The 140,562-nt window shown below is 50.3% G+C and overlaps 5 protein-coding genes across 9 annotated transcripts; 3 read left to right on the plus strand and 2 right to left on the minus strand.

Annotated features, from left to right (window-relative positions):
* The first annotated feature begins 1,439 nt into the window (after positions 1-1,439).
* LOC125088597 (zinc finger protein 470) lies at positions 1,440-39,688 on the plus strand. The gene is made up of 10 exons (XM_047709794.1): positions 1,440-1,582; positions 1,954-2,638; positions 2,795-2,872; positions 9,251-9,377; positions 9,546-9,641; positions 11,958-13,828; positions 19,593-19,924; positions 24,528-24,594; positions 31,275-31,401; positions 37,536-39,688. The coding sequence occupies exons 3-10, from the start codon at positions 2,813-2,815 to the stop codon at positions 39,002-39,004; spliced, it is 4,149 nt and encodes a 1,382-aa protein (XP_047565750.1). The 5' UTR covers positions 1,440-1,582; positions 1,954-2,638; positions 2,795-2,812; the 3' UTR covers positions 39,005-39,688.
* A 5,323-nt stretch (positions 39,689-45,011) lies between these two features.
* SMIM17 (small integral membrane protein 17) lies at positions 45,012-76,426 on the plus strand. Its single transcript, XM_047711695.1, has 7 exons — positions 45,012-45,106; positions 45,913-46,037; positions 53,367-53,468; positions 55,331-55,433; positions 71,731-71,983; positions 74,041-74,114; positions 76,165-76,426. The coding sequence occupies exons 5-7, from the start codon at positions 71,821-71,823 to the stop codon at positions 76,273-76,275; spliced, it is 348 nt and encodes a 115-aa protein (XP_047567651.1). The 5' UTR covers positions 45,012-45,106; positions 45,913-46,037; positions 53,367-53,468; positions 55,331-55,433; positions 71,731-71,820; the 3' UTR covers positions 76,276-76,426.
* LOC125088598 (zinc finger protein ZFP2-like) lies at positions 47,381-49,535 on the minus strand. The gene is made up of 4 exons (XM_047709795.1): positions 49,503-49,535; positions 49,037-49,172; positions 47,642-48,363; positions 47,381-47,524 (listed from the first exon to the last, which is right to left on the minus strand). Exons 1-4 carry the CDS (start codon positions 49,533-49,535, stop codon positions 47,381-47,383), a joined length of 1,035 nt encoding a protein of 344 aa, XP_047565751.1.
* A 5,831-nt stretch (positions 76,427-82,257) lies between the features above and the next one.
* On the minus strand, positions 82,258-88,553 carry ZNF835 (zinc finger protein 835). Of its 5 annotated transcripts, none has more exons than XM_047711676.1 (3): positions 88,338-88,553; positions 87,404-87,493; positions 82,258-85,225 (listed from the first exon to the last, which is right to left on the minus strand). In XM_047711676.1, exon 3 carries the CDS (start codon positions 85,173-85,175, stop codon positions 83,553-83,555), a length of 1,623 nt encoding a protein of 540 aa, XP_047567632.1. In that variant the 5' UTR covers positions 85,176-85,225; positions 87,404-87,493; positions 88,338-88,553; the 3' UTR covers positions 82,258-83,552. The 5 variants fall into 5 exon arrangements, with proteins under 5 accessions (XP_047567632.1, XP_047567631.1, XP_047567633.1 ...); XM_047711675.1 differs by having other exon boundaries at positions 88,315-88,553; XM_047711677.1 differs by having other exon boundaries at positions 88,246-88,553.
* A 36,031-nt stretch (positions 88,554-124,584) lies between these two features.
* LOC125089446 (olfactory receptor 10A7-like) lies at positions 124,585-125,571 on the plus strand. Its single transcript, XM_047711691.1, has one exon. The coding sequence runs from the start codon at positions 124,585-124,587 to the stop codon at positions 125,569-125,571; it is 987 nt and encodes a 328-aa protein (XP_047567647.1).
* The last annotated feature ends 14,991 nt before the right edge of the window (positions 125,572-140,562 follow it).

A 140,562-nucleotide genomic window follows, 5' to 3' on the forward strand; every position in this document is an offset into this window, starting at 1 on the left:
AGCATGGAGCTCCCTGCTTGGCGGGAAACCTGCTTCTCCCTCTCCCACTCCCCCTGCTTCTGTTCCTTCTCTCTCTGTATTTCTCTCTGTCAAATAAATAAACAAATAAAATCTTAAAAAAAAAAAATTAAGGCTTCAGTCGCTACTAACTCCAGGGAGGCAGAGTTTGGAGATGAAGTTCAGCCAAGCGAGCCACCTACCGAAATGCACTCAAGAGCAAGTGGACATATGCAATGAGAGACAAGAAGAGAGAAACCAGTAAGGTCAGAAGACAGAAGATTAACAGAACCAGAAGCCCTGTCTTTGAAAAGATGCAGAAAGTATCCAATCCTCTGATGAAAGAAAGGAGGTTTTTTGTTTTTTGTTTTTTTTAAAGATTTTATTTGACAGAGATCACAAGTAGGCAGAGAGGCAGGCAGAGAGGGGGGGGGAAGCAGGCTCCCCGCTGAGCAGAGAGCCCGACTTGGGGATCGATCCCAGGACCCTGAGACCATGACCCGAGCCGAAGGCAGAGGCTTAACCCACTGAGCCACCCAGGCGCCCCGAAAGGAGGTTTTTTTAAGTCAACTGAACAACACCCACAACAATAACAAAACGGTAAGAAAAGAATGCAGAATAAAAAAGGGCAGTGACTTTAGACATGATGGAGAACTGAACACCCAATTATACAGTTATTAAGTATGAAACCTAAAGAAGGGGATAAACTGAGAAACATGATTGCATGAAGACATACAGGAAATATTACTTTTTAAAGATTCATTTATTTTAGAGAGAGAGGGCATTTCCATGAGAGAGAGGACTGGGCATGAACTAAGACAGGACACACACGCGCGCACGCACACACGTCACAAGTCACAGAAGTGCACAAAACATCTGGCAAAACCAAGTCCTCCCTCACCTCGTATTTCTAAGGCTCCGCCCCTGGACCCTAAGCCCCGCCCGCTTTCCGCGCGCCTGCGCGCCGCACGCCTCCTGCGATCCTATAGGCGCAGGGGCGGGGGAAACCCGGGCCTCTGCGTTGTGCGGCTCACGGCGGCGCCTGCGCACTCGAAGCCTGGAGGGGGCTCCCATAATCCTCAGGGCTCGGCTCCCTTCAGGGAGGAGGCGTGTACTTGGGGCCCCCAGAGCCAGGGCTGAGAGGCTCCCGGGCGGCACTGTCCCGCGCCAGCCGGCCTCTACAGGGGGCTGAGGGTAGCAGTCCCCAGCCCTCGGTGGGCTGGAACGAAGCTCGGCAGCGCGTCGTCCAGTCTGGACTACCGTCCCCAGGGGCCCCTGCGGCGGAGGACACGCCCACTTCCGGCGGTGACAGGGCGTGCGGGCGAGAGCGGGCCGGCGGGCGGCTGCTGAGGGGAAAGTCGTCTAGCGCGGGAGCCGGCAGCTGCCGGCGTGACTGAGAGGAGCGGCCGCGCGCGTCCGGCAGCCCGTGGGCGAAGGGGCGTGCGGGAACGGATGACGGCGCGAGGCCGTGCTCCGGACAGCCTCCCGAGGGAGGCCAGCCCTGCGCACTCCCGCCGCCGCGAGCCGGGCGCCAGCCCCGTTGGGGCCGTGAGGCTGGAGGGGCGGACCGGGACTGAGTGCACAGGTGAGGGTGACAGGTGGCTGGGGCGCGGCGGCGCGAGTGCCGGAGGAGGGCGTCCCCGGCTGCGGGGGCCGGCGGACCCCGGAGTCCAGGGTCGGGGGTCCCTGACCTGTCCACGGGGTCGGGAAGGGGTCCCCGGGCCCGGAGCGTGCGGCTGACCTGTTCGGAGAGTCGGGGGTGGGAACTTCCAGGGCCCGGAGCGTGCGGCGGACCAGAGAGCGTGGGGTAGGCGGGTCCCCGGGCCCGGAGCGCGCGGCTGACCTGCACAGAGTCCGGTGACCGGGTCTGAGTCTTGGTCCCCGGGTCATTGTGCGGTGGGGCTTGTGGGTGACAGGATGTTCACAGCCTCCTCTGAAACGGAAAGGGATCCCCAGCTTTCCAGGGCGAGGTCTCGGAACGCCTCCGGTTCTTGCCCGGTAGTCCTCTGCCGCCCCCACGTCCCTGCCGCCGGAGTGAGGACAGACGGCGGGCGGAAGCGCTCTGTGTCGCGCGGTGGTCGCAGCCGTGCCCCTCTTCGCTGTCGCGCTGAGGGACACCCGACGTCCCGGGAGCACACCACGGAGCGTGAGCTGCCTCGTTTGCACAGAGAGGACGTGAAGGGTGCAGAGGGCAGGTGACCGCCGGCGAGGAGGGAGCCAGGATCCGCATGCGGCACCGGCTGACGACTCTCACGTAGTCCCCGCTACCTCTGCTTGAGGTCAGTGTCCGGAACCATCCGCGCAGTTGAAAACGTGACCCTCAGAGGGTAAACGACCTCGGGGTCGAGACCCCAACTCCCCCCCCGCCAGCAGGTTTCTGTTTCCCGAACTCCGACGGAAGAAACTTGGCTCAGAGTGGGCAGGGGCTCCTTGAAAACTAGTTTGTCACGAAGCAAAGTGGGTCCCTTGATGGTTACTTTTGGTCCAGCGTCCGTAAGCCATGGGGACCCCTCGTTGTAACAGGTAATGCTTCCCTTCCGGGCGAGGCCGCTTTTCCCAGGTGTTGACAGTGGACGGTGGCTTTGATAGAGGAGGTGCGCACGGCCTGCAACCCCGGAGCGGAGCCGCCCCGCTGTAGGGTGTAGGTGTCCCAGGGAGTGCCCGGACTGCGGGGATAGCGGGTGGGGGTGGGCAGGTGAGAACCGGGGGAGCTGAAGGGAGGCGTTTCTAGGCAGGAATATTACAGCTACTCAGCTTCTCAGAACTCCTTTCTCCTGTCCTCCCTCTGCCCGCCCAGGGTAAAGCCCTTTGCCTAATGAGGAGCCGGGAAGAGGAGAAGGTGATGGGCGTTGAACTCCTTAAAGCCACGCCCCTGGTGAGTGAGTATTCCCTCCTTCCTTCGCAAAGTCCGGTCTTGCTTTCCAGGGTTTGGTAATGCTTGTCTCCTTCTGAAGAGTATCTGCTGAAGACTTCGATCCTGGGCCTGTTTCCTCCCTTTCTGATGAGTGATGGGACCACAGAGACAGACTCAGATAACCCAGTGCCCTCTCAGAGCTTCCTCTTCTCCTTACAGCTGTTTAGTCTTCATTCAAGAAATGACCCACTCTGAGCTTGTCCGTCTGTGTTTTCTCATAAGTATATGACAACACGGAAGTACAGTCCTGAGAGAAAATTTGAGAGCCATCATCTGCCCACTTCCTAAGTAGCCATCCTGGCTGGCTGGTGGCTGGCTTGCTTTCTTTTTTTAAGAGTTTATCCATTTATTTGGCAGAGAGAGAGACAGCAAGAGAGGGAACACAAGCAGGGGGACTGGGAGAAGGAGAAGCACGCCTCCTGCAGACCAGGGAGCCCCACGTGGGGCTTGATCCCAGGACCCCAGGATCATGACCCAAGCTGAAGGCAGACACTTCATGACTGAGCCACCCGGGCACCCCACCATCCTGGCTTTCATAGAGCTTATAATCTGTTGGAGAAATGAAAAGGCAGGAAACATTTATTTATACAGTGTGATCAGTGCTGTAGCTATAGAACTAGACTTGCTGTGGAGTAATGGGGAGGGACCATTCACAGGCCATCTGAGTACCTTTGGGTAAGTTAGGAAAAGGTGTTCCTTCTGGAGTGCTGAAGCTCTGTGACACACCACAATCTAGCAAGAGGAAAATCTACTTTATTTTTAGCTCCGTTTTGCCTCCTTGGTGAGAGATCTTGAATGGCATGTAGCCTACATAATCATACTCCCTGTTGAAGGGAGGAGGGGTTGGGAGCTGTGATTCCTGAGTCGTATCTTGAAGGAAGAGGAAGAGATCTGCAGGCATAGGTGAGATGTCTGGCATTTGGGCCAGAATATGCAAAGGTTTCCCCTCCCCACTTGGCTTGGAACCATGAGCATCTTAAAATGCCAAGGAATGTTCTGTATATCCTTTTTCTTTCCAGGATGAATACCATAATCTATTTAATCAGCCTCTTGTTCCAAAACTAAATTATTGCCAGTGTTTTATTATTTAACAGATTATTGCAGTGATCATCTTTGTTGTTGAATTTTTGCCCTTATACTGATCATTTTCTTGGACTGAAGTCCTAAATTTTCATTTCTTGTGGATTAACAGTTTCTCACACTTTACTTCAGAACATTTTTAATTTAATTTAATTTAATTTTTTTAAAAAAGATTTTATTTATTTATTTGATGGAGAGAGACACAGCGAGAGAGGGAACACAAGCAGGGGAAGTGGGAGTGGGAGGAGCAGGCTTCCTGCTGAGCAGGGAGCCTGATGTGGGACTCAATCCCAGGACCCTGGGATCATGATCTGAGCCGAAGGCAGGTGCTTAACGACTGAGCCACTCAGGCGCCCTGAACATTTTTTTTTTTTTAAAGATTTTATTTATTTATTTGAGAGAGAGGCAGTGAGAGAGAGCATGAGCGAGAAGAAGGTCAGAGGGAGAAGCAGACTTCCCATGGAGCTGGGAGCCCGATGCGGGACTCGATCCCGGGACCCCGGGATCATGACCTGAGCCGAAAGCAGTCGTCCAACCAACTGAGCCACCCAGGCGTCCCGCCCTGAACATTTTTAATTTTAATATTTTTATGACCAATAAGTTAACTATAATTCATGTTCTAATTAAAGTGAACTGCTAAATGAGTGTCATCAGCAAATTTTATTATAAAAAATTATAAAATTTGATGAATAAACTTACCAAATAAAAAAAAACAGGATAATAAAATTGTCTTTATTTTATATAGAAGACACATTGAGCAACTTATAGCAAAACACCTTTTCTGATCAGGTATAATACTACAAAACATGCAGTACCAATGGAACTTGTTTCCTAAGCATTTAAACATTTTAGATGTAAGCAGTGTTGTTATTTGTGAGGAAAATATTTTAAGAGTGGCAAAGTATGGCATAAAGATCAATAGCATGACTGTGGCACCAGACTGCTTGGGTACAAATTCTAGCTCCAGTATATACTAGATAATAATCACCTTAATTTCCGTTTCCTTAGCCATAAAAATGGGAATAATACCAGTACCTAATTTATAGCATTGTTGTGGGCATTAATGAGTTGATGTATTTTAAGTATTTAGAAAAGTACCTGGCACATAATAAGCACTATATAAACATTAGATTTATATGCTACTGTTTGCCTATGTGGCATGTAGTTGTTCATACAGTATATAAAATACACACAGTATATACACACTGTAACATATATGTGAAAAATCTACAATATGTTTGATGCACAAGAAGCCCTAAACATCAGGAGGCTTTTTATATCCAATGGGATTTTAATTTTAAAATTAATAATAATTTACACTGGATTCGGGAGAGTCCTTGTTCTGGGTAAGATGGACTAAGCCCAGTTTACCCTGTCTTTTCCACTGAAAGCTGCTATAGAACCAGAACAGCATGCATGGAGCACGATTTGAGGCTTTAGAAAGTAAATAGTATGGGCGCCTGGTGTGGCTCGGTCGTTAAGCGTCTGCCTTCATCTCAGGTTGTGATTCTAGGGTCCTGGGGTCGAGTCCCACTTCGGGCTCTCTGCAGGAAGCCTGCTTCTCCCTCTCCCACTGCCCCTGCTTTTATTCCCTCTCTTGCTTTCTCTCTCTCTGTCAAATAAATAAAATCTTAAAAAATAAAAAGAAGTAAATAGTAGCAGGCTGATTGGGGAAGAAACCCAAAATGCAATGTGATTACCTTTTTTTCCCCTCCCAGTACCTCCTAGCATGGATTCAACAAAGCACAAAACCCAGAAGGGGGTTTTGGCATGCGTAAAAAGAATTGCAGTAGAAAACCTGGTTCAGGCTCAAGAAGGGGATCCAATGCTCAGAGAGGGTGGATGGAAATCTACCATACAAGAAAAATTCTCTGTTTTCTCGTGCCCTGAGACTAGCAGTGGGGTCTGCAGAAGTCTAAATTTCTGAAGGATGAGAAATTTTCTCTGTGACTGAAGAAGCTCTTACTGCCTTTTTTCTTTTCCTTTTCTTTTTTTTCTTTTTCTTTTTCCCTGCTTATGTTCTTTCCTTTCTCGGTCCCATGGGTGGATATAGTCAGGGTAGCTGCCCAGTAGAGTGGAATAAATAAGCCCCAGTCATCTGGCCAGAAGACTGAAAAGGGGAACCCCTAGGAAGTAGAAAACACTGGACAGACCACAGAGAAGGAGGAGCTTTGGAAATCAACCATATAAAGTTGTTTATGAACTCCTGAGCTCACTCTAAGTTGCTCATGCGCGTATCTGGCCCTGAAAAGCATGCCATAGTCTGTGAGAAGTGAACTCCAGATTAGATGGCTGGCCACCTAGTACTACACCAGTAAGACAGACGTGCACATCACTTCATAGGCTTTGGAAATGGAGTGTGAACAAAGTTATCAGTATTCTTTACATAAATATAATTTAAACAAGACATAGAGTCTCATAACATCCAAAATGTCAAGGATACTACCTAAAACTACTCAGCTGATGAAAATCTAGGGAAATTTCAATTCACAGGGGAAAAGATAATCACCAGATACTAACATTGATGTGACACCAGTGGTGGAATTATCTGATAAAGATTTAAAGCAGTAATTATAAAAATGCTCCAACAAGTAAAAACTCTTAAAGCGAATAGATTGTGTCAGCAAAGAAACAGAAAATATCAATAGGAAATGAGAAATAGAATTACCAAAATAAGCTCACTGGATGGGCTTAGTGGCATTATGGAGATGACAGTGGACTTAGTGAACTTGAAACTAAATAGAAAGTATCTAATCTGAAAATAGATAAAAGACTGAAGAGAGTCTCAGGGCCCTGTGGGACAACACCAGAATGTTTAACATTTGTATCATTGAAGTCCCAAAAAGAAGTTAAGTGTAGAAAAAATATTTGAAGAAATAATGGATGAAAAATTGCCAACTTTAGTGAAAGACAATTTGTAGATTCATGAAGCCCAGCAAACTGCAGCATGATAGACAAACAAACCAACCAAGCCCTTGCTTGGGAGCTTCATAGTCAGACTGCTGAAAACTGCAGACAAGGGAGAACCTGGAGAGCAGCCAGAGAAAAGTGCTGCATAATATATAGGGCAGCAGCGATTTCAGTTCTGTGGATTTCCCGTCAGAAATCATGGCGGTCAGAGGAAGTAGAACAGCTTCAAAAGTACTCAGAGGAGGGGCGCCTGGGTGGCTCAGTGGGTTAAAGCCTCTGCCTTTGTCTTAGGTCATGATCCCAGGGTCCTGGGATCGAGCTCCTCATCGGGCTCCCTGCTCAGCGGGAGGCTGCTTCTCTCTCTTTCCCCCTCTTGTGTCCCCTCTCTCACTGTCTGTCTCCTTGTCAAATAAATAAAATCTTAAAAAAAAAAAGTACTCAGAGGAAAGAAGTGTCAACCCAGCATTATTTTTCCAGCAAAAACAGCCTTCAGAATTGGAGGTGAAATAGTTTCTTACATGAAGGAAAAGTAAGAAAATTCATTGACGGATTTCTCAAAGAATTGCAAAAGGAGGTTCTTCAGATCGAAATTATAAGAAGGGAACTGGAACATCAGGAATGAGAAAGTACAACAGAAATGGTAAATATATGGGGCTCCTGGGTGGCTCAGTGGGTTAAAGCCTCTGCCTTCGGCTCAGGTCATGATCCCAGGGTCCTGGGATCGAGCCCTGCATCGGGCTCTCTGCTCTGCGGGGAGCCTGCTTCCTCCTCTCTCTCTCTGCCTGCCTCTCTGCCTCCTTGTGATCTCTGTCAAATAAATTAAAAAAAAAAAAAAAAAAGAAATGGTAAATATATATATGTAAATACAATACACTATTTTTCTGAGTTATTTAAAATATCTTCAAATATTAAAAGCAGAACTAATATCTTCACCTTACTGAACAGAACAGAATTTGAAAACAGTCTGGCTTCAGAGACCATGTTCTTAACTAACAGTATATTGCAATTAGATAAAACACAAGTAAAACTTGTTGAAATATTAAACCAAATGTTTTCCCTGTTCTTGGCCACCTCCTCCTTCTATTCCTTTCCTATCCCTCCTTCATTATTATCTTAGGTAACAATTTTTGAGCACTTAGCCAGGTACTGTGACTGTTACCCCATTAAATTCTCACAATGCAGCTGTGAGGTAGCTACCAAAATAATTCCCATTTTTCATGTGGGAAAATGGAGGCATGTGCAGTTAATTAACTTTACAAGATCATCTAGCTAGTCTGTGCCAGAGCCTGAATTCTTTGAAATAATCTGACCTTTTTGTCTGGTTTTATTCACAATTGGTATTTATTCAGAATTCTTTCTTAAATGTTGATGTAAGTGAAATCACAAAGTAAGAAATGGAAAATCTGTCAGGAACCACAAAATGGGTGACCAGCATCACTTGCTGGTTGGTTAGGAAATTCAGCCCATGTAGCAGAACAGGTTGTACTCATCTCATATGATCTCTTTGGATACTTCTCATCAGTGTGTTTTCCTAATGCAAACATACTTTTACGTCAAAAGGAAAAAAATATTGCTAGGTATTTTTTTCTTTCATTTTTTAGACATACCTCTTAACATCTCAGAACACTAAGATTTCTTAGACTGTATTGTGGAGGTTGAAATCATGTTCATCAGGTCAGCATCCTTCCTTGAAGCTTTACCCCCCAGTCCCAGAGCTCTTTAATTTCTCCATGTAGAAAAGTGATCTCGCTTCTAACATAGATAAATACAGTTGATCTTTGAACAACATAGGGGTTGACTTTGATCTCTGCATAGAAAATACACATATAACTTTGCTCCCCCCAGATGTGACTCCTGAGAGCCTACTGTTAACTGGAAGCCTTACTGATAATATAAACAGTTGATCAGTACATGTGTATTACATGTTACATTCTTACAAAAATGAGCTAGAGAAAATAAATTGTTAAAGTCATGTGGAAGAGAAAATAACGTAGTACTGTACTTACTGATTGAAAAAAACTCACATGTCAGTGAACTTGTGAAGTTCAAACCTGTGCTGTTCAAGGGTCAACTGCAATTTAGTACTTGATGTTCTGTCTTAAATGCAGTCAACATTTATCCATATGACAGTCTCTTCTCACCACCATAAAATCGTGAATGTTTGGAGAGCTAATATAACTAGGCAGAAAAGTTGTCCAGTAGCTAACTGGTTTGGACCTGGGTGTAATTATATATGCAGAATATTTGGGTTTTCGTTTCCCCCATAGCATGAACAGCATTGCCTTGACCCCTAGAGCTAGCTAAGTAATGGCATGAACACTAAGCAAGGTTATTTTTGTGTCATTTCAGGATTCAGTGACTTTCACGGATGTGGCCATAGACTTCTCCCAAGATGAATGGGAACGGCTGAATCTTGCCCAAAGGGCTTTATACAAGAAAGTGATGCTAGAGAACTACAGGAACCTGCTTTCATTGGGTAAGAGTGTCCTCTGCGTCCGCATTGGAGTCTTTCCACCTCAGTAGTCTTTTATGCCTTTATCAGCATTTCCCTGTAATAGCCCTTTTCTCTCAGTACCTTTTGGACTGGTCATAACTCTGCAGTCTCCACAGCATAGCCAATTTTCTTGTCTTTCCTTCTGTGCAGGTCTTTGCCTTTCTAAACCAGACGTAATCTCCTTACTGGAGGAAGGTAGAGAGCCGTGGATGATGGAAGGGGAGATGACAAGAGGCCTCTGCTCAGGTAAGGCAGATAATTAGAGTTGGGGAACTATTCTCAAGAGGTTTCTTCTGTTTAAAAAAAAAAGATATTTCTTCTCTGATATTTGTTGGAAAACACCTCTTAAAAATCCCTCTCAAATTGGAACTTTTTGTTCTAACACTATTTTAAGTGGATCTTCTCCACTGGTGTGACATGCCACTTTTACCTTTACTGATTTCCTGCAGACACCACAATCTGTTTGTGAGCTCTGTTATGTTCTGTGATGTTTACCTAGTTCTCAAGTACCATATTGTTGTAATCATCTCTGATGTTCAACATTTCTGAATCCTTTTTTTAAGGTATGTATGTATGTATGTATGTATGTATGTATTTATTTATTTGACAGAGAGAGAGAGAGAGAGAGAGAGATCACAAGTAGGCAGAGTCAGGCGGAGGGAGAGGGAGAAGCGGGCTCTCCGCTAAGCAGGGAGCTTGATGTGGGGCTCGATCCCAGATCATGATCCCTGGGATCATGATCTGAGCCAAAGGCAGCTGCTTAACTGACTGAACCACCCAGGCACCCCTACATTTCTGAATTCTTTAGACAAATTTGTGTTTAGTTTTTTAAAGTTTTTTTTTTTTTTTTAAGATTTTACTTATTTATTTGTCAGAGAGAGAGGAGCAAGAGTGAGCACAGGCAGACAGAGTGGCAGCAGAGGCAGAGGGAGAAGCAGGCTCCCTGCCAAGCAAGGAGCCCGATGTGGGACTCGATCCCAGGACGCTGGGATCATGACCCGAGCTGAAGGCAGCTGCTTAACCAACTGAGCCACCCAGGTGTCCCTGTGTTTAGTTTTTTAAACTGGTTTAAGTGTTTTCTTTAAAATATGAGCTTATCAGGTTAACGACTATTATAGCTATGCTCTTCCCTTTGCCTTTAATTATTTTTGTCTTTGGTGTTTCTGTTATTTATTTTTGCTTTATTGATTATGTCTGGGTTTTTTTTTCCCCTTTACACCATCCTACTCCTTGAAATGAAAAGGTTTTTAGTCCTAGAAGTTGTTACTTTTATGTCTTTACATATTTGTAAATCTGTATTTTAAAATTGATCCATTTGAGATTTAAAACATCATCATTTGATACTCACAAAGGATGAATAAATTACGTAGCTAACTTCACCTCCTTTCTCTATGTTCATCATCTTTCCACTTTTGTTGTACTCATTGGGATTTTTGGCCCAGTTAATTTTTAAAAATTTATTTATTTTTTCCCTGCCTTGCTTGATAGGTGTTTTTCTGGTAGGAAAGCTAGATAAGAGTTTATAGATTATATGTTACAGTGAAAGAAGCCTCAGGTGAGATGGTTACAGTTTATTCTGTACCTTGTAGTATGGCTTTTTCCTGCTTCCAGTTCTTAGAGTTTCAAGAAGATTTGGGTAGGTCATTTGTAGCCCTGATGGTGTCTATTCATAAATAAGAAATAAGAAAAAATAAATAAGCATCCAACTCAGGATATTAGAAAGAACAAAATGAGTCTAAGGTAAACTAAAGTGATGTATAGTGACTTACACTGCTGGAGGTAAAAGTAGGAGTAAATGAATTAGTAAATAGTAGATATAATGAAAATCAAATTGGTGCTTCTTTAGAAAACCAACAAAATATATAAATTGTCAAATATGTAAACAAATGAGAGAAAACAAATGATATTAAGTAACTATTGACACATAAATACTTAAAAGAATCATATAAAAAAAAGAATCATATGAATCTGTTTTCCTCAATTTTCTATAAGGAATTTGAAAACCTGGATGAGATGGGTAATGTTTTAGGAAAATATAAATTACCGTAACCTACACCAGAAGAGAGAGAAATTTTAACCAGATTGGTTACCACAGAAGAAATGTAGAAAGTTATCTCAGAACTGCTTTCCCCAAGAACAGAAGCAACAACTCCCGATAGTTTCACAAATAAATTCTGTAAAACCTGTAAGGAAAAATATCAACATTATTTAAAATGTTCCATGACAGAGAATTTAAAAAAGAATTTTAAGGAATTACATTTATGAAGACAACATAACATTTGATGCCAGAATATTACCAAAATAGCATCAAAAAAGGAAAATACAAATTTCAATTATGAATATTGGTACATAATTTTGAATAAAAGATCATCTTGAAATAATACGTCAGAGCCCAGGAAGGTTTATTCCAGAAATGCAAGCATGGTTGCATTGCCTAACTTTCTGTAAGAATTGTCAAAGACCTCTGTGGTCTTCAGTAATTGATTCACACGGTTTCATTTTGGAAGTTTCCATTCTTCTAGCATTAAGTAAAGGAGACATTTGTTTCTCAATATCTTTCAGACTTGGAGTATGTTTGGATGACCAAGGAATTATCACCAAACCAGGGCATTTATGAAGAAAAATTATCCCAGGCAATGATAATGGAAAGACTTCCAAGCTATGACCTTAAATGTCCCACATTAGGGGTAAACTGGAAATGTGAAGACCTATTTAAGAGGGAGCTGGTAAGTCAGAAGACACACTTCAGTCAGGAGACAGTCATTCATACAGATGCCCTTATTGAGAGAAGAGACCAATTTAACAAATCTGGGACAGTTTTTCATCTGAAGAGATCATCTTATCTAAAGCAGGTATTTCCCATCAAAGAGAGAATATATAATTTTGAGACCGATAATAAAAGTTTAAAAACACATTCGTTTGTGAAAAAACACAAGCAAGTCTACAGAGAAAAGAAACTTCTGAAATGTAATGACTGTGAGAAAACTTTCAGCAAAATCTCAACCCTCACTCTTCATCAAAGAATTCATACCGGAGAGAAACCCTATGAATGTACTGAATGTGGGAAAGCCTTCAGCCAGAGTGCTCACCTCGCCCAACATCAGAGAATACATACAGGAGAAAAACCCTTTGAATGTACTGAATGTGGGAAAGCCTTCAGTCAGAACGCTCATCTTATTCAACATCAGAGAGTTCATACTGGAGAGAAACCATATCAGTGTAAGCAGTGTAATAAGGCCTTCAGCCAGCTTGCGCACCTTGCTCAACATCAGAGAGTTCACACTGGAGAGAGACCCTATGAATGTATTGAATGTGGGAAGGCCTTTAGTGATTGTTCATCCCTATCTCATCATCGAAGGATTCACACTGGAAAAAGACCATATGAATGTGTTGACTGTGGGAAGGCTTTCAGGCAGAATGCTTCTCTTATACGTCATCGGCGGTATTACCATACTGGAGAGAAACCGTTCGATTGCATTGATTGTGGGAAGGCTTTCACTGATCACATAGGCCTTATTCAGCATAAGAGAATTCATACTGGAGAGAGACCTTACAAATGTCATGTGTGTGGGAAGGCTTTTAGCCATGGCTCGTCCCTGACCGTACATCAGAGAATTCATACCGGAGAGAAACCTTATGAGTGTAATATCTGTGAGAAGGCCTTTAGCCATCGTGGCTCACTTACTCTTCATCAGAGAGTTCATACTGGGGAGAAACCCTACGAATGTAAAGAATGTGGGAAGGCTTTTCGGCAGAGTACACACCTTGCTCATCATCAGAGAATTCATACTGGAGAGAAACCTTATGCATGTAAGGAATGCAGCAAAACTTTCAGCCAGAATGCGCACCTTGCACAACATCAGAAAATACACACTGGAGAGAAACCTTATGAATGTAAGGAATGTGGTAAGGCTTTCAGTCAGATTGCACACCTTGTTCAACACCAGAGAGTTCACACTGGTGAGAAGCCTTATGAATGTATTGAATGTGGGAAGGCCTTTAGTGATGGCTCCTATCTTGTTCAACATCAGAGACTCCACACTGGGAAAAGACCATATGTATGTCTTGATTGTGGAAAGGCATTCCGACAGAGGGCGTCCCTGATTTGTCACCAGAGGTGTCATACAGGCGAGAAACCTTATGACTGTAATGTTTGTGGGAAAGCCTTTAGCCATCGTAAATCTCTTACTCTACATCAAAGAATTCATACAGGAGAAAAACCTTATGAGTGTAAGGAATGTAGCAAATCCTTCAGCCAGATTGCCCATCTTACACTTCATAAGAGAATTCATACTGGAGAAAGGCCCTATGAATGTAAAGAATGTGGGAAAGCCTTCAGGCAGAGTGTACATCTTGTGCATCATCAGCGAATTCATGCTGGAGAGTCGTCCTCAATTATTCCCTCCTCCTCACCCCCATACCACCAAGTCCTCTAGATTCAATCTTCTGATTGCCTCTAGGGTCTGTCCACTTTTTTCCAGTCTATGTCCTATCATCATAGTCCAAGATGAAACCATCTCATTTTTATTTTTACCATAGTGTTACAGCCATTTTCCCTCTTGCTCCCCTCAAGTGCATTTTAACACTATAGCCAGCTTAATCTTTTAAAAATAAAAATCTATGTTACTTTCCCATTTAAAACATTTGTCTTTAAGAATAAGTTGGTCCACCTAAAGGGCTTAGCGCACAACCGTTGACGTATAATTAGTGCCATTAAGGTAAAGGTTTCCTTGTCATGTTCAGCTGCATGTAAAATCTAGCAGTTCAAGGCTAAGAAGCCTATACGTTTTAGAGAAGACAAAGGATTGTCTGCGTTCCTAGGAGGTAGAAAAATGAACACATTCAGAGTTGAAAGAGTCTGTGATGGGCAAGATAACATGTTGGCTTATCACTCCCTCCGAATGAATAAATACAAGGGTTTGTAGCACTGCTGATGAGGGACGCTCACTTTCCCCGGTGCTTAGCAGTTAGACTAGGCCCGTTAGAACAAAGGCATTTGGTAGCATGCAGGACTAGCTAGGTATTAAAAACAAACTAAAGTCAGCAAGCAAGAAAACTTGAACAGATTAATAGCCATGAAATAAACAGAAAAAAAGTAGTTTAACACTTTCACCTGTAGAAAAGCACAGACAGTTCCTGTGATGTTTGACTTGTTCTAGAGCATAAAATAAATACAGCAAAGCTTCCCGTCTTACTCTCTGAGACTGACAAGAGTGGTACCAGAAGAAAAGCACATATGCTGCATTTAGCTTGTGAATGTAGATGTTAAAACTTAAGCTTACTTTTTAAATATTAAAAGGTCGAGTAAGTGGAAAGCTAGACCTTCTTTGTAAAATAGAAAGACTTTGGCAAAGATATTTCTCCTTGTGTTAAGTCCGTATAATCAATAGTCCAGTAAAAATCCCAATATATTTTTAAGTTGACAAGCTGATTCTGACCATCTATGGAATATAGGATTGTGGTATAATAGTGAGTATAATAGTGAGTGAGTGAGTACTACATGCCTTACTATACTCACTTAACATTAACTGAGCATTTACTAATATGTTCCAGGCCCTGTGTTGGGTGCTGCGGATAGAACAGAGTGCAAAATATGCAAGTTTTTGCCCTCACAGACCTAGTAGGAGAAGACAGACAAAGTTGAAAGTCATACTATGTGAAAAGTGTGCAGTATGACCATGACGAGAAATTACTGAGAGAGGGAGCTAGGGAGTGATGGCAAGGAGTGCCTTACTGTTCCCAGAACATACGGGCATTAGAAGCAGTTAGAAGAAACTGTTCGATACAATGGGTATAAGTTAGTCCTATGGTAGATAATTACGCTTTTGGTGTTGCAGGAAGACAGAACTGATGGTTTTAGAAGGATCATGAACATTCTCTTCACTTCACACTATCAATAGTGATTTTCGGGTCTAGTGGAGGGTTGTTTGTTTGTTTCTGGTTTTTGTAACCTTATTGAGATACAATTTACGTACCATACAGTTCACCCATTTAAAGTGCACGATTCAGTGACTTAGTATGTTCAGATTTGTACAACCGTTACCATATTTCATTACCCAGAAAAGCCTACCCGCACCCCTGGAGGAGTACTCTTACTTGGTGCTTTTGGGTTCTCCATTCCGACTTGCCTGTGGCAGTATAGAAGGCCATGTGGCGGGGGGGGGGGGCTCTTATCCAGAGGGCATGAGTGCTAGAAAATGGAGCTTTGGGATTCTCTTGACTTGGGGATAGAGGCTAGGGGTTGGGTGGTCCTATTAGATTCCCCTTATGTATGGTAAAAAGGATTTTTCATTGCTGTGGGAGGAAGATGGATTAATCAAATGGTGTTGGGACACTTAGCTCTATGGAAAGAACATACCTTGTACACTAATGAAGCTCTGAAAGATCTAAGTACAATATTAGAGTACAAGAAAAACGTTATTTCTATAATTTTGAGATGGGCCTTAAGTATCACACATAATCCAGGAGCTGACATTAAGATAACATTTATATGTGGAAAATATCAGAGTCAAAGTCAAATATACAAATACGAGATTGAAAGAAAATATTTGCAAACCAACATAATGAAGGATAATAATCCCTGATATTCAGAGCATTACTACAAATAATAGTAACACCAGCAATTCAGTAGAAAAAATGGACAAAGCTAATGGCCTGTTCAAAGAAGATGAAAAATAGCTAATGGAAATGACCCACTATCACTATTAATCAAGGAAATGCAGAATAAAATGATGTTATATCTACTTTTTTCCCCAAAAGATTGATTTTAAATCATAGAAAAGTGATTATATCTAGTGACTGTGTCAAAAACAGTTCCATTGTCGGTTATATAAATTTCTGTGTGTATATACCATTTTAATCATTATTACTCAGAAACCAAAGTGCACAAATGTAGGTAAATGTATAATGGCAAAAATAATTTTTGATGGTGAACTCAGCAGAAACCATTCGGGTGCTGGGTAAATGGATAAGTTAATTATGGTGTATTCATTCAGTAGAATTACATGCAGCTGTTGAAAAAAGAGCTATAAATGTGTATATAGCCATAGAAGGATGGTTGTATTATGCTAAATGAAAAACATTTCCAGATCTGTATTCTAGTATAAACTCATAATACCAAAAATAAAACTTAAAATATGTATTTTTCTATTTTTCTCTGCCCTGTTTTCCATTCCTTCTTTCAAGGACACCATCTCTTCTTTTCCTTCGAGCAACTGACCATACTGTACCATATAGCGCTGATGGTCCTGGCTAATCAGATTCTCTCTGGAGTTTGCAAGGCAGTTGGGTCTGTGTCATCTAACGGCAGCTCCCTAAAGGGATGACGCTGGTGTTCTCATGGCTGAGATCTTTGGGGTCACTCTAGCTTTTGGGCTTTCTAAGGCTGTAATTCTGCAAACTACCCACTATTCTTCAATTCTTCATTTTTTACCTATATCGTGCATTTGCTTGTAATTAAAGCAACTTAACCAGTACCGTTTGGTATGAAGATTGGGTGATAGGCTGTAGAATCTTTGGAAAATTTGAGGTATTAGGGATTGGTTTTAAGTGAGATGGCGCAAGTAAGAGTCCTGTTTCTTTTCTAGCATAAGAAAGTGAGAGCTCATGGTGTGCACGGGGTAAACATCCAAGTAAATTATTATTTGTAGTCACCTGAGGTGAGTGGAGGTCAGGGATCCTGGATTATGGCAGTTTAAAGAGGAAGAGGACTGCTAAGTCCAAAGAGTGTATATGATGCTGGTATCTAATTGCTTTGGGTAATTTAAAACTCAGATCTTGAACTTCCACCATCAAGGCAAAAAATTTCAACTAAGGATATTTGTATGATATTGTTGAAAATGTCTTATGCTAGTTGAAGTCATAGGGTTAAGAGGGCATAGGGCACAGAATCCTCATGAATGGGATGTCAGGCCAACCCATAGAGTGGAGGGGCCACACTCCATCCCTTGTGTCCTCAAAACCAGCTTCACACCTGGCACGTGCACTGAGAGCCTGTGATATTGGTAATGCTGTCTGACAATAGGTCCTCTCTCTCTACCTGAAAGTAGGACGTCCCCAATCTGGCATCTGTGATGCTCAGGGCATCCCCCAACAGACAAACTGGCTCTGATCTGCTCCTGCATTTTTTGGGCTGGGTAATTTGTGGATTATTCAAACAAAAATGAACCCCATCATGGAACCAGTACTCGTGAACTAGGAGTGCATACGACATCCTAAGGAATGGGCAGAGGTGCACGGCACCTGGACCCACAGACCTGCCTGCGGCATCACCAAACTCCTGCCTGTTGGCCGGTGTCACGGATCCTGATCTAGGAACTCTGGAAGGATCACCTTGTAGGTGGCCACCTTCTCTCTGTGTCTTTATGTGGTCATCCGTCTGTGCTGTTTGTGCCCTAACCTCTCTTTTCTCGTAAATTGCTGGTAGGAACGTAAAATGGTACAGCTATTCTTCGAAACAGCGTGGCAGTTTGTTTAAACAAGGAAAAATTAAAAATGCAAATACCATATGACCTAGAAATTGGACCCCTGGGCATTTATCACAGAGAAATAAAGATTTATGTTTACACAAAACCTGTCACAAGGAAACAACAGTGAGAGGGTAATCTATGGAATGGGAGAATATTTGCAAACCAAGTATCTGGTAAGGGTTAATATCCAAAATATACATGATTTTACCACAATGAAAGAAAAGGGGAAAAAAAAAAAAACCCCACCTGGAATATCCCCAAACTGAAAATATCCCAGATGTGATACCCAAATTGTGGTGTCAGTACCATGGGGTGGAATCTGGCAACAAAGTAATAAACTGATACGTGTAACAGTTTGGATAAATCTCAAGAATTATGCTTAATGGGAAAAAAAAAGCCTATTGTAAAACATTTTTTAAAACAAAATTATGGATATAGAGAACAAGTTAGCGATGGGGTTAAGAAAGGATGGGGTCTGGAAGGAAAGTGGGTGTAGTTATGAGTCACATGGGGGAACCTAGTGGTGATGGAAATACTCTGTATCTTAACAATATCCACATCAGTATCCTAATTTTGATACTGCAGGATGTCACCTTTGGGGGCAACCAGATGAAGGATACAGGGGATCTTTCTGTATGGTTTCCATTTTATTTTTTGCAACTGCGTGTGATTCTACTTTTATCTCAAAATACCCGATTAAGAAATCATGAGTCACCACCTGAGGTTAGCTGATTTTTATTCTTCCGTGGTCATTCATTTAGTAAATGCTTTTGTACCTAGATTCCAGGTTTATGGTATAAGAGGGACCCGTTCAGGAGGCCTGGTTCCTCCCCCAACAACCCCTTTGCTCTTGTGAGACCTCTCTTGTCTGCACCACTTTCCTTACCTAGAAAGTAGCTTGGTAGGCGCCTGGGTGGCTCAGTTGGTTAAGCGACTGCCTTCCGTTCAGGTCGTGATGCTGGAATCACGGGATTAAGTCTCATGGGCTCCCAGCTCCATGGGGAGTCTGCTTCTCCCTCTGACCTTCTCCCCTCTCATGCTATCTCTTTCAAATAAAGAAAATCTTAAAAAAAAAAAAAAGTAGCTTGGTTGTAAGGATTAAATGACTTCATAAATCAGAAAATGCCAAGTACATTAGATAGCACCTAGGAAATCTAGTAAGAAGGGTCAGTTTTTTTTCTTATTATGATCAATTGCTTCTTTGCATCGGGGAGAATCAGCGTGATCAGGTTCTAGAAAGCTGTCCGGTATTGTCCTTCAGTGCGGTCTTTAGGCCGGGCTGCAGGATGGCACAGAAAAAGGGGTTTTCTCTGCCCCTCCCTACGATCCCTCCTTTTCTGGAATTTTCCCTCCCCACTTCTCCCCTGCTCCTTCTCCTCCTCCCCCATCTTTCCTCCTCAACCCTTCTTTGTTCTCTCCTTCTGTCCTGGTCGTGTTCCTTCTTCTCCCCTCACCTCTCCTCCTCTTCTCAGATCTTCCTCCCTCCTCCAGGTCCCTCCTCCTCCCATCTCTTCCCTTCTCCTTCCTCCCTTCCCCTGCGCGTCCCTTCCCCCTCCCCCTCCTTCCTAGTCCTCCCCCCTCTCCCCTTCCCCTCCCTGGCCCTTCTCCATCCTCTCCTGCCCTCCTCCCTCTCCCGTCCTCTCCTCCCTCTCTTCCTCCTCCCATTCCCTCCTTGCTCTCGCCCCGCCCTCTCCCTCCCCTTCCCTCCACCACCGGGCCCTGTCGGTAGCGGTGCGGCTGGGAGCTCCAGGAAATGAGAGGGCGCGATCGGGTCTCGGCTGCGTTCCGCTCCGCCCGGCCGGAGGCCCGAACGGAGGCGGCGGCGCGCGGGCCTCTGGGTAGTGTAGTCCGTCCGACAGCGCAGGCGCAGTGCGGCCGGGCGGGCCCCGCGGGCGCGGGTCATTGTCCTGGCAGAGCCGCGCGGGTGAGTCCGGCAGCGGACGGGGCGGGGCCGGGCGGGGCCGGGCGGGGCGGGGCGGAAGGAGAGGGGGGCGGGGTCTCCCACCCGGGTGTCCCCGCGCGGACCGACCCTCGCCCGGCGGAGGGGGCGTGCGGGCCCAGGTGAGGGCGTGCGGACTGCGGGCGCGGAGGGGCGGAGGAGGGTTTGCGGGCTGTGGAGACGCGGCTCGGGTCGGAAAGGAGGCGCCTCTGTGTGCCCGACCGCGTGTGCGCGGGCCGTGCGGTCGGGCCCGTGTGGAGTCAGTGTGGGGCGGGGCGGCGTCCTGCGCGCCCGCCGTCTCGGCGTCTCGGGTGCGCCCCTGAGCCCGGGGCCGGCCTGCCCACGTCCGTGCGAGCGTCTGCTTAGTAGCGTGGCCGAGTGTGTGTGTGTGAGGGCGCCGCCCCGGGGCGCAGCTGTGCCGGTCCCGGCCTCTGGCCCCTGTGTCTGGGTGTGGCGTGTGTCCCTCCGAGGCCCACCTGTCCCCCTGTGTCCGTCTGTGCCTGTCGCTGGGTGTGAGTGCGTCCGGGTGTGCCCTCGCCGTCGCGCGTGTGGAGGGCCGGCTGTGGCTGCACACGTGGGCCCAGCCTGGGGCCCCCGCAGACTTGTGGGGCCCATAGAAGGCTCTGGAGGGGCCGGGAGCCCGCGGGTCGGGGAGTGTGGGAGGCGGCAAGTGGGGCCGAGGGGGCGTGCTCCTTCCTGTCCCGCCTCCGCTCACAGGGCCTTCTCGAGGGGAGTCGTGCCCCGTACCCCATGCTGACCAGGGGTGTATTTGTTCAGAGAATGTGTACTGGGCACTGAGAGTGCTGCTCTGGGCACTTTCCGGGACTACGTCTTTGAGAGGCTTTCCAGGAGCTCTGAGGTTGCAGCCCTAACCACCCCCATTTCACAGATGGGGAAATTGAGCTCAGAGAACAAGTCACTCAGCTTAGAGACTAAGAAGACCCAGGCATCTGGGGTCCAGAGCCCCCATGCTTAGCCACCAGGCAAATATGAAATTCTTTATTCCTTTCAACTCTTTGGAAACAAAGTTCCAGGATTTTCCCCCATGGGATTCTCCCCTAGAAACAATGGAAGGAAGGAAATAGCAGAAACCTCAGAGGAAGAGGAGGAAGGAGGGAGCCACTGGCTTTGCAACAGCACAGCTCTCAGACCACACTCTGTCCAACAGTCACCAGCCCTGTGCACGAGTCACCTTACAGGGCCACTCTGAATTCATGGGCTCCTTTCTCAAAATAAATTTGTTCTTAAAATTACAGTTTGCGATTCCACTGCTGTAAGGACTTACATAATCTGGGTTCGATTACATTAATCTTTTTTGATATTAGGGGCGCTCGGCTCACTGTACCTCATGGATAAGTTGGCTCTGGTTCTGTTTGTGTCCAGCTGAAGAGCCGGAGTTGTTGACCTCACAGTGCAGGGATAGGAGGCAGAGTCTGCCAGTCAGAAAGAATACCTTTTGAAAAGTCAGATATTTTTTTCAAACATTACAACAGTGATACGAAATTACTGCATCCAGCGAAACAAAGAATATGAAGGAAAACAATGAGTAACATCTCCTTCTCATTCCTACTTTGTCCCCTCAAGGCACCAGCTGGAGTCCATCATTCCATGGTCTTCCCCAGGCTCAGAAATGCTGCACAGAAGCAGCCCCTGCCTTCCACGTGCTGGTTTGTCTTTATGCAGAGAACTTAAAGTCAGGTGTAAAACTCACCTAACTTGTGTTTCTCACTTAGTGACGTTATGGATGTGAGTAGGTGCAGAACTACTCCTCCTTTGTAGAGAAGACCTGATCCTTCCTAATATGGCCTCTCCCTTACTGATGGGTACTTTTTATTTTATTTCTGGACTTTTTGTGGGTTGGTTGGCCTTTTGCCTCTAGGAATAGTTCTACAGTAAACATGGCTTTTTTGCTCTGTAACCTTTTACACAGAGCTTTTATTGCTGTGGGCAGAGTCTCAGACAGGGCTGCTGGGTTATGGGGTTCGTATGTTGCCAGCTGGCTTTCTGGAAAGGTGAGAGACTCCCATTCCTCCCACTGTGTGGAGAAGGCCCATTTCTTTGTGTCTTTGCCAGCTCTAGAAGTTTGCTCACCTGTTCTTTCTCTCTGTGTTCGGGTGACTCTTGTGTGCCACACATTGTCCTGGGTGCCATGATCATCTCTGCTTCCTGACGAGTTGCCTTCTGGTGGAGGGAGGACAGACAAGGAACTTGAGAACAACTCTTTATTTTATTTTTTAAAAGATTTTATTTATGTGGCAGAGAGAGAGATCACAAGTAGGCAGAGAGGCAGGCAGACCAGTGCGACGGGTGTGGGGGGGCGGGCCTCAATCCCAGGACCCTGAGATCATGACCTGAGCCGAAGGCAGAGGCTTAACCCACTGAGCCACCCAGGCGCCCCGAGAACGGCTCTTTAAAAAGACAGTTGCTGATATTCATGTGTGCTATAGGAAGATGGTGGAAGGGGTGGGGGTGTTGCCACTTGAGCTCAGGGGCCTGGGGGTGGGGGACTTACTTCTCCAAGGAGGTGATGCTTAAGCTGACCGTGAGAAGGTGCTAGCCATGGGAAGAGCATCCCTGAAGAGGGAGCAGCAGATGTGAAGGCCTGTGTGCCTGGGCCAAGTGTTGGAGAGGAGAGCAGACTGGAAGGGTGATGGCCAGCAGGCGCAGACCATGAGGGCCGCATGGGCAGCTGGGAAGCCTGGGTGATTTCTAATGCCCCGGGAGGCCACAGGAGGGTTTTTAAGCTGAAGGACGTTTTTACTGAGGGCTTGCTGCAGGCCAGACACGGTTCTGTGGAGTCTGTGGATGGGAAGTGGTAAGAGACCTGAGCCCACATGTTTGCAGTGGATACTGGGGCTCCTTGGCCTCGCTCTATTGGCAGTCTTCGCTGTGGGGCCGCCTTGTGTCTTGCTGTGGACTCGGCGTACTTGGCGGTACGGAGCAGCATCGCTTGGTCTCCACCCACCAGATGCCCAGAGCAGCTCCTGCAAGTTGTGGCACCTGCGGAATGTCTCCAGACATTGCCAAATGTCTCCCGGGGCCAAAATCACCCTCGGGCCGAGAACTAGTGTTTAAAGACTTCTGCCAACCCGTCCTTATGTGCGACTTAAAATCGCAACTTTCTGCTTGTAAAAGTGGGGGGCCCTTTGGGATCAAAAAGACCCTTCTTTGTCTTCATGGTTCTTACACTTTAAGAAACTCATTTGGAAATCAATTCTTGGCCCCCATCCTAGCGGGTTTGGTGCACCAGGTCTAGGCAGGGACCTAGGGATGTGTATTCTGAGATTTTTTTTTTTTTTTTTTTTTTGACAGAGATCACAAGTAGGTAGAGCACAGGCAGAGAGAGAGAGAGAGAGGAGGAAGCAGCCTCCCTGCTGCCTGAGCCGAAGGCAGAGGCTTTAACACACTGAGCCACCCAGGCGCCCCGGGATGTATATTCTGAATAATAATAAGCATTCCTGGTGATTTCTGGCATTTTGAGAAATGGCACAGTAGCTGAAGGGCTTTTGTGTAGGAGAGGACTGCATTTTTACAAGTGATCCTGAGGGAGGTTTAGGGAGGCATATTTTGGCTTAATAGCAGAAAGAAAATTTGTTTCCAGTCAGAGGTATTGGTAACTCAGGTAGTGAGCTCCTCATCATGGGAGGCATGCAAGTCCTGGCAGGTCACTGTGGAGCCAGGACTGAACTAGCATGTCTTAAACTAAGAATTTGTGCTAACCTATGCCACCTGTCTAGTATTTTACTTTGCTTTTAAATTGGCTCACTGGTTTTTAAATTTATTATATCAACTTAGTTTATTTTTTTTAAAGATTTAATTTATTTTAGGGAGAGCACACAAGCACAGGTGGAAGGGGAAGAGGGAGAGGGTGAGAATGTCTTAAGCCGACTCCATGCTGAGTGTGGAGCCCTACAGGGGCCTGATCCCATGACCCTGGAGATCACGACCTGAGCCAAACCAAGAGTTGGACGCTCTGTCGCCTTCGCCACTTAGGTGCCGCTAAATCAACTTAGTTTAAAAGGGTATTCTTTGTGACTGCTGCACATGGGAGCAGGGCTTTGCCATAAGAAAGGAGACTTCAGAACAAAGCTGACTGCATTCCACTCTTTGGAACATACTCGACCAACAGTAGTAATAGCTGTTATGTGTTGAGTTTGTGCTCCAGGTTCCTTCTGTGTATGTTAGCCGAACCCCACAGATACCCCAGGAGACGTGGGGAATCGCCTGCAGTGGGGGGGGGGAGTGGCGCCTCAGACCAGCACTCCGACCTGGGGAGGGGGCCTGAGCAGGGTGGCTGGGAGAAGGCAGAGGGTCCTGTTGCTCCCAGCAGCTGTGGGACTGGGTGTGGGGGTGTGAGGGTGTCTGGGGGTGCTTTTGAGAGGCAGCAAGCACCTAGAGCTGGACATACTCGGCCCATCTCCATTCCCAGCTGTGTCATCTTGGGCCAGTGGCTTATCCCTTGGGCCTCAGTTTTCTCATCTGTGAAATGGGATGGGTAGAAGTAGGACTTACTCTGTGGGGCATTAAGAGGATTAAAAGAGAGATGTCTGTCCATGGCCTTGCACAGAGCTTAGAGTTTATTATTAACGTGTGTGTGTGTGTGTGTGTGTGTGTGTGTGTGTGTGAGACTCCTTGCCTGTCTCCTGGTGGGTATGTGTCTGTCTGTCTGTCCTGTCTGCCAGGCCTGGTTTCTCACTGTGTCCTCTCTCTCTCTGCTAACCACAGTCCGCCCACTCCTGTCACCCTGGGCACTGGAGGGATGGCCACCCAGCTGCTGACTGACGAGGCCCTGGTAAGTCCTGTCACCCTCTCACACTCCATTCCAGAGGCTCAAGCTCAAAGGGCGGGACTCCTGCCTGGGATGACCCTGTGGCCCCCAACTCCCCTCTGGGGCTCACGTGCTCAGCACAGTCTGTAGGGGCCTGTGTCTGCCCTGTGGGGGGTGGGTCGCGTGCAGGGGTGCTGCCCTCCTCTGCTCTGCCCTTTCCGGGCCCAGCAGCCCCTTGCCTGCCCCGACACTGGCTTCGGTCAGCCGAGAGGGACAGGGCAGCTTGGGAGGGACTGGCTCTGTCCTCGGGGCTTTCAGGAGACAAATGGGCCCCTGGGAAGTGGCGGTTAAACAGACCACATCAAGTGTGAAAAAGGCCCCTGCAGAGGGACCTGGGCCGCACACTGACCAGACTCGTGAATGTCGCTTACGGACACCCACACACAGGCTGGAACAGGCCCGCACACTTAGGACAGCGGTTACCTCTGGAGACAGAGGACGCCGCCCTGGGTAGGGCAGCGGGGTGTCTGCGGCTCTCGCTGGTAGGCTTCTGCTTTAGTGGGTGGCACATGTATGGTTGCTTGTTGTATTTTTCTCTAAATTTCCTTTTGTGCCAGAAATATTTCATAATAAAAAAATAACATGGATATTCCTAGAAAACTGGGAAAACCGTTAAACTGTAAGTAAGACAATATAATTCACTCATAGTCCCTTTCCCCATAGATAAGCCATATGGATATTTGGGTATTCGCTTATTTTCTTTTTTCTCCGATTATTATTATTTTTTTTTAAGATTTTATTTATTTATTTGACAGACAGAGATCACAAGTAGGCAGAGAGGCAGGCAGAGAGAGAGGGGGAAGCAGGCTCCCCACGAGCAGAGAGCCTGATGTGGGGCTCTATCCCAGGACCCTGGGATCATGACCTGAGCTGAAGGCAGAGGCTTTAACCCACTGAGCCACCCAGACGCCCTTCTGATTATTATTTTTTAAAAATTGACCAAGTATTGGTTCTGCCATTTAAAAAAATTTTTATTTATTTATTTGACAGAGAGATCACAAGTAGACAGAGGCAGGCGGAGAGGGGGAAGCAGGCTCCCTGCAGAGCAGAGAGCCTGATGCAGGGCTCTATCCCAGGACCCTGAGATCATGACCTGAGCTGAAGGCAGAGGCTTAACCCACTAAGCCACCCAGGCGCCCCAGTTCTACCATTTTATTTTATTTTATTTTTTAAGATTTTTTATTTAACACAGAGAGAAAGAGAGACAGTGAAAGAGGGAACACAAGCAGGGGGAGTGGGAGAGGGAGAAGCAGGCTTCCCACTGAGCAGGGAGCTCGATGCGGGACTCAATCCCAGGACCCTGGGATCATGACCTGAGCCAAGGCAGATGCTTAACGACTGAGCCATCCAGGTACCCCTACCATTTTAATATTGAGATTTTTTTCCCCATTCAACTTTAATTAATAAGGATTTCTCTTATTTTGAAACTTCATGAACTTTACAAACATCACTAGTTTGACTTTTTAAAAAAATAACTTATTTTTTATTTTTTAATTTTTGACGGAGAGAGAGATCACAAATAGGCAGAGAGGAAGGGAAACTGGCTCCCCAGTGAGCAGAGAGCCTGATGTGGGGCTCAATCCCAGGACCCTGGGACCACGACCCGAGCTGAAGGCAGAGGCTTTAATCCATCGAGCCACCCACGTGCCCCTAAAAAATAATTTTTTCAATGCTATAGATAGCCTGTCGTTAAAGAAGATTCCTGGCAGGTGTACTTGCTTCGGCAGCACATATACTAAAAAAAAAAAAGAAGATTCCTGGCAGGTAAGGAAATACACGATCATTATAAAGAACTTAGACAAATCCAGAAGAACATAGCAAAGAGAATCGGAGTGACCTGTGATCTTACCGCAGGAGATAAGCACTGTTCGGTGTTTGTGTGTCTGTCTTTCCCTGGATACGTGCTTTGCAAAAAGCAGAATCACCTTGGCTAAGCAGTTTTTATATCCTGTTTTGTTGTTGTTGTTGAATATGTCATCCTGAGCATTTCTCTGTGTGGTTAAAAGCTCCCCGTGACATCCATTTTAATGGCTACATAAAAATTTCACCTAAGGGCTGTAGCTGGTTTCCTTCGCGGCTCTTTCATGGGACACTTATTTGTTACTCGTGGTTATGAACAGTATCAGGAGGGACATGGCTGGTGCATAAGTCTTTCGTGCATTTCATAGGATTTCTTAGGTGTGCTTCCCTGAGGAGGAATCCTGGGTTGGATGTTTCTGAAGCCTTCCATGACAGCACTTTCCCGACAGGTGGTGGCCGTGTGTGTTCCCGCCAGGCTGGAGGGAGGCTTGCGTGGACTGTTGTCAGAATTTCTTCTGCACTTGGCATATAAGTGACACACGGTGGTGACCTTGAGCGTGATGGGTGACCAACGGTGTCCTGCTATCTCTTTCTGAGTAGCGTTGTCTGTGGTACTGGTGAGGGTTTATTTTCAGCAAATGTTTGTTAGCCATTTCTGCAGGTGGGTGGATTATCTCAGTGGTTTGGAAATTTCAAGCGTGCTTGTGCACGCTCGCGTGTGTGTGCTTGTGCACGCTCGCGTGTGTGTACACGTAAGTAGATGTAGCAGCTGTTCTTCCCAGGCTCGCTCTTTGTTTCTTCTTTCATTCTGTGTTTTTAAAATACAAAAGCATTTCAGATTTTTATTTATGTTTTTAAAGATTTTATTTATTTATTTGACAGAGAGAGATGTTGGGGTCCGTTATCAAAGGAACAAGACTGAGACAAAGTGAAAGTTTTGCAAAGTTTTATTCTATGCCAAGCATTAGAAGTCAGACTGACCGGCCAGGGCCGCCTCCGAAGAGAGCGACCCCGTCCCTATCTCACAGGCTGGTTTTATAGGGCATAACCGCAGACCCAGACCCAAGGTACGTGGCTTCTGTTGCTAAGGCGTTTACTCCCAGAATCAATACCAGGAACTACTGGGGTGTTTATTCCCGGAATGAAGTCCATGGATGTAAACAATAATATGGCTAACAATACGGCAATATGGAGTCGCTCTGGCTAAGCAGGCCCTAATGGTTAAACAGGTTTTGGCATTAAATCGGCCCTAACAAGAGACACAGCGAGAGAGGGACACATGCAGGGGCACTGGGAGAGGGAGAAGCAGGGACCCCGATGTGGGGCTCGATCCTAGGACGCTGGGATCATGACCTGAGCTGAAGGCAGAGGCTTACCCCACGGCAGAGGCTTACCCCACTGAGGCGCCCCAACATCCATTGTCTTTAAAGGTCTCTCTGTTCATAGGTCACACATGACCTGTACTTTCTTCTCTTTTTCCATTTATCATTTAGGGGAGAACCACGAATTTCTGAATCTTTTGTGTATCTACCTGAACTTTAATTTGCTGCACGAACGTGTCAATTCCGTTGTCTGTGAGTGTCGGTTTGTCATGTCGTTTATGGAGCTCCTTTATTGGGACACACCCCGCCTGCCGACCTGATCCGATCGCAGGGCTGTGTGGCGGCCACCCCGGGCAGTTGCAGAACGTCCTCACCCGCAGACCGGAAATGTGTGTCCAGTAGCACTTGCTGCCCTTTGTCCCGTTAACCCCGATCTACTTCCCGTCTCTGCGAGTTTTCATACCAGGACGTTTCAGGGCGTGGACCCGCCGGCCGCGTGCTCATTTGTGTCCGCGTTCAGCGCGGTGGCGGCGAGGTCCGCTGTGCGGTCGCCCTGCGGGTGCTTCCGCGGCGACGCGGGGGGAGCACGCTCACTCACTCACTTTCTGGTCATTGCTGACAGCGCTGCCGTGGACAGGGCAGGTTTCTCGTGTGAACCGCGTCCTCACTTCTCCCGGGCGCACAGGGGGAGGGTTGCTGGCTGCCACGAGGACTGCTTAACCGTCGAAGCAGCCGTGGGCCCCTTCCAGAGCAGCTGCCCCGAGCTGTCTCCGCTTGTAACTTGTCGATGCTGCTTGTGTCCCTTTGTTCTTTCCCTGCATTATTTAGGAGGACTCGGAGGCGCGGGTGCATTCGGGGTTAAGCGTCACGTCCACGGGAGGCTCCCCGGCCACCTGCTGCCTGGCCTCCCGGCATGCTCTGCGGTAAGGCGTGGGCTCCGAGACTTCCGAGATGGGCCGCGTGGTTCTGGGGCACTTTTGTGCACCCCCAGCCCAGGCTTGATGTGTGGGACCTGCTCAGCAAATAGTTGACTCGTTGGGTGAGCTGAGATGGAACCTGTTTAGGGTAGACTTTCTGAAGGGATTAGTATATAAAAAAAATTAAAATAAATTTTAAAAGGGGGCAGGAGGAAGCTTGAAGTGATGCGTGAGTTTATGGCCTTGATCGTGGTGGTGACCGCATGAGTGTAAGCTTTCCAAACTTAGCAGATTGTAGTAATTAATGTTCATGGCTTTTGTATGGCACCAGGCCTCAGTAAAGTGGGTTTCTTTTAAAAGAAGGAATTATTAGCAGGACTGCTCAAAGGATGTATTAGGTCAGAGAATTAAGTAATAATATCCTATATCAATAATTGTCATTAATAATAAAAAGTACATGTAAGATACATAGGAAATAGCAAAATTGATCCACTGATGATAGCAAAAGCGGCGTCTGTCAAGCGCTTACTGTAGCCATGCCAGGCACGGGGCCGGAAGCATACATCCTCACCTCGCTTAACACCCAGGACAACCATGGGGGGGATTGTTGTTATGAAGCCCATTGAACAAATGAGGCTCAGAAAGGTTGAGAGAGTAGCCCAAGGAAACACAGCCTAAGAGGGACAGAGCCAGGATTGCACTGCAGCCTCCCAGCCTCCCAAGTCCAGACCCTTAACCACTGCTGCACGCTGCTGCTCCTGCATCAGGGGATGGTGGCCCCTGCGACAGGGAGGCCAGCATGTGCCCAGGGCACTGGGCAGGCACTGGGGACAGTGAGAGAACTGGCCAGCAGATGAGGTCTCCTCCCAGGGAGGAAGGGTCGTGGTTCAGGGCCTGGGGCTGGAGTGGCGCTCCTCGCACTGGAGGGACCCAAGGACCTGTGGGAGGCAGTGACAGTAGCTGATGGTTGTTGAGCTCCTACTGTATGGATGTGCTGTTTGGAGCACCAGACGGGGATTACCCTAATTCGCATGCCCTCCTTCTCACTGATCCGTTTACTCACTCAGGAGCTGTTTGCCAAGCGCCGGCCGGAGGCCAGGCATTGTAGGAAGCCTGGGGATATCGTGGTGAGCAGGACGGAGGCACTGGCTTGCTAATGCTGCCGTGACAAAGCACCACAGGCTGGGGGGCTCACAGCGGAGATCTGTCTTCTCACAGTCCTGGAGGATGAAGTCCCCACAGTCAGGGTGTCGGCAGAGCCGTGCTTCCTCTGAAGACCTTAGAGAAGGAGCCGTTCCAGGCCTCCCTTTGGGCTTCTGGTAGTTCTGAGCTCGTGGCAGCATGACACCCGTCTTCCCGTGGCTTTCTCCCTGCCCGCGTGTCTGTGTCTAAATCTCTCTTATAAACACACCTCAGTCCTGTTGGATTGAGGGCTCACCCTAGTCCAGTATGAATTCATCTTGACTCATTACATCTGCAATGTCCCTGTTTCCAAGTAACGTCCATCCTGGGGTGCTGGGGGTTCAGACTTCCACACAGGACTTGGGTGTGGACATAATTCAACCTACGACAAGCGCTTCGGATAGGACCCAGCCCTTAGCAAGTGAGTAAGTGGTAGGTCTCGTCATGTGGTTGTTGACGTCACCACCATCGTCATTACCTCCCGTGCTGCGGAATATTCATTTTACCCACAGGGTTTATGGCATCTGCTGGGAAGGCACCGAGGCTTCCACCCCAGGAACTCCCCACCATTCCCCATGGCCTCATCTGCCTCTTAAGCCTCAGACCCTTGTGGCCTCCCCGCACAGACCCAGCCACTCATTGTCCCTCAGATTGCATTCGGTGTCAGCTTTCCGAAGTCTTCCTGGACGCGCCCTAGAGCTGCCATTGCTCGGGCGCCTGGAGGACTTCTCGGTGGTGGTGTTCAGACGGCTGGTCAATCATGTGTGTGTTCTTGTGCCTCGTTCATGAGGAGCTGGTTCTTTTTTTTTTTAAAGATTTTATTTATTTATTTGACAGAGAGAGATCACAAGTAGATGGAGAGGCAGGCACAGAGAGAGAGAGGGAAGCAGGATCTCTGCCGAGCAGAGAACCCGATGCGGGACTCCATCCCAGGACCCTGAGATCATGACCTGAGCCGAAGGCAGCGGCTTAACCCACTGAGCCACCCAGGCGCCCAGGAGCTGGTTCTTGAACTTTCTCTGTGTCCGTTTCCCAGCCCCTATCTCAGTGACTGTAGCTCTGCAGGGCTCAGGACGGTGGGTGGAACGACTGGATTCCATCTGCCCTTACTGGGCAACTAATGCACACGTCCATTCGCAGGGTCGCGGTCATCACCCCTTTGATTCCTGCTCTGTTTCTAAAGTGTGTGATGTTCTGCTCTAATCAGTCTCATGTTTGTTTTATTTCTATGTCAGAGGACCATCCCAATATAGGTAGGCACCAAGAACACTGAGTGGTCGGTCCCTTCAGGACTCCACACTGTGTTGAAATCACTCCAGAGACATCCCGAGCCTCCCCTAAATCCTTTTGGCTTTTCTGGCCATTTCTCTAGACCTCCATGAGCAGGGCCCTGCGGTGAGTGGTTGTGGGTTTCCTCTTACAGGAATCAGTGACGTTCAGGGATGTGACAGTGGACTTCACCCAGGAGGAGTGGCAGCAGCTGGAGCCTGCCCAGAAGGACCTATACAGAGATGTGATGCTGGAGAACTACAGGAACCTGGTCTCTCTGGGTAAGGGGGCAGCTTCGCTGAATTACTCACCATCAGCCTGTCACTTGAGAACTACAAAGAAATAAGAAAAAGAATGGACAGATTTGACTCTGTAGAAAGTTTAAAGATAAAAATAAAGTTGACAGGTAATGAGGTGGGGGAATAATATTTACCACATGTATAATAGTTAAAGGATTATAATTATATCAAGAGCTCCTAGTAATAAACAAGAGTGAAGTGAGAACCAGAATGACAGAAAGGTAGAGCAAACATACGAGCTGGCAGTTCATAAATGTCAAAATACACTAAAATTACACTTCATAAAAGATTTTTAAACCTTACCAGTAGTCAAAAGAAATACAAATCAAATCAAAGAAATACCGTTTTTGCCCATAAGGAATGATAATCGTTGGCATCGTAAGGGTGCAGGGAAAAGGACTTGCTTGTTTTCGGAGTATAAAGTTGGGACGGCAGTTTTGGAGGATCGTTTGACGTTGTCAACCAAAATTTGAATGGTTGCATTTTTAGGGATCTGTCCTTTAGGTATCTTCCTGTGAGTACGCAGACTTTTACATAGGAAGGAGAGGAGAAGTGACCTCAGTGCCCTCCCGTGCAAGACTGACTAAACACATCAAATCGTATCCGCGTGACGGAGACCATTTAGTTCATCAAAGACAAACACTGTGTCTGGATGCTGACACGGGAAGATGTCCCTTAAACCACTGACTTCCAGAACGAGAATATGTTCCCATTTCTCTCACAGCTTTCGTGGAAGTATAATTTACCTACGATTCACTGCACATATTTTAAAGCAAACATTCTGATGCATTTTGACATCTGTATACGCTCGGGGGGAGTCCATCACCGTGATCCAGATAATGAACACATCCATTATCCCTTTGTAATATCGCCGTGTGCCTCCCACACCCACCCTCCGGTCCCCGGGCTGCCACTTTATGTTGAGTGCCCGATGGCACTGTGGTTTCATTTGCATATCCTGAAATTTTGTATATACGCACTCATGCAGCGTGTTCTCTCTCTCTCTCTCTCTCTCTTCTCTGGTCTGCTTTCTTTCGCTTGGCTTAATTATTTTGAGGTTCACCCATGTTGTCTGTATCAGTAGTTCACTTCTCTTCATTGCTGAGTAGTATTGTGCTTCACGGAGAGACCACGATTCGTTCATCCGTTCAGTTGTTGGTGGACATGCCGGTTGTCTCCAGTTCTGAGCTGCCGCAGATGGAGCCACTGTGAACCCGTGTGTACGGCGTTCACGGAGGACCTGTGCTTTCCTTTCTCTTGAGCAAACACTGGGGAGTAGAATGGTTCAATCACGTGGTGGGTGCATATTACCCCTTCAGGAAACTGCCAGACGTTTTTCCAAAGCAGCGGTGCCGTTTTCCATTTCCGCTCGCAGAGCCCGGGACTTCCAGGTGCTCCGTGTGCTGTTTGAAGGTTTGTGTGTGCAGTCTTGGTCATTTGAGCCATTCTCAGGGTTGTGTGGTGGTGGTGGTGGTGGTGGGCTTTTGGTGTCCTGTCTGAGAGACCATTGCCTGATCCGAGGGCACTAAGATTCACTCTGGTCTTTCCTACTAAGACTTTTGTAATTTTGGCTCCTCATTTAGGTCTTCGGTCCATTTTGAGTTAATTTTCGTGAATTGTGCAGGGAAGGGGTCTAATGTCAGTCTTGCATGTGGGTATCCAAGGGCCCCAGGACTCACTGCTAAAGAGCAGAAGCTTCTAATTTCATGTAGCCCAATTTGTCGGTCATTTTTCTCTGGGATCATGCTTTTGATGTCCTCTCTAAGAAATCTTTGCTTATCTCAAGACCGCAAAGGTTTTCTTCTTTAAGTTGTACAGTTTTATGTCTTAGGTTTTATTCTGTGATCCTTTAATTTTGTAATGATGCAAAGTGCTAATTGAAGCTCTTTTTTTTTTTTTTCCATCAAATGAATATCTAGTTGTCCTACCACTGTTTCTTGAAACGGCTGTACTTTTCCACTGGAAATTCCACGGAATTGCTTTTGCACGTCTGTCAAAAATCAGTCATCCATGTGTGTGTGGGGGAGGTCTACTTCTGGGCTCTGTTCTGTCTCCTCCGTCTGTGCCTGTCACGACATCAACACCGTGTCATTTGATCTTCTCTCAGTTTCTGCCTTTATGACCTGCGCTCAGTCTAGACACCTTGCAGTCCTCACGACCCTCTGCATGTCCTGGCCAGTGCCCGTGAATTACATGGTAGCTGGCTGCTATGAGAAATCACTGTTCCCAGCCTTCATCGGCTCTGGGTACATTTTCAAATCCTTTTGGGTGTTTTTTCCCAAGCTTGGGTAGTTTCCATGTCCGCGTGTTCTGATCAGGAATCTGATGCTCGCAGATCTCCAGAACACTCTCTCTGCTCACGCGGCCTGTCAGGCTTTGCCTCGGTGTCCACCCTCCTTCCGCTAAGGCCCCACGCCGCAGCCTGCAGCCATTCTCCTGGCAAGCTGGGTGGTCGTAGGGCCTGCCTCTCTTATCCCACCTCTCAGGTCACGTTGCCCTTTCCTGGCTGATGTCCAGTGTCTTACAACCTTCGTTTTACATATTTTGTCTTCCCCCTTCCCCATTGCTTTAGGCTGTAGGCTGAAGGGAAATCTTATCCCTGTTACTCAATCTGGGCCAGAAGCCCCATTTGAGGGGGGCGGGGAGTGGGCATTTGTGTGTGTGTGTCTGTGTCTGTGTACAGGTTTGTCGTCTGTACTTTTTAAAAAAGGTGTGCACGGGGAGAAAGTTCTTTTTTTAGGGGGTGGAGAAAGTTCTAAAAATACGACCCAAATGGTTAACACAGGTGAGATTGCAGGAGACTTCCGCATTGTTATTTTTTGATGTTTGATGTTTAATAACAAGGGTGAATTACTTTGTGATCAGAAACAGTCTTAGAATTATCGAATATGGGAAAAGAAACTATGAAAGACAAGAAATCTAGTTCCACAAAAACGTCCCTACTTAGATGCAAAGGAGTGAAGAGCGTCGTGCACATTGGTGGCTTTTTGCCCAAGTGACCTCTGCAGCCGCTGTCCTGTTAGCGGTTCCCTCGGCTGCGGCAAGAAAGCCCATGTCCACGCCCATGTCCACGCCCGCCCAGGGCCGCACGTTGGCGGGCCGCTGCTGTTTGTGGGCCTGTTGGTGAAGCGCCGTGGGGCCGGTTGGTTTAACTGGGCTGATGTCAAGCTGTCTCTTCACAGCTTTCCGGAGCTGAGAGCCAAGTGTTTGCTTTTCTGCAAATGACCTCTCGTGATGGGTTTAATCCACGAAAGGAGGCCGCCTGCGTCCCCTGCCCACTTGGATTGCAGGGTGTGTGGCATCCTGCTTCTCAAGGCTGTTTGCTCCAAAGGACTTCCAGCAGTTTCCCAGCTGAGACTCTGCCTGCTTTGACCTCTGCACCATGGCCTGTTGATACCCCAGCACATCTCAGACCCCACCGGCCCCGTCCGGATTCACCATCCCCTTCCTGTCCCCACCCCACAGCCTTCATGTCCCATGCTGCCACCTGCCCTAACGGCTGAGCATCTGGCACACCCCAGGGGGACTGAGCCGCGATCATTCCCCTACCCTAAGTATTTCCCACATTTTTTCTTCTGGGATAGGAAAGCACCTCACAGCAAAATCAGTGACTCCTCAGGGCGCATGGCTCTGGGATCAGACCGCTTGAATCCCAGCTCTGCCTCGAATGTGCTGTGACTTGCTTCCCAGACCCTCAGCTCCCTCGTCTGTAAATGGGTACACTCAGGAGTACCTGGCTCGCATGTGGTTGTCAGGGCCGTGGGATGATCCATGCAGATGGCTTTGCGCCACGCCAGGCATGATCCCCAGGGAATGTTCATCTGACGGCCTCTGTGTGCCAGGCAGTGCTGTAGGAGCTGGCCCGACTGGTCCGTGCCCTCCTGGAGCTCACTGTCCACAGGGAGGCCGGCAATAGACAGATCCAGGCAAGAGCAAGCAGGAGGAACGGCAGGGAAGGCCTCCCTGTGGTGGATGTCAGCTGGGGGCTGAAGGATGTGCACCATTGGGAGGGTGGGGTGGGGTGGTGGCAGGTGCAAAGGCCCGGAGGCAGGAAGAACTTGTCAGGGACAGCTTTGCTGGGAATAAATAGGGAGCCACAGGGCAAGTGTGACTGACAGCAAGTGAGCTGGGATGGATGGCGGGAGATAGGAGAGGGGGCCTGGCTCTGTCCTGAGGACCCTGTAGGCCGGGGGAAGGTGCTGCCTTTGATTCTGGACACTCAGCCCGGGAGACACTGGAGGGTTTCACCTGACTCTTAAGAACATCCTCTAGCTGCTGAGTGGGAAATGGTTGTAGAGGGGCGAGGGCAGTGGACGGTGGTGGATCTTGCTGCATTTCGGCCAGAAAATCCAGGTGGCTAACTCGGTCCGTGGCAGGGGTGAGAGGCAAAATTTGGTCTAGTCTGAGCTATTGTGCCCGTCCAGTGGCTCCTGCTCCCCATCTGGAAGGCGGGAGGAAAGGGGTGAATCAAGGCTGACTGCTCCGTCTTTTTTTTTTTTTTTTTTTTTTTTTTTTTAATTTTTTTAAGTGGTAAGACAGACCTAAACTTCAGCATTTTAACCATTTTGGGTGTGCAGCTCCGTGGTGGTGAGTACACGCACACTGCTCCGCCGCCGTCCCCATCTGTTCACAGAACTCTTTCATCTTGCAAAACCGAAATTCTGTCCCCATTAACGTCCTCTCCGCACCCCGTGCCCCAGCCCCTGGCGCCACGGTCTGCTCTCTGTGTCCGTGAGTGTGATGACTCCAGGGACCTCACAGGACTGGGGAGGAGCCTCCTGTGTCTGATTGACTGTGCTAAGGCTTTTGGGTGAGGCTCTTTTTCTTGTTGATTTTGGAGGGGCTGGGGTTCCCGAGCCACAGGTTCTCAAGGAGACGTGCTAGGCTTGCGGTATCCAAGAGGGACACCACGTAGGCTTTCGCGCACTTGTCAGCAGAGCCCAGAGGAGGTCTGGGTGAGGTGCAGCTCTGGGAGGCGTCAGCATACGGAAGATCCTGCAGTCCACACTCCCCCGGCCTGGCCCGCCTGACTTAGGGGAGTGGTCTGGGATGCCAGCACTTGCGGGCTGGGTTGGGGTTTCGATGGGGCAGCAGGAACGGCTGTTTCTCCCCTGCTCTGGTTGCCTCGTAGAAAGGAGGGCCCCGTGGCCTTATCTTCATTTTTTTTTTTTTTAAGATTTTATTTCTTTATTTGACAGACAGAGATCACAAGTAGGCAGAGAGCCCAATGCGGGGCTCAATCCCAGGACCCTGCGATCATGACCTGAGCCGAAGGCAGAGGCTTTAACCCACTGAGCCACCCAGGCGCCCCTATCTTCATATTTTTTATGAGATTTTTGTGTAAGATCTCACGGTTTTTAAATGTTGTGAATGAAGCCGTTAGATCCACGATACAGAATCTGGAGCTGGGGAGAGTCCTCTAGACTGGAAACAGAGATTTAGGAATGAACAGGATACACGCGGGAGGGGATTGGAGCCACAGCATGGCCGGGACTAGCAGGCAGGGACGGATGTGCAGTGGTAGGAGGGTTTGGAAACAGCACCAAGGGACACCCGCTGCTCCGGGAGTGGGCGGCGGTGGAGGGGTGAGGGGCACTGAGGGCACAGGCTTGGCTGCTGCGGGGGACATGGAGGATAACCAGCACGTGCCACGCAGATGTCCGCTGGCATCTTACCGTTTCTAGTAGGAGTGCTTGGGGAAGCCTGAGTGGTGGGGTCAGTCAGGACGGAGCCCGGAAGCAGGGAGCCCAGGGCACTGCCTCGGGGCTCGGGTCTGCAGGAGCCCGAGGTCTGCTCCATCCAAGCCGGCCTGCCTCCTGTTGCTTCTCCTCAGACGTCTCTCTCTCGGAGCGCCCGGCTGCTGGACGTCCTTGTCATTGCTCTCCCGAAGGGACCCTTCTTGTTCCCTCTGCTCCTGTCATGTCGCTTCTGCTTCTTTGAACCACCTTTGTCACCAGCTCATTGCCTCCTCTCCGATCAGCAGGGTGTCCTTTGCGTCTGCGTCCGAGCCCTGCTGTGTCTCTGACTTCCCGTACTCTTCCGTCCAGCTTTGGCTGGTCCCCTCCTCCCAGCATTGTTAACCCCCTGCGTTTCCTCTTCTCTTTCCCCTCCCCCAGACTTGGAGACTAGACCTGAAATGAAGGAGTCGGGGCCACAGGAGGACAGTGCGGAAGACAGACCGCCCGCTGGGGTGGTCGCGGAGGGACCCCCGAGACATGGTGCTCACGGTCTGGCCTCTGACGGAGCATGGACGCAGGGCGAGCGGGTGGAGAGGCAGCTGGGAAGCACGGGGGCCCGTCCGCAGCGGCCGGAGCTTTCCCAGGGGCTGCCCCCCGCGGGCCGGGAGTTTCAGGTCTTCACCCTGCAGAGCTCCGGGCCGGTCCCGCCACGGTCGGAGGGCCCGAGGGAAGAGGGGACCTGGGCACTGGCCGCACATGGGAAGACCTTCTCCAGGGACCCGGCCGTCAGCCCGCCGACCCGACCGGACGTGGACAGGAGGTCCTACGGCTGCAGCGCGTGCGGCAAGGCCTTCAGCCGGAGCTCGTCGCTGATGAAGCACCAGCGCATCCACACGGGCGAGAAGCCCTTCGAGTGTGACGCGTGTGGGAAGCATTTCATCGAGCGCTCGTCCCTCACCATCCACCAGCGCGTGCATACCGGGGAGAAGCCGTTCGCGTGCGGCGACTGCGGCAAGGCCTTCAGCCAGCGCATGAACCTCGTCGTGCACCAGCGCACACACACGGGCGAGAAGCCCTACGTGTGCGCCGCGTGTGGGAAGGCCTTCCGCAAGACGTCCTCGCTGGCGCAGCACGAGCGCGTGCACACCGGGGAGAGGCCGTATGCGTGCGGCGACTGCGGCAAGGCCTTCAGCCAGAACATGCACCTCCTCGTGCACCAGCGCACGCACACGGGCGAGAAGCCCTACGTGTGCGACGCATGCGGCCGCGCCTTCAGCCAGAACATGCACCTGACCGAGCACCGGCGCACGCACACGGGCGAGCGGCCGTACGCGTGCAAGGAGTGTGGCAAGGCCTTCAACAAGAGCTCGTCCCTCACGCTGCACCGGCGCCGCCACACGGGCGAGCGGCCGTACGCGTGCGGCGAGTGTGGCAAGGCCTTCAGCCAGAGCTCCTACCTGATCCAGCACCAGCGCTTCCACATCGGCGTGAAGCCCTTCGAGTGCAGCGCGTGCGGCAAGGCCTTCAGCAAGAACTCGGCGCTCACGCAGCACCGGCGCGTGCATACCGGCGAGAAGCCCTACGCCTGCGCCGTCTGCAGCAAGCACTTCACGGGCCGCTCGTCGCTGCTCGTGCACCAGATGGGCCACACGGGCGAGAAGCCGTTCGCGTGCGGCGAGTGCGGCAAGGCCTTCAGCCAGAGCGCCTACCTCATCGAGCACCAGCGCATCCACACCGGCGAGAAGCCGTACCGGTGCGGCCAGTGCGGCAAGGCCTTCATCAAGAACTCCTCGCTCACGGTGCACCAGCGCATCCACACGGGCGAGAAGCCGTACCGGTGCGGCGAGTGCGGCAAGGCCTTCAGCCGCAACACCAACCTCACGCGCCACCTGAGGATTCACACCTAGGGGGCGGCCTGGGGGGACACCTTGTCCCGGGGCTTCCCTTCAGGGGCCTCCAAGTCCACTGCAGGGCGGGTGGGATCCATCAGACCCGCTGGCAGTGCGACAAGTCCTACAGGTCGCCCACCGCTGGCACCCTGGCTGAGAGGAGTCCCACCCCACCCGGGCCTTGCGACTGGGGCCTCGTGGACGGCTCCCTCCCCACTGGGCACCTGCATGCCCACAGCAGGAAGGGAGTCCCTCTGGGTCTGACGCACTGGGGGCCATGGTCAGGGCCGTTGCTATGGCTGGAAACTCCCAGGAGCTCCAGGAACCCGGCATCAGGGTTCCAGGCCGTAGGAATGACATATAAGGGCCGGGACGAGGCATTTGGTGTCTCTGGGAGACACTCAGTAGGAAAGCAGGAGGGGCGGGGGGAAATGGACTCGATAAGTGAATGTGGGGACATTTCTGGACCCTAGATCTGGTCCAGGTGTCAGGTTGTCATCCTCCATGAAGTCCCTCCTGGGGTGGAAGCCAGAGGGCCCCTCCCTCCACCCGTCCCTGAGCCACCATGCTAGAGATGCTGGCAAGCTGTCAGTGGGCGGAAAAGGTGGTTTTCAGAGTCCGCGAATAACAGTAAGTAAGCACTTTGGATGCCAAAGTTTCTCAGTCTGTTAAATTTTTTTTAAATAAAACTTTTAATTAAGAGAGTCTGGTGTCATTTTAAACAGTCGTCAGGTGCAAAAGATATAGGCACCAGTGGTCCGGTCGAAATCTGCCTCAGTGCCTGTGGGAGACGGGGAGGGCGGGCAAACATTAGCAGGCTGGGTATTCAGGTTTAAAGACTTAGCTTAGAAAGTTTGCGTATCTGGGCACACACTCCATTTTTATAGTGATTTTGCAGTTGAATTTGAAGGCAGCTCCAAGGGAGTTTCCTAAGGCTCACCTGATGCTTTGTTTACAGAGATTCCTCCCCCTCCCAGCCCCAGTCTCCCCTTTCTTGGGGCCTTTGATGCTGCCCTTTCTGTTTTAACATTCGATGCTACTTGCTGCAGATGTCTAGGTGTTTCTTGGGTCAATGTCCACAAAGAGTAAACAGTTCATTTTAAGAGACCTTTTACATGTGTAAGCACTTTGTGTTGCGAGCAGGAAAAGCAGCTGCTCAAGAGTGCATAAGGACGGTTTCTCGGATGGTTGTTTGGCAGCCAGGTGGGTATCAGGGTAGGCTTGTTCCAGGCGCCAGGAGTGTTGCTCTGGTTCTCTGGCTTTCCTGTCCTGTGCCGGCCTCATTGCAGGCTGGCTTCCCTCACGGTTTTGTGATGGTTTCCAGCACATTTTCTCAGTCACGTCCTGGTGGCGACAGACCTTGTGTGGTGACACAAAGGCCCAAAGCTTCATTCTGTGGACTCAACCACCAACAATTGCCATGGCCAGTGAAGCACCCTGTGGTTATGGGTCTGTATCTCGGTCTGGGTCCTTCCTTCCTTCCTGAAAGAGGCAATGGCCCAGGGCCCGAGCTGCTGTGTGTCTGCCATGGCCGTGGGGTCATTCCATCCAGATCAGATTCCAGGGAAGAGGGAGAACACGGAGAAGGCAGCCCTGTGGTATCATGCCACAGGTGGGGGGTGAATGGGGCTTAGAATTGCGTGGCTGCTCTGGCTTTAATCATCAGAATGAGGTCTTGCTGCACGTGGCGCTTCCGTGGGAAACGCTGTCACTGCCGTGGTGACCAGGAGGGCCCTCAGTCCTGCCATCATCATCTGGGCAACGGCAGGGGCAGCTGGGGCCAGGCCAGGGGGTTGGCCAGCCCCCACCCCACCAGGAGCTGAGAGAGGCAGCCTCACGTCTGCTTGTCCCGATGTGGCTGGCATGGCCCTGTCCCCATACGTCCCTTCCTGTCATCTGAATGAAATTTGCCAGGTCACCTCTGTGGCGGTGGCTGGGAAAGATGGGAGTCCTGACATTCGGGGTGACTAAACCCCACAGTAGCACGTGTGTAGGCCTTTGTGGTGAGACGTGACAAGCGTGGAAGGTGGCCAGGGAGGATGGGGAGCCCGGCCACGTGATCCTGAGCCAGTTCTGTCCCACCGTGTGTCTGTGTGGTCAGGAAGGGGTGCAGCGAAGTGTGTCACCTCTCCAGTCCTTCTGGTAGCCGGGAGGCCTGGTCTCTGGTAGCTTGTGCCAGCAGCCATTGTCTCCAGGCCCGTGCTTCCTTCTGTCCCATCACCAGCAGTCCCGGGTCCTCCCTCTGGGGCATCCTTCCCCTGCTGGTGAGGGGAGGCTGAGCACTTCTCCCTGCTCCGCCTTCCCATGCCGGGCCAGTGCTCTTCCGGAACCAGTGCAGGGCAGGGAGTGGAGGGGTGAGGCGAGAGGCACCTCCCATTTCACTCTTTGCCGCCTGGTCCTTGAAGGTGGGCTGGGATGGGGGAACCTGAGGCCTGGGACAGACGGGGCCCGGCGACCCTCATTCTACAGCAGTTCCTGCAGACCGGGCGTGGCTCCCAGAGCCGAGGCCTGGGGTGCAGCACGGAGCAGGATGAGCCTCCGCTGGAGCTCACATCCTCGTGCCTCCGCAGCGGTGAGCGGGCGAGAGGCGCTGGGACACGGAGCGTGGCCGCGGAGGGGAGCCTGGTGGTGGTCAGGGCAGGCGAGCCAGCCGAGGCACCAGGCCGGTTCAGGCTGGGTGATCAGTGACACCCGACAGAGACCTGAAGACGCCAGGGGACCTTGAGCCAGACGGGTGAGATCCCCACCCAAGGGCCTGGGAGCGGGGATTGGAGGTTCAGCACCGATCCTCACGGGGCAGCGGGAGCACGTTGTCAGGACAGTTAGCCTGTGTGGAGCACTGGGCACGTGCGCAGGACGTGACACGAATGCAGTCCTTCTCACCACGTCATCCAGGGCGCAGTGGGGAGCCGAGGCCCAGGGGGGCTCCAGGCTGGAGTGAGATCGCACAGCCTGCACGCGAGGGCGCCCCGAGGAATGGGGCCGGAAGCCACACTGCCGAGGTTCAAATCCAGGCTCTGCCCTTGCTCTGTGACTCTGGGCGAGTTTCTTAACCTCTCCGAACCTGTTTCCTCATTTGTAAAGTGGGGGTAATGGCAGTCCTCACCTGATGCATTGTCGTGGGGAATAAATGAGGTGATGTGTGTAGCCCACGGAACGCAGTGCTGTCGACTGAATGGTTTGTGTCCTCAGGGGGAGTGTTTTGTACATGTTTGGTCCTGGCATGGAGCTCCTAAATCTCTTGGAATTTCTTGGGTCATAGCGGTGTCTTTTGTTCTGATGAGGTGGGCCCCTGGAGGGCTGGTCACCAGAAACACCAAGCCCTGATTAGAAGCTTGGGATTTTCAGCCCTCCCACGCACCCCTTCTCTAGTGAGGGGAGAGGGGCTGGAAATGGAGTTAATGACTGGCCATGCCTGGGGGTGCGGGGGGCAGCTCCACGGGGACAGAAGCTCCTGCACTGGGAACCTCCCAGACCTTGTCCCGTGCACCTCCTCCCCCAGCCGAGCATCTGCGTCCTGTCAGGTTCTTCATAAGAAACCAGGGACCTAGGGAGTAAGAGGTGTCTGAATTCTGTGAGCCCCTCTAACAAATTAGACCCAAGGATAAGGACTGAGAACCTCTGAGACACAGCCACTCAGGACGGGTGACAGTCTGGTGTTGGGAATGGCCTCTGAAACTGCACGGGGGAGCCCCCACCCGTGGGATCGGACGCTACCTCCAGGCAGACAGTTGAGCTGACTTGTAGGACACCCAGCTGGTGTCAGAATTGCTCGGGGTAGGGGAGCCCCCGCACATCTGGTGCCCAGGAGAAGTGGGGTGTTTTCCTACTCATACTTAATACATACATTTATACTTAAATACCAATACAACATCAAACATTATACATATAACATACATATATAATGTATACATTGTATTATACAATTACTATAATTGTTATATACATTATATATTTTATGTAATATATGTACAATATATGTAAAATAAGATAATTTTGGATATATATTTAAGATATATACAATGTTAGGGGCGCCTGGGTGGCTCAGTGGGTTAAGCTTCTGCCTTTGGCTCGGGTCATGATCTCTGGGTCCTGGGATCGAGCTCCACCTCAGGTTCCCTGTTCAGAGGGGAGCCTGCTTCCCCCTCTCTCTGCCTGCCTCTCCACCTACTTGTGATCTCTGTCTGTCAAATAAATAAATAAAATCTTTAAAGAAAAAAAAGATATATACAATGTTAAAAATAGAGCTATCCTAAGACCCAGCAATTGCGCTACCAGGGATTTACCCCAAAGATACGAATGCAGTGATTCGAAGGGGCACCTGCACCTGAATGTTCATAGCAGCGACGTCCACAACAGCCAAACTGGAAGGAGCTGAGATGCCCTTCAACAGACGAATGGATAAAGGTGTGGTCCATATACACAATGGAATATTCCTCAGCCATCAGAAAGGATGGACACCCTCCATTTGCATCAGCATGGATGGGACTGGAGGGGATTATGCTGAGTGAAGTAAGTCAAGCAGAGAAGGTCAATGATCATATGGTTTCACTCATATGTGAAGCATAAGAAACAGGGCAGAGGATCATAGGGAAGGGAGGGGAAAACCAAATGTGAAATCATCAGAGAGGGAGACGAACGATGAGAGACTCTAAACTGGGAAACAAACTAAGGGTTGCTGGAGGGGAGGGGGTTGAGGATGGGGTAACTGGGGGATGGGCATTAAGGAGGCACGCGTTGTGATGAGCACTGGGTGTTAAATGCAACTGACGAATTATTGAACTCTACATCTGAAACTAATGATGTACTTACATGTTGGCTAATTGAATTTAAATTAAAAAACGAAAAAGACACAATGAGCTAATGATAGTATATGACATAAAATGCATGATATATGTAATAAAATATACACATATAATAAGATAAGACTTGCTTTTCTGGAGAACCCTGAATGACACAAGGGCCTGCCTTAAACATTGCCGTCCTGATTTCCCTGTTTGAAATTGTAGCTCCATCCCCTGCTTCGTGACCCTGACCCAGACTACAGCCTGCCTTAGTACTGATTTTACTTCTTCGTCATCTGTCTTCTTCACTGGAATGAGGGCAGAACTGTGGTTGGTTTTGCTCACTGTTGTTTCCTCAGGACTTGAAACAGGGCCTGGCAAACAGTAGGCGCTCGCTAAATGCTGAATGAACAAGTCGAGGGTAGCATCAATAAATGCAGGCGAGTCTTCCCAAGCGCCAGTCCGTTCCGCTCCAGACGTAACGCAGTTCCTAGAAACCTGGATGCGGCCTGTGTCCCGTTGTCCCCCAGGAAGGAACAGGGGAGGCAGGGTGAGCGTGTCTGGATCATATCAGTGGACTGCGGGGCCCGTGGGGGCGGCCACAGTTGTCTGGTACCTGCCCGGGCGCTGAGGGCAGGCCAGCAGAGGCTGGCGCGTGAGTGAGAGCCTGTAGAGAAGGTTCTCGGGCATGAGCACTCTGGATAGGCTGGTCGGCCTTTGAAAAGCTACTTACAGACGAGTTATTCCCTAGCTTGTTCCTAGAGCTCTGAGAGGGGCAGTCTCTCTGGCGCCAGCAAGGCCCCGAGAGGGCAAAGTGGCAGAAAATGAAAGGCGTGGTGGCTCCGTCATCGCCCTAGCCAGAGCCATTCTCCCCCTCTCAGCCTCAGCGGGGGTGTCCGGACAAGGCTTCCCGCGGGCCTCTGGCCAAGTGCGGCCCTCTGATGTCCAGCCAGAGGGATGTAGCCCTTCTGCTCTACCTGCATAGACACTGCCCTACTGCTGGGGACCTCACCAGAACCTCAGGGACCCCACACGCCTGCCCTAGAATATGAGGAAGGGGTCTCCGGGGTCAGCCAGCTCCCCTCACAGCCCCAGTTCCTGGGCTGGGAGTGGTCAGACTGGGGGCCTCAGAGACTGGGGAGAAGGAGGCTGGTCCTGCTGAAGCCCAGAGCGGCGGTGGCGAGGAATCTCTTGGAATCTTTGGAATTACAGAACAATCCTTTGTCCCATCACAGACTAATCACTGCACCCACCCAACCCCGCTGTGAAGCCCAACACGCTGGTGGAATTCCCGTGAACTTGTGAAGTGCTCTGAGTGAAGCAGGAGTGTCATCCGGTACAAACCTCACCCACAACCTGAATATTTCCGTATTTTATTATCGATAATCACTGTGCTCTACTTTGTCCACAATAAATAGTATTAAGTATAAATAATACAAATAATATGATATAATTATGCTCTATTATCAATAATAAAATATTTATTAAGAAATAACTGGTATCTGGCATACTACTAATTATCCCACTTTTCCAGTGGGGCAACGGAGGCTTGGGGGACCAATACTGTGCTTGAGATCAGGAGCAGAAAAGACAGACTTTTCATGTGCAGTGTTGCTGTTTTCTAAATGGTGCCCAGTTTCCATATTTATTTAAGAAATGCTCTTCGGGCCAGAGCTGGACAGGCCACACCAACTACGTGGCGGGGTAAGAATTACCCCGGGCCCTGGGCCTGTAGCCTGTGCGGTGTGGTTGGGAGCATGATCAGGACAGCTGCGGCGTCCGTGGACCCCAGGTTCCGCTGCTGGTCCCCACACTTACTGGGTGCTGAGTGCTGAGCTCCCCTGGTGTCTCCTTGTCTGTCAGACAGGGCTGGCGCCTGATCTCCCATCCGGGCGGAGGTGATGGGTGAGGTCACGGACCTGGGTCAGCAGGCACTGAACACGGCAAGCAACCCCAAAGGCCCGGGACATTATTCCTTGCAGCCAGTTAGGAGGAGGAAGGACTCCATGGGGGCTCCCTCCACCATCTCGCACCTCTGCTCTTGGAGATACCCTGGGGGTGGGGATCCAGAGACAGGTAGGAGAAGGGCAAGTGGCAACGGCTCAGCCATTTCTGAACACATCCCTGTCTCACTTTCTACAGGTGAGGGGTGGCCCATGTCCCCCACCCCGGGTGCCAGTGGGAAAGGCAGTCTCTGACTCCCCAGACCAACTCCACACCGTGATGCAAAGGTTGCTGGCCCTCCGTGCCACCTGCACAAAGCACAGGTGGGTTGTAGACATCTGCTACGGCTATAAAAGGTCAAGCCTCTAGCCATTTGAGGATGTCATAGATTGAATATGTTCCCCCAGATTTATATGTTGAAATCGCAATGCCCAGTAACTTCAAAATGTGACTGTATTTGGAGATGGGGCTTTAAAGGGATCATTGTGGATAAATGAGGTCGTATGTGTGGGCCCCCATCCTATGGCTGGTGTCCTTATGAGGAGAGAGACATACCAGGGGCTCACACAGGGCTGCCATCTGCAAGCCTAGGAGAGAAGCCACAGGAGAAACCAACCCTGCAGACACCTCGAGCTCAGAATTCAGCCTCCGGGACCATGGGAAGACAGATTTCTGTGGTGCTTTGCCATGGTGGCGGGAGCAAACCAATGCAGTGAATGGGGGGGCTACAAAAAGCTCCCCCTGGGCCAACGTCCCTCGCCTGAGACGCCCCGAGACGCCCAGATCCTGCCGCAGCCACGCAGCCACCCAACAGGGAATCACGTTTATTCTATTCTGGATTAAGTGCCAGGTACAGAAAGCTGCTGGGATTCCGGACCAAGGGCAGTGGCTGGTCTGGCCCAGAGGGAGGCCTAGAGATGACAGAACGGAGCCATCCCCTCTCAGAATCCCACCACCTGATGCGGAGCAGCCCACCCAGAGAGGACCAGGGGAGGAGACCCAGTGACCAAGCAGGGACCTTACCTTGCGCAGTGAAACAGAGCCCAGAGTTCCCACAGATGACTCTTGGTTGATGGCCAGGGGCTGGGGAACTTCTGTGAAGGCCCAGATGGGAAATATTTTACCCTCTGTGGGTCATAGGAGCTCTCTCACACTCCTTTCATTGGATTTTACGACTCTTCCAAAGGTAAGACCCATTCTTGCTTTGCCAGCCCCGCAAGAGCATGTCTGGCTCTGTGGGTTGTGGTTTCTCAGCCCCTGGTCTGATCTGCTCCCCAGGACTGGCAAATTCAAGACAGTGACAGCAGAGCATGCCCCCGATGTGCACCCTGTGTGGGGGCTCAGGTTGAACACCCACGAAGCAGGCCCTGCTGTCATCTTTACTGGAGTCTCAGGAAGGTGGCACCAGCCTCACAGGCATCTCTTGAGGTCCCTGAGTCTCAAGTTTCAGCATTATGGCTGAAACTTGGGCCACTAGGCCGGTCACTGGAGGCTCCGTTGTTGGTTATCTGGGAGGAGGGCCTGCTCCCTGAGCTGGGCGGGCGCGGGGCCCCCTCCCGGCCACGCGGGGCTTCTGGTGGCAGGTGAGATTCCCCATGCGCCCGAAGGCCTTCCGCGTGGCCGGCTCTTGTAGGGCTCTCCCCGGTGTGGAATCCCTGGTGCCCGGTCAGCGTGGCTGGTGGCCGAAGGCCTTGCCGCACTGCGCGCACTGACAGGGCTTGCTGGTGTGGACCCTGCCGTGCTGGACCGGGGTGGACTTGCCGCACACGCCGCACTGCGAGGGCCGCTCATCGCTGTGGATGGCCGGGTGCTAGAACAGGAACGACACCTTCCGGGAGCTGCTCCCGCACTGGCCCAGCGGTGCGGCTTCTCGCCAGCGTGGCTCTGCAGGTGGTAGAGAGGGGCGCCTTCTGGCTGAAGGCCTTGCCGCAGTCCCGGCCCGGGAAGGACCGCTCCCCGATGTGTGCGCGCTGCTGGACGGCCAGGTAGGCCTCTGGCTGTAGGACCTGCCGCAGGCGCTGCACTGGGCGGGCCTGTCGCCGGGGTGGCTGCGCGGGTGCCGGGCGAGCTGCACGTTCTGGTGGGCGCAGCGCGAGGGCCTGTCGCCGGGCTGGAGCCTCTTGCACAGCATGAGCGCGGACGACCTGGTGAAGCGCGCCCCGCACGGCAGGCACCGGTACGGTTTCTCGTCCGTGCGCATCTGCTGCTCCGCCAGCGTCGGGCTCTGTGCCAGCGCCTTGGCGCTCTCGGGGCACCCACAGGCTGCTCGCCCGTGTGCGTGCGGTGATGGCGGGCCAGGCCGGACTTCTCGCGTTAGGCCTTCCCGCACACCCGGTATGTGTGGGGCCCGCGGGTGCCCGAGCAGGGACGAGCGTTTGCTGAAGCACCTGCCGCACACGTGGCACGCGAACGGATTCTCCGCGGTGTGGAGGCGCTGGTGGTCCACCAGCTTGGTGATGAGCGTGAAGGCCTTGCTGCAGTCGCCGCACAGGTAGGGCCGCTCACCCGTGTGCGTGCGCTGGTGCCCAACCAGCTGCATGTTCTGCACAAAGGCGCGGCGGTAGGGCGGCTCGCCGGTGTGTGTGCGCCGGTGCGCGGCCAGCGTACTGTCCGGTGGAAGCGTCGCCCGCACTCGCCGCACACGAAGGGCTTGTCCAGGGCATGCGCCAGCTGGGCCCGCTGCGCGAAGGCCTCCCCGCACTCCCCGCACACACAGGGCTCCTGACCGCAGTCAGGGGCTCCCCCCCCCGCACCCTCGTGGTCAGCTGGTCGGCTTCCGCCCGGCTCACAGCAGTGGGGGACCCTGCCTTCTGGGACTCCTGGCTGGGCGTAGCTGGGCTGATGCTCTCCTGGGGCCTCTCCCGGTTCCAGAGGGCCAGAGGCAGCTCCCTCCCAGCTCTTCCAGGGCAAGCCCAGAGGATGCTCTGGGAGGAATGGCTTCCTCTGGGCCATCCCTGTCAGGCCTGGATTCCAAATCTAAAGGAGCCCCAACACATGCACGTCATCCGCGTGGCCTTCTCCCAGGGCTAGGAGAGCCAAGAGAAACCCCCTCAAGCACTTGCTGAGGGTTCTAGGATAAGGCCTGATGGCTGGCGCAGGGGACTGCTGTTTGTGCCCCCCCCATTCAGATGTTGAAATCCTAAACCCCAGGTGATAATGTTAGAAGGGGGGCCTTGAGAAGGTGAGTAGGTTAGGAGGGCTGAGTGCCCTCCCAGAAGGGTCCCCATAGAGTTCCCTTCCCCCTGCCTCCCTGCAAGGACACAATGAGAAGTCACTGGTGGTGAACCAGAAAGAGGTTCCTTCCCACAATGGTTGTTCTTACCTAGTGAGTGCAGGTTCTGGAAAATCTCCAGCATCACATCTCTGTACAGGTCCCTCTGAGCTGGCTCCAGCTGCTGCCACTCCTGGGTGAAGGTCACCAATTCCTGCAACCACAAAGTCATCTGGTCCACCCAGGCCTGTGGGGGAGGTGGGACAGGGAGCTGGCTTCAGTGGGTCATTCCTGGGAGGACCCCCTACACACCAGCACAGTGGAGGGGGCACATAGTAGGTACTCAAGAAACATCAGGTGAGATTATGATGCCCATTATTGTCACAGGGCTGGAGTTTGAGGCCAAGTCCCTGGGTTTATTGATTCTTTATGAGGACACACAGGACTCCGAGTCATACTTGTGGCTGCCCTGCCCCAGGTGCTAGGGAGATGGGCTGTGGAGGGGACTGAGGCGGGCAGGGGCTCAGTCGACTCTGTCCCCCCGCGAGAAGGAGGGCGAGGGCACAACACGACTTACCAGGGCCTCGTCGGCCAGTAGCTGGGAGGCCATCCCTTCACTGCCCAAAGTGACGGGGGCCTGGTGGCGGAGTCTGGGGGCTGATGGGGTGTGGAGGGAGAGAAAGAGAGGAAGGACAGTGAGGAACCAGGCCCAGCGCTGCTCTATACACACATGCACACAGCCTGACCCCCTTTTCTCATGGGGGGATGAGAAACATTTCTCAGGGGATGCTCAGAGAAACAGACACATGGCAAGCACAGCGCAGGGGCTCACACTCGCCAGACCCCCCGCAGTGTGGCGGAAGTGGGCAGTGGAGACATGCCTCCAGGCAGGCTCGGATCCAGGCCCGCTCTGCCTACGCACCCCCCCACCCCTGACCCGGCTCCTGGGGCACTTTCCTCCGGTGTTGGTGTCTAATGATACACAAGTACCGCAGTACAAAACATGGTATATCCTGGTACAAACTAGAGACTGTATCTATGTGTAAAACGTGTACTTGATACGCACAGTACTAGATACTAGACATGCAGGCCTATACACACCCACTGTCTCTCTCTCTACACCACGTTTACTAGTATAGAAGGTACACACATGCTCTGAAGACCAGAGTAAATGCCACAGATACACATACAAAACATATATATGAATGGGTACACATGGCCTGTATGTGAGGGGTGTAGAGAAGTACTAAATGTCACATGTACAGTACACGTGGTCAGTCACACACTAGACCACATCTACCTGTGTATGGGTGACCGTTTTATCTGAGACCTGTAATGGCATGGAATCCCACACACTAAACACTGTATACGCGTGGGTGAGATATGTGTAAACTGACGACACGTGTCATTGTTCTGAATACTGTGTGCACCACATGCATACGTATGCGTGTGAACAGTCCACACACAGTGCCCCAGGAACAGGCACAGAAGGTGGACAAACACTACCATATGTACTCACAAACAAGGTGTATATGTGCATACACTGAATACTGTATATACGGTTACGTAAGGTGTATATGTACGCACACATGAAATACCGTAATTACACTAATATACATGTGTATGCCACTAAATTCTGTATTTCAATGACTCCCACATACCATACACTGAAAGAAGGCATGCTTTTATCTAAGGGGGAAAAATCTGCCAATTAAACCGAATTGCTCTCCTGCTCACACTGAAACGATTCAGAACACAGCTCTACAGCTGTCTGGCTTCCCCACTGCATGGCCTGGCACACCCCATGTTGGAGACCACGGTCCTGACACAGCTCAGCCCCCGGGGCCAGGCTGCCCTGCCTGCTGCTCCCTAGCGGTGTGCCTGGGCAGGTCACTTAGGCTGTTTCCTCATCTGGAAGGTGAGGGACCTAAGACCCCTGCTTTGTAGGGTTGTTGTGAAGTGGTACCTGCACAGGGCTTAAGTGTGGTTATTGCATTAACTCCCCCACCCTTGTGGGGGCGAGGGGGCTTTTCATTTTATGCCTCAGTTTCCACATGTGCAAATGGGGGGAAATCCTAGTGCGAAGGGCACGGGGCTCCTGTAGGGTTCAAGGAGATGACAGGGTGTCTCTCCGGTTTCCGCAGGCGTCCGCGGCAGCATCGCCGGGAGTTCCAGAAGCCCCCGGGGCCCGCCCCCGCGAGTTCGAGCCGGTCTTCCCGGGCGGGCCCCCGGGGTCTGCACCTACGACAGCCCCAGGTGTCTCAGGGCTGGAGTTTGAGGCCAGGTCCCTGGGTTTGTTGATTCTTTATGAGGACACGCAGGACTCCAAGTCATACTTGTGACTGCCCTGCCCCAGGTGCTAGGGAGACGGGCCCCGTGGAGGGGACTCAGGCAGGTAGGGGCTCAGTCGACCCTGTCCACCCGGCGCGGGCACCGTGGGAGAGCGGCCCACGGTCCGTGAGGCGCTGACTCAGGCACGCAGCTAGGGGATGCTCCGAAACTGCTGGTGGCAGCGCTGCCGCTACTATTACCTAAACAACAGCGACGAGAGCAGCTCCGACGGATGGAGCTCTGCGTGCCACCCCGGCACAGGTGCTGTCCACACCCGCTGTCCGGGCGGGGAAACCGAGGCACGGAGGGGCGGGGCTCACAGCCCCTTCCGGGCCCCTCCCGCGATCCCGGGTGCGTGATCCTCCCCACGACGACAACCTGGCGGACGAGTGAACCCGGCGGGCGGCGCGGACCCACCCCCGCCACGGGTCCGGGTGAGCACACGGTCTGCGCCTGCGCGCCTGGCCGCTCCCGCCTCGCCCCTGCGCCGCGCGGGACCACGCCCCCCTCCGCGCTCCCAGACGCCTCCGCGTGGGAGGAGACCGAGGCGAGGAGGAGGGAGGAGATGGGGATGGGGATGGGGGAGGAGCTTGGAGGGAGGGGAGCGGAGAAAAGGAGGGAAGGCTTGGAGGAAGGAGGGTGGAAGGGAGGAGGATAAGGAGGGAGGGGGAAGGCAAGAGGGAAGAGGACTGGGAGGGTAGGCGAGGAAGGGCTTGGATGCGGGAGTGGGGAGAAATGGGGGTGGGGAAGAGCTTGGAGGGAGGAGGAGAGGGGAGGGGCGCAGAGGGGGAGGAGGGAGGAGGAAAGGCAGGGGAGGCAGGCAGGGGCTTGGGTGGAGGATTGGGGAGTAGAGGGGAGGAGAGGACTGGGAGGGAAGAGGGGAAGAGGCGTGGAGGGGCCGTGGGAAAGGGGGCTGGGGGAGCTAGCGGAGAGGAGCGGGGTGGGGAAGCGGGGGGTGGGGAGAGGGTGAGAGGAGGGTGGGGGAAGAAGAGGGGAAGGGAGGGGAGCAGCCTCCGCAGTACGGAAAAGAACGAGGGGGTGATGCGTTCGAACCGGGTGGGAGCGGCCTCTCTGGCCCCTGGTGCTCCTGCGCTCCGGCCCCGACCTGTGCGGTTGCACCTCTGAGCCTCGGTTTTCTCACCTGCCGGGAGACTGCGAGGGAGGCCTGCTGAGGGCTGCTCTGTGGGTTGCACGCGTTCGTTCCCGCGGCGTTCCCGGAGGGCGCCCCGCAGAGGACCCCTCCAGCGGCGCTGGCCGGCGGACCCTCGCGCGCCCGCGGAAAGGTTCTGCATCCGCCCCGCGGCAGCAGGTGGCTTTGAGCTCTTGAAATGCGGCCAGTGCGGCCGCGGCACTGGATTTGCGGCTGTGCCGTATTTTAGTTAACTTACAGTGTCCTGGTTCTGCGTGGCTCCCGGCTCCCGCTTTCAACGGGGCAGCCCTAAGGTCTTAGGTCTCTTCACTGTATGGGCCGAGCTTCTCGTGCACTTGTACGAGCGGGGGGGCCTCCTTCACACCCCACAGCGCAAGACGGACGACAGCAATTCGCGCCCCCTGGAGCCCTTGGTGTGGACTAACCCACTGGTGCCTCACCACGTGTGTCTCGGGGTGCCTCTTGCGGTGTGTGCGGATGACTTTACTACTACTACCGCTCACTGAGAGCGTACTGTGTCCGGCCCCCGGAGAGACTCCGGACACCCCTGTAATGTTTAACTGCAGGAGGAGGAGGCTTAGCTGTAATGAATTTGGGAAAGGCCAGAGGGCAGGGTCAGCAAGAAGGGGATGGCATGCGGTTGTGTTTTTGTCTCTACTTGGCTCTAAGCTAGAAAATCCTGGAACCCACGGAGAACGGATGGGCAGAGCGGAGGTCACCTGCCCCGGAGGCTCCGCCTACCGCCCAAGGGCGCCTCCCACCCCACCCCACCGTCCCACACTACCTCTTCCCAGGAACTGGGGCTGGGTTTTTTTTTTCTTTTGTTTTCCATTGCTCCTTTCTCTTTTCTGCCCCCCGCCTGCCTTTCCATTTTCCTTTAAAATTTTTCTCATTTTGGATATTAAAAACGGCACGGTTTTTTTTTGTTGTTGTTTGTTTGTTTGTTTGTTTGTTTTTCAGCACCTGCTACCAAGAGTCTGTTTTCCCAGTCCTTGAATCCGCGCTGTCTGGGTAGCTTGCTTTGATCAACAGAATGTGGGAGAAATGATGCCGTAGGATTTTGTAAGTTAGATCCTTTGATCATGTGTTTGCTCCCCCGCACCACCAAGCAGGTCTCTGACACTGGCTGGGTGTTGGAGGCCCTGTCCACCTAGAGGAGGTGTCCGTTTGAAGTAGCTAACCGGCACCTTCCAAAGTGATTTCTCTGTTGGCTCTCCCACCGCTGATGTCTCAGAACGCCTCTCATAATTACTCCCGCCCCCCCATCATGGGCAGCAGCCAGCTGTGAGCTCCTGAATTTTGAGATCTTAACTAACATGGGAGAAGGTAAAACTGTGTTTGCCGGGGTGGTGAAGACTGCTCATTGTCCCCCAGTATCTCGCCTGGACAGTGCTAGAACCCCTAAGTTTGAGCGGCATTTCCCAAGCTCCCCTGCAGCTAGGTGTGGCCTTGCAACTAGGTTCTGTCCCTGGAACGTCTGGTGGCCCCGGGTGAGGGCTGTCAGGCAGTGAGTGTACTGCTGCATTCAGACTCTCGCCTTGCCACTCCCTCATTAAGGAACTTTGGGAAAGTGACTTAAATTCTCTACAGCTTAGTTTTTTCATCTGTACGGTGGGGAGAAGGGATAGCATCTACCTTACGTGGTTGTGGTGAAGGACAGAGTCTCGCGGTGGAGCATTTAGAGGAGTTCTTGGCAAGTAGGCTCTCCTCCGCGTGGTCATTATCATTATAATACTTTTACTATCACCTCCCACCTCCTACGGTTGATGTAAAAGTTTTTTTTTTTTTTTGTTAAGATTGTATTTATTTACTTATCAGAGAGAGTGAGCACAGGCAGACAGAGTGGCAGGCAGAGGCAGAGGGAGAAGCAGGCTCTCTGCTGAGCAGGGAGCCCAATGTGGGACTCGATCCCAGGACGCTGGGATCATGACCTGGGCCGAAGGCAGCCGCTTAACCCACTGAGCCACCCAGGCGTTCCAATTGATGTGAAGTTTAAGGGCAACCCTGCTCCATGCGTCTCCCTACTGTCTATTGGTCCCCCAAGACAAGGGAGAGATACTGGGAGTACCCCCACTCACCACCACCACCCCCCAGCATGGCCACTCCCGGGGTGAGAGTGGATTTTCCATTTCCTTCATCATGGATACTCATCAGCCCTGTAAATATTTCCCAAAGCTTCAACATTCATAGGAGGAATCTTTCTTTTGCCCAAGTTTCTTTAAAGCCTGCCTACGGGGATGTGGTGTTTATTATAGGTGATCACCTGCTTCCCAGAGAGGGTGAGAGGTGGGAGAGAAGTGGAGGGAAAGGAGAGGCAGGTGTGAAGCTGGCATTTTTCCACTGTCGAATTTAATGTCGCACAGGGAGGTTGGTGTGAGCAGAGGTGTATGGAAATGGGGAGGAGATACTTGGGTCAAGAAGGAGCCTGAGTGGTTTTTTTCTTCTTTCCCCCTTAGTGGTGGGAGAGAGGCCATCTAAGAAATAAGGTGAATGCGTAATATTGGAAAATACTTTGATTTCCTGCATCTGCTGATAAGCAGGAACCTCAAGGGACAAGACGCTTTGGGGTGAGCAGAGAGTCATTATTTCCAGAAATATCTGAGCCCCTTCTCTGTGCCAGACCCGTTCTAGGAACAGGGAGTCCCGCAGTGAGCAAACCAAGGCCCTCGTCTTACGAGGCCACGAGTGCTAATTTCTGAGCATGGTCGGAGGTAATGAGGGGGAGCGTGAAGGGAGGCTGCTTTGGCTTTGGGGTCAGGGAGGATCTCTCTGAGATGGTGACTTAGAGCAGAGCCCTGAGGAGCAAATATACACAGTTAACAGCACGATGTCTGTACAGGTTGTTAATCTATTGATGTGCTCCTGTGAAAGCCGGTGAGGAGTTGACGGGATGCGTGACCCAGCTGCCTTGTCCCATCCTACAGATCACCGAAAGGGTGCCGGCTGTCTGCGACTAAAATACTGGCTCCTACTGCTGTGCGGGTTGCTGATTTACTGAAATTCTTCAGTGGGAGAGACAGAACAAAGGTACTTACCCCATCTTACCTGAAACTGGGACCCTCATGGTTCCGTTCAAAAAGTAACCATGAAATTATACGAGCCACAAGGATAGTCTAGAAAATAAGTCAGCGTGCCTCCTGTGCATTGACCACTCAGATTTCTTTTTTTTCTTTTTAATATGTAGGGACATGACTTTTATTTTATTTTATTTTATTTTATCTTAAAAAGTGGTTTTTAGGGGCGCCTGGGTGGCTCAGTGGGTTAAGCCTGTGCCTTTGGCTCAGGTCATGATCTCAGGGTCCTGGGATGGAGCCCTGCATTGGGCTCTCTGCTCAGCAGGGAGCCTGCTTCCCCGTCTCCTTCTGCCTGCTGCTCTGCCTACTTGTGATCTCTGTTTGTCAAATAAATAAGTAAAATCTTAAAAAAGGGTTTTTTTTTTAAAAGATTTTATTTATTTGTCAGAGAGAGAGGAGAGCGAGCGAGCACAGGCAGACAGAATGGCAGGCAGAGGCAGAGGGAGAAGCAGGCTCCCCGCCAAGCAAGGAGCCCGATGCGGGACTCGATCCCAGGACGCTGGGATCATGACCTGAGCCGAAGGCAGCTGCTTAACCCACTGAGCCACCCAGGCGTCCCCATTAAAAAAGGGGGGTTTTAAACAAATATTTATTTTTAGAGAGAAAGTGAGCGAGCAGGGTGGAGCGGCAGAGAGAGAGGGAGAGAGAGTCCTAAGCAGACTCTGGGCTGAGTGCAGAGCCCGACCTAAAAAGTAGTTTTAAGCCACCATACCTTTCATGTCGACATTGTGTCCCATTCTTTTTTCATTTTATCCTAGTTCTTTAAGTTTACCTACTTTTGTGCTATTTCTCATTCTTTGCTGAAGAGCTTATTTGATACAAAACTCAAAGGGGACAAAAGAATATATGGCAGGAAAGCAGGGCCCCCCCTCTCTCCCAACACCGGGCTCTCTTCTGGCAACCACCACTTGGGATCCTCCAAGAGATGTACATATACACCCCCCGCATCTCGTCGGATCCTAACAGGGCCAGCAAAGAAGGGACTCAAATGGTAGGACTGTCTTTCCCTTGGCTGTTGGTCTACATCCGAGGGAGGGTTTCCACGGCGATCAGCCATCTCTCACCGTTGGAAAGGAGAGACGGGTTGGCTGCCCAAGAATGGATCCGGGATCCTCTGGGGGAAGAGGACTGCCGCAGAGACCCAGAACAAAGACCAAACAGAGGAGGCACCGCCAGCCGTGCCTCAGCCCCGCTCTCCCTCGGGATTTGGCAGTCCTGGGGTGAACCTGGGGAGGGGAGGCGCCTCTCCTGGTGTTGAAGAACTTCCAGAGAGAGTCTGCCCCACGGAGCAGGACAGGGACAGGCTCTAGAGCCAGTCTCTCAGGTCTGCATCCCAAGGCTGCGATTTACTGGCTGCGTGAGCCAGGTGACTCAGTTTAATAGTGATCAGAAGGTGTTGGGCCTCAGGGCCGAGCAAGACTATTCCCAGCCCGTCTCTGGGAGGGGCACTCACCTGCTCCAAATCCCTTTTTAAATAATATTATTTTATTTTATTTCTGGAAAGTTAATAAGTAAACGTATTTTCTTTGTCAAAGGTCAGAACATATTGATAGAGCAAGACTTCCGGGGGCTCTCACTTCATCAGCGCAGCCCTCTGCTCTGGAGATGAGTAGTTGGTGGATTTGGGGTGCACTGGGAGGCACTTTTCTTCCTCATGTACAGATGTGTATGTGCCCAGAGAAATAGATGCAGCTTTTGTGTGCATGTCTGGGAATCATTGATTCTGAGCTTCACCTTCCCTATCCGTAGAACAAGCCTGGCTAATATTAGCCATCCCATAATAACAATGCCAAATATATATGGGTCTTTTACTATGATATATGCACTATTATGGCTGAACAGTTGTAATAATTAAATCTATGTGTCATATTTGTTTGATGCTAAGGTGCCTCCCCCTTTTTTTACATTCTAACATCTTTGACTTGGAAATATGCATTCATGTTGTTAATATCTTTGGATTTTAGGATTTTAACTTTTTACCTTATAAGCAATACATGTGGAAGCAAAACTGTCACACTCATGGCATACCGTAGTCAGGAAGAAAAATTAGTTTGCTCCCTGAGATTAACCAAATCTAACAGAGCCTCCCTGTCTAGTCCTGATCCCCAGATAATAAAACACTTGTTGTAAATATGTAATCCGTGGTAAAAAAACAAAACAAAACAAAACTTAACACCTGAGTTTTGCCTTGCTGAGACTTGATCTGTCTCCTGGCTTTGATCCTCATTTAACAAAACTATGGGTTTTTCATCATGAATGAATACGTGTAACCTCGAGAAACTTGCTAATCTTGTGAGCCTTTTCTCATAAGCATCGGTCGAGTTTTAAATTTGCTAAACCTTTTTGTACGCGTCTATGCATCCATAGAAGATACCGGACGTTGTATTGTCTGTAGTTAGGATTTCGTATGAGTGATGTCACACTGCATCTGCAGCTCTGCAGTTTGCTTTTTTCCATGCGATGATGTGTCTTCAAGATCTTTTCATATCGGTCCACAAAGATCTGTTTTGTTGTATGAAGTGAGGGTAAGGATATTACCCAACTGACAGCGTGGAGAGGACGCATATTTCCTAAGCAGACTTGGCAACTCTGTCATTTTTCTCTTTCACCCCAGACATCCCCCCGCAAATGACTAAATTCTTCAAGGTTTTAGGCAACTAGGTGCGTTTTCTCACTTCAGTCATCGTCTTTTCCCCTGCAGAATAAACTGAAGGATTTTCAGTAGTAGCAAAATAAGAAGGTCTTAGGTGACAGATTGCCCTGGGTTAAATTCTGGCTGTTTGCAAGTTGAATTTGGGCCTTTCCCAAGAGATCTGAGGCTCCCAAATGATCAGTCTCTGGATGCAACCTTAATGTCTGCTAGTTGGGGGAAAGACCATGCAGCAACATAGTGGGATTAATTCCCTGTAGTTTTTTACATTTTTTCAAGTTTTATTTATTTACTTGCCACAGAGAGTGAGAGAGAGAGAGAGAGCGCGTGAGCACAAGCAGGGAAGGGCAGGCAGAGGGAGACGAACCTGACATGGGTTCCATCCCATGACCCTGGGATCATGACCTGAGCCGAGGACAGATGCTTAACCGACTGAGCCACTCAGGCAACCCTCCTTGTAGTTGTTTAAAAGAATAAATAGATTCTTCTCTTTGTGGAATGATCCTTGCTGACAGGAATCCTTGCTTGACGCCACAGCCCTGTCCTCTGGGCCACAGCCAAGGGACCAGAGTGGGGAACAGGTCAGCTGCCCATGGAACAGTCTCATGGCAGAGTTCTGCTCAGTAACGACTCCTTGATCTTAGATGACTCAACTGTGCAGACCACGAGCTGCATCCAGCCCACCCATGTGTCGGTTCAGTTCACTCATCTTTTTAATTTGATGAGTTGCCATTGTTAAGATATCAGGATATTTTATGTTTACAAACATCACTTATTGTTCACTCAGTCCTTGAAAAGAACATTCATAGACCATCAGGGTGTGTCAAACAATGTTCTACATGCTAGGGGCTCAGGGATGAATTAGAAACCCACAGCCCCTACCATCATGGAGTCTACATTCTAGAAGGGGAGGAAGGCGATAAGCAAGAATATATATAATATAATGAGCTCCAGCTTCTTTAGCGAATTTGGAATATCACCCTCCAGGCCAACAGCTCCATGAGAAGATAGAAAAGTAGGTAAGAGTCAGACTTCAGTGACTGGAGCTGATCAAAGGGTTCATATCAGAGGCTCAAACCTTCCTGCTCTTGAAAAGGTGTAGAAATAGTCTTCTTAGGAGAAGGGGTTATGCCTCTGGTATCGTGGCTGTTCCCTGCAATGGCCAGCACATAGTGGGTGCTTTTTAAACGTCTGTCTCTTGAGTGATTAGAGTAGCTGCAGCTTCCCTGGTGACCAGATCTTTGGGAAAAACAAACATATTCATCCATCCATCCATCCGTCCGTCCGTCCGTCCCAGCGTGGGTGGATCTTATGCCAGGGACTCATTCTTGAAGACCTTGGACAACTCAGAACTCACATAACTCAAGAATAGTCCTAACAAAATGGTTGACATGTCTCTTCACTAGATAAAGTGATAATATAATAACAAGTATAGTTTACGATGTACACAATTCAAAAGTATGGATTTTATGGACTCTGAAAAACAATCTGAGGGTTTTGAAGGGGCGGGGGGTGGGAGGTTGGGGGAACCAGGTGGTGGGTATTAGGGAGGGCACGGATTGCATGGAGCACTGGGTGTGGTGCAAAAACAATGAATACTGTTACGCTGAAAAGAAATTTTAAAAAAAGAACAAAATACGTATGGATTTTTTTTAAGGAATTTTAAATTGTAAGACTTCTTCTCACTTCAAAAAATACTCCCAATGCTCATGATTTCAAATGTTTATGATTTAGGTTAGCATAAAATATAGCCATGCTTAGGGCACGTGGGTGGCTCAGTGGGTTAAAGCCTCTGCCTTTGGCTCAAGTCATGATCTCAGGGTCCTGGGATCGAGCCCTGCATCGGGCTCTCTGCTCAGTGGGGAGCCTGCTTCCTCCTCTCTCTCTGCCTGCCTCCCTGCCTACTTCTGATTTCTGTCAAATAAATAAAATCTTAAAAAAAATATATAGCCATGCTGTATTTATATAAATCTACAATAATATCTTTCTTGTGACCCCACCTCATAACATAAAAATAGGGTCTTGACAATAATTCACATATACTTATGTAACACTCCCATTTCCCCCCCAGCCCAAGGTAACCATCAGCCTGAATCCTGGGCACTTCCCCCTGATTTTCTTTTTGTACATTTCCCCCCTCAGAGATGCTCCGGAAACTCTGCGTTAATAATTCCATTCAGGTTATAGTCAGGCCCTGCTGTCCTAAGAGCCAAAGTTGCCTCTTAAAAATGACTCTGCAGTTTTCTCCCTCATCTGCTTTCATCCCACACTCCTCGCAGCCCAGAGAGCTTTGTTTCTAGGCAACAGCAGGGCTTTCCCCAGGCAGGTGGGTTCTTTGAAAAAGGGAGAGAGGGTGAGGGTGGCAAGGGGAGGGAAGGGGGGAGAGGGAGACAGAGACAGAGAGAGGGAGAGAAAGAGGGAAGGAGAGGGGGAGGGAGTGAGGGGCAGAGAGAGGCAGAGAGAGGGAGGGAGGGAGAGAGGCAGAAAGAGGGACATACAGAAAGAGGCAGAGGCAGAGAAAGGGAGGGAGAGAGAAAGAAGGAAGGGAAGAGAGAGGCAGAGAGGGAGACACACATAGAGACGGAGGCAGAGAGAGAGAGGGAGACAGATATAGAGGCAGACAGAGAGACAGAGTGAGGGAGAAAGAGAGAGGGAGGGAGAGGGAGAGAGACAGAGGGAGGGAGAGAGAGGCAGAGTGGAGCTAGAGCCCTCTCCAGCTAATCCACCCAGAGTTTCAGCACCACGGACAGCGCAGACCTGGCCGGTTCAGCACCGCGGACAGTGTCAGGAGCCCACTGGCTCTGCCGCATACACGCGCTCTTCTCCTCTCCTCCTGTTCCTTCCTCTTCTTCCTTATTCTTTTTTATTTTTTTATTTTTTATTTTTTTAAATATTTTATTTATTTATTTGACAGAGGGAGAGAGATCACAAGTAGGCAGAGAGAGAGGAAGGGAAGCAGGCTCCCTGCCTAGCAGAGAGCCTGATGTGGGGCTCCATCCCAGGACCCTGGGATCATGACCTGAGCTGAAGGCAGAGGCTTTAACCCACCGAGCCACCCCGGCGCCCCCCTTATTCTTTTTTAAATATTTTATTTCTTTGTTTGAAAGTGAGCAAGAGAGAGCTGGAGCAGAGACAGAGGGAAAGGGACAAGCAGACTCCCCAAGCCCAATGTGGGGCTCCATCCCAGGACCCTGGGATCATGATCTGAGCTGAAGGCAGAGGCTTAACCCACGGAGCCACCCAGGAGCCCCTACATGTGCTCTTCTGAGCATTCCTGGGCCCACTCCACAACCCTCACCCCCAGCGTTTCTGAATGCTGATTTCTGGGTAACCCAGGTTCTCCTGGTCTTAGTCTCAAAAACACAGGCATCAAATACTTAACATGCCCCAAAGAGAGTGTTCTGGGTTTTCTCACAAAGAAAGTGGGTCCTCCTCACTGCATTCACTACAGGGCACTTGGTTGTTCAGGCTCAGAGTCCAAAAGTTGTCCTTCATTCTTTCTTTTCTCCTGCCTCCCAAATACCGCCCATCAGGGAGTCCTTCCAGCTCCATCCCCAGAGTGTATCCTGAATCTGTCCACTGCTTTCCACTCCTACAGCCACATCACTTCAGTCCACCATCATGTTATGGTTGGTTTAGTCCAACAGCCTCTGAACTGATCTTTCCATTTTACCTCTTGGCCCTTCTGGAGTTTTTCCCACACAACAGTCAGTCATGCCTTGAAAATGTAAATTGATTATATCACACGCTTCCTCAATGTCCTTCCCTAGTTTCCCAGTGCACCTACAATAACATTCAAAGATGTTGCTGTGGCTTTCGAGACCATGGATGGCTCTCTGATCCTGTCTCCCATTGCTCTCTCCCTTGCCCAACCACTCTGGTCACAGTGGCCTTCTTATTGTTCCTCAGGACCTTTGCACCTGCTGTTCTCTCTGCCAAGAATTCGTGCATCACTGGCTCCTTTTCACCATTTGGGTCTTATCTCAAAATGCCACCTTTTCAAAAAGATCTCTCCTGACCACTCCCATCTAGAGTGGCTTTGCAGTTACTATCCTGTTGATCTATTTCATGTAACTCAGAATTAACAAAACTATATTTTGCAAACAAAACTATATTTATTGGTTTAGTTGTCTGCTTCATTTCACTAGAAGGTAAACTCCATTAAGCCACAGGCTTTGACTATCTTGGCACCTAGAACAGCAGCTACAACATAACAGCTGCTTAATGAGTATTTGTTGAATTGTTGAATGAGTGAATGAGTGAATGAACACCTAGCATTAATTTGCCTTTTCCCAGCTACTCCTGGAGCCCCAAAGAGGTGTCAGCAGTACTTAGCTTCTGGTAGAAGGGCAGTCATAGGTACTGGTCCAGGGTTTGAGAGTGGTGTAACAAGTGCCCGAGACCACCCCCAGATTTGATGATCCACTGCAGGACTCACAGAACTCATCATACAGGCATACTCCTGATGATGGTTACAGCAAAAGGGTAGAAAGCACAGTCAGCAAAGGGGAAAAAGCTCATGGACATAACACGTCTTCATCCTTCCATGGTCTCATGGTAATCAGAGTTTACTTCTTCACCCTTCAACTCGCCATGATGAGTGAAGATGTGTCACAGCTAGGGTGATGGTGAATTGGGGCCGATAATTCAATCTGCCACATCAAGTGGCAGCTTCTAACTATGATTTATTAATTTTTATTTTATTTCCATTTTTTGTTACAAAGCATGAAACTGGCTTTCCACTTACAAAGTGCTGCAAAGTTTTCTTTCAAGGGGCGCTTTTATTTTTTTTATTATTATTATTTTTTTAAGATTTTATTTATTTGTCGGAGAGAGAGGAGAGCGAGTGAGCACAGGCAGACAGAATGGCAGGCAGAGGCAGAGGGAGAAGCAGGCTCCCCGCCAAGCAAGGAGCCCGACGCGGGACTCGATCCCAGGACGCCAGGATCATGACCCGAGCCGAAGGCAGCTGCTTAACCAACTGAGCCACCCAGGTGTCCCAAAACAGTTTTTTTTTTTAATTTTTATTTATTTATGAGAGAGAGAGAGAGAGAGCACGCGCGCACATATGCAAGAGCCTGGAGTGGGAGGGGCAGAGGGAGAAGGAGAGTCTTTTTTTTTTTTTAAATTTTGTTTATTTATTTGACAGATAGAAATCACAAGTAGGCAGAGAGGCAGGCAGAGAGAGGAGGAAGCAGACTCCCCGTGGAGCAGAGAGCCCCATTCGGGGCTCGATCCCAGGACCCTGAGATCATGACCTGAGCTGAAGGCAGAGGCCCACTGAGCCACCCAGGCGCCCCTCAAGGGGCGCTTTTAAAAAAGAAAGTGCATTTATTTATTTATTTGTTTGTTTTTAGAACATTTTATTTATTTATTTGACAGAGAGACAGAGATCACAAGTAGACAGAGAGGGAGGCAGGGGGGGGAAGCAGGCTCCCTGCTGAGTAGAGAGCCTGATGCGGGGCTCGATCCCAGGATTCTGAGACCATGACCTGAGCCAAAGGCGGAGGCTTAACCCACTGAGCCAGGTGTGTTGATCTGAGTGGAAAAAGTGGATGGCCTGGACTTTATAAAAATCCAGAACTTTAGGCCCTGTGTAAGCAAAGTGAAGAGATAAGTGAAGGCCAGGAGAAGATGCCTGCTACAGGCGGAGGAACAGACAAGGGATCAGTAGCCAGAATATATAAAGAATGCCTATAAGTCGAGAAACAAAAGCCATACAAACAGAACGAGGCAGGGAGGGTATAGACAAGCAGCTGACGAACAGAAAATAAACCTGGTCAACAAACACGTAAGGTAATGAGATGCAAATGAGACCATGAAGAGAGAGACTTTCTTCCCATCTGACTTTATAAAAAATCTAAAACTTTGATGTAGCTTCCACCAGAGCGATTTGGGAAGTAGTGATTGCATTCTAAACCTTGAACAAGTGATGATAGTAGCAACAATTAGACACTGTTTCAGGCACATTACAAGCCTGGCTTATCTTCTAACAGCAGTCTTGGGAGGTGGTAAGCAGAATGGGAAACGGAGGCACAGAGACGCTAAGTGACACACCCAAGTACACACTAGTAGCAAACGGCAGAGCTAGCCTCTGGGACATCTCTGCCCCAACTCCTTCCTCCTCCCGGGTTTGCAGACTAGAGAATCACCGAGGAGCCTGAGAAGGTTGTTGGCCTTGGCGCGCATCTGCAGCTGGGGAAGTTGGGCGGAACCTCCATACCCATCAGTGGGGGAAGGACAGCTCATCCCGCTGCGGCCGACCCATGGCGGGCCCAGCACCACTCCTCCAGCAACCTCACCGCAGCCATGTCGTCCCTGTGGCCCCTCCGCTCCTTTCCCTATGCGGTGCAGGTCCTGGCTCCCGAGAGGGGAGAGGGGAGGCGGCGAGAAGGCCGCCCACCCTCCCCAACTCCCCCACGTCCCCCACCCCCACCCTCGAAGCCTCCGCGTCTGCGCAGCCGCCGTCGCCGCAGCTCCAGCTCTGCAGTGGCGGGACTGGGTCTGGTTGGGGAGGGTGAGTCCTCCGAGGGACCCCCGCGGGCGGGAGGTGGGGCTGGGGGCACGGGCGCGACCCGGGAAGCGCGCCGGTGACTGTGTGCGAGCGCGAATGTGGTTGGGGGTAGGACCGGAGGCGTTGCGAGGATGCGTGTCCGGGGAGGGGGCTCCCACTCCGCCCGCTGGGGGAGGGCTGGGCTGGGTCTGGGTCGGGTCTGCTCCCCCGCCCCGCTCCGACTGCCCCTCCGCCCGTCACCGCAGTTGGATTCCGGTCTCCGCGTGAGGAGGGGAATGGCCCTGCATTGCGCACCCTCCTGGGTCGCCGAGTGCACGTGCGCCCGGGTCTTGCGGGGGTCTCGTCTGTGTCCGACCTCCCGGTGCGTTTAGCAGGCGGAGTCTGTGTGCCCGCCCGCGCGCGCACCTGCACACATGTGCGTTGTGGGTCTGGGCGCGGGTACCGCCCTGCGGAGGCCCGGCGCACGGGCGCGGGGGTCCGGCGCGTTTGCGTCCCCGCCAGGCTCCGGCCTGGAGGACCTTCTCCGTCCGTGGAATGGGCGGAACAGTACCGGCGGCGGAGAAGAAGGGCGAGGACTGCAGCGGGAAAGGTCGCGGCGTGCGCCCCGAGGCCTGCCGCGCGCGTTCCCGGGACGGCGGCTGCCGGGGTTCCTGTCAGGGTTGCGGTGGCCGGTTGCTGCGGCCGCACCTCCCTCCTTCCTCCTCCGGGACTAGCACGGAGGCGGTGAGAGGTGAATTCCTCTGCAGAGTGCTGTCTGCCCCTTCCCTCCTCCCTTCTCCATCAGCCGGATCCAGCCTCTTGTGAGCTGGACCCCCAGGCCCTTGTCTTCTCCGAGGTCACCTCTCTTCCCCGGCCTGCATTGCGCTCACGCTAAATACACAGTTATAGCTCATGTTAAAGGCAAAACAGGCCCCCTACTCACGCTCTCTCGATAACTTTCCCATCATGACCAATAGCTTTTTTTTCATGGAAAATGTTGTGGACGAGGCCTCTTCCCACCGTCTGCACACTTTCCGGCGCACACCGTGCTCTGTGTGGCTCTCTGACATGGTGTCCCCTTTTAAACGTCTGGAAGTGTTTTTAAATGAGGAAGATGTAATCTAAAACCATAGATTTCCAGTGTTCTCTCCAGAAATCAGAAGATAGGTGACCCTAGGTCCACGTTTTCACTGGGCGAGTATTAGCCAGGCTTCTTCACGGACCGATCTCTCCTTTGCCACAGTCCCCACCACTCCCTATTGCCTCTGCCCATCCCGGCCATCAGTTGGCATTTGCTCGGGTTTTCCTTACAATAGAGAAGTATTTCTCTGGACCCCTATTTCATTTTGAATTTCAAACAGTGAAGTAAAAGCGAGGGGCTCGGGGAGGGACGTGTTTATCTTTTTAGGTCTATCTCAATTTTGTTATCGGCGGAGCTCCTGGAGGTTGAACCTTGCTGCTGGTGTTCCAGACACCAGGTCTGCTGCTCTGTTCCTTGTTCTCTGCTCGCTGTCCTCCTGCTGTGGGAGAACGTGAGCCACTGAAGGTATTGGGTTCACCTGCAAGGCCCCGTACTCAGCACAGGTCTGGCACAAAGTTCTGGCTGAGAAATGCTTTGGAGAAGTCATTTACAGTCAAGCCCTCACGGTGGCGAGTGTTAACGGGGTCCTGTGGGAAGTGATGTCTCCATTCAGCCTTGAGGTACGGGCAGTTTCTAGAAGCCAACACAGAAGGGCAAGGACGGGCCAGGCCAAGGGAAAACCTGTGTGTTCCTCCACTCGTCAGGTACTCACTGTGTATGGAGTCTCCTTCGGTCTCAGCAGAAAGCTTACGACGACTCGGTGAGGTCTCTGCCATGTTCACGCCTTGCCAGGCTGGCAGCCATGAGCGTTATCTTCCCCCACCTTTGACAGTTCCGTGTATGGTCCCAGCAACATCCATGCTACCGTTCCCCAACGCTTTTTCCTTTTCATCCCTTCCCTTGTCTCTCTTCTAGCATTTTTATTTAATCCCTGTGGTAGGCAGGAAGATGGTTCCCTGGAGACGTCCACGTCCTCATCCCCGGAACCTGTGAATCTGTTGGTTTCAGGGTGAGGGCTGACTTGGAGATGGGGGTTGATCCTGGATTCTTTGTGTGGACCAAAGCGATCGCAAGGGCCTTAAAAGTGGAAAAGTGGGGCGGGAGGGTCAGAATCACAGTGACGCAGAGGGAGAGAGACTCAAGTGGGCAACGTGGGCTGTAAAGGTGGCGGAAAGAGCCGCGGAACCAAGCAACGCAGGAGGCTTATGATCCTGGAGGATGCAAGGAGACTGATTCTCTCCCAGAGCCTCCAGAAGGGACCCAGCCCTGAGACAGCTGGAGTTTCTCCCAGGGGAACCTGTTTCAGACCTCTGAGCTACAGAACTATAAGATAAGTCTGCATTGTCTTAAGCCACCCAGCTTGTGGTAATTTGCTGCAGCAGCCATGGGAAACCAAGACAGTCTCAAACGCCATCCTTTTCCTGTCAGAACTGGGTGAACATTGATGTCGAAGACGCTGCAGAACCAGGTTCGAGCAACATAGCCACATGCGTACAACGTGCATATCTCCAAACCACTCATTTACTTATAGATCGAAACAGGCATGTGCAGCAAACCACGAAGTCACACGACATTTAGCCAGTTCGTGTCTGGTTTTCATCTTCTGTCTTCGCGAGGTCTGGAGCACACAGAGCAGTGGGCACAGAGCGTGTGAAGGCAGAGCTCTGTGAATTTGCACAAATGTTTTCACCCATGGGACCACTACTCAGGTCAAGCTACAGAACATCTCCAGGACCCCAAGAAAGTACCTTGCCCTCCCCTGTCCCCATCCCGAGCCAGTAACTGATACGAGCGTCATTTCTTTGCGTGTACCATACTTGCTTCTTAATGAATAAAATCACGCATGTGTTCTCTGTGTCCGGCTCTTCTCACGCAGTTTAGGACATGTATTTCCACACTCATCCGTGTCGTTGTGCATGTCCTTTTTGTTTGACCCTTGATTTCTGAGTAACACTCCATTGTGCGAATGCATGGCGGCTTACTTGTCCATCCTCTTACGAGAGCCAGCGGGGCCGTCCGTGAACGGGAGCTGCTGCGCTTTACGGATCAGGCTGACAGCAGTGCCGCCCTGTGAGTGTCTGTGGCACGAGTTGTCCTTTCTCTGGAGGGAGGCGGCGCCTTCAGCTTCAGCAGATGCTTGTCAAGTAGTTTCCCAAGTGGTTGCTCCACATACACTCCCACCAGACCCCTGAGTGGCCGCACCTTCACGGTCTTTCTCAGTGAATTGCCAAAGGGAAACTTTGTTACAAATGGAAAGCCACTACACCCCCCTTTGTGTGTGTGTGTTTAAACAACAGAGTAATCTTTTTTTTTTTTTTAATTTACTTTCAGCCTAACAGTATTCATTGTTTCTGCACCACACCCAGTGCTCCATGCAGTCCGTGCCCTCTCCAATACCCACCACCTGGGTCCCCCCACCTCCCACCCCCCGCCCTTCAAAACCCTCAGATTGTTTTCCAGAGTCCATAGTCTCTCATGGTTCACCTCCCCTTCCAATTTCCCTCAACTCCCTTCTCCTCTCCATCTCCCCTTGTCCTCCATGCTATTTGTTATGCTCCACAAGTAAGTGAAACCATATGATAATTGACTCTCTCTGCTTGACTTACTTCACTCAGCATAATCTCTTCCAGTCCCGTCCATGTTGCTACTAAAGTTGCGCATTCATCCTTTCGGATGGAGGCATAATACTCCATAGTGTATATGGACCACATCTTCTGTATCTTTGGTACCCCCCCCCCTTTTTTTATGGTACTGAGGGTGACGGTGACAATAAGCACAAGAAAGCAAACCAATATCCTTACCTCCTGGCTGGATGCTTGCTCTGAGCAGGAAGCTGCTGTCTCTGAGAGAGAGGACGGAGGTGGGGAGGGGAGGGAGGCGGATTAGCTCCAGACTAGACTATGGACTTTGGGCGGGCGGTGGAACCCGTCACATCCGTTAGGATGGCTGTTATAAAAAAAACCCAGGGTTGGGGCGCCTGGGTGGCTCAGTGGGTTAAGCGTCTGCCTTTGACTCAGATCATGATCCCAGGGTCCTGAGGTCGAGCCCCGTGTTAGGCTCTCTGCTCAGCGGGGAGCCTGCTTCTCCCTCTCCCTCTGCCTCCTGCTCCTCCTGCTTGTGCTCTCTCCCTTGCTCGCTGTCTCTGAAATAAATAAATAAAGTCTTAAAAAAAACAAAACCTAGGAAGCAACAAGTGTAGTTGAGGGTGTGGAGAAAAGGGAACCCTTGTGCACCATTAGGAACGTGGGTTGGTGTGGCTCCTGTGGGAAACAGCATGGAGGTTCCCAGAAAAAAACATTGCAGAATTGCAGAGTTGCCCTACAATCCAGCAATTCCGCTTCAGGGCGTAGACCCCAGGAAGTGGAAGTAGGGTCCCAAGGGGTATCTGCACACCCATATATTCATAGCATCATTATTCACAATGGCTACGACATCGAACGGACGAGCAAACATGTTATTAAAAAGGAGGAAACCTCTGATGCGTGCTCCACCATGGACGGCCTTGAGGACATTCTGCTGCATCACAGACGGAAAGTGGGGTGGTGGTACGGGGGCTGGGGGGATCGTCGTTCAGTGGGGATAGAGTGTCAGCTGTAAGGAGGTAGGAGGAGCTGGGAATGTGTTCAGTACCGCCGAGCTGTTCGCCGGAAAACGGTTCTGAGTTTGAAGTTTGTGTTATGTGTATCTTGACTCAAATTTTTAAAAAGATTTTATTTACTTATTTGAGAGAGAACGAGCCAGGGAGAGCACAGAGGGAGTGGGAGAGAGGGAAGCAGGCTCCCCGCTGAGCAGAGAGCCCGATGTGGGGCTCGATCCCAGGACCCGAGATCATGACCTGAGCTGAAGGCAGAAGCTTTAACCCGCTGAGCCACCCAGGCGCCTCCAAAACTGAATTTTTAAAAAGCAATAGAAGAGGGGGCCAAAGAGGGAGGAAACTCGCCTCCTTGGGGTTCAGTGTTGTTTGGTCCTGGACGGTCCTGGAGGAGGGAAAGCGTAGGGACTGTGGCGAGGGAGACCTTGAGGCCATGTCCAGAGCGGGCCCTGCCCCGCCGGGTGGGGCATTGAAAGTCTCCCGACTAGGGGGGCTCCTGAGGAGCGTGAAGCCGGCGGGATGGACTCGGGGGTGTGGTGAGGGGAGGGGACCAGTGGGGTCAGTGGTGAAGTGGACCAGAGTGGGAGACGAGGACAGAGCGGGGACAGCATTTTCTGGGACAAGAGCAGGTGCGGGTGAGCAGACAAGTGGGCAGCGATGCTGGTGGAGTCCGGTGGGGACAGTGGTGGAGGCCTGTCAGGAAGGAGGAAGGCTGCGCTGGGGGCTGGGGACAGAGGGTGCAGGTGTCTGGGGAAGTGCATTCAGATTTGAGTTTCGAGGGTTTGGGAGTCACCCCTGTCCATAGAAGACCTACCTGCTAATTTGTAAAGCAGAAGCAAAGACACATTCTGCAAATCCACAGCGTATGTGGTAGTTTCTGATAAGAAAGCATTTCAGGTCTACTTACGGGCACGGGAACAGACCCGAGAGCCGCGTCTCCCCATTTGCCAGGTTTGGAAATCATCCTTTGTTTGCTCTGATCCCTTGTCTCTGTCTTTTCCCTTTACTGTAGAAGTATTTCATTTCATTTCATTTCATTGTATTATTTTATTTTATCTTACTTTATTTTAAAGTAGGTTCCACACCTAGTGTGGGGCTTGAACTCACAACCCTGAGACGAAGAGTCGGATACTGTATGAACTGAGCCCACCAGGCGGCCCCGTGGAAGTATGTTAGCGCAAATCCCAGCCATTGTGTCAACTCACCCTTACACATGTCAAAAAGATCTCTAAAAAAATAAGATGGATACTTTCTTACCTGTCCCTAAGACCATTTCCACACCCAACAGAAGGGATGAGAAGGCCTGACATCATCTAATACCCAATTCACAATCAATTTCCTTGATTGCTTTAAAAAAGTTTTTTTTTTTTCTGTAACCATGTTTCTTTGACTCTGACTCCAAACATGGTCCCCTCGTGCTTTTGCCTGCTCAGTTGCTAATGTGTCTTTGAATCTAGACTGTGTGCCCTGTGGCTTCTAAATTTGATAGAACAATTTTTATTTGTATAAACCTAATTAAAGGGCGCCTGGGTGGCTCAGTGGGTTGGGCCTCTGCCTTCAGGTGGGGTCATGATCTCGGGGTCCTGGGATCGAGTCCCGCATCAGGCTCTCTGCTCAGCAGGGACCCTGCTTCCCTCTCTCTCTCTCTGCCTGCCTCTCTGCCTACTTGTGATCTCTCTCTGTCAAATAAATAAATAAAATCTTTAAAAGAAACCTAATTAAAGAAGAAAATGCTTTAAAAAGCTTTTATTTTCCCTATACCAAGGGAATTTACTCCTTTTCAAAAAATAACTATTCGCAAGGGCCATCGTCGGCAGGTTAATATAATGCAAGGCTGATAATGCATACGGTTCCCTAGAATCAGAACATAAACTAAGCTCTAGAGTCTCAGGGTGGAGGGTAACCCAGTGTAGTTCCCATACTCCTGGAAGACAGCCTCCTGAATTTTGGGTTGAGAAGATCTAGAATGAGAATACTAAAGAACGTTTCATTTTAAATTAGACTTTTACTCCCCCAACCTGGGGAATGCTTCTTGGTTTTCTTTTATGCCAACAAAGGAGAAAGGTGAGGCTGCTGGGGGCTGCTGGGAAGACTGTGGCCCTTTTCTCTGCAGCGAGACGGATTCTGGGGGCGACTCTGTCTTCCTAAAACCTTGCGGCTCTGTGCGTTGGGCGTGGAATGAACGTGTGTGTGGATGGGGTGCTCTCTGGCCCCCACCTTGGAACTCCTATTCCCTTTCTCACTTTATCTGTCCCCTGGGCACTTAGCCATTGGCATGCCGTCCTTCCCTCCTGCCCCGGTCCCCGCAGGAACGCAAGACCCCCAGGAGCAGGGAGCCTGCGTCTGTCACTGCTGGGTCTCCGGCACCTAGAAATGGTGCCGACGCACTGATGGCACTCCGTAAAGATTTGTGGAATGACGAAACATTTGCCAGCCCCCAGGTGCTGAATCCCGTGCCCCGGGAACCCAACGGGAGCAGGAGTAGAAGGAGAAACTCGCCTTGGAAACTCTACGTCCCGGAAAGATGCAGAGCCTCAGGCCGGAGCAGATCCGAGGGCTGCTTGAGCCTGAGAGGACCAAGACGCTGCTGCCCCGGGAGACCAGGGCCTGGGAGGAGGGCGTCGCCCTCGCCAAGGATGGGGCAGCTGTGCAGGTTGGGGCCTCCGGTGGGGACGGTGACCAGAAAGGTGAGGGCAGGGGTCCCGTGGGTGGTGGGGGCAGGGGGGAAGGTTGTGGCTGAGCCTCCGGGAAGACCCAATACTCCTTCCTTCACTCGTTCGGGGACAGCTATTTATGGAGCCCTGTGTCCATCAGCCTTCGCTGGGAGGCAGGTGGCCCTGAAACTTAGTCGCTTAAAGCCACAGTCACTCCTCCGCTCAGGATTCTGCAGGTCAGCATATGACGTGGGCTCAGGGGACAGTTCTCCCGCCGCCCGCATGGGCCTGAGCAGCCACCGACCGTGAGCTGGCGGAGGCAGCCGGTCGACCTCACGCGCGTCTGGCCGTGTGAGGGTGCCGACCTGGGGCTGCTGTCTCTGTAGGCCAGGCTGGGTGCGTTCTCGTGGGGGTGGTTATGGGGAGAGAGAGGGAGCTGGCCACCCAGTTGCTCACAGGCCATCGGTCAAAATCAGCTACGTGGTCAAGTTCAGCATCCCGAGGGCGCAGGCTGCCCGGGGGTGTGGACACAGGGATCAACGAGCAAGTGGAAGGCCACGTGGGACAAACCCATCAGAAGCACCTACTGTGTGCCGGGGGCTCAGGATCCAGCAGTGAACAGGATGGCCCCATAGAGCTGATTTTAGTGGACAAACAGACAATAAACAAGGAACGAAATTAAATGAAAAGTAATGTCTGATGAGCGCTCTGAAGATGGTAAAGTGGGGTGATTGACAGGGACCCACGGGTGGTCAGGGTGGGCAAGAGAGGCAGGAGAAGGGGTCATGTATTCCAAGAGCTGGGGGTCGCCGCGTGGACAGCCAGGCCACTCCGGCAATGATCCCGTGGTGGCGACAAGCTTGCTATGTTCCTGGAACCTGTGCTGAACAGAGCAGGGACACAGGGGAAGAGGGTAGAGATCAGCCTGGGCCAGCAACGTCCTGGAGACCATGGCACAGAGTGTGTTATTTGAATATTGGGAAGCCACGGGAAGGTTTCGAAGAGGAGGAAGACAGGATCTCATTTGTGTTTCGAAAAGGTTCTGCTAACTCATGGGTTCTCAACTGGGGGCGATGTTATCCCCCACCTTCCCTCCCCAGAGGATGTTTGATAAAGTCTGGAGTTTGGGTTATCTACATAGGGAAGATGCCACTGCCACGTCACAGAGGTCAAGGACCCGCCCCCACCACAAGGACTTACATAGCCCCCAAGGTCAATGGTGCCCAGGCCGAGACAGCCTGCATCCGGCTGTGTGTGCGGATGAACCGTAGGATGAGGAGGTCGGAGTGGAAGCTGGGAGGACAGATAGGGGTTTCCCACAACAGTCTGGGAGAGAGAGGACCTAGGCGTGTGTGGCAGTGGTGGACTTAGGTGCAGAGATTTGAGACACATCTGGGAGGGAGAATCGAGTTGTTGCTGATGGGCGTGGGGAGGGGAGGACAAGAGAGACCAGCAGGATAACTGCTGGGGTTTGGGCTCAAACAGCTGGACCAACAGTGGGACCCCTGAAAGGCAGCCCCTCAGCAGAATGGGCGCTGGACCTTCTACTGGGGCAGGGTCTTCCCCCTCCCACCGGGGACAAGTAGGCCTGGGACTGGGCGTGGATAATATGGGTATGAGTTCTAGCAGTGGGGAGGAGGCTGGGGGTCCTAGTGGGGCCTGGGTGCGGGGAGAGTGGACAGTGGCGCTCTTCGCCCTGGCCCGTGCTATCCAGCTAAGGAGCCAGAAGGTTGTTGACATTTGAATGTGGGAAGATGTCTCCACTTCTTCTCGGCAGATTCCACACTTTCCCCTCCGCTCCCTCACTCGGTTTGTGCATGAAGCCTGTAGAGAAGCATCAGTGTCACCCATCTGACAGGGAGGGAACAGAGAGTCAGGTGGCAGATCACAGCAGGTGACACAGTCTAAGTCTAACAGGACATGACGGAAACAGGATCAGACTTCAGGTCTCGTGTTCTCTGGCCAGCTGGGCCAGAGTGCATGCGTGCGAGGGTGACAGGAAGGAGAACGGGGCTGGGATGCCAGGAGGGACGGGCAGGCAGAGCCCGGCTGCCTGGTCACTGACTCGTGCCCCCTGTCTCCTCTACCAGGCCTGTCTTCTTCAGAGCCTGGGCTGGCGCAGGAGTGGAACGTGGTGGAGGGAGACGAGTCCAAGGACTCGCAGGTAAGCTGGGGTTCCCTCCTCTTTCACAGATGCCCGCCCCCCAGACCTCAGTGGGTGGTCCCAATTTCTCCGCCTGCTTGGGGCTGTGAGCTCCGAGCCCTCTTTATAGGAAAGAGGACATTGTCCTGCAGTGGTCAGACATGGAAGGGGGGTTCCCCATGTGATGTGGAGACACATACCCTCCAGCCCTGCACTCAGAAGCTCGTCTTCAATTAGCCATTCATTCGCCTGCCTCCTCGTTCACCCGTCCACACTGTCATTTGCCTGCTCACCCCCATACACACTCCGTCCCTCCGTCCCTCTGTCCCTCCGTCCCCCCGTTCATCTACCTCCTCTGTCTCACACGTCTGCTTCAGTTGCCACATGTCCTTGGAGACATTTTTCCCCTTGGAAACTGAGACTAGTTGGGATTTCTGTGCAAGGGATTTGTGGAGGGAGCTGTGCTCCCAGGAGGAACTTGTAGGTGGTGAGGGAAGCTGGAAGGACTGAGAGGGAGTTTAGTTGGGGTTCAGCCTGGGTCCGAGCTCAGGAGGAGCTCTGGAGCCTCAGTAGTCCTCGTCCTCCTCTGAGCGAGCGGGGGCCCTGTTAAGCCCCATCACGGGTGTGGACGACCTCCCGTGTGCTTCCTTGGGGAGGTGGCTCCGTTAGCGAAGGGCATTTCTCAGAAGGGGGCAGACATAGACATTAGCCATAAACCGTGGCTAGCGGCCGATATGCAGAGCAATTGGGAGGCACTGTTGGGTCTATTATTAGTGGTCCGGTGTGTGTGTGTGTGTGTGTGTGTGTGTGTGTGTAGACCTTCTGTATTTATTTATTTATTTATTTTTATTATTATTTTTTATTTTTTTTTTTTAAGATTTTATTTATTTATTTGAGAGAGAGACAGTGAGAGAGAGCATGAGCGAGGAGAAGGTCAGAGGGAAAAGCAGACTCCCCATGGAGCTGGGAGCCCGATGTGGGACTCGATCCCGGGACCCGGGGATCATGACCTGAGCCGAAGGCAGTTGTCCAACCAACTGAGCCACCCAGGCGCCCCGACCTTCTGTATTTATTATGCTTTCTTAACTTCATACTCGGCTTTAAAAAATTGTCCTAAGTATTTCCAGTAAAATGCACAGATCCGTGAGTGTGTATACGTGTAACCAACACTCCAAATGAAGATTTTGAGCGTTGCCATTTTCTCAGGAAATCCCTTCCTCTTCCTTTCTGGTCTCTCTCACTCCCTCACCCCGAGGCAACCACATTTCTGGTTTCTGATAGGTTAGTTTTGCCTGTTGTTGAGCTTCCTCTGAACAGAGCCTACAATAACTCACATATGTTTCTTCAAACCTCCGAAAAGAGATTGTAGCAAAATTACTATCCTACCATCTGGTGTCTTCATCATAAATATTCTGGATAACTCTCCGTGTTGATATATATATTAATCACCTTTGTTCTTTCTTAAATTGACGTTTTACAGCTGGCAAATACTTTGTAATGTGTCGTACCCATTTCCCCAACTGAGAAATTGTCAGATTTTTGGTGTTGTGGTTGCCACGGAAAAATAAATATTTGTCAAGTTGTCCTATTTTTCTATAGCGTAAATTATGAGGAACTTCATAAAAATCTGTATTTTCTGGTCCTATCCAAGATTTACTGCATCAGAAAAATCCAAGGGGGAAACCTCGATATTTGAGGAATATCTTCCAAGTTTTTCTGGGGCTTTGCCAGGTCTCAGAGCTGCTGTGTCGGACATTCCATAGTATCTGCTGCATCCACTTCTGTTCTTCATCAGGATTTTTTTCATGTCGCCACTGACTTTGCAGATAACTCACTATGTCATATCCATTTCCCAAACTTCCCTGATATTTTAAGACCTGTTGCACTGTGCTCATCACAAATCTGCAGAATTGTCGCCATTGACCATTTTGTCTTCCATCCTTCGTCCTGGTATGTCTTTCCACTCCTGTGTTCATTTGACAAAGGTGTATGGAGCTCATAATGCTATACCGGGCAAGAAACAATGGTGGCCCCTCTGTTTCTAATATACTTTTTTTTTTCTCTGTTCCAGGGCTTTGTGGAGTGGTCGAAAGCTCCACAGCAAACCACCATAGTCTTGGTGGTGTGTGTCCTGTTTTTGTTCCTGGTTTTAACAGGGATGCCTGTGATGTTCCACATTTAACTACGATGAGGACGATTGTTCTGAAATTGATCGCTCTTTCTTGTTAAGGAAACATCTTGGTTAAAAGTCAGCAATAGGTTTATTAGCAAATGCCTTTTAAACATCCATCAAGATGATTTTTTAAAAAAGATTTTATTTATTTGAAAGAGAGAGAATAAAAGAGAGCACGAGAGTGGGGAGGGTCAGAGGGAGAAGCAGACTCCCCGCTGAGCAGGGAGCCTGATGCGGGACTCGATCCAGGATCACGACCTGAGCGCAAGGCAGACACTCAACCAACTGGGTCACCCAGGCACCTGACGATTTTTTTTTTTAATTTATTTAACCTCCTGGGGTGAGGTTTTGCATTATGGTATTTCATCGAACTTAAGACATCGTTGATTGTAAAACACTATCATTTTATATATGACTGAGAAGAAAAGCATTCTGCTTCATGGTAGGATCCCACCAACTGGAAGCTGCTTTCCAGCTTCAGAGAGGATGAAAGAAAGTGCAACTGGGACTGATGAAATCTGGTAGACTCCTCAATATCACGTCACCTTGGTAGTCTTAGGATCGTGGTAGGCCAATCTTTCCAGACTCTGAATTGTGCTTCCTGATGTTTTATGTACGACTCTTGCCTCTCTCTTCATACCTCTTCATACGTAAGATCGGTGCTATCTTTGTCACGTTTTGGTAACATGGCGAGGCTTGCATCATAGGAGGACGTCCCTTTTATTGTTGTCTAAGCCTTAGAGTAGTTTCTGTAGCTTAAGGAGTATCAATTCCTTGACATTTTGAAGGAATTCACCAGGAATCAGGGTCCTTTGCTCTGGGGAGAACGTTTCAGCTAATTCTTGGGGGGCTTTCTCAGTTTCTTCCCATGCTCTTGACTTATGAATACTTTTTACTTCATAAATTTTGGTAGATTTCTAGTGATTTTTATGCCCTAGGAAATTCTTTATTCCATTGAACTTTTCAGATTGTTAGCTGAATTATGAACACTGTTTTTTTTAAAGATTTTAATTTATTTATTTGACAGAGACACAGCGAGAGAGGGAACACAAGCAGGAGAGTGGGAGAGGGAGAAGCAGGGAGCCCAATGCGGGGCTCCATCCCAGGACCCTGGGATCATGACCTGAGCTGAAGGCAGACACTAAACCAACAGAGCCACCCAAGCACCCTATGAATACTGTTCTATAATTAAATGAAAAACTTCCTTTATTTTGTTCTAACCCTCTTTTCCCTTTCAACTCCTGTTTGTGGTTGACCCATTATTAGATTTATCAAAGTTTTACCTCATCCACGATTACTTTTCTAAGGACTAGCATTGGGATTTATTTATGCCCATATTTCTCTAGTTTGTGACTTTATTATTTCCTTTGTCTGTTTTTTATGTTGAATAGTTAATTCATTTATAATCTCTTTTTATGAAATTACTTGCTGAAGTAGTGTACTTAATAATAAATTACTTCTGATTATAGCCTTGGCCACGTCTTAAAGTTTGGTAACCTGTGTTCTTGTTTATGTTGTTGTCTAAAGGTTATATTGTAGTGTTTCTACGATATAAAGAGAGCTTTAAACTCAGTGATCATGTTTATTTAAAAATAGTTTTGTTTTAATAATTTATGGCACTGTGAACACAGAATGTGGTCTCTAATATATCTGCATTCAACACCTTCTTAAAAGTTTTTATTGTGGCCTACGACATGCCCAGTGTTTGTACATGTACATTTAAGGTGAATATGTATTTTCGGTCTGTAGGAGTCAAAACTCTACATGTCTGTTAACTAACTCAGTCTTATCAGTTATATTGATTAGATCCATGTGTTAATTGAATTCTGGCTCACCTAATCTGCCAAAAGCCAATAAGGGTGTGTGAAAATCTGTTACTATGACTATGTTTGTTGATATATTTTTGTAACCTTTGCTTTATGTATTCAGCCACCGTGTTATCTGATGCTTACAAGTTACAGGACTGTTACGTCTTTGCCAGTTCAAGAGTAACGGTAAAGCACAAGGCCGGGCACAGAGTAGCCACGCAATAAACGTATAGTGCAAACCTCATTCTGGGTCCTTTGTGAGAGAGAAACTGATCGTCGTGACTTTTATTTGACCTTTCTGAGAGAGGTCAGTATTTCCATATTCCAGTATTTCGTTCACGTGTGTGTGTCTTTAGACTCTTTGCATCATTTTGTTTTGATAGGACTTCCCGTGGCCTCTCCTGGGTTTGCCAAAGAAACAGGAAGAGGCCTGGGACGCTCTCTCCCCCGTCCTTCCCGCCAGCCCGTTGCGTCCGACAAGCAAGGACAGTCCCTTAAAAGAAACACAAGCCTCAGCTGTTACATTCATTAGGATTTACTGGTTGCAAATAACAGAAGCTCAATTCGAAGGAGCTCAAACTTGTTATTGATTAATTATTGATTCATGTTACACCACCAAAGTTCGGGAGGAAACTGGCTTAATTTATAGCTGGTTCCTGGGGCCTAAAAATATCACTAAAACCTTTCCTCCTCTTTGACCTCAGGGCTATGGTCTCTTTCAGGAATGACCTCCTCCTTTTTCTCCACATGGCTGGGAGGATGGCTACCACCACCACCCTGACCTTCACGTCCAAGTGGCAAAGTGGGGGACATGGGACAGACTCTCATCACACCCAGTCCCACCTCCCACCCCTTCTCTGCCACAAGAACTGGAACCTTGAAGTAAGGCATGGAGAGAATAGTAGCTGAAGGCAGGAACAAGTTGTCATGGGAACAGGCGGAGAATGGACAGGAAGGACAGGGCAAGGGTGGAAATGAGGAGCTGCCATGGGGACCGTCCCAGATGTCCAGGCCAGAGGGGGTGCTGTGGGAGCTGTGGGCTGATTACTTCGGCTTGTGCTGCAAGTCTTCATCAAATTTGTGGGAAATTATCATGAAAATAATGTAAATCATATAAGCAGTGGCCATTCATTTGGATTCTATCACATGCCAGAACCTCATTTCATTGACGATGGAAGTATCCACCCACAACCGTGATGTTCCATTCTCCAAGGCCGGATGGGTCCCATAAAACCGTAATTAAGACCATTCCTAACCCACTCAGTTCAGCAGGTGAAAGTCAAATTCCTCACAGTGGCCGCCCATCCCTGAGGGAACTGGCCTGCGCTTGCACCCCTCCCTCCATCCCATCCGCACTGGCCTTCTGATGTTTGAACAAACCCATCATGTGCCTGCCTCCGGACCTTTGCACTGACTCTGGAATGGGCCTCTTCCTGGAATGCTCTTTCCCCAGAAGCTGGGGTGGCCCCCTCATCCCTGTAGTGCTCTGCTCCAACGTCTCCTCAGACAAGCCTCCACCACCGTCTGCAAATAGCACCTTCCTCCACTGGTCACTCTCTGCGTAGCCTGTATAACCAATGGACAGTTATGGGTTCATGAGGTTCTGGTCTGTCCTCCTCTGCTGGGTCTTCCTGGGGGAACTGAGTCCTGGGAAGGTTGAATTGGGGGAGGGGGCTGCAGAGTTCAGCTTGTGTTTCCTGGGAACTCTCCATGCCAGCTGGTGGGACCCCACACCTTTCCGACCCACTCCCCCATGCTCTTGAAGCTGCTCTGTTCCCTCCTGGAATGGGACATGTTGGACCCAGGGAAGCATCTGTATAAAGTATCTGGGGAACACATTGTGTGGGGGGTGGGGGAGGGAACATCACTTAAGTTGGCAAATATGGTCCCGCCCATTCTCAGAGCCCCGGACCTCCATCCTTCCTGCCCTAAAGGGCAAGTTTCCCCTGGTCTCTGTGGTGACTGAACTTGGGCCTATGTCTGTAAATGAGGGTCCCATTGCACTCATTCATCCATTCACCCAGCACTCCCTGAAGACCTACTGTGTGCAGAGCACCTCAGCTGGGCGAAGGTCAGAAAGAGGAGTCAGACTGTGTGGCCCATGACCCTGAATGGTTGTAGGGTTGGGGCTGGGCATGTTCAACTATTCATTCACTCTATTTCTTGAGGACCTTCTGTGTGCTGACACTTGAGTTGGGAGATGTCTGGGTGTAGGCAGCGGCGGACTGGGCTAGAGTCAAGAGACCAAAACCAGGCCCCAACTCGCGCCTCCTTGAAGCCCAGGGGCTAATAGCCGTGTGGGTGGAAAAGTTGAGCAGCGCTTGAGAAAGGGCCTGAGCTATGGATCCTAAGACTCGCTGACGTGGTTGCCTGCATGTGCTTATCTGGAATGGGCAAAACAGGCCTACTCATTAAACCATTGTGGGATTGTGCTGTCCTTGCATGGGCCATAAACTATGTCTTGAGCCACTTTGAAGATAGTGCACCTGGTTCAAGAATTATCTGAAGACAGAGACCACTGGCGTCAGAGGGTCTGCTATTAGTCCTTGGGAAATAGATAATGGGAAAGCTTGAAGGGTTTTCTGTGCATGTTGCAAATTCTTTAGTAATCAGCTAAAAATAGATACTTCCTTATAATTGTTTCTGTTAGCTATATAATGCCTCACAGCCTTGAATAAAATTGGCACTGCTTGGACATCATCCACTTTGCCCCTCCTGTCCCCATTTCTTTGCGTCTCATCTTCGTCTCACCATCCTCTTGCCCTCTCCACCCTGGTCGTGTTGTCGCGTCGGCCGCGACATCCGGGGCGTAGGGATGAACTGGCTGTGTCATCCCTGACTCTGAATGACTCCAGGGTTGATGCTGGTATGTACAATTATTGTCACCTGGAGCTTCTTAAGGACCTACTATGTGCTGAGGGTTGGGCCAGACAGTTTGAATTCCAGGAGGGAATGAGGACGCATGCTCTCTGATTCAGGGCTGGTGCTAAGGATGTTCACTTATTCATTAATTTACCTGGCCTATTAATGTATATCTCCTAAGGACCTACTGTGTGCTGGTGCTTGGGCTGGATGATGCCTGGGTACAGGGAGGAAGCAACTGTGTGGCCTCTGGCCTTGAATGACTCCAGGGCCAATGCTGGGATGTTAAAACTAGTCACCCAGTACTTCATAAGGATCTCCTCTGTGCTGAGGCCTGGGTGCTGTCTGGAGCACAGAGAAGACTCAAGATACCATGAGTCTTGACTCTAAGACAGGTCGGGGATTTTTCACTCATTTGTCTATTCATGTGAGATTTCCTGAGGACCTACAGCGTGCCGAGACCTGTGTAGGTAATGGCAGGGCAAAAGTAATGGCACACATCCTGTCCTCCTTGGCCCTTCACCAGCTTCCTTGTTAGGACTAAGAGCCAAGGAAGCTGATGGGGCAGGAAGACAGATGTCTTTGCATTTATGTGTCTGTGTCACTGTTTTAGCTTCCCTCCTCCTTGTACACATTAAAGATCATTTGTGTTTCTTTTCAAGGCTTGACATTATTTTTTGACAAATTACATCCCTTTTTCAAACTTTTTCAGGAAAGGAAATCTGAATATGGAATAGACACTGGATGACATCCAGAAATTAATCTTTCACCGGGTGTGACGATATTGTGGTTTTATAGAGGCTACTTTTTCTTTTCCTAAGGAGATACAAACTAAGGTATTTAGCAATAAAGTGATACCATGTCTGCAATTTACTTGAAAATAGACCAGGAAAAAAATATGGACATATTTTCATGACCCATTCTAAAAGCAAATATGTATCATAAAATATGGCAAATGCTGTTATGAAGACATTTTTGGGTATTGTGTTCATATTCTATTAAGATAGTATTCTTAAGGCATTCAAATTGGATGGGCATATGGGCATTTATTGTACCTTTTTTGTATAAATGAAAAATCTCACAAAATTATTTAATGTGGGGGGTTCGTTTTTATGCAGGAGGGGGTTTACGTTGTCCCATGATACAGGACACTTTATTGGTCAACCCTGTAAAAAAAAATTCCTAACTGAAAAATATTTTTCCCATGATTTTTTTCTTTTCTGGAGCTGAACACATCACAGAGATCAAAAGAATCATAAGTGATACCCATGAAATCTGATGCCCAAAACTTGTGAAACAGGAACACCTGTTCTCTTGTCTAATGGTACAAGGCGCTTCCAGATATAAAATAATAAGAGGTGGGAAGCTGTGTGCCGTGTGCTGCTGTACAGAAAGGTGTGCTGTGCATCTTTTTACAAATATCCACATAAACATTTGTTTCTATATGCGTAGAAGATGCTGGAAAGATACCAGAAAACTCAAGAATGGTTGCTTCTAGGGAAGGGGGGACTTGTTGGATAGAGGGGATGGAGGAAGATGGGGTAGGATTTTTTTTTTTTAATTTGCTAATTGTGGACCCAAGAAATGTGTTACCCACAGTGTAATTTTGTAGAGATCATGTGTACGGCCATAAATTACCTCGTGGAGATAGTAGGTGACTCCTGTCTTCTGTCTCATCACACCGTTGGGGAGGCCCTTCCTACACTGCCCTCAGGGTTGGCTATGATGCTCACTTTGGCTGATAGGTCTGGAGGCAAACTCGACATAATCAGAGGCAGAAAGCGGTGCTTGTGTGGGCCCACTCTCCCAAATTCCTGCTAGTGCTGGGAGCACGAAGCCAGGTCAGATGTGCCTCCTGAGGAAGACAGCGGACGTTGGCCCAGCGCAGCAGCCCTGGACAGCCAGCCCCCATCCAACCGTCTGCTGACCACAGATGTGTCAGTGAGTCCAGCCAGGGTCAACTGAGCCTGGTCCAGACCAAGGGAAACACCCCCCATGGACAGCATTAAAGGGACAAGTGCACTCGGGAGGATTGTCACACAGCAACTGCTAACCGACGCGTCCCTGCGGGGAGGGTTGTGAGCTGGGGGCAGAGAAAGCTGGAGCAGGGGAGAGTGCGTCCTCGCGCTGGAAAAGGCCGGCGTCCACTCCCTCGGGCCTGTCAAGGGAGAGGCCTCTTCTAGAACCTGTCCTCCGGCCCGTCCTCACCTGGGCAGCGCTGTTGGCGGACGCGTCTGTCCTCGTTAACACGCCCACTTCCCCAAAGGAGCTGAACCTTTTACGCAGCTAAATTTATTGAACAAATGCCGACTCGGTCACAAAACCTTCAACTAAAGGCTCGCTAGGGACGCACGGACACTTCTTTGGGTCTCCTGTCTCGGGTCACACTCCTCACTCTGAACCAGAAGGCCGCGGGGGGTGTGGCGGGGGGAGCAGTCTGCCAGACGCGGGGTCGAGTCCCGCCCGGGGACTCCCTCCGGGTGTGACCTCGGGCGGGTCCCTGCGCCTCTCCGAAGGCGGGCGGCCCAGGGAGCGGGGCGGCGCGCCCCTGAGCCGGAAGTGCGCCGTGAACGCGCGCGGGCGCGCCGCCGGGCTAGCAGGGGCGCGCGCGGCACGTCAGCTGCGGTCCGCCCGCCCGCCGGCCGCCGGGTCCGCCACCTCCCCGCCGCCATCCCGCGTCTCCTCCCGGGGGCAGCTCAGGTGTCGCGCTAGGGCCGGCAGCTGCGCGACGGTGTCGCCGCACCGGCCGCCCGAGCAGGGCTTCCTGGCGTGCGTGCGCTGGTGGCGGATGAGCGCGGAGGAGAAGCTGAAGGCCTTGCCGCAGCCGCCGCACTCGAAGGGCTTCTCCCCGGTGTGCACGATGTGGTGCTGGATCAGGTAGGAGCGGTTGCCGAAGGCCTTGCCGCACTCGGGGCACGCGTACGGCCGCTCGCCCGTGTGCGTGCGCTGGTGCAGCGTGAGCGAGGAGCCCTGGCTGAAGGCCTTGCCGCACTGCGCGCAGCGGTAGGGCCTCTCGCCCGTGTGGACCTTCTGGTGCTCGATGAGGGAGGACACGTGGCTGAAGGCCACGCCGCACTGCAGGCACCTGTAGGGCTTGGCGCCCGTGTGTGCCAGCTGGTGCTGCCGCAGGTGCGAGCGGTTGCTGAAGGCGCGGCCGCAGTCCGGGCACGCGTAGGGCCGCTCGCCCGTGTGCACGCGCTGGTGCTGGCTCAGGTGCGACACCTGCGTGAAGGCCTTGGCGCACTGCGCGCACGCGTACGGCTTCTCGCCCGTGTGGATGCGCCGGTGCTCGGCCAGCGAGGCGCTCTGGCTGAAGGGCGCGCCGCAGTCGGGGCAGGCGTACGGCTTCTCGCCCGTGTGCACGCGCCGGTGCTGCGTCAGGTGCGCGGTCTGCGAGAAGGCCTTGGCGCACTGGCCGCAGGCGTAGGGCCGCTCGGCCGTGTGCGTGCGCTGGTGGCGGATGAGCGCCGACGAGAAGCGGAAGGCCTTGGCGCACTGCGCGCACGCGAACGGCTTCTCGCCCGTGTGGATGCGCTGGTGCTCCAGCAGGGACGAGCGGTTGCGGAAGGCCTTGGCGCACTGGCCGCACGCGAACGGCCGCTCGCCCGTGTGCACGCGCCGGTGCTGGGCCAGGTGCGTGGGGCGCGCGAAGGCCTTGCCGCAGTCGGCGCAGCGGTGCGGCCGCTCGCCCGTGTGCGTGCGCCAGTGCGACGCCAGGTAGGAGCCCTGGCTGAAGGCCTTGCCGCACTCGGGGCACGCGTAGGGCCGCTCGCCCGTGTGCGTGCGCAGGTGCAGCGTCAGGTGCACGCTCTGGCTGAAGGCCTTGCCGCACTCGGCGCACGCGAACGGCCGCTCCCCGGTGTGCGTTCTTTGGTGCAGGGTGAACGCCGAGCAGTAGCTGAAGGCCTTGCCGCAGTCCCCACACTTCCACGGCTTCCCCGGGCCGCCCCCGCGCTCCTGCGCCCTGGACTCGGCCTGCTTCTGCTTCCGGTTCTTCCTCGGCGCCCCGCGCCTCTGGGGCCCGCTGTCGGTTTGGGGGGTTTGGGGACCGGGAGGGCTCGAGCCGGTTCCCGGAATCCCGCTGAGCTCATCCTGTGCCCGCACAGCTCGCCCGGTGGGCTCTTCCCCGTGGGCCACGGCCTGTTGCTTCAGGCAGCTCTCCCTGACCTGACCCTCTGGTTGCCAGGTTTCTCCCGCCTCGGAGCCCTGGGGGGCGCCCTCGAGCAAGAGTCCTTCCATCCCCGCCTCCTGAGATACTACTGCCCGTCTTCACGTGTCCGCGATGGGATCTGAAAGAAAAGAAGAAAACCAAACACGTTGGTCGTTTGTCCTGGGCTGGAAAAGGCTAAGTGCAGGGTCTCAGCCTCCACACTCCTGCCAGTTGGGGTCAGGTCGTTTTTTGTTGCCGGCCGTCCTGTGCGCCCCCCCCTCCTTGTGATTGCCAAAAGTGTCTCCAGACATTTCCAGGTGTCCCCCCAGGGTCAAAATGATCCCCGATTGAGAATCACGGACTTAACCAACTGAAAACAATTTCAAAAGGTCCTTCCAAAAATAGGACTCTGATAGCTTTTTTTTAAATAAAGATTTTATTTGAGAGAGAGACAGCACGAGTGGGGAGGAGAGGGAGAAGCAAGCTCCAACATGAGCAAGGAGCCTGAGGCAGGACTTAATCTCAGTACCCTGGGATCACGACCTGAGCTGAAGGCAGAGGCTTTTTTTTTTTTTTTTTAAAGATTTTATTTATTTATTTGACAGAGAGAGATCACAAGTAGACGGAGAGGCAGGCAGAGAGAGAGAGAGAGGGAAGCAGGCTTCTTGCTGAGCAGAGAGCCCGATGTGGGACTCGATCCCAGGACCCTGGGATCACGACCTGAGCTGAAGGCAGAGGCTTAACTGACTGAGCCACCCAGGTGCCCCCTGACAGCCCTTAAATCTTTGCAACTTGGTGCTACAGGCTAGAAGGTGTCCGGCCACCTCACCAAATTCATAGATTAAAGCCTGAAGTGATGGTGTCTGCGGGAGGGGCCTTTGGGAGATAATGAGGCCCCTCCATGATGGGATCAGTGTCCTTATAAGAGGAAGAGAGACCAGAGCTCCCTCCACCTCGTGAGGGCACAGCGAGGAGGAGACCACCTCCAAGCCAGAAAGAGGGTTCTCACCAGAACCCCAACCTGGCTGACACCCTAACCCTGGCTTCCAGCCTCTAGAACTGTGAGGAGATGGTTGTCGAAGACACTGAGTCTGTAGTACTTGGTTATGTCTGTCGGAGCTGAGCGTTTTCTTTGCTGGAGAAAAATCATACCCAGAGAGACAGGGAGCTCCCAAACTCCATGCATAACAGACTGGTGGTGGGAGCGGGCACTGGAGAAACCTCTGGTATTTTTGAGGAAAGCTGAAGACACACATTCCCTGTAGCCCAATCATTACATTTTCTGGAATGTGAGCTTCTCTTGCTCCCATGTGTACCTGGAGGCCTAAGATCCTGTGTGACAGCCAGATACCAGAAAACCGTGCAGCTGTCCATGGACAGGGACAGTCCGAGGGACAGGGGTATATTCATACAGGGGAGTACCTCAGAGCATGAGCACGGCCGCCCATCAGCTGCCGCACCAGTTCAGAACCTTAGATACACGGTGTTGGTGAGAAAGTAAGATGCAGAGAATTTATCAGGTGCGATGCTATTTAGGTTACAAACAGGCAGACTCAACCATCTGTTTTTTAGGGATTGTGAACATGGGGCAAAGGTTCACTGTGCCACCCTGAATGGCGCCTGGCAGCATTGCCTGTGAACACCACCTGGGAACACGGACTCTGCTTTTTCCCAAGAGCCCTGGGGTTCGAGGGCACGGGAATGTGGCCATCTTGGCTGCACTGTTACAGTGGTGATACCTGGCACCTGTTGAACACAGAGCTATGTGCCCGCGTCCTTTAAGCTCCTGCCACGTGTTCGCTCACTGCTCCTCAGTCATGTTCCCAGAAGGGGCAGTGCCCACACCTGGGCCACCTGACTCCAGAGCTTTTCCTTGATGCTCTCGCCTGCCTTGGGCTCCTACTGCTCCAACGATGGGCCTCCCCCTGTCCTACAACATCCCAGGCGCGCTCCTGACTCAGGGCCTTTGCCCAGGCCTCAGGGAGAAGACTTCTGAGTGCAGACCCAGAAGTGAAGGAGCGAGCGTTCTGGGCCACAAGTGCAGCAGGGGCAAAGGTCTGAGCAGGACCATGGCTGGGGTGACAGAGGAAAAGCAAAGGTGCTGTGTGTGTGTGTGTGTGTGTGTTTGTGTGTGTGTGTAGCAGAAGAACTGAGGCAGATAGCAGGGGAGCTTAGGTGTGTGGGGGTGAGGGTCAGACCAAGCAGGATCTTGTGTGCAGTGGTGAGAACCAGCCCCAGTTCTGGTGCTGTCTCCGCAGGCAGCCCTCAGGCCAGAGTCAGGCCCAGCTTTGTCCCCAGAGAGGGCAGGGGTACCCACCTTGTGGTCTTGGGAGCATCGGGTCCTGTCCACGTCCCTCAGCTTGTGACCCCTGCTCTGGCCACCCTCACCGGTGGGTCTAGTCAGCACCTGCGAGAGAGAAGTGGGAGCTGTGAAGGAAGATGCTGGGGCAGAGGGCATGTGGGTGCAGGGCGGGGTAGTCCTGGCCCGGGCACGCAGGCAGACAGGCAACCAGAGGCGAGACACAGACATACCCACAGGCAGGCACACACGGAGTCACACAGAATCACACGTGCTGCCCTGTTCACACAGGCAGTGTGCACTGGGACACCACACACAGTGACATACCCAGACGCACAGTCACACATGTGCAGCGTCTGGCCCATGTGCAGAAACACAGCGACCCGGGCTTGCACGGCATCTCCTATGCACCCTGTGACCCCTGCACAGATCGCCCCTCCCGGTCCAGGTGAGGGACGCAGAAGAACGCAGGCACACTCAGGCTGGCAGACATGCCCCTCGGAAAACACTGTGGACAGCAGCACACCCAGATACACGTGGAATCACACACTGCACACCCAGAAGAGGTTCCACACGTGGGCACACATGGGCACGGGTCTCCGAGGGCCGACATCTGCTCAGTTACGCAGGCTGCTCCCCCTTTATGGGGCACCTGCCGGCAGATCAGTGACGTGGGGCGGGGGAAGGGCTCACATGCAGAGTTGCACCCACAGTTACACACCTGCAGGGGTTCAGCCGAGAGGGTCACCCTCACGCAAACGGACGGGCTCACACCTGCACGGCTCACACCTGCACGAGCACGCAGGTGCAAACACGGCAGCACGAGGGACGGACTCATACAAAGTTCTGGAGTGACGCACATGCACACCGCCGTGGGAGTCACGAACGTCCAGAGACACAGCGACAAGCACACCCGCGCGCACACCCACCCGCGCACGCGCACACCGCACACCAATGCCTCGCCTCCCAGCGCCAGCTCCGAAGGCCGTGGAGGGATCCCCCTGAGCTCGTGGGTTCGGGTCAGGTTCTCCTTGGTCTCCAGCCGTCGCGGACCCCAGTAGCCCCTGGCCCCGCGGTGGCTCGGACAGTCCGGCTGTACCGGTCACGCCCGCGACCACCCGGATGGGCCGGAGCACCGGGCCGAGGCGGAGTGCGCGTGCGCGGCGGGACAACGGGGACCCTTGTGCCACTCCTGAGAACTACAATTCCCAGAAGGCGCCGCTCCGGGGCCGGAAGCTCCCCCGCCCTGCGGACGGAGGGACGGGCGGAGGGCTCGGTGGGGGGCGGGACTCTTCCTCCTCAGGGGCGGGGCGGCCCGCGGCTGCGCGGGGAACCCACTGAGGATCAGAGACGCCAAGTCCGCGGACGCCTGCCGACCAGCGCCGCGAGGGCGAGGGCGGGAGCGGGCGCTCAGCACCCGCGGGCCGCGGCGGTCGGAGTTCGACCTCGTTCCGCTCCGGAGCAGAGCGGGCGGCTGGGCGAGCGGACGCGCCCCATCGCGTGCGCCCCGGGCCGCGCGTGTTCGCAGGCGCTCCCCGGGAGGAAGCTGTGCGGGCCGCCCGTGTCCCCCATCCTGCTGGAAGCTCCTGGCCCTGCCGCGCGAAGGGCCGCCCGGCGTCCTGCCCGCCTCCCGGGGCGCCCCGACCGTGCGTCAAGATCCAAGGATCGTGGTCTTAAGACCCCGACGGCTGTTTTTTCTGGTTTAGTTTTATATTTGAGGATTTAAAAAGACTTCTCACGTGTTCTCCGAGCCGTGCGAAGAGCTCAGAAGTCCGCGGCGGTTGTTGTTTTTACCACTAATGAGCTAATTTTCACGTGCAGGGACGAACCCTTCTGCCCGCGGACATCGTGGGGAGAAACGCTTTACTGCGCTGCTTCCATCATGCTGTGGGTCGGGAAGGCAGGCAGGGCGCAGAGGGGTCCTCCGCCCCGCTCCGCAAGGGCTTTCGTCCGAGGCAGCCCAGACGGCGGCGGCTGCCCCGCTGGTTCTTTTAGGACCATCCGTCTGGGGCCTGGGTTCCTGCCCAGGTGGTGTCCTGGGGGCTGGCCAGACATCTCGGTGTGGCTGGCGTGGGCTTCCTCGCAGCACCGTGGGCGCAGAGCGGGAGAAATTCTTAGGGTGGTTCAGGGCTCTAATAGGAGTAATATAAATCCGGGAGCAGGCCCCGGAGCGAGGGACTGTTTGTTACACAGTGACTTGGTGGCTGCAGCTGGCTGAGGCAGAGGCCCGGCCCAGAGGGGAAGCTGAGGAGGAAGGTCATTCAGTTTCTTGTGGGTCACACTAAGGACGCTTCCTGAGGGAAGCTGGAAGTCACTGTTGTGCTTTTTTTTCTTTTAAAGCTGGAAGAGTCTGTGTTTATGTTGACACGTGTCCCTGCCTGGTGGGGGGGCTGGGTTCTATTCAACCAGTTCTTTGGGTGGTCCTTTCCCGAGCCTCAGATCATTACTCTAAGTGCTCCCGGCAGGCGGGGGTGGGGGGGCTGGCTCGTGGGTCTCCGACTTCTCTCTCTCTCCTGCTCTATCCTGTTCAAGACTCTGTCCCCTCAGCCCTCGCCCCCTGGTCTTCCTGGACATGCAGCTCCCTCTCTTCAGCTCAGGGGGTCTCCATGGCTCTGCCTGGTTCCTCCCCTGCACCAGGACCTGGAAACTCTCTGAAGACGGGAAGTGGGGGCGATCTAGGGCTCCTCTGGTTCATCTCCTGCAAGTGCCAGTAATCACCATCCTTCGTAGTCTGATGTCCACAGCCTTAAAAACCACTATGTTTTGCCCCTTTTATGGTTGTTTCTGAGAGAGGAGACCTGGTCCCTTTTATTCCATCTTGGCCAGAAGCAGGACTCCCTAATTAAAGTTCGTAATTAAAATTTGCCTCATTTTTTATAGAAAACAATGGCAAGTGCGGCTTTACCAAAGAGAATCAGAAATGGTCTGCGTTGCCGCTAAGAGGAATGTTAATGCTTTTTCTCTGGTGGAAGACAGTGGCGGTTTCACTACAGTGATATGTTAGCTTCGTGCGTGAGTGTTTAGGGACCCTTGTCCACCCTTGCTGAAATCTTGAGAGGGGATGTTTTCTTCAAAAAAGGACAATGGGGCGCCTGGGCGGCTCAGTCAGTTAAGCGTCTGCCTTCAGCTCAGGTTATGATCTCAGGGTCCTGGGACTGAGTCCCGCATCAGGCTCCCTGCTCAGCGGAGAGCCTGCCTCTCCCTCTACCTGCCACTCCCGCAGCTTGTGCTCTCTTGCTGTGTCTCTCTCTCTGACAAATAAATAAATGAACTCTTTTTTAAAAAAAGGACAGTGAAACAGCTTATACATTCTTTTCCTTTAAATATGATCGGTAAAACTGTTTTCTTTACAAAGCTACATTGAACTGTTATGGGCTAAATTGTGCCCCATCCCCCAAGAAAAGAAAGATGCCTGGGAGTCCAAACCCCCAGTATCTCAGAACAAGACCTTAGTTAGACTCGCGATCTTTATCCTTAGCAGAAGTAATCAAGTCAAATGAGGTCCTTAGGGCAGGGCCTTCATCCAGCATGACGGGTGTCCTTGTAAGAAGGGGACGCTTGAACACGTAGGCAGATGCGCATGGCGGGGGCGGGGGATCAGACCCAGCTGTCAGCCACCTCCTGCAGATGTCTGCACAGAAACACCTGAATGGGCGTCTCATTCTGTCCCAGGGACTGGAGCCTGGCCAGGCGCCCGCGTGGGCCTGAGCATCGCAGGAGTCTGGAGGCGAGATCGGAAGGATGAGGGTGTGCTGGGAGAGGGACAGAAGTGAATGTGAGCTCTCAGTGTAATTACAGAAATCACCAGCAAGTCTTCTCTCCAAAAAGAGGGAAAGGAAAGAGGCCACATGTGAGCTGTGCTAAATAGAATTGCGATCTGCTGTTACCTCCAAGGACACGCGTCCTCTTTTCTCAAAGTACCGTGTTGATCACTTGGTGGCGCTGTGGCCTCACAGACAGAAGGAAAAAAAATCTGCTCAAACAAAGCCTTGCCCTTGAAAAATAGGGGAAAACAGGATTCCAGTGGGCGGCCTGAGCCAGGGATGGGCCGGCTTGGGGCTCTCTGCACCACCCCCTTCCCCGGGAAATGCAGTTTTAGGTCCCTGTCCCCAGGGAAACTACTGGCACCATGGGCTCCTGGGAGTACAGGGCATGACATTTTGGTGGAGCAAAAAGGCATGTGATAGGTTGCTGTCCCCTCACCTCTCCAGGGCCTGGCTGGGTCGGCGGGAGGGTGGGGGATATAAAGGTGTCCCAACAGCAGTCCAGGAGTGTCACTGGCTCAGCCCAGCCTGGCGTGACCTTGTCTTTGCCCCTAGCAGGGCTGGTGTGACCTTATCAGAAAGCCCCCCGCCCCCCTCCCTAGCTTGCTCCATGCAGGCCCCAGTTTCCAGCCTTGACTTCACTGGCTTCTGCTGAGTGCTCCCCCCCACCCCCCCAGGGCCAGCGATTTGCCCCCCTTATGCCTGCCTCCCTATGTGGGTGAAGGGTGAGCTCCCCAGGCATGAAATCCTCCATAGCGGTTCGCACTGCTCTCTTTACAATTACATTCCCGTCTGTCCTGTTTTATCTCATTAAAAATATGCTGGCCAGGCTGAATGGGCTTAATTACACCACCACTAACACAGACTGTCCCCTTTAGAGACAACTGAAAAACGCTGTGTCTGTGGAGGAGCTCGACTTTGGTACCTTGGCCCCTGGCTAAGCCGTAACAGCTGTGTGGCCGGGTTGAGCTGTGTCCGCTCTCGTGCCTTAGTTTTTCCTGTGTGTAAAATGGGGATGATGCTGGGAATGGCCCCCACCTCTTATGAGTGTGGCGCCATTGAAAGCAGAATAGTGGGTACCCTGGCCCAGGAGAAGGGCCGTGTAAGAGCCACAGGGATGATGATGGTGATGATGGAGCCTAACCAGCTTGGTCAGATCAGTTTTGGCCCCTGGACTACAGTATTTAATGTTGAAAAACCACTGATGCATTAAGACTCAATTTCTTCATTGGTGAAGTGGAGACAAAAAAATGTACGTCCTCCATAAGGCTGTTGAGAGAATTATAGAGGTGATTCATTCATTTGACAAATTATCTATGTATCATCTATTTATCTATCTGTCCACCCATCCACCCATCCATCCATCCATCTCTCCTTCCATCCATCTACCCCCCCATCTACCCACCCACCCATCTACCCGTCTACTCATGTATCTATCTCTCTATCATCTATCTATCATCTATATTTTTAGTATCTTCTGGGTGCTAGAAACTGCTCTAGTCACTGGGGATACAGCTACTAACAAAATAAAAATGCACGTCCCCCCTGGGGCTTCCATTCTGTTGGTAGGAGACAGACTCTTACCCAGTGAATAAGTGCATTACCGAATATGCTAGAAATTGATAATGCCATGAAAGAAAAGGCAGCCTAGAGGTAGGAGGGGCTGACTTTGGTTGGATGTTTTGGTTATAAATGCTTTCTTTAGGGCGCCTGGGTGGCTTAGTTGGTTAGGCAGCTGCCTTCTGCTCAGGTCGTGATCCTGGAGTCCCGGGATCGAGTCCCACATCAGTACCTGCTCGGCAGGGAGTCTGTTTCTCCCACTGACCTCTCCCCCCTCACGCTCTCTCTCACTGTCATTCTCTTTCTAATAAGTAAACGAAATCTTAAAAAAAAGTTCTTCAGAGAATGCCACACTAAGCAGGTGTTGATTAGGCAAAGATACAAGCAGATAAAGATAAAAAAAAATTTTTTAGAGATTTTATTTATTTATTTGACAGAGATCACAAGTAGGCAGAGAGGCAGGCAGAGAGAGAGGAGGAAGCAGGCTCCCCACCAAGCAGAGAGCCCGATGCGGGACTCAATCCCAGCACCCTGAGATCATGACCTGAGCTGAAGGCAGAGGCTTAACCCACTGAGCCACCCAGGCGCCCGAGAAGAATGTTTTTGAGAGAAGATACAGCAGGGGCAGAATAGCTGAGCTGGGAATATCCAGTCCTGGGCGGATTGGCACGGAGCCCACAGTGTGCTTCAAGTGGAGTGGACAAGGTCTACCGTTGGCGATCCAGTGGGGCTGGGGCCATGCAGGGCTTCCCAGACCATGCTAAAATCTTGCCTTCACTCTGAGTGTGGTGTGGAGTCAGTGGAGGGTTTTAAGAAGAGTAGCTATGATGCCATTGACATTTTAACAGAATGACTTTGTAGAGATGACAGTCGAGGTAGAGAGGAAAGTAGCAGGTGACAGGCATGGGGGAGGGGAGAGTAACCCACGTGTGGATGAAGGTGGCTTAGACAGGGATGACAGTGATGGAGATCCTAAAGAGGTGTTCTTTTTTTTTTTTTTTTTTTTAAGATTTTATTTATTTGATAGAGATAGAGCACAAGCAGGGGGAGCAGCAGAGGGAGAGGGAGAAGCAGACTCCCCGATGAGCAGGGAGCCGATGTGGGACTTGATCCCAGGACCTGAGCTGAAGGCAGCCGCCTAACTGACTAAGCCACCAGGTGCCCAAGAGGTGTTCTGATTGCCACTATTTTGGAAGAGAAAAGCCAGCAGGATTGGCTTACAACTTATAAGTCCAAAACAATGGCAAGCACGACACCAAAGTTTTCAACACCGAGTGACAAACCACCAAGTCACTGTTTAGTTGAGATGCCAGAACATGTGGGAGAGCAGGTAGGGTGGAATGCCTTCGGATCTCTTCCGTGGGTACGCGCCATTCGAGTTCTCGTTTAGGCACCATCTGGAAGTTTCCAGAAGGTAGTTAAATGCGGGAGTCTGGGCTTCGTGGGGGAGGACTGGAACAGCTGTGACTCTGAGAATGAAGCATTCTGAAAAATAAGAAGGAGGAAAGTTTTAGGGAGGAAAGTGTTAATGACCGTGTAAGGAGAGGCTTCTGGATGGTTTCCCATTGGGTTCTACAGCTTGCTTAAGGCCCCACTAAGAACGGTGTTGCTAGTGTTGTCTGTCAATTCTAGTTGTCTGGAGAACTTTCACTTTTTAAAAATTCGATTTTTGCCAGTTTTAATGAAATATAAATGACATATAACATTTTACTTATGTATTTATTTTTAGACAGTCCACAAACCCTCATTGAGATGAGGAAACAGGATTTTTCATTCCAGATCTTCCCTAAGACTTTTTATTAATGTGCTTCTTCAAAACCTTCCCCGTGAATTTTTTTTCTTCGTCTTATGGTACATTCTCATAGTAGAGAATCCGACACGATAGGAAATGGTAAAACAGATCCACAGGCCTTGGACAGGCCTCCTGTAGGATCCTGTCTCCCATTAAAATGCATCACATCAGGGTGCCTGGGGGGCTCAGTCAATAAACATTTGCCTTCAGCTCAGGTTATGATCCCAGGGTCCTGGGATCGAGTCCTGATATAGGACTCCCTCTTCAGCAAGGAGTCTGTTTCTCTCTCCCTCTGTCTGTCCCCTCACTCACACACACTCTCTCTCTCTCAAATAACATCCTTTTTTAAAAAAAAGTTTTATTTATTTGACAGAGAGAGATCACAAGTAGGCAGAGAGGCAGACAGAGAGAGGAGGAAGCAGGCTCCCTGCTGAGCAGAAAGCTCGATGTGGGGCTCGAACCCAGGACCTGGGATCATGACCTGAGCCGAAGGCAGCGGCTTAACCCACTGAGCCACCCAGGCGCCCTCAAATAACATCTTTAAGAAAGTGTTCATTTATTTTAATCTCGCTTTTTCAAAAAGGTCAAAGCTGATACATATTTTTTTAACATTTCACTTTAAAGATAGACATAGGGGAGAGCAAAGGGGGAGAGAAGGAGGCTCAGGGACATACGCATTTTTAAAACTATTCGTTTTAGGGGACGCCTGGGTGGCTCAGTTGGTTAAGCAGCTGCCTTCGGCTCAGGTCATGATCCCAGCGTCCTGGGATCGAGTCCCACATCGGGCTCCTTGCTCGTCAGGGAACCTGCTTCTCCCTCTGCCTCTGCCTGCCATTCTGTCTGCCTGTGCTCGCTCTCTCTCCTCTCTCTCTCTGACAAATAAATAAAATCTTTAAAAAAAAAAAAACAACAAAAAAAACTATTCGTTTTAGGACTGTCACGCAAGGTCCCACAGACTGAGTGGCTTACGCAGCAGAACTGTGCCCCTCAGAGTCTGGGACCACGGTGTGGGGGGTCCGTGCTCCCTCCGCAGATGCTCGTCGGCCTCCCTTCTAGCTTCCGGTGCTCCTGGACCTGTGGCAGTGTGACTCCAGTGTTCACACATCCTTCCTCCGGTGTGTGTCTGTGTCCAGATTTCTCCTTTTGTACGGGTCCCGTTCATGCTGAAAGCCCACCCTGATGATCTCAGCTTAATCATTTTGATAATCTGCAGAGACCCTGTGTTTCTAGATAAGGTCGCCTATACAGGGACTGGGGGGTCAGCATTTTACATAACCCTTTTGGGGGGTGGACATGATTCAAGGCAGAGCAGCAAAGAAGGGGTTCGCCCAGCCACCTTCAGCTGCGTGAAGGAGAGGACAGAGAAGGCAGGGAGCTGTTCTCAAGTGTGGGTGAGTGGACTTTTGCAGGAGGAGAGAGGGAAGGTACAGAGGGATAGGACCCTGGGTTGTGCTTGAGGAGTTTGTGGTGTAGATAGGCCGTGAATTTACCCCAGTGGTGAGGGGAAGCGAGAGAGGAGGACAATGAGGAACAATAGAAAAGCAGAAGGACCAATGCATTTTAGGCACCAGTGAGGTCAAGGCATTACTGGGATCGTGTCATAGAGAGGAGAGCTCACCCCAGTGGAGGGAGTGACCTGGGAAGGAGCGCTAAGGTGGTTTACAGGACAAGGTTACTGGAAGGAGGAGATCGGGACTCAAGAAGATCAGGGTATTGAGGCATCACTCACCTTACAGTGATTTTCTTACAGTCTTACATTACCTAATAATGGCACAAGTGTGCAGGTTGGGCACTGCACGACTTCTTCAACCTGGGAATTGGACAATTCCACTGTCATCTCCTGTTCCACCTTGACTTTCACACAGTGCTTACTTTAAGTTTCTAACAGCCACCACTGTCAAACCAGCTCTCAAGGATCTGCCCTCAGGGGAAGGCATGCAGAGAGATGTTGCAAATGTGAGCCACGGGAGTAGACAGTTGCTGTGTAAAATATCGAGAGGGCCATTTTTCTTTTGTCATTAAGTTTCCCACAATAGTCAGTGGCTGGCTGATTTTGAAACAGCGTTTGGTGAAAACACTGGCTTTGTCTGGTGAGGCTCTGTGAATGTTAACTCCTTCTGAGGCTCAATGCTGCCGCTCCTGCGATCAGCCCCCGACTGGTTGCCATGCCTGCAGCTTCGCCTCCTGCAGAAAATCAGGACGGAGTGTCCGGAAGGGGGAGGGGGAGGGACCATTGTCATGGGAACCTGCAGCCCTGAGCCCCACTCGGTCAGAAAATGGGATTCAGGCTCTGAGAAAAGGAAGATACACGGGATTTCTTTCTTTCTTTTAAGATTTTATTTATTTATTTGACAGAGATGACAAGTAGGCAGAGAGGCAGGCAGAGAGAGAGGAGGAAGCAGGTCCCCGCTGAGCTGGAGGACCCCAGGACCATGACCTGAGCCGAAGGCAGAGGCTTGACCCACTGAGTCACCCAGCCGCCCATGGGGATTTATTTCTTGGCTCGAGGTAGACCTCCGCCCCCTCCCTGGAGATTCCTAACTCTCCAGGCAGCGGGGCCTGTGAGGCGAGCTCCCCAACAGACCTCTCCCCCGGGCCCCTACCTCGCTGATTCCCAGGGGGCCACTGCCACCTGAGACCGCGTAGACCCAGCTCTCTGCGTCCGTGATCTCCCTGCACAGATGCAAGAGGCAGGGCTCAGAGCAGCTGATGTCCTTGGATGGGGACTCCCACGGTCAGTGTCACCTCCTTCAGGCGTTTCCATCCCCACCTGGAAGGCCACAGACCCTCTCCCTTGTCTCCTGTCTCCCCAGCACCCTTCAGTCCCATTCGCATCTCCGCTGGGCGGCGAGGAGAAACCCAGAAGACTGAATCAGTTAAGGCACTCCCTTCCCCCAGCTAAACACCCGCCTCAACCAGGGACCCCGTGTTCCCTCAGAATGAAACCCAGATTTTCCCTTGGTCTGCTGGGTCCTGTGGAGAGCATCGTGCTTGGTCTGCTGGGTCCTGTGGAGAGCATCGTGGTCTTACTAATTTTATCTCCACCTTGGTTGCTAGGCTGTAGCCATGCTGGCCTCTGTGCCTCCAAAGAACAAACCCCAGGACCTTTACATATGCTGTTCCCTCGACACTGCCTCACCTGGGTCTCCATGGGGCTCCATCCTTTCTCCTTTCAGAGGTCACCTCCTCAGGGAAGCCCCCAGCACTGCCCTCCCCAGAGACCGTCCACACACCTCCCCTGCCTTACTCCCATCACGATGCTGATGCTCCCGTTATCCCCACACTTATTTATTGCTTCCCACCACTGGAATGGGCGCTCCTTGGCGTGTGGTAGAAAGAACAGAGCTAAGGGTCTTGTTTTCCGCCGGTGCCAGGCTTGTCCTGGAGAATGTAAACGTCTGAAGAACAAAAGTAACCATAAGTGATTTCTTGCCCCAAAAAGCAATACAATATTCTGTTGGTTTTGCTGCCTTTGTCAGGGAAATGGGAACCACGGGGCAGGGCGATGAGAGTCAGAGCTTTGAGGCCAGGAGAGCCGGTGTGCGGCTTTTCTGTTCATCTGCGTGAGCACTTTGGTCAGCTGGAATTTGGGGGCGGGTCTCGGTGGGGGTGACGGCCCACATCCAGACCGCAGGGCACAGAGGATTTCGTGAGGATGCGTATTTCTGTATTTCTGATCCTGCGTCACCCGGGGACGGTCGCTCCCGGGGCCAGCCCAGGCCTAGAGTTAGTGGACGAGAGGCAGAGAGCACGTCGCTGTGTGCCCACCCGCCAATCCCGAGCCCAGGCCCGCCCGCCGCGGGCTCCCTCAGGCTCTCCTGGGTGCGCCCACAGCCACCCTGCTGCCCACCCCAGTGCTTTCCCACGTGACCCTCACTTTTTGGGAAAGTAGCACCGTTTTAATGACCGTCATTACCAGTTCTGCTTACCTGTTGTGTGTAAAACTCTGACTCCTGCGTCATCACTTGCATTTTGTGCAAGCCCAAGGGAGCCCAGATGCCTCTCTTCATGGTGTGTGCATGTGGGGTGGGAGGCCTTGGAGGGGGTTTGGAGATCACTCCATGCACAGCCACGCTGTGGTCTTGACCCCCTTCCCTGACCATCTTTGCTTTAGTATGACGTGAGTCAAACCACAAAGCCCAAGCCAGAGGACAGAGAAGGAAGCCAGGTCTGGGTTGTCTGGTCCCCCCAATGTTCAGAGACAGGTTGGGGTGTGGATGGGGGAGACCTGGGCTCAGGGCCAGACAGGAGGGAGCCCTGTCCTCTGTCGAATGCAGACCCTCGGAGGCCGGGGGCTGCTCGGGGGCGGTGGCTGGCCCTCTGCAGGTGTGTCCAGGCAGATGGGGGGGGCGGTGAGGCCCAGCCTGTGCCACTCACCCGGCTGAGTCCACGTGGGGGGCTGCGGGACCCTGCCCAAGCCCTGCTGCACCTGGCTTTGCACCATGAAGGTCACCAGGGAAGCGGACTTAGAAAACCACAGGAAAACTCCACCCAAATATAACAGGGGCGGTGTAAAGGCATCTGGTTTATTTTCTCTGCTCTAGTTTGAGGGAGTGCCTCAGCGGTCCTCGGTTCCCGTGTGGTCGGCAGGTGGCAGTCTGGAATCACGGGAAAGTACACAGGCTCCTTTCAGAAAAGACTTGGTTTATTGGAGAAAAACAGAGAGAGCTTGTGGGATTGGGAGGGGGTGGTGTGAGCGGTGGCGGGGTGGGGGAGCAGAGGGACAGAGGGGGAGGGACAGGCCGATTGGCAGACCAGGGTGGTGGGTGGGGCATGGGGGTGGGGTGAAGCAGGTGGGGGAGGAGGCTTGGCTGGATCCCACAACCCTGGGATCCTGACCAGGGCGCAAGGCAAATGTTCAACCCACTGAGCCACCCAGGCCCCCCCGGAAGCTCCGTTTTGATGTTTGGTGCATACGAGCATTTGTGGTAACGTCTCAGGGTTTCCTTTGCATTTTCCCGAGTGTTAACAAACGTGCGGGTTTTTTCACTTAGGGAATGTCCGTTCAATAGTCCCTTTCTGACGTGCTACTTTCAGTTTCTTCCCCAGCATTTTCTACTCAAGTTTTTTTTTCCTCTCTTTTCAACAGGAGTCACTTTCTTTCTTTCTTTCTTTTTTTGTTCGTCACGCTCAGCCAACATGCAGTACGTCATTAGTTTTTGACGTAGTGTTCCATGATTCCTTAGTTGCATATAATACCCGGTGCTCACCCCAACACCTGCCCTTCCTAATGCCCATCACCCTGTTAGCCCATCCCCTACCCTCCCTCTGCTCTGAAACCCTCAGTTTGTTTTCCAGAGTCCAGAGTCTCTCATGGTTCGTCTCCTTCTCTGACTTGCCCCCCTTTGGATTTCCCTCCCTTCCCCTACGACCCTCCGTGCTATTGCTAATGTTTCACGTATGAGTGACACCGTATGATCATTGTCTTTCTCTGCCTGCCTTACCTCACTTAACAAAATCCCCTCCAGTCCCGTCCCATGTCGATGCAGATGGTGGGTGTCCATCCTTCCTGATGGCTGAGGAATATTCCTTTGTACATATGGACCACATCTTCTTTATCCATTCGTCTCTTGAAGGACATCTCAGCTCTTTCCATAGTTTGGCTATGGTGGACATTGCTGCTATGAACATTGGGGTGCACATGCCCCTTCTTTACATCTGTATTTTTGGGATAAATCCCTAGTACTGCAATTGCAGGTTCGTAGGGTAGCTCTATTTTCAACTTTCTGAGGAACCTCCATGCTGTTTTCCAGAGTGGCCGCACCAGCTTGCATTCCCACCGGCAGTGTAGGAGGTTCCCCTTTCTCCGCATCCTCGCCAACACATGTTGTTTCCTGACTTGTTAATTTTAGCCATTCTGACTGGTGTGAGGTGGGATCTCATTGTGGTTTTGATTTGTATTTCCCTGATGCTGAGTGATGTGGAGCAGTTTCTCATGTGTCTGTTGGCCATCTGGATGTCTCCTTTGCAGTAATGTCTGTTCATGTCCTCTGCCCATTTCTTGATTGGATTATTTGTTCTTTGGGTCTTGAGTTTGGTAAGTTCCTTATAGATATAGATATAGCCCTTTATCTAATATGTCGTTTACAAATATCTTCTCCCATTCTGTCAGTTGTCTTTTGTTTTTTGTGGTTTTTTTTTTAAAAGATTATTTATTTATTTATTTATTTGACAGAGAGAGATCACAAGTAGACAGAGAGGCAGGCAGAGAGAGAGAGAGAGAGAGGGAAGCAGGCTCCCTGCTGAGCAGAGAGCCCGATACGGGACTCGATCCCAGGACCCTGAGATCATGACCTGAGCCGAAGGCAGCGGCTTAACCCACTGAGCCACCCAGGCGCCCCTGTCTTTTGGTTTTGTTGACTCTTTCCTTTGCTGTCCAGAAGCTTTTGATCTTTTTTTTTTTTTTTTAAGATTTATTTATTTATTTATTTAACAGAGAGAGAGAGAGAGATCACAAGCAGGCAGAGAGAGAGGGGAAGCAGGCTCCCCGCTGAGGAGACAGCCCGATGCGGGGCTCGATCCCAGGACCCTGAGACCATGACCTGAGCCGAAAGCAGAGGCTTAACCCACTGAGCCACCCAGGCATCCCTCTTCCTTTGTTTTTCCTCAGTGTCCTTTTCTCCCCGAAAGTTAAACAAAGGTGTATGTGTTGGTCAGCATCTTCACTCTCTTTGTGAGTTCACTGGTCAGTTTTCCCTCCTCGTTGCTCATTTCCGTAGCGTGGAGATGAGCATGGCTTCGGATTTGGCTCGTCCCTTCATACTCGCACGTAAAAACTTCAGATTCGGGTGTCCAGTTTCTCGCACATGCATGCGCACACTCATCACCACACACTTGTGGGACGTAGACTGAGGCGGCACCAAGTTCATAAACTAACATCGGTCAAAAAGAAAACCTATAATTATGGATCACCCAAATTTATAACATGCGCCCATCTGTGTAGTTCCTGTTTCTGGATGCTTTTTTCATTTGTTGATAAAAATGTATATTCGTTAGGTGCGCAGAGGGGTGGTTGGATGGGCTCGGACGCAGTGAGAAGACTCAGGACAGTCCAGCCACCCAGTTGCTGTTGTGTGTGTGAGGCGAGCGCCCGAGCGCTCTCTGCAAGCCTCTGGTACCCGACACAGTGTTAGCAGGTGCAGTCGGCTGCTCCGGAGGTGTCCGGACTGTTTTACCCAGTGTAAGTGCAGCTTGGTCCCCGCCGACCAGCCCCTCCCCATTCCCTCTCTGGCCGCCACCGTTCACCTCTCTGCTTCTGAGCACTCAGCTGTTTCCGACCCACATGGGAGTGAGATCATGCAATCTGTTATTTTTTTTTTAAAGATTTTTATTTATTTATTTGACAGAGATCACAAGTAGGCAGAGAGGCAGGCAGAGAGAGAGAAAGAGAGAGAGGAGGAAGCAGGCTCCCTGCGGAGCAGAGAGCCTGACGCGGGGCTCGATCCCAGGACCCTGGGATCATGACCTGAGCTGAAGGCAGAGGCTTTAACCCATTGAGCCACCCAGGTGCCCCTGTTGTTTTTTTTCAAGATTGTTTATTTATTTATGAGAGAGAGAGAGCGCACAAGCAGGGGGAGCAGTGGGCAGAGGGAGAAGCAGGCTTCCTGCTGAGCAAGGAACCCCCTGCAGGACTCAGTTCCAGAACCCTGGGATCATGATCCGAGTCGAAGGCAGACACTTGAGCGAATGAGCCCCCCAGGCATCTGGAGATCATCTGTCTTTTTTGGGAAAGCTTTGCCTTTGTTCCTTTGGGGCCAACACACCAACCAAAAAAACCTACTTTCTACAGAAAGGGGTTTTGAAAGTCAGTGATAGGCTCCACTCCCCTCATTGTCTAGGCAGACCAAAGGCCAGAGGATAACACTGTGTCTCATGTGTCTCAAGGTCACAAGTAGGCCTGACCAGACCTGACCAGCCACACTGAGAAATCTGTGGGATATAGGACTTTCAGTCATAAAATCGGGACAGTCTTGGGAACACAGGCCTGGGTTGGTCACCCTACAAGCTGGAGAGGCCTTGGATTTGTCTGGCCAGTGCTCGTTTTGTCTGTGTTCACGCACGATTACGGGCTGGTCTTGTTTCTGCTGCGCCGCTTGGTGGTCGCAGAGCGGCCTTGTCTGCCCAGCGGGTCCCGTCACTGCGGGCTTCTCCCCGCCCACCCATGAGCCCTTTCTTGGGCCACGACAGCTGCGGTTCCTCCGTCCACCTCACACACGAGGAATGGGACTCTCAGGAAGGCCCCAGAGCCCATCCACAGCGTGGCTGGGATGACCCCCGCACACCCAGACCCTGGGTCTCCCATCTGCAGTCCCCTGCCCTCCCCCAGCAGCCCAGATTCTGGAGGGAGGCAGCGACCCCTCATGCCAAACTTTTCCTCTGTCGGCTCTGAGAGCTCCATGGGGGTTGTTTTTCCAACATCCCAGTCCAGCCTTTGCAAGCAAGCGTCCCCAGGTGGTGCCGGGAGCCTTCAGAGACCGCTGGGGTGTAGTTGGGGTAGAAACGACTGACGTGGGCGCCTGGGTGGCTCAGTGGGTTAAGCCACTGCCTTCGGCTCAGGTCATGATCTCAGTGTCCTGGGATCGAGCCCCGCATCGGGCTCTCTGCTCAGCAGGGAGCCTGCTTCCTCCTCTCTCTCTCTCTCTCTCTCTCTCTGCCTGCCTCTCTGCCTACTTGTGATCTCTGTCTGTCAAATAAATAAATAAAATCTTAAAAAAAAAAAAAAAAAAAAGAAACGACTGACGTGACTGACATCACTCACCTCTCTCCACTTGTCCGGTCCTCCCCCTGCCTTGGCTCCACCTGTCCCTGCTGGGCTTTCCGGAAACAATGCAGGAGACCAAAAAAAAAAAGGACAGAGGGAGGGAGATGGGATGTTCTTATTCTCAGGGCTCCTGCTTGGGAAGGTACAGGGGACCAGGATGTTGTACACGGACTCCTTGGAATGATCTTCTTGTTCTCCCCAAAGTGTGAGACAGCCTGATTCCTGTTTGTGTGCGTCTCTTCATGCAAGGAAAGACTGAAGTTGGCGGGTTAGATGCTGCTGGAACCAGGTGTGTGGCTGGATGTGGGAGAAGCGTGGGAAGAGGAGGCTTCACCGGATACAGCTCCGTCTGTCCATCTGCCCATCTGCCCATCCATCCATCCACCCACCCATCCATCCACCCATCCATCCATCCGCCCATCCATCTGCCCATCCATCCGTCCTACTCCCTCTGCCTGGCTTGCCGTTCCCTCCCCTTCCTGGCCATGCTAATCAGGGCCCCTTTCCTCCCAGTGCTCTCCCATCATTTCTTTAGGAAGCATTTTTATCCCCTCATGAGGAAAGGATCCCTTGCCCTCGGTCAGAAACTCAAGTTCCTACAAGCGTGAGGCGGGTGCTCTAGCGCCCCTAACTGTGCTCCTTTGTCTTAAGTTCAGACGTGTCCTTTCTCTTCTTCACATGACAGTTCAATTTCGGTGTCGGTCGAAGGAGGAGATCAAGGTATGCAGTGTATTTTCTTCCCCACTAAAAAACAAAGGTAGCTACTGTTCTCTCCTTCGAGATGCATACCCAGGTGTTCCCGATACGATGGCTGCCGCCACCAAACTCACCTCCACACTTTCAGTTTAACAATATATTAGAAATCAATCAATCAATCAATCTATCTATCAGTTCACATAGTTTCCTTATTCTTTTCACTCCTGCACAGTATTCTTGTCATAGATGGGCCACAATTTCTCTACCCCGTCCGTGTTTCTAGATACTGAGATGGTTTTCCATCTTCTGGAATACAATCTAGCATTTATGTTTTTAAACATGATTTTGAGGGGTGCCTGCCTGGCTCAGTTGGAAGAGAGTGCAGCTCAATCTCGGGGTGGTGAGTTCGAGCACCACATTGGGTGTGGAGATGACTTAAATGAATAAATGAATAAACTTTAAAAAAATTTTTTTTTTTTACTTGTTAGAGAGAGAGGGAGAGAGAACGTGGGAGCACAGGCAGAGTGTCAGGCAGAGGCAGAGGGAGAAGCAGGCTCCCTGCCGAGCAAGGAGCCCGATGTGGGACTCGATCCCAGAATCCTGGGATCATGACCTGAGCCGAAGGCAGCTGCTTAACCAACTGAGCCACCCAGGCGTCCCAAACTTTAAAAATTTTTATCTTATTTTTTAATTTTTAAAAATTATGTTATGTTAGTCACTATACAGTACATCATTAGTTTCTGATGTAGTGTTCCATGATTCATTGTTTGTGTATAACACCCAGTGCTCCCTGCAATCCATGCCCTCCTGAATACCCATCACCAGGCTCACCCACCCACCCCCCCAAAAAGCCTCAGTTAGTTTCTCAGAGTCCACAGTCTCTCATGGTTTGTCACCCCCTCCGATTTCCCACAACTCACTTCTCCTCTCCATCTCCCCATGTCCTCCGTGTTATTCCTTATGCTCCACAAATAAGTGAAACCATATGAGAATTGACTCTCTCTGCTGGACTTATTTCACTCAGCATAATCTCCTCCAGTCCCGTCCATGTTGATACAAAAGTTGGGGATTCATCCTTTCTGATGGAGGAATCATACTCCATAGTGTATATGGACCACATCTTCCTTATCCATTCGTCCATTGAAGGGCATCTTGGTTCTTTCCACAGTTTGTCTATTTTGGACATTGCTGCTATGAACACTGGGGTACACATGGTCTTTCTTTTCACTACATCTCTATCTTTGGGGTGAATACCCAATAGTGCAATTGCAGGGTCATAGGGAAGCTCTATTTTTAATTTCTTAAGGGATCTCCACACTGTTTTCCAAAGTGGCTGCACCAACTTGCATTCCCACCAACAGTGTAAGAGGGTTCCCCTTTCTCCACAGCCTCTCCAACACATGTTGTTTCCTGTCTTGCTGATTTTGGCCATTCAAACTGGTGTAATGTGATATCTCAATGTGGTTTTGATTTGAATCTCCCTGATGGCTAATGATGATGAACATTTTTTCATGTGTCTGTTAGCCATTTGTATGTCTTCTTTGGAGAAGTGTCTGTTCTTGTCTTGTGCCCATTTTTGACATGGTTATCTGTTTTGTGTGTGTTGAGTTTAAGGAGTTCTTTACAGATCTTGGATATCAGCCCTTTGTCTGTACTGTCATTTGCAAATATCTTCTCCAATTCCATGGGTTGCCTCTTTGTTTTTTTGATTGTTTCCTTTGCTGTGCAGAAGCTTTTGATCTTGATGAAGTCCCAAGGGTTCATTTTTGCTTTTGTTTCCTTTGTCTTTGGAGATGTATCTTGAAAGAATTTGCTGTGGCCGATGTCGAAGAGGTTACTGCCTATGTTCTCCTCCAAGATTCTGATGGATTCCTGCCTCGTGTTGAGGTCTTTTATCCATTCCGAGTTTATCTTTGTGTATGGTGTCAGAGAATGGTCGAGTTTCATTCTTCTATACATAGAGGAATGTCCAATTTTCCCAGCACTATTTATTGAAGAAACTGTCTTTTTTCCACAGGATATTTTTTCCTGCTTTGTTGAAGATTATTTGACCATAGAGTTGAGGGTCTGTATCTGAACTCTCTACTCTGTTCCACTGGTCTGTGTGTCTGTCTTTGTGCCAGTACCATGCCGTCTTGGTGATCACAGCTTTGTAGTAAAGCCTGAAATCAGGCAACATGATGCCCCCAGCTTTGTTTCTCTTTTTCAACATTTCCTTGGCAATTTGGGGTCTTTTCTGGTTCCATACAAATTTAGGATTGTTTGTTTCAGCACTTCGAAAAATGCTGATGGTATTTTGATCGGGATGGCATTGAAAGTATAGATTTCTCTGGAAACTTGAAAAAATTTTTTAAAATCTGTTTGAAAATAATCCTATTGATCTCAGTTTGCACATGCAGTCTGTCAGCAGGATAAACTCCTAGAGGTTGCGAAACTTGGGGAAGGACATGCAGATACAGTTTTTCAGGGAAGGGAGTATGGTGGGCAGGAACAGAGCATGGTCCCAGCACTTAGCACACTTGTGTTACTTTTCAAATTTTTCTTTAGTCTATCAACTCCTTGAGCTCAGGCCTCGTTTTTTGTTTTTGTTTTTTCATTCCCCACTAATTTCATTGCTTGAGGTCGAGTCTGGGCTAGTTAGAAGCTGCTCAGAGGTGCTTGTTGAATGAATGAATGAATGCATTAAAGAAACAATGAGTGAATCCGTCCATAAATGGACTCATGAGTCAAAGGCCTGGTTATAAATGGAGGAATGAAGGAGCCCACTAAGCGATATGTAATAGAGTCAGCCAAGGAACAACCCAGTCCCTTCCATGATCCACCAGTCCCCCAGTTGGTGGCTCCATATTAGAGGGCCCATGAGTGCTTCTGAGTGGTGGTCTGTGTTCAGCCAACATTGCTCAGCAAGGACCACAGCAGCGCTAGGGTGAAGGGCCCATCGCAGTGCCCAGGAATGCGTGATGGTGCCTTCAAAGAGCCCAGCCGTGTTTCTAAGGAGCTGCCGGTTTCTGAACCACCTCTCAAGGTCATCACATTTTCCCACCCAGCCAGAGCTCGGGAAGGAGACGGAGGCCAGAACAGCAGAGAGGAGACCTACTTCGTGCTGCTCGGGCTCTCCCGGTGCCCATGGGCTCCGACCGTCTTCTTCTGCCTGCTCATCCTGACCTGCATTGTCACCGTTTTCAGGAATGGCCTCATCCTGCTCCTGCTCTCCCACGGTCCCCGGCTCCACACGTCCATGTCCTTCTTCCTCAGCAGCCTGTCCCTCGTGGGCGTGTGCTTCACCATGTCCCGCATGCCCCAGATGCTCGCCAACTGCTCGCTGACTCTTCCCATCGTCTCGCTTGCACACTGCTTGGCCCCAATGGCCGTGGGGCCCTCTCTGAGTGTTGTGGAGTGTCTCCTGCTGGCCGCCATGGCCTGTGATAGCTGTGTGGCCATCATGGACCCCTGGCGCTACTCTTTGCACATGGGGCCCCGACTTTGCAGCCTGTTGGCCGGGACCTGTGGACAGCGGTGTTCCTGCTGACCATGGTCCCTGTGCTGGCTGTGCCCTTGGAGTTCTGTGGCCACCAGGTCATCAGTCACTTCTCGTGTGAACTCCTGGCCCTGCTCCAGCTGGCCTGCTCTCACCAACTATTTTGTGAGGCGCTCACAGTGCATACCGGTGCCCTGATCCTGCTGTGGCCTCCTACAGAAGGCTCCGTGGCGCACTGCAGAGAGCCACGGCCAGGACTTCTCCATGTGTGGGTCTCACTTTGCTCTTCTGCGATCAGAAGAGCAGCCACAGCGAGGTGTGGGTCTCGCCTTGCTCTTCTGTGGCCATCCCCCCATACATGGCGCTTCAGGAGAAGGTCACCCATGACCGAGACAAGGTCATCTCCACGTGCTGTGGCATCCTCACCCCCACGGTAGACCCTGTCATTGGCAGCCTGCGGAATAAGGACAGGAAGGGCGTGTTCAGGAGGCTCTTGGGGAGAAACACTGACTTCTGAGATGCGGGGCCGAGGAGGGGGAAAGAAATTTCTATTTTGGATGGCCTGCTCTGCGCTGTAAACTGTCAGTTCCTCCTTTGCAGCCCTTCTACGGTTTATTACAAACACACACACACACTCACACTCACACACACACACACACACCTTCACACGGACACACAAGAACTCGGGTTTAAAAAATGTCTTTCCTCTGTGCAAGTGAAGCGAGAGCCAATTCTGTGTGTGTGAGTGTGTGTGAGTGTGTGTGTTAAGGACTGTGTGTGAGTGTGTGTGAGACGTGGACACGGAAGGGGCTGTCCCAGACATTCTCAGTGGCTGAAGGGGCGGAGGGCTGGGTGGATGCTGGCCATTGGCTGCTGGTCTGGGACCCTGTGGCCAGCCCCCATCCAGAGGTGTGTCCTCCACTTCTCTTGCCTCGGGAGCCCCTCTGGGAAGATGCACCCTGGGGGTATGTTGCAGCGGTCGGGTCGGTGGGGGGGGCCTGCTATCTCTCACCCCTGCCCAGCTGTACCTTCCCGCTGGGGCTGTGCCTTTTTGCCCAGCACTGTGAAAGGTCTGGGAGTCAGATGCTGGAAAAGTCGGGGTGTCCAGGTCAGGGACAGAGACTGTCAGGATGCAGCTAAAGTGGTATTTTGTGTCGGTTTGGTTCTGTTCTGCACGTGCCCCGAGTCCTACAGGGACGTGAGCAAGGGGCTCGCTGCGATAGCTGCCTGGGCGTGGGCTGTGCGTCGGGTCGGGGATGCTGGGTGTGGAGGGTTTGCTCTGGTTGTGGGGATTCTCACAGCAGATGCAGCCCTGACATGTGGCCGGGTGGCGCTGGCACCAGGAGGAGATCTGCACGGACACTGAGCCCCAGGGATGCCTGCTACTTCCTCCTCCCGCTCTGGTGCGCTCTGGCGGGCCCGTGTGGCAAAAGGGGAGCACGGAAGCACGGAGAGGGACAGTGAATGGCACCAAGACCCAACACCGGCCATACACACTCAGGTAATTCAGAAGCTGCCGTCCGAGGTGCCGTGAGAGAGCCCCAGTAAAAGACTCCAAGTCAGGGCGCCTGGGTGGCGCGGTCAGTCGAGTATCTGACAGTTGATCTCAGCTCGGGTCTTGATCTCAGGGTTGTAAGTTCGAGCCCCCCAAAACCCAAAAGACTCTAAGAAAAATAATCTCCCATGTTCTCACCAGCCGTCCTTGACTTTCCCACTGATGCCACCTCTAGTCCTTGCCCACGTTCATTTTAGAAGCTGTACTGACTTCTGTCTTCCAGTATGGTCATTAAAAAATACAGCGTTTGTCCTAGGAAAGGTCTCTCTTAAAGAGCTACGGATAAGGTCTTACCAAACACAGCCTTAATTTCTTTTTTTTTAAAAATTTTCAGGGCGCCTGGGTGGCTCAGTGGGTTAAGCCTCTGCCTGCGGCTCAGGTCATGATCTCAGGGTCCTGGGATCCAGTCCCGCGTCAGGCTCTCTGCTTGGTGGGGAGCCTGCTTCCTCCTCTCTCTCTCTGTCTGCCTCTCTGCCTACTGGTGATCTCTATCAAATAAATAAATAAAATCTTAAAATTTTTTTTCAGTGTTCCAGAATTCATTGTTTATGCCCCACACCCAGTGCTCCATGCAATCCGTGCCCTCCTTAATACCCACCACCAGGCTCACCCAACCCCACCACCCCTCCAAAACCCTCGGTTTGTTTCTCAGAGTCCACAGTCTCTCATGGTTCATCTCCCCTTCCGATTTCCCCCAACTCCCTTCTCTCCATCTCCCTATGTCCTCCATGTTATTCCTTATGCTCCACAAGTAAGTGAAACCATATGATAATTGACTCTCTCTGCTGGACTTACTTCACTCAGCATAATCTCTTCCAGTCCCGTCCATGTTGCTACAAAAGTTGGGGATTCATCCTGTCTGATGGAGGCATAATACTCCATAGTGTATATGGACCACATCTTCCTTATCCATTCGTCCGTTGAAGGGCATCTTGGTTCTTCCCACAGTTTGGCGACCGTGGCCATTGCTGCTATGAACACTGGGGTACAGATGGCCCTTCTTTTCACTACATCTGTATCTTTGGGGTAAATACCCAATAGTGCAATTGCAGGGTCATAGGGAAGCTCTATTTTTAATTTCTTTTTTTAAAAGATTTTATTTATTTTTTTGACAGATCACAATCCCAGGACCCTGAGATCATGACCTGAGCTGAAGGCAGAGGCTTAACCCACTGAGCCACCCAGTGCCCCTATTTTTAATTTCTTGAGGAATCTCCACACTGTTCTCCAAAGTGGCTGCACCAGCTTGCATTCCCACCAACAGTGTAAGAGGGTTCCCCTTTCTCCACATCCTCTCCAACACACATTGTTTCCTGTCTTGCTAATTGTGGCCATTCTAACTGGTGTAAGGTGGTATCTCAATGTGGTTTTGATTTGAATCTCCCTGATGGCTAGTGATGATGAACATTTTTTCATGTGTCTGATAGCCATTTGTATGTCTTCATTGGAGAAGTGTCTGTTCATGTCTTCTGCCCATTTTTTGACGTGATTATCTGTTTTGTGTGTGTTGAGTTTGAGGAGATCTTTATAGATCTTGGATTTTATTTTTAAGTGATCTCTACACCCAGCTTGGGGTTTGAGCTCATGACCCTGAGGTCCAGAGCTGTGTTCCCTACTGACTGAGCCAGCCGGATACCCCATAATTCTCTCTCTACAAAGTTGTAGCAAACACCTCCAGCTGACTTCTCCATTATTTTCAGCGGATCTGGCCATACTTGTGTAGAGATTCTAAATGTCTCATCGGCTCTCACTCAGCAATTTCAACTTTCACACTAGAGACAGCACAACAGACCCATCCCCGGTGGGGATGGGAGCTCATTCTCTGTTGAAACAGTGATCAGCTCTGGGAGTACAGTACTGTCTACTTAACTCATATAGTCTTCAAATCGCTTGTGGGTTAGATATAGTAATTGTTGGCATCATAGAGATGAGGAAACTGAGGCACTGAGTCCACATTCTTATTCTATGACAGAGCAGACTCTTTTTTTAAAAAAAATTATTTTATTGTGTTATATTAGTCACCGTCATCAGTATCTGATGCCGTGTTCCAGGATTCATTGTTTGCATGTAACACCCAGTGCTCCATGCAATCCGTGCCCTCCTGGATACTCACCACCAGGCTTACCCAACCCCCGACCCCTCCCCTCCAAAACCCTCAGTTTGTTTCTCAGAGTCCACAGTCTCTCATGGTTCGTCTCCCCCTCCGATTTCCCCCAACTCCCTTCTCCTTTCCTTCTCCTAATGTCCTCCGTGTTATTCCTTATGCTCTGCAAGTAATGAAACCATATGATAATTGACTTTCTCTGCTTGACTTATTTCACTCAGCATAATTTCTCTTTTAAAAAATTTTTAGGGGCGCCTGGGTGGCTCAGTGGGTTAAAGCCTCTGCCTTCAGCTCAGGTCATGATCCCAGGGTCCTGGAATCGAGCCCCGTGTCAGGCTCTCTGCTCAGTGGGGAGCTTGCTTCCTCCTCTCTCTCTGCCTGCCTCTCTGCCTACTTGTGATCTCTCTCTGTCAAATAAATACATAAAATCTTTAAAAAAATAAAATAAAAAATTTTAAATTTTCATTAACATGTAATGTGTTATATGCTCCAGGGGTACAGGTCTGTGAATCATCAGTCTTACAGAATTAACAGCACTCACCATAGCACATACCCTCCCCAATGTCCATCACCCAGTCACCCTGTCCTTGCCTCACCACCCCTCAAGCAACCCTCAGTTTGTTTTGTGAGATTAAGAATTTCTTATGGTTTGTCTCCCTCCCAGTCCCATCTTGTTTCATTTTTTCCTTCTCTACCCCCATGACCCACCACCCCATCTCTCATATTCCTCATATCAGAGAGTGATTGACTCATTTCACTCAGCACAATACCCTCTAGTCCCATCCACGTAGTTTTAACTGATAAGATTTCATTTCTTTTGATGGCTGCATAGTATTCTACTGCATATTATCTATCACATTTTCTTTATCCATTCATCTGTTGAAGGTCATCTTGGCTCTTTCCACAGTTTGGCTACTGTGGACATTGCTGCTATGAACATTGGGGTGCATATGGCCCTTCTTTTCACTACGTCTGTATCTTTGGGTAAATACCCAGTAGTGCAATTGCTGGGTCATAAGGTAGATCTATTTTTAACTTTTTTTTTTTAATTTTATTTTTTATAAACATATAATATATTTTTATCCCCAGGGGTACAGGTCTGTGAATCGCCAGGTTTACACACTTCACAGCACTCACCATAGCACATACCCTCCCCAATGTCCATAACCCCACCCCCCCACCCCCCTTCCCCCATCAACCCTCAGTTTGTTTTGTGAGATTGAGAGTCACTTATGGTTTGTCTCCCTCCCAATCCCATCTTGTTTCATTTACTCTTCTCCTACCCCCTTAACCCCCCATGTTGCATCTCCTCTCCCTCATATCAGGGAGATCATATGATAGTTGTCTTTCTCTGATTCACTTATTTCGCTAAGCATGATACCCTCTAGTATTGCGACGATACCCACGTCGTCGCAAATGGCAAGATTTCATTTCTTTTGATGGCTGCATAGTATTCCATTGTGTATATATACCACATCTTCTTTATCCATTTGTCTGTTGATGGACATCTAGGTTCTTTCCATAGTTTGGCTATTGTAGACATTGCTGCTATAAACATTCGGGTGCACGTGCCCCTTCGGATCACTACATTTGTATCTTTAGGGTAAATACCCAGCAGTGCAATTGCTGGGTCATAGGGTAGTTCTATTTTCAACATTTTGAGGAACCTCCATGCTGTTTTCCAGAGTGGTTGCACCAGCTTGCATTCCCACCAACAGTGTAGGAGGGTTCCCCTTTCTCCGCATCCTCGCCAGCATCTGTCATTTCCTGACTTGTTAATTTTAGCCATTCTGACTGGTGTGAGGTGATATCTCATGGTGGTTTTGATTTGTATTTCCCTGATGCCAAGTGATGTGGAGCACTTTTTCATGTGTCTGTTGGCCATCTGGATGTCTTCTTTGCAGAAATGTCTGTTCATGTCTTCTGCCCATTTCTTGATTGGATTATTTGTTCTTTGGGTGTTGAGTTTGCTAAGTTCTTTATAGATTTTGGACACTAGCCCTTTATCTGATATGTCATTTGCAAATATCTTCTCCCATTCTGTCAGTTGTCTTTTGGTTTTGTTAACTGATTCCTTTGCTGTGCAAAAGCTTTTGATCTTGATAAAATCCCAATAGTTCATTTTTGCCCTTGCTTCCCTTGCCTTTGGTGATGTTCCTAGGAAGATGTTGCTGCAGCTGAGGTCGAAGAGGTTGCTGCCTGTGTTCTCCTCAAGGATTTTGATGGATTCCTTTCTCACATTGAGGTCCTTCATCCATTTTGAGTCTATTTTCGTGTGTGGTGTAAGGAAATGATCCAATTTCATTTTTCTGCATGTGGCTGTCCAATTTTCCCAACACCATTTATTGAAGAGGCTGTCTTTTTTCCATTGGACATTCTTTCCTGCTTTGTCAAAGATGAGTTGACCATAGAGTTGAGGGTCTATTTCTGGGCTCTCTATTCTGTTCCATTGATCTATGTGTCTGTTTTTGTGCCAGTACCATGCTGTCTTGATGATGACAGCTTTGTAATAGAGCTTGAAGTCCGGAATTGTGATGCCACCAACTTTGGCTTTCTTTTTCAATATTCCTTTGGCTATTCGAGGTCTTTTTTGGTTCCATATAAATTTTAGGATTATTTGTTCCATTTCTTTGAAAAAAATGGATGGTACTTTGATAGGAATTGCATTAAATGTGTAGATTGCTTTAGGTAGCATAGACATTTTCACAATATTTATTCTTCCAATCCAGGAGCATGGAACATTTTTCCATTTCTTTGTGTCTTCATCAATTTCTTTGATGAGTACTTTATAGTTTTCTGTGTATAGATTCTTAGTCTCTTTGGTTAGGTTTATTCCTAGGTATCTTATAGTTTTGGGTGCAATTGTAAATGGGATTGAATCCTTAATTTCTCTTTCTTCTGTCTTGGTGGTGGTGTAGAGAAATGCAACTGATTTCTGTGCATTGATTTTATATGCTGACACTTCACTGAATTCCTGTACAAGTTCTAGCAGTTTTGGAGTGGAGTCTTTTGGGTTTTCCACATATAGTATCATATCATCTGCAAAGAGTGATAGTTTGACTTCTTCTTTGCCGATTTGGATGCCTTTAATTTCCTTTTGTTGTCTGATTGCTGAGGCTAGGACTTCTAGTACTATGTTGAATAGCAGTGGTGATAACAGACATCCCTGCCGTGTTCCTGACATTAGCGGAAAAGTTTTCAGTTTTTCTCCATTGAGAATGATATTTGCGGTTGGTTTTTCATAGATGGCTTTGATAAAATTGAGGTATGTACCGTCTATCCCTATCTTTGAAGAGTTTTGATCAGGAAGGGATGCTGTACTTTGTCAAATGCTTTTTCAGCATCTATGGAGAGTATCATATGGTTCTTGTTCTTTCTTTTGTTAATGTGTTGTATCACATTGATTGATTTGCGGATGTTGAACCAACCTTGCAGCCCTGGAATAAATCCCACTTGGTCGTGGTGAATAATCCTTTTAATGTACTGTTGAATCCTATTGGCTAGTATTTTGGTGAGAATTTTTGCATCTGTGTTCATCAAGGATATTGGTCTGTAGTTCTCTTTTTTGATGGGATCCTTGTCTGGTTTTGGGATCAAGGTGATGCTGGCCTCATAAAATGAGTTTGGAAGTTTTCCTTCCATTTCTATTTTTTAGAACAGTTTCAGGAGAATAGGAATTAGTTCTTCTTTAAATGTTTGGTAGAATTCCCCCGGGAAGCCGTCTGGCCCTGGGCTTTTGTTTGTTTGGAGATTTTTGATGACTGTTTCAATCTCCTTACTGGTTATGGGTCTGTTCAGGCTTTCTATTTCTTCCTGGTTCAGTTGTGGTAGTTTATATGTCTCTAGGAATGCATCCATTTCTTCCAGATTGTCAAATTTGCTGAGGTAGAGTTGCTCATAGTTTGTTCTTATAATTGTCTGTATTTCTTTGGTGTTAGTTGTGATCTCTCCTCTTTCATTCATGATTTTATTTATGTGGGTCCTTTCTCTTTTCTTTTTGATAAGTCTTGCCAGGGGTTTATCAATCTTATTAATTTCTTTCAAAGAACCAGCTCCTAGTTTCGTTGATTTGTTCTATTGTTTTTTTGGTTTCTATTTCATTGATTTCTGCTCTGATCTTTATGATTTCTCTTCTCCTGCTGGGTTTAGGGTTTCTTTCTTGTTCTTCCTCCCGCTCCTTTAGGTGTAGGGTTAGGTTGTGTACCTGAGACCTTTCTTGTTTCTTGAGAAAGGCTTGTACCGCTATATATTTTCCTCTCAGGACTGCCTTTGCTGTGTCCCACAGATTTTGAACCGTTGTGTTTTCATTCTCATTTGTTTCCATGAATTTTTTCAATTCTCCTTTAATTTCCTGGTTGACCCATTCATTCTTTAGAAGGATGATGTTTAGTCTCCATGTATTTGGGTTCTTTCCAAATTTCCTCTTGTGATTGAGTTCTAGCTTCAGAGCATTGTGGTCTGAAAATATGCAGGGAATGATCCCAGTCTTTTGATACCGGTTGAGACCTGATTTAGGACCGAGGATGTGATCTATTCTGGAGAATGTTCCATGTGCACTAGAGAAGAATGTGTATTCTGTTGCTTTGGGATGAAATGTTCTGAATATATCTGTGATGTCCATCTGGTCCAGTGTGTCATTTAAGGCCTTGATTTCCTTGTTGATCTTTTGCTTGGATGATCTGTCCATTTCAGTGAGGGGAGTGTTAAAGTCCCCTACTATTGTTGTATTATTGTTGATGTGTTTCTTTGATTTTGTTATTAATTGGTTTATATAGTTGGCTGCTCCCACGTTAGGGGCATAGATATTTAAAATTGTTAGATCTTCTTGTTGGACAGATCCTTTGAGTATGATATAGTGTCCTTCCTCATCTCTTATTATAGTCTTTGGCTTAAAATCTAATTGATCTGATATAAGGATTGCCACTCCTGCTTTCTTCTGATGTCCATTAGCATGGTAAATTCTTTTCCACCCCCTCACTTTAAATCTGGAGGTGTCTTCGGGTTTAAAATGAGTTTCTTATAAGCAACATATAGATGGGTTTTTTTTTTTTTTTATCCATTCTGATACCCTGTGTCTTTTTTTTTTAATTTTTTTTTAAGATTTATTTATTTATTTGACAGACAGAAATCACAAGGAGGCAGAGAGGCAGGCAGAGAGAGAGGAGGAAGCAGGCTCCCCGCTGAGCAGAGAGCCCGATGCGGGGCTCGATCCCAGGACTCTGGGATCATGACCTGAGCCGAAGGCAGAGGCTTTAATCCACTGAGCCACCCAGGCACCCCACCCTGTGTCTTTTGATTGGGGCATTTAGCCCATTAAAATTCACGGTAACTATTGAGAGATATGAATTTAGTGACATTGTATTGCCTGTAAGGTGAGTGTTATTGTGTATTGTCTCTGTTCCTTTCTGATCTACTACTTTTAGGGTCTCTCTTTGCTTAGAGGACCCCTTTCAATATTTCCTGTAGAGCTGGTTTGGTGTTTGCAAATTCTTTCAGTTTTTGTTTGTCCTGGAAGCTTTTAATCTCTCCTTCTATTTTCAATGATAGCCTAGCTGGATATAGTATTCTTGGCTGCATGTTTTTCTCGTTTAGTGCTCTGAATATATCATGCCAGCTCTTTCTGGCCTGCCAGGTCTCTGTGGATAAGTCTGCTGCCAATCTAATATTTTTACCATGTATGTTACAGACTTCTTTAACTGGGCTGATTTCAGGATTTTCTCTTTGTCACTAAGACTTGTAAATTTTACTATTAGGTGATGGGGTGTGGACCTATTCTTATTGATTTTGAGGGGGGTTCTCTGAACTTCCTGGATTTTGATGCTTGTTCCCTTTGCCATATTGGGGAAATTCTCTCCAATAATTCTCTCCAATATACCTTCTGCTCCCCTCTCTCTTTCTTCTTCTTCTGGAATCCCAATTATTCTAATGTTGTTTCATCTTATGGTGTCACTTATCTCTCTAATTCTCCCCTCATGGTCCAGTAGCTGTTTGTCCCTCTTTTTTTTTTTTAAAGATTTTATTTATTTATTTGACAGACAGAGATCACAAGCAGGCAGAGAGGCAGGCAGAGAGAGAGGAGGAAGCAGGCTCCATGCTGAGCAGAGAGTCCGATGCGGGACTCGATCCCAGGACCCTGAGATCATGACCTGAGCCGAAGGCAGCGGCTTAACCCACTGAACCACCCAGGCGCCCCTGTTTGTCCCTCTTTTGCTCAGCTTCTTTATTCTCTGTCATTTGGTCTTCTATATCGCTAATTCTTTCTTCTGCCTCATTTATCCTAGCAGTGAGAGCCTCCATTTTTGATTGCACCTCATTAATAGCTTTTTTGATTTCAACTTGGTTAGATTTTAGTTCTTTTATTTCTCCAGAAAGGGCTTTTATATCTCCTGAGAGGGTTTCTCTAATATCTTCCATGCCTTTTTCGAGCCCGGCTAGAACCTTGAGAATCGTCATTCTGAACTCTAGATCTGACATATTACCAATGTCTGTATTGATTAGGTCCCTAGTCTTTGGTACCGCCTCTTGTTCTTTTTTTTGTGGTGAATTTTTCCGCCTTGTCATTTTGTCCAGATAAGAGTATATGAAGGAGCAAGTAAAATACTAAAAGGGTGGCAACAACCCCAGGAAAATATGCTTTCAGAAAGTGGTTGATTTTCTGTTTCTAGAATTGCTGTTCTTCTTCTCTTTGATCTCCCGTTGGATTTGTAGGTGTTTGCAATCTTTAGATAAGCTATCTAGCTGATTTCCCGCTACCTGAAGTAGACTCAGCCTGCTACTTCTCCGCCATCTTGGCTCCTCCCTTAACTTTTTTTTTTTTAAAGATTTTATTTATTTGGCAGAAATCACAAGTAGACAGAAAGGCAGGCAGAGAGAGAGGAGGTAGGCTCCTTGCTGAGCGGTGAGCCCAATGCGGGGCTTGATCCCAGGACCGTGGGATCATGACCTGAGCCAAAGGCAGAGGCTTTAACCCACTGAGCCACCCAGGCGCCCCTATTTTTAACTTTTTAAGGAAATTCCATACTGTGCTCCACAGCTCCCACCTGGCCATGGCTCTTTCATATGGTGTGGCTACCACTATGTCCCTGTGTCCCCTGGGCTGCAGAGCCTCTATGCCAAGCTCCACAAACTATGTCATCTCACTTTGGTCCTGAACCCACTTGCTGACAGCCTTCAACACCGTGAGGTCTGCGCTGCAGCCTTGTATGCCCTGGCTGGGCTCTGGGGTTGTGCACTGCGCTTGGAGTATCTGGAGGGGTTGGAAACAGAGCTGGACTCTTAGCACTGGGGTCTTGTACGCATCACTCCCTCTCTCTGACCTTCTGTGCACTTTTTGGTGCATTCTGTCTCCACCAATTTCCGTGCATAAGTCAGAGATTCTACCACATTATCTATAAAGGGCCAGAGAGTAAATATTTTTAGCTCTGGCAGCTCTGTGCTCTCTGTTGTAACTGCTCAGCTCTGTCATCATAGCCCAAAGGCAGCCATAGACCATGAATGAATGAGGGACAGGCTGTGTTCCCAAACATTTTAGTGAGATTTGTATTGTATATAATGCTCATGTGTAACAAAATATTCTTCTTCTTTTGATTTTCTTTCCAAGCATTTATTTAATAATGTAAAAATGTTCCTCCCTCCCTTCCTCCCTCTCCCTCTATTTTTTTTCTCTCCCCATCTCCCTTCCTCCCTTCCTCCCTCCTTTCCTTCCTCTCTCTCCTTCCTTGCTTTCTTCCTACCTTCTTTTCTCCTTCCCTTTCTCCCTCTCTCTCTTTCTTTCTGTCCCCATCTTCCTTTCTTTCTCCCTCCATTCCCTCCCCTCCCCTTCCTTCCTTCCTTCCTTCCTTCCTTCCTTCCTTCCTTCCTTCCTTCCTTCTTTCCTCTTTTTTGCTCCAGGGCTATAGACAGTGGGCAAAGAGCCATAGCTTGCCAACCTCTGATACAGGGCAAAAGGCTGACCCAATACAGTTGCTGTCAAGATGGCGTAAATAAGACGTGTCAGGCATGGACTTTCATGTTTTGTTTTTTTGGGTTTTGTTTGCTTGTTTTTTGGATGACAATCGAGTATAGAGTGTCCATTGTCACTCAGACACAACAGCTAACACCACACACAGAGTCTGTTATAAGGACTTTATACTTGCAAGGTACAGACTATGCTTCTCAGGTAGCTAGTCCCATGATCCTTCCTTTACACACTTAGCCACGAGAAGGTGGGGCACCAACAACTCAGGTAACACACAGTTACCCGTGAGAGATGCATGACGGTCATGTGCGGTCACTCAGGTCCCACAGCCATTTCTGACTACATGGGTAGACCCGGAGGGCTTTGCGATAAATCAGAGAAGCCAACAAAGATGCACTCTGTAGGATTTCACTTTTATCTGTGGAATCTACCATCAGTACAGACACGGAGACAGAGAGAGAGGCAGACGCACCGACATTGATTCCAGCGCAGGCAGGACGCAGATGTGTTTGCAGAAATGGACAGAGAGGGAAGGAGGAAGGGACACGGATGCAGAGATATACGGGAAACTTGGCTTATCCTTCCATCCCGAGATGCTGTTGTTCTCTGCTCTGTCCCACGCTGAATGCTGTCTGGCTTACGAAGCTGACTCGCCGCTGGTAAAAGTGTCTGCTCACTTGTTCGCTCTGCATACACATATCCAGTGCGCACATTAAGACGTGAACTAATGGGGACCCTGCAGATGGGGTGATATGGTTAGATGTGCAGGCCTCCTGGGACCAGAGAACATCTACTGCTGGCCCTGGGAGAACCAGGCACGGTGCTAGTCCCCTGGAAGCAGAGTTGTGTGGATCCTTGGTCATCACCTGTGCCGGCAACATAGGGAGGCAGGTACTCTTCTAGAAACACCCTGTTCCCAGAAGGGGAAACTGAATCAAAGGGCTCAAGCCCTTCATCCAAGCATACAGGGGTGGAATTCTGATGGCAGAACCCACATACCCAACCCCTTGATAGCTTGGCTATTTTTACTTCTGTGATTGAAGCATGGCAGCCATATGGGAAAAAGCACAAGTCAGAAGCATGGAGCTTACGTTGGCTCCCCTGACATAACCCAGAGTTGTGGGGCTGTGGGGGACGTGGGGCGAGGACACGGTAAGATGTGAAGACAGGGAGATGGCAGAGACAGATTTCAGGGGGCCTTGAATGCCAAGATGAAGAGCATATGTGGGTGGTAGGAGCAGGCAGTATCCAGCCTCTCTGGAACATTCTGGAAGCAAGAGGTCAGAAGGAACACAGGTTGGAGAAGTCCAGGAAGAGGGAATGTGGTGAAAACTACAGCCTTCAGAGAAGCAGAGACTCCTCACTCCCCAGCTCCCTCTGCCTCCACCTGGAGCACACAGGTGCCAATTTGGTAATGAGCAGAATTCTCTGTGGGTTCAGTCCTCAGGGCTCTCATTGTGTGGCCAGAGCCAAAGATTGAAGTCTCCGGTTCCTGAAATCCCAGTCATCCCTGGGAGCTCCTGGATCGAGGGGGAGAGTCAGAGCTTTGTCCTCAGTTCCAGGTAGACCAAGAAGCAGGTCAGGGGTCCTCTGTGAAGGGAAGGGCTCCAGGCTGCAGGGGAATAGGGGGGCTGGGGCACCCCATGACCATCATTCTCTGATGGTGATGATGGTGGTGATGATGATGGTGATGATGATGATGGCAATGGTGACAATGATGGTGGTGATGATGGTGATGATGGTGACGATGGTGACAGTGATGGTGGTGACAATGATGCTGGTGATGATGATGGTGGTGATGAAGGTGATGATGGTGGTGATGACAGCGGGTGATGAGGAGGTTTGTGATAATCATGGTGGCAGTGAGGCAGATGGTCACTGCTGTCAGTTATTGAATGTTCCCTGTGTCCCGACTGTCGTCTATGATCTCAGGGAATTCTCACAGCAGTCTTATGGGGTAGACGCCATCAGTTGGCAGGCAAGGAAACAGAGGCTCAATGAGGTTTGGGGACACACACAGCTAGTAGATGGCAGAGCTGGGGTTTAAGTCTCCATCTGGCTGCTTTCCGGTCGGCTCCCTGCAACATCTGGGGGTGACCTCGTCCTGGCTAAGCCACTCGCCCGAGGTTACACAGCTTCCCCGGCTCTGGCTTGGGGCTGCCCTGTGTCTGGTGGGGGAGCTCAGCCCTAAGCGCAGGCTCCTGGAGTAAGCTCTCCGCCGTTTAGTGCGGTTCACACGAAACCTCAGTCAGGGGAAGCTTTTTCAGCCAGAAGGTTCCTTTCCTGCCCAGAGGCGAGCATCCTAGGAGATGTGGGGCTGCATGGGGGGAGGCGCTGGGTCGTTAACAGAGGCACTTGTCACTCTGCACCCTCTGCTCCGATCAGCCCTGATGTGTCTGGGGCGGGGGAGGGACGCGGACAGCTGTTGTCTGGGAAGCCCATTGCAGGAAGAATAATCCGGGGAGGGCACCGCCACATAGTGAACTCACCTCCGCGTGCTGGGTGCTGCGGCAGGTACTGGGGGGCTCAAAGGGGCCTGGGGCAGAGAAGGTCCTTGCCCTCTGAGAGGATCATCAAGAGGTTTTGCGTAAACTTTTCCTATTTTGTGGGCCTCGCTGAAGAATTTGAGAGCCTTTCCCAGATTCAGAACATTCTTACTATTGCAGGAGACCCATGGCCAGATTCCTCCATGTGGCCTCATTGTCCCCCCAGATGTTTTCCAGGGGTTTAATGATTTCTCTGTGTCTCTCTCTGTCTCTGTGTCTGTCTCTCTGTGTTCAATGCGTTAGGACTGGTAGCTTGTAATCGAGTGTGGACACCCTCCTGGGAAGCCAGGGTGACCTGTTCTGGCCGAGGTTCGGACACTGGCTGTGTGTTCCCCCGTGAGTTGTGGGGGCGCGGGCTGGTACTTCACGGTTACTCAGGGACCTAGTTTGTCACTGTTGTGTGGGGTCCGTGCACGAGTAATGTGCTTGAAACTTTGCCTGGTACAAAGTCCTGTGGAAGTGCTTGGCGCGCGCAAGATCAGTCCCTCTTTCCCTCGCTGGGCATAGCTGCGGACCTGAAGCTTTACCTATGTCCTTCCTGGGCAGACAGAGACAATGACAGGAGTTTCACAGGAGGGGAGTGGACATTGCTGAGCCGGGACATGGTGGGTGTTGAGCAGAGAGGGGGATGGGCAGGCTAGTGGGGAGGCTGTCACAGGTCCAGGAGGTGTAGTGGTTGCACGAGGAAGAGAATTTCCCCAAAACTGTGTAAAAATGAGGCCCTTTGCTTCCCGCAAAAGCTTTCCACAGTCCAGGAAAGGGACACCCCAGGCAGGAATCCGGCAAACTGCTGAGTCTTTTATACAAACCTGCCCGGTCTTCAGCGGCCAGAGGTTTTGTGCACCTGCCAGAGTTTTGTTCCTTTTTGCCATATTCTTTTTTTTTTTTTAAGATTAAAAATTTTTTTTTAAATTTATTTGATGGACAGAGACCGCAAGTAGGCAGAGAGGCAGGCAGAGAGAGAGAGAGAGGAAGGGAAGCAGACTCCCTGCTGAGCAGAGAGCCCGATGTGGGGCTCGATCCCAGGACCCTGGGATCATGACCTGAGCCAAAGGGAGAGGCTTTAACCCACTGAGCCACCAGGTGCCCCTTTTTAAAGATTTTTAAAATTTATTTTTATTTATTCGACAGAGACCACAAGTAGGCAGAGAGGCAGGCAGAGAGAGAGAGGAAGGGACCTTTTTGCCGTGTTCTAAAGCAATGTTTCCCAGCCTTACACATAGCTCAAACAAAAGGAGGTCCTAGTGTGCCTTTCTTCTTAAATAAGAAGGCATTGGTTTTTAAAGATTTTATTTGACAGAGTGAGACACAGCGAGAGAGGGAACACAAGCAGGGGGAGTGGGAGAGGGAGAAGCAGGCTCCCCGCACAGCAGGGAGCTCGAGGTGGGGCTTGATGCCAGCACCCGGGATCGTGACCTGAGCCGAAGGCAGAGGCTTCACGGACTGAGCCCCCCAGGTGCCCCAATGAGAAGCCGTTTTTTATTTTATTTATTTTATTTTTTTAAAGATTTTATTTATTTGACAGAGATCACAAGTAGGCAGAGAGGCAGGCAGAGAGAGAGGGAGAAGAGAGAGCAGAGAGCAGAGAGCCTGATGCGGGGCTCAATCCCAGGACCCTGAGATCATGACCTGAGCCAAAGGCAGAGGCTTAACCCACTGAGCCACCCAGATGCCCATGTACCCTAATTTCTTATCAATTCGTCCCATAGCTCCTATGAGCCTGGGCTCTCTTTTCAAACTGCAGGTCATAACCTATTAGTGGATCCTGAAATCAATTTATATCAGAGTTTCTCAGCCTTGGTCCTACTGACATTGGAATTAGACTCCTTCTGTTTTGGTGGCACATGGGGGGTCTAATTCTGGGCATTGTAGGACATTGAACAGCGTCCTTATCTTTGACCAACTGGACACCAGTAGGACCTGAATTATAACAGCTCAAAATGTCACCATTACACAGCCCCCCAGTGGGGGAGAGGGACTGAATTATCCCCAGTTGAGAACCACTGATTTAGATGGTCAAAACCAACATTTTAAAAAAAGAGAGAGAAACAGACTTGAGCCAAACAGAAGATAAATTATTTTGTGGGGAGAAAGTACCCATTTTTCTCTGTTGACAGAGGAGACTCAACCCTGTAGCAGACCCAACTTTCTGGAGTCTTACTATGTGCCAGCCACTCCTTCCCGTGCTGCGGACAGAGCCCCAAAGCAGGCAGAAATATGCCATGGATGTGGCCCTCTGAGTGGAGCAGTTAGACCACAGACAAGTAAGCAAGCAAACCAGGCTACTTCCGGTGTGCTTTAGGGATGACAGGATGTCTTAGAGAGTGGCTGGGGCACATGCGTGTTGTGGAGAAGACACCTGAAACCAGCTCATTGAGGGAGGGCTGATGGTAAGGGGCATCTGAGTTCATATTTTTTTATTTTTATTTTATTTTATTTTTTTAAAGGATTTTATTTATTTATTTATTTTTTGAAAGACAGAGATCACAAGTAGGCAGAGAGGCAGGCAGAGAGAGAGAGGGGCTTGATCCCAGGACCTTGAGACCATGACCTGAGCCAAAGGCAGAGGCTTTAACACACTGAGCCACCCAGGCGCCCTGAGTTCATATTTTTAGCAAGAGAAGGAAACAGTTGCATAAACTTCTGAGGGAAAAGTATCTCAAGCAGTGGTAAAGCAAGTGCAAAGGCCCTGAGGCAGGACCGGGCATAGTGGATGCAGCTCCATGGAGAAGAGGTCAGAAGGTGGGTGGGCAAGGCCAGTCAGGGCCTCGTGGGCCTCCTGAGGCCCTGGGATCTCCTCACAGGCTCATGGAGGGCATTCAAGGAGGACCCGTGTGTGGCCCATGCTGATTTGCCTTCGGATAAGATGCCTCCCTGCTCTGCGCCATGCACTTTGGGGAGACAGAGCCCGCGTAGGCCCAGCTCTGCCCTTCATGGCCTCTCCTTACCTCTTCCCCTCCCAGAGCTCCTGCGCCCATCCAGGTCCATGCCGACCGCCGGGGCTCCCCCCGGCGCCCCCGAAGCCCCACCCTGCGCCAACCGGAGCTGCGCGCCCCACGACCTGGTCCTGCTGGGCTTCGCGCATGTGCCCGCGCTGCGGCCACTGCTCGCGGCGCTCTTCCTGGCCATGTTCCTGCTCACACTGCTGGGCAACGCGCTCATCGTGCTGCTGAGCGCCCTGGACCCGGCCTTGCGCGTGCCCATGTACTTCTTCCTGCGCCACTTGGCCCTGCTGGAGATCTGCTTCTCGCTGGACATCGTGCCCCGGCTGCTGGTGACCCTGCTGCAGCCCGGGCGGGGCGTGCCCCCCGTGGGCTGCGCCCTGCAGCTGCTCCTGGTGCTGTCATGCGTCACATCCGAGTGCTTCCTCCTGACCGCCATGGCCTGGGACCGCCACGTGGCCATCTGCAGGCCCCTGCGCTACTGTGCCCTGGTGAGCCCCGGGTTCTGCCGCCTGCTGGCCGCCACGTGCTGGCTGGCTGGAGTCCCTGTGTCACTGGTCTTCACCGTCTGGCTGTTCAGCTTCCCCTTCTGTGGGCCCCATGGCATCCGCCACTTCTTCTGTGACATCGCCCCACTGCTTAGCCTGGTGTGTGTGGACACCAGCGTCTTCGAGGCCAGTGTGTTGGCGGCCACGGTGCTGGTCATGATTGTTCCCTTCTGTCTGATAGCCACGTCCTATGGCAAGATCCTGGCCACTGTGCTCCGCATGCCGTCTGCCACCGGGCGCCGCAAGGCCCTGTCCACGTGCGCCTCCCACCTCATGGTGGTGGTTCTGTTCTACGGCACCACGGGGGTCATCCACCTGCGTCCCAAGGCCAGCTACTCCCCCGAGAGCAAGCAGGTGGTGTCCCTGTCCTACACCCTGGTGACCCCCATGCTCAACCCCCTCATCTACAGCCTGCGGAACAAGGAGGTGAAGGCCGCCCTGGGGCGCGTGTGTGTTCAGAGAAGGGGAACCCGCACCCCATGACCTCTCGGGGATTCTGGCTGCCTTCATTCAGCCCTCTGCTAGACAGCCCTATCAGAGCCGTGATTAGGCACCTCAGGGTGCCCGGAACTGAATTTTTCCTGTGTCCCTTCTATGGTTCCCTGTTTGAGCAATGACACCCGTGTCTCTGTGATGGGCGTCTTGTGTCCCGCTGCCACTCAGTAACACTGTCTTGAGTGCTATGGGTTCTGTTCCTCCTGGTGGAGCATGAACCATATGTGTGTTTATGGTCAGAGTTTGGTTCCCACGGAAGTGGTGTCCCCGCTTTCGCAAATAAGAAAGCAGGCCACCCAGTTAAATTTGAATTTCAAATAAACAAACAATCTTGAGTATAAGTGTGTCCCGTGCAGTATTTTTTGCATTTTTTTTAGCGTAAGTATGTTTTCCTTCTTCATGACCGAATAATATTCCATGGCGCACACTCACATCTTCTGTGTGCGTTCGGCTGTCAGTGGCACTCAGCTTGCTGCCCTATTCTGGCAATTGTGATCGGGGCTTCAATAAGCACAGGCGTGTGCACAACCCTTGGTTATCCTGTTCTCATTGCCGTGGGGTGGAAATCGAGCCGGGAAGTTGCTGGGCCATATTTTTAACTTCCCGCAGAACCTCCGCGCCGCTTTCCCCAGCGGCCGGGACAGCTCACATCCCGCAAACGGAGCACGAGGGCTCTGTTTCCGCCACGTCCTTGCCGACGCTTGCCTCTTGTGTGTTTGACTGTGGCCATTCCAACAGGGGTGAGGCCACTCCTTACTGTGTTTTTTTTCAAGGTTTTTGTTTGAATTCCGGTTTGCTAAGGTACAGGGTTCTGTTAGTTTCGGGTGTGCCGTGGAGCGACTCGGCACTTCCGTGCTCTGACCGTGCCTTCCCCTTGCATGACCGGGGATGCCCGCGCCTTTCTGTGCACCCGTTGGCCAGCTGGGTCTGCACTGGGAAGTGTCTGTTCAGTTACACTTTAACTGCGTGTGGCCGATGACTTGGTTAATGTCTGTGGCTCCCCACTAAAGTATAAGCTGTCCCCGTCTGACTGTTCTCGTATTTTCCGCTCAGCACCTGGCGCTGTGGGGCACTCATGGCAGTCGCCCCGTGAACGTTCGCTGAAAGAATGAGGAATATCCAGGTGTGCGTCTCGGGACATCCCTTCCTCGAGAGGCCTGGGGTCTCCTTCCAGAGATGGCTGGGGTCTGAGGCATCTGTAGTGATGTAAGCCCCTTGCCCACTTGCCTCCTGCTGCCCGAGAGCCAGTACTGCCCTCTCTGTGCTGTTCGGCTGGTATTGATCTCTCCCTGGAGCCACCACTGTATTTTGTTAAAGACTTTATTAATTTGAGAGGGAGAGAGAGAGAGTGAGAGAATGAGCAGGGGGGAGGGGCAGAGGAAGAGGGAGAAGCAGATTCCCCGCTCAGTGGGGAGCGTGATGCGTGACTCGATCCCAGGACCCTGAGATCATGACCTGAGCCGAAGGCAGACGCCGAACGACTGAGCCCCCCAGGCGTCCCGCCACTCTTGTATTTTATCTCTGAGAGCAACTTCCATTCCTCGGATGAGCATAGGACTCACATCAGCTCACTCAGAGTCCGTGTCCTTTGAGTTCGTCCTGCAGGGGTGAGACCAGCTGTCTCTCTGCTGTCCTTGAGCCTGGTGGGAGGTGGACTGAGAGCTGCCCGGAGGCACCAGACAGAGCGTTTTCAGAGTCAGGCCAGAAGCATTCCCGTGAGGAACAAATTGAACGCTGATGTCACTGTCACAGTGTCTGGATTTCTCTGTGCCATACTTCAGCTCATGAGTCAGTAAATTCTAATTTTTTCTCTTAATGTCAAATCTGATTTATTTTTTTGCTCACAACCAAAAGAGGCCCTCCCAGAGGTCAGAGAAGCCATCCCGGGCCCTCTTTCAGCCGGTGCCTCGCTCCTGCTCCTCCCTGCCGCTCACATCAGCCCCGGCTCCCGGCCCTCTCTCGGTCTGGAGGTCACGTTCACCCTTCAAGTCCGTCTCCTGCTGCCGATGGCCATGCTCAGCCGACCCCGCATTTCTCTCTACCTAGCGTCCTCCTTCCTTCTTCCCTTTCGGCAAGGCCGTGTGTCGTGGTCCCAGGGCTGCATGTTAGGGATGAACGATGGTGAGACCATATCCTGTCTTCGAGAGTCTCATGGGCGAGCACTAGCTACTGGGTTCTCGAATAGATATTTTCGCGCTGTTATGTTCAGTTAGCCGCTCGCAGCATGTCATTAGCGTTTGATGTCGTGTTCCATGATTCATCGGTTCCGTGTAACACCCGGTGCTCATCACCACACGTGCCCCCCTGTTCCCATCACCTGGTTACCCTCTCCCCCTACTCCCTCCCTTCGAAACCCTCAGTTTGTTTCCTGGAGTCCATAGTCTCTCTTGGTTTGTCTCAGTCTCTGATTTCTGCCCCCTTCAGTTTTCCCTTCCTTCCCCTGTGGTCCTCCGTGCTCTTCCTTATGTCCCACACATGATCGTTGACTCTCTGCCTGACTGACTTCACTCAGCATAATCCCCTCCAGTCCTGTCCATGTCGATGCAGATGGTGGGTGTCTGTCCTTCCTCACGGCTGAGTGGTATTCCATTGTGTATATGGACCACATCTTCCTTATCCATTCATCCATCGAAGGGCATCTCGGCTCCTTCCACAGTTTGTCTGTTGTGGACATCACTGCTATGAACATTGGGAAGCAGGTGCCCCCCCTCCTTTTTTTTTTTTAACCACATCTGTATTTTGGGGATAAATCCCTAGTAGAGCAATTGCAGGGTCATAGGGCAGCTCTATTTTTAACTTCTTGAGGAACCTCCATGCTGTTTTCCAGAGTGGCTGCACCAACTTGCCTTCCCACCAACAGTGTAAGCGGGTTCCCCTTTCTCCGCATCCTCTCCAACACTTCTTGTTTCCTGACTTGTTGATCTTTGCTATTCCGACTGGTGTGAGGTGGGATCTCATTGTGGTTTCAATTTATATTTCCCTGATGGCTAGTAGACCCTTTTCCTAACAGACTCATGAAAAAATGCTCCACATACAGATGTCTTACATTGTCTTTTAAAATATGATAGTTTTGCTTCTCACGCAGAAGTATTCATCCATGTATAATGGCTTTTCTCCGGGATAGGGAGAAGGGATCTATTTTTTTTTTAATTTGTGTTAAAAAACTACTAGCTCCATTTAATAAATAGTTTGCCTTCCTCACCCGTGTTATGAAGCAGAGTTTTATACTGACCACCTGTGCCTCTGGGCTCTTCTGTTTCTTTGATTCATTTGTCCATCCATGTGCCTAGAAGTCTTAGCTACTGTAGCTTTTATTTTTGATTATTTAAATTCAATTTAGTTGGGGCGCCTGGGTGGCTCAGTGGGTTAAAGCCTCTGCCTTCGGCTCAGGTCATGATCTCAGGGTCCTGGGATCAAGTCCCACATTGCGCTCTCTGCTCAGCGGGGAGCCTGCTTCCCCCTCTCCCTGCCTGCCTCTGCCTACTTATGATTTCTGTCAAATAAAAAAAAAATCTTAAAAAAATTCAATTTAATTAACATACACTGTATTATTAGTTTCAAGGGTAGAATTCAGTGATTCATCACTCGCATAGAACACCCAGTGCTCATTCCATCCAGTGCCCTCCTTCATGCCCGTCCCCCGGGTTCCCCATCCCCCCATCCCCTCCAGCCACCCTCAGTTCGTTTCCTAGAGTTCAGCATCTCTTAGGTTTTGCCTCCCACAGATGAATGGATAAAGAAGATGTGATGTACATAGACGGCGAACATTTCTCCGCCAACAGAAAGAAGGAGATCTTGTCATTTGCAACGATGTGGTAGATGTAGAGGGTAATGTGCTAAGCGAAGTAGTCAGCCAGAGAAGACACATACATATGATTTCTCTCATGTGGAATTTAAGAAACAAAACAGATGAACAGAGGGGAAGGGAAGGAAAGATGCTGTAGCTTTTAAATGAGATCTTTGTGAGGTAGGTTCGATTTAGTCGCCGTCCCTTTCCTACCGTGTTGTGCTCTGGGAGTGGCTTGGTTTACACTAACCCCTTCTGTTTCCCACATGCACTTTAGAATTATATTTTGAAATAGAAATTTTTGTTGGGATTTTATTAGCAATGTACTGAATATAGAGATCTGTATGGAGAGTATGGACGTCTTCATAATAAGGATCATTCCCATACAAGAACTTAGCATAATTCTTCATTTCTTACATTTTTATATGTCTATCAATAAAAAGTCATACTTTGTCCAGTAAGGCTTATAATCTTTTATTAGATTTGTTTCTAGTTACTTTATAGTTTTCTTGCCGTTTTGTGTAGGACATCCTTTCTTAATTTTCAATTATTATTTTCTAAATCCAAGTATAATTAACATTAAGTATAATGACATTGGTTTCAGGAGCACAAAATAGTGATTGAACAATTCTGTACATTTCCCAGTGCTCACGGTGGTCAGTGTGTTCCTTATCCCATTCCCCCCCACTGACCTCCCCTCTGGCAACCCTTAGTTCTTCATGGTTAAGAGTCTGTTTTTTGGTTTGTCTCTTTTTATCCTTGTTCATTTGTTTTGTTTCTTCAGTTCCACATATGAGTGAAATCATACGGCGTTTGTCTTTCTCTGACTGACTTGACTTAGCACCATACCCTCTAGATCCATCTGTGTTGTTGCAAATAGCGAGAGCTCGTCCTTTGTTTACGGCCAAGTAATATTCTTGTGTGTGTGTGTGCATGTGTGTGTGCACACGCGCGTGTGCGTGTCTGTGTGTGCGTGTGCGCACCACATCTTCTCTACCATGTCATCGGCGGACACTCGTGTTGCTTCCATATCTTGGCTACTACAACAACAACAGCAGCAGCAGCAATAATAATAATTCAATAAACAGGGCTGCACATATATTTTCAAATTGGCGTTTTTGTTTTCTTTGGGTAAATGCTCCAAGAGCGCTATTACTGGACCATGCGGTGACTCTAGTTCTAATTTCCTGCGGCGCCGCTGCGTGGTCGTGCACGGTGGCTGCACCATCTTGCATTCCCACCAACGGTGCACAAAGACTTCTTTTTCTCCACATCCTTGCTACACTTGTCACTTCTGGCCTTTTAGGTTCTGGCCGTTCTGACAGGCGTGAGGCGTTCTCTCATTGTGGTTTGATTGGCGTATCCTGATGATGAGCGACGATGAGCCCCTTCTCCTGGGTCTGTGGACCTTCTGCATGTCCTCTTTGGAGAAGTTTATTCCTGTCTTCTGCCTGTTTTAATCAGATTGGGTTTTTCTTTTTTTTTGGTGTTTCATTGTTTGTTTATGTTCTTTATCTATTTTGGATGGTAACCTCTTATTAGATACGTCATTTGCACATATCTTCTTCCATTCAGTACATTGTTTTGTGCTTTGTTGATGGTGTCCCGTGCTACGCAGAACTGTTTTATCTTGATGTAGTCCCAATCCCAGTCCCAGGGTTTCTTGATGTAGTCCCAGTGGTTTCATTTTGGTTTTATTTCGCTTGCCTCAGGAGACGGGTCTAGAAAAATGCTTCTGTGGCTGATGTGAGAAAAATTACTGCCCATGTTTTCTTCTAGGAATTTTACGGTTTTAGCTCTCACATGTAGGTCTTCAGTCCATTTTTCAATTTGTTTTTGTGGGTATGGTGTGAGAAAGTGGTCCAGTTTCATTCTTTTGCATGTAGCTGTCCAAGTTTCCCAGCACGATTTGTTGAAGGAACTCTTTTTCACATTGCATATTTAAAAATTTTTTATTTATTTTTTAAATTTCTTTTCAGTGTTCCAAGATTCATTGTTTATGCACCACACCCAGGGCTCCATGCGATCTGCTCCCTCCTGATACCCACCACCAGGCTCACCCATACCCCCACCTCCCTCCTCTCCAAAACCCTCAGTTTGTTTCTCAGAGTCCATAGTCTCTCATGGTCCGTCTCCCGCTCCGATTTCCCCCAACTCCCTTCTCTCCATCTCCCAATGTCCTCCCTGTATTCCTTATGCTCCACAAGTAAGTGAAACCATATGATAACTGACTCTCTCTGCTTGACTTACTTCACTCAGCATAATCTCTTCCAGTCCCGTCCATGTTGCTACAAAAGTTGGGTATTCATCCTTTCTGATGGAGGCATAATACTCCATCGTGTATATGGACCACGTCTTCCTTATCCATTCGTCCGTTGAAGGGCATCTTGGTTCTTTCCACAGTTTGGCGACTGTGGCCATTGCTGCTATGAACATTGGGGTACAGATGGCCCTTCTTTTCACTCCATCTGTATCTTTGGGGTAAATACCCAGTAGTGCAATTGCAGGGTCATAGGGAAGCTCTAGTTTTAATTTCTTAAGGAATCTCCACACTGTTCTCCAAAGTGGCTGCACCAACTTACATCCCCACCACATTGCATATTTTTTAAAAAGATTTTCTTAATTTATTTGACAGACAGAGATCACAAGTAGGCAGAGAGGCAGGCAGAGAGAGAAGGGGAAGCAGGCTCCCTGCTGAGCAGAGAGCCCGATGTAGGACTTGATCCCATGACCCTGGGATCATGACCTGAGCCTAAGGCAGAGGCTTTAACCCAATAAGCCAACCAGGCGCCCCCATATTTTTGCTTCCTTTGTTGAAGATTAATTCATGACACAATCATGAGTTTATTTCTGGCTCTTTATTCCATTCCATTGATCTATGCATCTACTTTTGTGCCAGCACCATACTGTTTTATTGAATTAATTAATTAAGTAAATTATGGTACATTAGTTACCATACAGTGCATCATTAGTTTTGTTTTGTTTTTTAAAGATTTTATTTATTTGACAAAGAGAGATCACAAGTAGGCAGAAAGGCAGGCAGAGAGAGAGAGGGAGAAGCAGGCTCCCCGCTGAGCGGAGAGCCCGATGTGGGGCTCGATCCCAGGACCGTGAGATCATGACCTGAGTGGAAGGCAGAGGCTCAACCCACTGAGCCACCCAGGTGCCCCACATCATTAGTTTTTGCTGTAGCATTCCAAGATTCATTGTTCGCGTATAACACCCAGTGCTCCATACCATTGTAATTATTATAGCTTTGTAGTATACCTTGAAATCTGGGATTGTGATATCTCCAATTTTGTCTTGTTTTTTTTTTTCAAGATTATTTTGGTTATTGGAGGTCCTTCCTCATTCCTTACGTATTTTAGTATTCCTTGTTCTAGTTCTGAGTAAATGCTGTTGGTACTTTGATAGGGATTGCGCTGAATCTGCAGATTGCTTTCAGCAGTAGGTACAGTTTCACAATATTTGTTCTCGTAATCCATGAGCGTGGAACATCTTCCCACTTAAGTCATCTTTAATTTCTTCCATCTCTGTTTCATGGTCGTCAGAGTACAGGTCTCTCACCTCTTTGGTTGAGTTTACGCCTCCATATTTCCTTCTTTTCAATGCAGTTGTAAATGGGACTGGTCTCGTAATTTCTCTTGCTGCTTCTTTGTTACCAGTGTACAAAAATGCAACCCATTTCTCTATATTGATTTTTGTGTCCTGCAACTTTGCTGAATTCATTTATCAGGCTCACTAGTCTTCGGGTGGAGTCTTGAGGGTTTTCTGCATATGGAAGCACGTCAGCTGCAAACAGTGAAAGTTTTACTTCTTCCTCACCAGTTTGGATGCATTTTATTGCCTATGAGAGCCTTTTATTTATTTTTTTTAAGATTTTATTTATTTATTTGACAGAGAGAGATCACAAGTAGATGGAGAGGCAGGCAGAGAGAGAGAGAGAGAGAGGGAAGCAGGCTCCCTGCCGAGCAAAGAGCCCGATGCGGGACTCGATCCCAGGACTCTGAGATCATGACCTGAGCCGAAGGCAGCGGCTTAACCCACTGAGCCACCCAGGCGCCCCTATGAGAGCCTTTTAAATTTAAAAATTCTAACTGGATTTATTTACAGAAATACACACAGATTTTTATATTCAAGTTACTCTTTAAAAACTTGGGGACATTTTTTTCCCAGCTTTATTGAGATACAATCGACATGGGGCACTGGGTCCGTTTAAAAGCACGGGGTGTTAATGATACGTTAATATTTTGCAGAACGATTATCCTCCCAGGATTAGCTCACCCCTTCATTACATCCACACATTCCTTCTGTGTGTGTGTGTGAACACGGAAGAGCTACTTTTGTAGCAACTGTCAAGTACACTCTATGGTATTAACCCTAACGGTTTTCTCCATTTGCAGGGAGGGAGTTTGCACAGATATATCAAATTATTGCGTATAATTTCAATTTGCGTCTTCAAACCCTTTCTCTCGTTCCACCGATTTGGCTGTTTTAGCCCTGCACTGAGGTAAGATTGGTGGCGGAGGGCGTGTTTGTCCTGTATCCTAAAAGGTCTTCTGTCAGCATCTTTCCGTTAGGAGGTTTTGACTGCCTTTCCAGAATGCTCTTTCCGAATGGGCTGAGGAAATTCCTTTCTTTCCTAGTTTACAAAGACACATTTAAGAGCATGAATAGACATGGAGTCTTCCAGATTTACCCTTTTTGCATCAATGAAGACGATCCTATTTTTTTTCTTCTGTAATCTGTGAGCTATGGAGAGTTGCCTTTACGGATCCTCCCCAGAGCTCTCTCCCTGTTGATGAGAGCAAAGTGCCTGCAGCTGGGAGCAGGTCACGAGTCAGCATGAGAGAAGTCAGGTGATTCCAGTGGTGCCCAAACCTGGGGACCCCCGGGAGCAGGATCTAGGCAGCGCCTCCACGCATCCTGTCACCTGCCAGAAATACCCATGGTCGCATCATTCCAGTCACTTACGTTGGAAAGGCATCTTGCCAGACCCTGGTGTAGATTGCAGGAATGTTTACCTTACGTGGTTCATGGTACATGTAGGTATCTGAAGTCAAGATTATCAGTGGAGAACTGCTTTTCCTCTGCTACTGCCCCCCATCCATTATCTTGGGGGGTCCTTGACCAGATACCCCAAGACCTGCAACGTCCCAAGCTGGGTCTGGACCAGCCTGTAATTGGCAGACCCGAGAAGAAAGGTCTATGTGGAGAAAAACAGTTGAGGCACAAAAGCCCAGGTGAAGCCGTGTTTCCTCCGATTGTGGACGGGGTCCTCCAGAGCCTACCTTCGTCAGTAACAAGGCAGGAATAAATGGCCCTCCCTGGTGGGTGTAGACTTTCCCTCCCCACTTCCAGGTTTGCTTGCTCTAGCAGCTGGTCCAGGAGACTTGGAGACTTGGTATCTGGGTCGGTGAGTTATGAATCTTGGCAACTTGCTGTTTTTGATTTTAAAATCCTGTTGTTTATGTTGTTACTGAAATTCTCCAGTTTTCTTAATTTTTTTTCATGCTGTCTTTCTTAATCAGAAACTCGTCCTTGTGGCCTTGCCACAGACGCTCTCCTATGTGGTGTGTGCAATGTTAGAGAAGACGTTTTAGGGTGAGCTATGGCTTTCTACTTCTAGGGATGCCCAACTGTATTAGAAGGCACGGGCTCTCCATTTTGGCTGCATGTTGATGTCGTTTTGGGGAATTGTAAGAAAACATGGATTCCTGGGTCCAACTTGCAAAGTTTCTTGTTTAACAAGTAATGGATATTTCTGCACACAGAGACTGTGAAAACAAAACCACCCAGAAGTAGCAAAACTAAAACCGCCGGATCAGTACAATAGTATTCAGTAAGAGCTTAGTGTGCATTTAAGAATGGTTTGTGAGCTAATACGGAGCTCCAGGGCGGGACACTACAGGACGGCTCAGACACTGAAAACAAGGACTTGTTTATCCTACTACAGAGAGGGTGTGCGACGGCAGGGGTGGTTTCAAACTGATCAGCTCACACATTTTTAGGAAGACGGCTGCCGTTTCTTAACTTGGATTTTTTATTGACCTGTAGTTCGCCTACGATGTTGTATTAGTTTCTGGTGTGCAATGCTGGTTGGACAACGCTGTGTGTTACTCCGTAGTCGCCACTGGTGTTTCTTTTCTGCCTGTCAGAGGTATTTGTAAGAAATAACTTAAGTTTCACTTATGTACATGAACTAAGGTACATCTCATTTCGCTAATGTGGTTTAAATGGCGCCTTCTGTTCAGGGAATTTTTTTCTTTTTTTTTTTTTTTTTAGACTTTATTTATTTGACAGAGATCACAAGCAGGCAGAGAGGCAGGCAGAGAGAGAGGAGGAAGCAGGCTCCCTGCTGAGCAGAGAGCCCGATGCGGGGCTCGATCCCCGGACCCCAGATCATGACCCGAGCCGAAGGCAGAGGCTGAACCCACTGAGCCCCCGGCGCCCTCCTCTGTTCTGTTCCTTACATCCCGCGGCGCGGCGAGCTCGCGCGGTTCCTCTTCCTCTGGCCCGTTGCACGGCGCGCTCTGCCCTCTCGCTCCGCCGCACCCTGGCAGACGCGGGATTCCGTGCTTGGCGGCCGGAGCCCCCGCTGGGTCGGTGCACGCGCCCGTCTCTGCTGTCCCCGCATCCGTCGGCGGACCTTTGGGCTCTGGCCGCAGCGGGGCCGTCGCAGGTAACGTGGCTGTCCACGTCGGGACCCGCGGACCTCTTGGAACCCGAAGTTTTCTGTCCTTCGGGTGAGCGCGCGGCGGAGCAGCCGCTGGGTCTTGTCGGAACGACCCGGGGCCCCTTGGCCGCTCTCCGGAGAGGCCGCGGGTTCGCGCTCCCGCCGCGGTGCGCAGGTGCCCCTCCCCTCCGCGTGCGCCCCGCACCTGCTGCTGGGCCGCCGGACTTGCTCGGGGTTTTCAGGTGCGGTCCCCGGTCTGAGCCGTCCCCGGTCTGTGCGGGGCTTGGACAGGGTTTTAAAAGCTCAAGTGACTCCTCCGGGCGGCAGTGTGTGAGAGGGTCTGGTTCAGGCGGCTCCGAGTGTCCGGTGTCTGCCCTGGTCGTGCAGCCTCGTGACTCAGGACGCTTTTTTGCATCGATTTTCCGCGTTGAGACCGTGTGCGGGTCTGGGACCCCATCTCAGCTCTTGAAATGAACCCGGATCCCAAGGAGCCACTCCGGCAGGACGCCGCGCACAGACGTCTGCGGAAGGAAGCAGCTTGGGACGTGGGTGAAGGGGCAGACCTCACCGGGCTTAGTTTCCGCCCCTGCATGACACACTTCTACTCACTGGAAACACCTGGAAACCAAGGTTTCTAGGGGGAAGTGGGGGAAGCACTTATCTTGGCTTTACAAACAGCCAGTGTTGAAGACATTTACTTCTTTCTAGTGATATAAAAAACTGCTAAGAAAGTGGAGAGACTGTATAAACCCTAGTCTCTTATCTACTTCAGGTTTCCTGAAACGTGCGGTAGGAGCGATTGTTAAGTGTTTTTTTGGGAACCTAAACTTAAGTAGGTTTCTAGGACACAGCCTTGATACACTAGATTTATTTAATCACGCTCTGCTATCAGCCTTTGGGTTCTGATTTTATACTACTCCATAGGACAGCTTAATCCTGTATCACACAAGATCTACACCTGGTGGTTCTTTTATTTCGTATTACGTCCATTAGCTGCTGTGTAGTCATCCCTAGTTTTTGACACCGCGTTCAGTGATTCGTTAGTTCCGTATAACACCCAGTACTCACCCCAACACTTGCCCTGCCCGATACCCATCATAGGCTCTTAAAAGAGGAAATGGAATTAAAGTATTTAAATGTATTAAAAGCTTTGGCAACTTCCTACTTTCCCAAAGGGCTGTCACCGTTTTACACCAAGAATCTACATGGTCATCTGACCACGCTCTAGTGCTTCCTTACAGATTACTTGAAAAATTGTCCTTTTCTGAACCATGAGGTACAACTGCTCTGAATATTTTAACCAGTATTTTGCGTATTTTAACCATCTCACCTTTCTTATCTCTATCTCGAATCTCCGCATTCAATTGGACGGGTTTCCCCAGTGATTCGAGCATCTCCTGCGTGAACGCGGACTTCTTCGCTTCCCCGGTTTTCCGTCCTGGCTTGTTGCTTCTGTCTACACATGTGCTCCCCAAATCCATAACGTGCAACAGGGCAGGGAGGAGAAATTACAGCGGAGTTGGGATCTCGACCTGTGACTCTCCCACTCCCTTTACCTTCCTCAGGTGGACCGGTCTCTCGGGCAATAGCAGACTCGAGGGTGTTCGAGGCTGCTGTTCACAGCCACAATCACATTTCTGAGCCTGAGTCGGGTGCCCATTTCCCTAAAGAGGTTTGCGCTTCTGCATGTGGTCTTGGGCAACTCGGTACACAGCATCCGGGGTGAGTTGGGACCAGCTGATGGTTGGCTGTATGGGACGGGAATGCCTGGGTCTCGGCGGGCGGACGTGTTCTCCATAACAGTAGCAACTTCTCCAAGATGGTACGTGCTCCCTGGAGAATCTAAGCGTACATCTTGTTTCTCTCAAGCATCTTCCCTGTCATTTTGAATGACTTCATTTCCCATTTGGATGATCTTTTCTAGAACTTGGCTTCTCATTTCTGACCATATTTCTTTCTTTTTTGTTTTTAAAGGTTTTTATTTTATTTATTTGACAGAGATCACAAGCAGGCAGAGAGGCAGGCAGAGAGAGAGGGCGGGGGCAGCAGGCTCCCTGCTGAGCAGAGAGCCCGATGTGGGGCTCGATCCCAGGACCCTGAGATCATGACCTGAGCCGAAAGCAGAGGCTTAACTCACTAAGCCACCCGGGCGCCCCTGTGACCCATATTTCTCTAATCATTTTGTCCCTGTGCCCCCTGCTTGGGCATAGACCATCCTCATCAAAACTTAGAGCCTGCCTAGTAGAGCTACGAGGTAATTTTAAATCTGTGAGAAGCCACATTAAAAAGGTTAAAAAACAGGAAAATTGATTTCATAATCTATTGGAACCTATCAAATTATATCAGTACATAATAGGTATCAAACAAAAAGTAGAAACAGACCCATAATTGCAGAGAATAAACTGGTGTGGCTGCCAGACAGGGGAGGTGGGTGGGGGGTGAGCGAAAAGGGGTGACAGCGAGCGGAGATACGGGCTCCCAGGCACCGAATGAACCCACCACGGGAATGGAGGAGGAGCTGCCCGCGGCGTGGGAAGGCGTCGTGTGGTAACAGACCGTAGCTCTCCTTGTAGGAAGCACAGCGCGGAAACAGACTTGCTGAGTCGCTGTGTTCTGTGCCGGAAACAGCACCGTGTGTCAGCGATGCTCAATAAGAAATAAGGGCAAAAGCTTCATGATGATATTTTACTTCCTTTTGGGGGTACGAAGCCTTCAAAATCCAGGATATACTTTACTTTTTTTTTTTTTTTAAGATTTTATTTATTTATTTGACAGAGAGAGATCACAAGTAGACGGAGAGGCAGGCAGAGAGGGAGAGAGGGAAGCAGGCTCCCTGCTGAGCAGAGAGCCTGATGCGGGCCTTGATCCCAGGACCCTGAGATCATGACCTGAGCCGAAGGCAGCGGCTTAACCCACTGAGCCACCCAGGCGCCCCCAGGATATACTTTACATTTATAGAACATCTCTCCTCTGGGGGCGCCTGGGTAGCTCCATGGGTTAAGCCTATGCCTTCGGCTCAGGTCATGATCCCGGGGTCCTGGGGTCGAGCCCCGCATCAGGCTCTCTGCTCTGTGGGGAGCTTGCTGCTCCCCCTGCTTGTGCTCTCTCTCTCTCTCCCTCCTTCTCTCCAATTGATCTTTCAAAACACGGATGCACATGCATCATTAGGAGTTTCCAAGTCCTCCTGAGCTTACTCCGTGTCCACTCGTGGGCATTCTCACCCGTGTCTGTGGCATGGAGTAGCCGATGTGCTGAAGGCTCCTGGACGTGGGTTTACAAGCGTGTATTTCTCCCGGTTGGAGACTCCCACCAAACAGACGTTTCAGTGTCTCTGTGATATGGGCCTTTGAAATGTGTGTGGGTTTAGACAAATTATGTAGGGCTGTGGCCATGCTGGATCCTTCTTCCTGCTCCCTTGCTGCTGTACGCGGGAGGCCAAGTCCTCGTCACTGCTCGTCCCAACTCTTCCCAACTCTTCCACTGCCTCGTAAATGCTCTCCTTGCCTTTGCCTGCAACACGGGAGCGAGTACAAGGGCAACTTCAGTTTTCAGCTGAATCCCCTCTTGCCACTCCTCTGCCCTCTGCCTGCCAGCCTTCAGCGGCTGCCAGTCTCGCTCAAGATAAGACTCCTCATTCCTCCAGAGTTGCCCTGGTGAACCTGTCCCGTTTTCCACTCCTCTCCCCTTTACTTACTGTGCTTGTCACAGGTCTTGGAACCACCAAGCCGGCTCCTGCCTCCGAACCCTCAGTTAGTTCCTCCACCACGAATTCCCTTCCCCGGAGGCCGAGCGCGCCATCTCTCCTCTGCTGCCGCCACCTTCTTGATGCTTGCCCCACTGGCCACTCCATGCAGAGCTAGAAGATCTCCTTCCCTTTCTCTATAGTTCACCCAGGATTACTTTTCAAAAAATATTGATTTTTTAACATCTTAATTTTGTTTTTTCAGTGTTCCAAGTTTCATTGTTTATGCACCACACCCAGTGCTCCATGCAATCCGTGCCATCCTTAATACCCACCACCAGGCTCACCCATCCCCCACCTCCCGCCCCTCCAAAACTCTGTTTCTCAGAGTCCACAGTCTCTCATGGTTCGTCTCCCCTTCCGATTTCCCCCAACTCCCTTCTCCTCCCCATCTCCTCATGTCCTCCATGCTATTCCTTATGCTCTACAAGTAAGTGAAACCATATGATAATTGACTCTCTCTGCTGGACTTATTTCACTCAGCAGAATCTCTTCCAGTCCTATCCCTGTTGATACAAAGTTGGGTATTCATCCTTTCTGATGGAGGCATAACATAAATATTTGTTTTTATGGTCAATTGATTTTTTTTTTTTTTTTTAGTGTTCGTATAGAACTGACCATCTACTAGAAACACCAAACATTTGGTCATTTCTTTCTCTTTTTAAATTAAATTAAAATTTTTTATCTTTTATTTAAAAAATTTTTTTAATGTCCCATTAGCCAGCATATAGCACATCATTAATTTTTGATGTAGCGTTCAGCAATTGATTAGTT

Source organism: Lutra lutra, chromosome 17 (genome assembly GCF_902655055.1).
Source record: "Lutra lutra chromosome 17, mLutLut1.2, whole genome shotgun sequence".
Lineage (NCBI taxonomy): Eukaryota > Metazoa > Chordata > Mammalia > Carnivora > Mustelidae > Lutra > Lutra lutra.

Bases quoted from the DNA above. Each gene is read 5' to 3' on its own strand.
- LOC125088597 (XM_047709794.1), top strand. From the start codon at position 2,813: ATGAGGAGCCGGGAAGAGGAGAAGGTGATGGGCGTTGAACTCCTTAAA. The intron at 9,378-9,545 runs GTAAGAGTGTCC...CCTTCTGTGCAG, and splicing joins CAGGAACCTGCTTTCATTGG to GTCTTTGCCTTTCTAAACCA. The intron at 13,829-19,592 runs TAGATTCAATCT...CCCTGTCGGTAG, and splicing joins CCCCATACCACCAAGTCCTC to CGGTGCGGCTGGGAGCTCCA.
- LOC125088598 (XM_047709795.1), bottom strand. From the start codon at position 49,535: ATGGCCTCCCAGCTACTGGCCGACGAGGCCCTG. The intron at 49,173-49,502 runs GTAAGTCGTGTT...CCTCCCCCACAG, and splicing joins TACTGGCCGACGAGGCCCTG to GCCTGGGTGGACCAGATGAC. The intron at 48,364-49,036 runs GTAAGAACAACC...GCCCTGGACAAG, and splicing joins CCAGAACCTGCACTCACTAG to CCCTTCGTGTGCGGCGAGTG.
- SMIM17 (XM_047711695.1), top strand. From the start codon at position 71,821: ATGCAGAGCCTCAGGCCGGAGCAGATCCGAGGGCTGCTTGAGCCTGAG. The intron at 71,984-74,040 runs GTGAGGGCAGGG...CTCCTCTACCAG, and splicing joins TGGGGACGGTGACCAGAAAG to GCCTGTCTTCTTCAGAGCCT. The intron at 74,115-76,164 runs GTAAGCTGGGGT...TCTCTGTTCCAG, and splicing joins ACGAGTCCAAGGACTCGCAG to GGCTTTGTGGAGTGGTCGAA.
- ZNF835 (XM_047711676.1), bottom strand. From the start codon at position 85,175: ATGGAAGGACTCTTGCTCGAGGGCGCCCCCCAGGGCTCCGAGGCGGGA.
- LOC125089446 (XM_047711691.1), top strand. From the start codon at position 124,585: ATGCCGACCGCCGGGGCTCCCCCCGGCGCCCCCGAAGCCCCACCCTGC.